General features: G+C 45.1%; 1 protein-coding gene across 1 annotated transcript; it reads left to right on the top strand.

The window, feature by feature from the left end:
- Positions 1 to 42,839: 42,839 nt before the first annotated feature.
- On the top strand, positions 42,840 to 118,991 carry LOC137618403 (uncharacterized). The gene is made up of 3 exons (XM_068348572.1): positions 42,840 to 43,059; positions 76,481 to 76,633; positions 118,740 to 118,991. Exons 1-3 carry the CDS (start codon positions 42,979 to 42,981, stop codon positions 118,989 to 118,991), a joined length of 486 nt encoding a protein of 161 aa, XP_068204673.1. The 5' UTR covers positions 42,840 to 42,978.
- Positions 118,992 to 142,500: the final 23,509 nt, after the last annotated feature.

The following is a 142,500-nucleotide window of genomic DNA, read 5'->3' as shown; positions in this document are numbered from 1 at the left end:
AGTGAATTTAGCCTCATGAATAGAGGAATGAGGAAGATCAAGTTTCTCATTACACTGCTTATTGTCAAACACATCAGCCAAAAAGGTTGCTATATCCTTTGAACAGTGAGTAACAGAGCCATCTGGTTTAAGCAAAGGAGAAACTGTTGCATCCACACTAAAGAGTGCATATTCTATGGTAGTCCACCACTTATTTTCCTGGGTTGTACCAGGAAGGGTTTCTTTTATGGTTAAATTGTAATCCTTTTCAATTTAAGCATAAACTCTCTGAACAAAAGCTCTAAGCTGGGTATAGTTATTCCAAAGATTATAGGCCTCCTGCTTCTTCAAATAAGCAGGTCTACAATCATAATTGAATTACGGTTTGTCCTTCACTTGGTATCTTAACACACGAGAATGGATATGCCTATCAATTATGTTGACAATATTCCCATTCGAAGGGACAACAGGATCAACACTACTATACAATTAGGACCAATTCAAGCACAAAACATCACTCAAAATCCCATCCCAGTCTGCCAATATATATATATATATATATATATATATATATATATATATATATATATATATATATATATACTGTGTATATACATATATATATATATATATATATATATATATATATATATATATATATATATATATATACACACATATATATATATATATATATATATATATATATATATATATATATATATATATATATATATATATACACACATATATATATATATATATATATATATATATATATATATATATATATATATACACACACATATATATATATATATATATATATATATATATATATATATATATATATATATATATATTATATACCCCTTTCTGAGGGGGGATAGCTTTACGTGGGGTAAATTTTTTATTTTACATCGCCATTATCAGCAGAACACCCAAACTAGGTTGTCTCCGTGGTGTTGAAACTAGCCAAACCCAAGACATGATATGACTTAGGACATGACTGAGGCCTTTGCCCTGCAGTGGACTAGAAACGGCTGCATTTGTTGTGTATTATATATATATATATATATATATATATATATATATATATATATATATATATATATATATATATATATATAGATAGATAGATAGATAGATAAATTAACGTTCTTTTGAGGACCTCGCCTCTATTGCGTACTTCAGGTCAAAAGCCAGTTCGACGAGGAGGGACGAGCGTATAAATAGATTTCTTCCTGAGCCATAAAGGGAAAAATTATCCTTATATTTCCGCGGAGAGAGAGAGTAGTCTCAACACCACGGAGACAACCTAGAATGGGTGCTCTGCTGATAATGACGATGTAAATATATATATATATATATATATATATATATATATATATATATATATATATATATATATATATATATATATATATATATATATATATACACGTGTATTAAACACACACATATATGTATATCTATATCCATCGATCTATTTATATATATATATATATATATATATATATATATATATATATATATATATATATATATATGTGTGTGTGTGTGTGTGTGTGTGTGTATGTATGCATATATAATTTGCAATCGATAATTAAATCTTCTTGCAAATGAACTGACTTTGATTCTAAGCACAAAATACTGAATTTGGAAGGAATATGTACAGAGGAATCGAAATCATCTTATGTCTCTCTTGATAACAGATTGAATAAGTTAACTTTCCTTGCGTATCAAGATTCAAAGGCCTAAGTTCGAATTTGGGCATGGGTAGATGCACTAGTCATTTACAATTCAACTTTGGGTATAAGTTATTCCTTCCAAGATATAGTGGATTCAATATTAACAGTATTCCTGACTTTATATTTAAAAGTATGAATGTTACGTGCGTAATTGATAAAGCTAATATATACATGTTACGACCCCTTTGGCCGTAATACAGGTTCTTTATATTAATACTCACAGGGATCGTAGGCAGTAAGAAAGTACACAGGGTATGAGGAATGTGGAAACAAACACCAGAATAAAATAAACAATATTTAATTACACAATACACTTAATACTAAATAAGCCTTGTGAGCAAACTTAACAGTAAATACGAGCATAAACAATAACGGGCTCACAAACATACCTAATAATGAGAAGCTGACCCTAACAAAGTAAGGAAAGGAAATAACATGCCAAAGGCTCAAATAATAATAATACGGGCCCAATAATAAAAAAATCATTAACCTATAATTATAAGATTGAAGGAAGACTAGAGAAAATAAAGACAGGAAAACCTTAAATCTCCTACCTAACCATGTTGGTACTAAACTTAAAATTAACCAAATACCGGCAACTTAATATAACAAAATATATACAAATATGATTAAATACACAAATCCTCTCGTACAACGAAGTGCACAGGAGTCTCTTCAACCTCCCAGCAGATATACAGGAGAGTTCACAAATTGTCCAGGTAAGACCCAGGGGTCGAGATTAATTCCGAGGAACAACACAGGATAATTACGTCTTACCTGGCAATTGCCTCCGTACGGGCCTCCTCACGAGCCATTAGCTCTCCTGGACATGCAGCTCAAGACGGACAGGACAGTGGTTGGCATAACACCTCCTACGTGACGGGACAATGTCGACCACGTCTTCCGCCAAATTCTCCGGTGGGAATCAGGAGTTCAGGTGTCGCAAGTGACGATAACCTGCGATATCACAGCAGTGATCACACTCCACAATGCACATACGCCGTAGATGGCTCAGCACATCTACGGAAAACCACTTCCAAAGAACGTCCGTCGGAGTATTCCTCCAAAAAAGTGTAGGATAAATCTCCAGAAGGCTGCCAACAAAAGAGCGTACATCCAGAAGCTTATACAGGCCCGAACTGTCTTAGCCCGGCCTTCACTCACCGCACTACAGTTCCATTCCAACTCGAAAACAAAAATAAAAACAATCATTAACACGATAGTTAGGCAATTCACAACAAGACCAGGAATCACTGAGCAAAACCACTGAAAGTTACGTTAATGTAAAAAAAATAGGGATCACCTGAAGATAAGCGACCCCAAATAGTTCTCCTGAAGATAAAGGACCCCAACTAGACTCACCTGAAGAATAGAGACCCTGATTTTCTCCACCTGAATATAAGCGACCCCAGCTTATTGACGTCTCCAGGTGATCTATTTTGTCTTATAATAGCTTACTATAAAAAAAGGAAAACAATATATATTTATTAAAACTACTTTATGAAATATTTGTTAAAAAAACAAATTTATACAAACAATCCATATTCTACTAAAAGCAATTTCAGTACAAAAATAATCGAACCTACCATTAAAACACCTTTCAAACCACATAAATTGCTGTAAATAAATATTGAAAATTCTCTCTTGCATCCACGCATTTTCTTAATCCTTGATTTATGCTTGTTCCAATAACTTTCGATGGCCTGTGTGTGTACTCCAGTTTCTGTATTGATAAAGTTACGGGAATGATTTACGGTCTGTTGCTGAAATCTGAGATGTGATTGAATTTTTGAATAAGCTTTCCACTCATCACTGTATATTACTGAACCAGGCAAAACAACTTTTTCTATGATTGGAAGTAGAATTGCAGCAACACGTGTTTCAACGATCACCATATACCCAACACTTAATGCTAGTGTCAACCATTCCAAATACTCTTAATGGCCGATTTGGTGCACGTACTCTTTGATATTTGCTTTTGCGTGCAAAGCAAGACTCGTCAATTTGTGCAATTATGCCATTACAACCAAGTCTAACTGGGTTTGCCTCAAAATACTTCATGCAGATTTCCCTGAGAAGAAAACTGTAAATATCAATCATATTTTTTTTTTCTTTTTTTTTTTGGAAATGTTTAGAATATTATCCTGAATCCAGTTTTGCAGTGAAAGTTTAGATTTAGCAAAAAATAGGTCATTACAAATAGAAATTTTGCTTTTGAATTTAGTATTCTCTTTAAATTGGAATTTCTACACATAATTATCTTTTATAGAAGACAGATTAGTCTCTTAGCCATTAAAGAAAAATAAGATTTTTTTTAAATAACGTCAATTTAAAAAAAAATCTATTTGCTACCATATCGATAAGTTGGTTAGCTTTTTTACTGGTTAGTCTCACTCATTTCGTTACACTGATAATAATTAACTTATAAACTGGTTGGTTAGCTTGTTAGTCCCATTCTTAGATTTAACTTCCTCACCTGAAGAAAGAAGACCCCAATTTTTTCCACCTGAAGATAAGCGACCCCAGCTAGTGTTGGGGTCCCCAATCTTCAGGTGATCCAAAAATGGTTACTGAACTGAATATAATAGAGCACTTAAAACTAAAGTACAAGGCTGAATTAAGAAAATAAACAAGCAATAAATCACGTTAATTTGACAATATATATATATATATATATATATATATATATATATATATATATATATATATATATATATATATATATATATATATATATATAAAATCATAATCTTATCCTACGCATCAGTTAGATTTCACCAGTCGTCTCTATCTCGAGCTTGTGAATCAATATTTCTCCATTCATCATATACTTTACGTTTCACAGTCTTCAGCCATGTAGGTCTGGATCTTCCAATTCTTATAATGATTTGTGGAGCCTAGTTAGAAGTTTGGTGAACTAATTTATCTTTGGGAGTGCAAAGAGGATACCCAATCCATCTCCATCTACCCCTCACTAAGATCTCATCCACATATGGCACTCGAGTAATCTCTTATAGTTTTATTCCTAATCCTGTCCTGCCACTTAACTCCCAATATTCTTCTGAGGGCTTTGTTTTCAAATTTACAAAATCTGTTGGATATTGTTCCATTTGTCATACCATGACTCATGTCCATACAGTAACACCAATCTCACTAAACTGATATATAGCCTGGTTTTTTTTTTATATGTAAATTCAGATGAGTTAATATCCAAATCTTACTCAATCTAGCAATTATCTGATTTGATTTTTTCAATCTTTCATTAAACTCTAAATCTAAAGACCCTGTATTAGAAATCATAGTTCCTGAATACTTAAATGGTTCTACCTCTAATAATTTCTCCTTCTAATGATATTTCATCTTCCATCGCATATTCTGTTCTCATTGTCTCTGTCTTTTTAATATTTATCTTGAGGTGTTCTGCTAAGAAGGACAGTGTCATCAGCATACTCTTGGTTAGCTAATTTCCTTTTTACCAATCCAGTCCAATCATTCTCCACCATCTCTAACGGTTCTACACATTATAAAATCTACGAAGAAGAGAAATAACATAGGTGACAACAAATTCCCGTGGAGTTCTACGCTGTTCACTGGAAATTCATTTTAACAAGACTCCATTAACATTAAATTTACACTTGCTGTGCTCATGAACAGACTTAATCAAACTAACATATTTAAGAGGAACTCCATAATAATGCAGAACTCCATAAAATTGGATGGTGCACATTATCAAAGGATTTTTCCTGGTCCACAAATGCCATCAAAATTGGATTTCTATATTCTAGACATTGCTGTACAATATGCAATAATGAAAATTTGGTCAGTAAAACTTCTACTTTTTCTAAATCGGGCTTGTTCATCTCGCTGCTTTTCATCAATCCTTCTCTCTAGTCTCTTTAGAATAAACATACTATGTATTTTCATAACAATTGACGTAAATGTGATGCCTCTGTAATTATTGCAATCAGTCAGGTCTCCTTTTTTTTTTTTTTTTTTTTTTGCCATTTTCACCAACACTCCTAGCTCCCATCCATCAGGTTTTGCCTCTTCACACCACATTCTACAAAATAATCTTGTAAGTAGTCTGGGGGTCACTTCATTTTCAGCAAATATCATCTCAGCAGTTATTCCATCGTATCCAGGGGCTTTCCATCTCTGTAGTTTCTTAATGATAGATTCAACTTCAAACACACAGAATTCGTTTATGAGCATATCAAGGTCTTCCTCAGCTTCAGGTATATCAATCAAATTATTCTCTTCATATCTCATCTGCTTTCCTGTCTAAATATTCTCTCCAGTCATTCCTGGCTTTTCTTTTGACCTCATTATCAATACTGGAATACTTGGCATGCACAACCTGTTAAATTTTATTACTCCCTCAGGAACTTTCATCCATCAATTTCTGTCTTTGTTTCCTTTTTATAGTATCCAAAGTATTATTTGATATCCAAGACCTTCTCCTTGTAACTGCATGTCCCAAATTTTCACTACCAGCTCAGCTTAATACCACACCATTCTTCGTTGATTCCTACATTTAATTGCAAATGTTTCTCTGTGCTCATCTTCAAGAAGCTTAGTTGTATCAAACCTATGCATTCTATCTATATTTTTGTTGTGCCTTCAGTTTTAATTTCAGTATGGGAATGAGGAGTTGGTGACCACTACCAATATCTGCACTTCTATAGCTTCTTACATATCTCAGAGTCTGCTTCTCTTTTTGTTGATGTCTGTGATCAATCTGATTTTTTAATTGCCACATAGTATAGTCCATGTATACTTGTGGATGTTCTTTTGATGGAAAAGAGTGCCTCCAATAACAAGATTGTTTTTAGAACAAAAACTTGTAAAATGTGCTTCATTTTCTTTTGAAACCTTGCCAAGACCCTCAATACCCATCACATTTTCTATACCATGTGTATAAAATATATATTTAAATATATATTCCTATAATATTTTGTTAAAAGTTTATGGATATTTTGGGTGATTGAGAAATTTTCTTTATGATCGGTAATTACCTTACCTGGAGAAACATTCCTTGGAATTGGTAATTATCTCCGTAGTTTACTTTAGAATTTCTTCAAATTTGTTTCTTTCAATTTGTTTATTCTAATTTAATTCTGGTTTGTTCAATTAATGTTTGAGGCTTTATTTTTTCCTATATCACTGTAAATAAAATTGTGCTAATTAACTGACCTCAGCCTTCGTTGTGCAAACCAAAGTAAATAAGAGTTAAAGATAACTACTAACTACCTAATTTTCTGAATATTCCGAGCCAAACAACTCTATGAAGTAACCTCGAAGTCACTGTTGGAAGGGAAAATCAGTCCAACACCAACCGTCAAGGAGTGATTACTCTCCTTCACCTCACCTTGGGATTTATATTCTTCGTCGTAGTGCTGGACATTTTCTAAAGGACTCTACAACGATGGGACTTATTGTGTTTAGTGCTACGAAAACAGAGTGTAACACCATGAAGAACTAAATTAACTCTACACCTCGTCTGATGAATGTGGAGGCGACCTCAGCAAAGGCTATGGAATTATCATACCCATGCTCTTTTTCATCCTATGAAGTCATTATAAGGTGGGTCATTGTATTGATTGGCGCAATAGTAGTGGCATTTCTTGGTGACTTTTATCATCCTCAAGTCAAAAAATAAATAAAGCCTTGAACTCAGTAATTGAAAATCGCTCTTGAAACTAGGTTTGTTTATAGGCTACTCTAATTAAAATTATCAATTGTCGACCTTAAATTGCTTGTTTACTGAAATTCGGCCTTTTAACATATATTCTAAGTGATGCCCTCATCACATATATTTAATTTGTTAATTAGGTCAAAATATGATTGAAATTGTTGACTTTTGATTTGCAATTTTAAAATTTAATATTAAATTGATATTAGTTTTGGAGGTGAATTTAACTTTTTGATTTACCTTTATATATTGTAAACAATTTTAGTGTAGTCAAAAATTATATTCATTTTTTCATTTAAACAATTCTATACAAATTCTGGTTTCCAATTTGAATTGGGTGGTTAAAGATTTACCTATCTTTTAGGTCTGGCTCAAGGTGGAGTGGAAAGCTTGGGACAGGAGTACATCTGCCAATGCTTCTAGGTTTGCTTTACCAGAAGCAATCGCTACTCCAAGTGAACTAGCATCAACTGACAACCAACTATATATAATAAATTTGTCAAGATTATTTAAAATCTACAGATGTTAGTTTCTGTATTACAAATAAATATTTTGTTATAACACGGTCGTTTGTCCCAAGTCATTTTTTCTGCTCATGGCGACCGTGACAGGATTGAGGATGTTGGTTGTTAAGAGTTGCTGCTGGTTCGCTTCCAAGCTAGTCAGACGAGGTATAATTTATCATTTATATTTCCTTGGTTAAATTTTAAGATTACGTATATTTCCATTGCCGTTCAACTTGATGTACGATATGTTTTCCCTGTTGTGTATCTCTTTGCACGGGGTTCAGGAAAAGACACAAGTCAGTTCCCGCTCATCCCTTGATCTGTATTCAACTCTTGTACATTAAAGGAATCAACTGTTCCCGAGTATGTCTTAACCTGCTTACATGGCGCAGTGAATCTCGTTCCAAAGCAGGACCTACAAGATGCTGAGACGAGGCCATCACAACACACCCAGGGGCACAGCAAGACGTTCCCCCAGGGGCACTGCAAGCAGGAATGCAACACCGGCACGCCGGCGCCACGAGGGACAGGACTTGTTACAGGCTTTGGTTGGCCTCATGGCACAAGGAGACCACTTGGTTCAGCCTCGGCAGGTGTTAGGGCGATGTGCCCTGAGAAGTGTAGCTATGAGATGACACAAAGCAGTTTTCGAGAATGGTGTCGCTCTATGAGTGATTGGCTGGCCTTAGGAAACGTCTCAGGAGAGAATGCACTTATCAGTATCCGGTTAAACTGCGATGAGAAGTTAAGGATGGCAATAGATGCAACGCACTCAGAGGTTCAGTGGAACTCATTAACGGCCTCTGAGGCATTTGACAGACTGGAGGAGATCACGACGAAGTCTGTGAATAAGGCAGTGGCATGGGACAAGTTTTTCTCAGCTCAACAAGGCGATCAAGAAACCGCGAAATCTTTTGTTTATAGGTGCCAACAATTGGCCTTAGATTGTGGGTTTAAGTGTCCCCATTGTCGAGCTGATCTGAATGATTTTGTGTTAGTTCAGCGGATAACAAGTGGTTTAAGCAATGTGGGACTTAAACAAGAGATCCTACAGGATCATGAGGTTTTCAATACTGTGCAGAAATTGCTACGTAAATGTGAAATTTATGAATCCGCAGAAAAGGATAGTATTAGCGCTCGTGGAAGGGCAAACGTAGCTAGTTTGGTAAAAGGGGATGAGATAGGCTTAGGCCTAGTTGACAGTGGGTTAGAAGGTGAAAGTAAAATTATTGCTAGCTATAGGTCTAATACTAGTGACAAGGGACACGGCCGTGGCCGTAGTAGCTCGAAACCTACTGGTAGCAGTAAGTCAGATACTAGGTGTAAAAAGTGTGGTGGTCGTTCTCATTGGCAGGGAAAATGTCCTGCTGATAATGTTAACTGTTTTCAGTGTGGTATTGTGGGGCACTTTGCTAAATTCTGTCGTCAAGGGGGGCAACAGCCCGCCAAAACGGCGCCTATCGTGGACGCGTCTGTTACGTCATGCACTGTTGCCTATCCACCTGCGGACAATCGCCAGGTAGGCCTATGTGCGGCAGTGGGGAAACTGCCGACGGTGAAAATAAAGGTTAAGCATGAGTTCTCATGTGAGTGTGTCGTTGTTGAGGCTGTTCCAGACACAGGGGCAGAAGTGTGTATAGTAGGGGTAGATTTGTTACCAAAATTGGGTTTGAAGGTACCTAATCTCTCTCGGTGTAATGTCATTGTAAATCACGCAGGGGAGAAGTCATTGAGAATATATGGGTCTGTTGATATGCTAATAGAATTGGGTGATAAATCAGTGAGCACTAGTGTTATCGTTGTGCAGGGTGCTACCCGTTTTTATATGTCTTTAGGAGTGTGTAAATCACTAGGTCTAGTGCATACAAAGTTTCCCAATCATACTGTCGCTACCGTGAATGACGTCACTCGGAAACCCTCTGCGTCGACTAACCCCCGCCAAACGCCTGAAGAAAACGTTTGCACACGGGTAGGGGGTGGTGGTCGTCAGCGCGAGATGCCATACGCTGCCACGGAGGAGAATGTCCCTAGGCTGAGGGACTGGCTACTGCAACGTTTTGCGAAGACTACGTTCAACGTTTCAAGAAACCCTCTGCCGATGATGAAAGGAGCCCCTCACCACATTCACCTGAGGGAAGGTGCCATCCCCTATGCGTGTCATACACCTATACCAGTCCCTAAGCATTGGGAGGCCGATGTTAAGGCTCAGCTCGACGAAGATGTCAAATTAGGAGTAATTAGGGAGGTCCCTGCTGGTACAGCTACGGACTGGTGTGCGAGGATGGTAGTAGTAGCAAAGAAAAATGGTAAACCACGGAGGACCGTGGACTATCAAGAGCTTAATAAGAATTGCAAACGAGAAACGCATCACACATGTGCTCCTTTTGACATGGTCTCGGGTGTGCCACTTCGTACATACAAGACTGTAGTTGATGCCTATGCCGGATTCCACCAGGTGCCATTAGATGAGGAGAGCCAACAGTTGACAACGTTTATTACACCATGGGGGAGATACCAGTATTGTCGAACACCTATGGGTCATTGCGCGGCCCCCGATGCATACACGAAAAGGTTCGATGACGTCATTATTGATGTACACAGAAAGTACAAGTGCATAGATGACGTGTTGTTATATGACGACAGTGTTGAGGGAGCCTTTTGGCATACTTGTGATTTTTTGCAATTATGTGGAGATAATGGTATTACGCTGAATCCGGATAAATTCCGATTTTGTCAAAGACAGGTAGAGTTTGTGGGGTACGAACTTGATTGGGATAATTATAGGCCTTCTAATGAGCGTATGAGTGCCATTAAGAACTTCCCCATGCCTGTAAGCCCAACTATCACGGATATAAGATCTTGGTTTGGACTTGTGAACCAAATTGCACCTTTCGTGGCTGTAGCACCAGTAATGGAACCATTCAGGGATCGTCTCAAGAAATCCCCCCATCGGAAAGTTTATTGGGACCAACGCCTTCAAAACAGTTTTGTTGCAGCCCGGGACAGCATTTGCAAGATGTTGGGCGATGGACTGACATATTATGATAAGACAAGGCGCACTGCTGTTGTTACCGATTGGTGCAGAGAAGGAATGGGATTTGTTATATTGCAACAATATTGCAATTGCGAGGATCTCAATGCCCCTTTTTGTTGTAAGGGGGGATGGAAACTGGCATTATGTGGCAGCAGGCACCTGACGGAGGCGGAGGCCGGCTATGCCGTCATTGAGGGGGAAGCGGCTGCAGTAGTATGGTGCCTTAGGAAATCGAGATTGTTTTTACTGGGATGCCCGAATTTCATTTTAATCACGGACCATAGACCTTTGGTAAAACTCTTTGGGGATAGGAGCCTAAAAGACATTGCAAACCCGAGACTACTAAGGTTGAAGGAGAAAACTATGCAATATAGTTTTACCATAAGATATTTGCCGGGGAAGAAGAATTCGGCAGCCGATACGTTCAGTGTTTCCACTTTAGGGGAAAATACCCCATTTTAGGGGAATCAAGTGGTGTCTAGGGTTGAGCCTAGGGGAATCCTAAAAAGGCCATAATCTAGGGGAATTTGGATGTCTTTAGGGTTAATTGTTAATTTTCTAGGGTGTTATAAGATTCTCTCGATGAATATGAAAAATTCCTATTTTTTCATTTTTCTTAGTTCATGAACAAGAAAATATTATTTAAAAAAAAAGGTAGAGGGGCCGTTCTAAAGACAAAGGCTGCTCTCTCCGACCGACCCCAACGAGAAACACATGTTGGTGGCTTTCCAAACATGAACAAACAGAGAAGAAAACACGTCTGAGCGGTGAATTCATCAGTCGATGGGCAGCAGGCATTTTGTATAGATGAACATACATTATATATATATATATATATATATATATATATATATATATATATATATATATATATATATATATATATATATATATATATATATATAATGTATATATATATATATATATATATATATATATATATATATATATATATATATATATATATATACTTTTGGGTGTAGATAACGTTGTGAAAAAGTTTGCGTATTGTCATGAGTAGCAAAGCTGTTCTATAATAAAAGGTCAGGGCCACCCATACTAGATTGGTTTGTTGTGAGCGATCAGACGAAAATCTCCCACCATCACCAATCCACGCTGGCCAATATGGGGGTGAAAACTAGCAAACTTTGTGCTTTCCTTGCAGAGCACTACTTGCCAATATCTCTGTGTGAGCCCATGTTGTTGTTATTACGAGACTTATTTCCCAATGAAGATGCCTTGAAAAGAGTCTGCCTAGGAAAACAGAGCATCAAAAATTATTCGTCAGGTATTTGGTAAGCATTTGTTACAGGATTTGTGTAAAGTTTCAAAGGAGAGAATGTTTTCAGTCATAATAGATGAAACTACTGATAGGAGTACTACTAAGCAAATGAGCATTATTGTGCAGTATTGGGAGGGTAATAAAATGCATAATTCTTTCCTAGATCTTGTGGAGATTCATGACAGTTCTGCTAATGGTTTGGTCAAAGCTTAAATACAGTCACTAGAAACCAAGGAGATGCCTTTAGAGAATATTGTAGCATTCTGTTCAGACACAACAAATGTCATGATGGGGGAGAAACATTCTGTTGCGACCATTTTAAGAGAATTATTGCCGAATGTTATAATAGTAAAGTGTTCGTGCCATCATATTTACCTGTATGCATCATATGCTTGCCTAAAGCTACCTAAATCCCTTGAGGATCTTTGTCGCAATATACATACACATTTCAGTTTAAGTTCAAAGCGACAAGATTCTCTAAAAGAATTTCAGAATTTTGTAGGTGCAGCTCCTCACAAAATTTTAGCTCTAGAGCAGACCAGGTGGCTTTCCTTGGAAAACTGCGTCAAACGATTACTGGAACAATGGGAGGCTCTCATATATTATATTTCACTGATGTTGCGTTCACAGATCTAGCGGATAGTAATGATACCATTCTGCAATCTCTCAATAATAAGTTTACCCTTGCCTATTTAGAATTTTTGTCGTATAAATTAAGTCGCCTCAATAGTTTCAATACACAATTTCAGTCAGAGATTCCAAATTTGTATTGTCTTGAAAAAGAAGTTAGTAATTTAATAAGGAGCATATTCTCAGAATTTATGAGCATTCCATGTGTTAAAAAGTGGGATATAGCCTACAAGCACTGGCTCCAAAGTATCCATTATTTTCATCAAGTATTATGTCAGCTGAAAACACATATTTAGGAGTGTTGGCTATGGAGACAATGAGAGAGTTAAAACAAAAAAGCAGTGCCCATGATATAAAAATTGTTTTATGAAAGTTGTTTGAATTTTCTTATTGAATCTGAAAAGCAGATTCAAAATAGATTTTCCCTTAGTGAGCCTATTCACGCAATAGTTCAGTGTTTGAATCCAATGAATGCTGCTAATCTTGAGCCTAAATCGCTGGCATCTGTCTTTGATGCTATACCACAGCTGTATAAATATGCAGATAGAAACAAGACAGATGAAGAGTGGAGATCCCATTGTTTCAGTGAGGAGTTGAATGGCCAGATACCATATTTATAGTACTGGGATATTGTATTAAACAAGAAAAATGCTGTAAACCTTCCATGCTTTCCAAATTTAACGGTTGTTATCTCTGTATTGTTATCTTTTCCATTTTCTAATGCTAGTGCGGAGAGATTTTTTAGTAAATTTAATCTGACAAAAACCCCACAGAGGACTAGGCTAAAAAATGAAATACTGTGGTTTAATGCACATGGTTTACAATCTACTTAATAAAGGTATAACTACAGATGGTCTCAGGATTTATGACCGAATGGTTTCAGCAGTTAGGGCAGTACAGAGTAATGCAACATGTAATGACAGCAACAGGAATGTTTAGATGAAAGTTCACTAGTAGATTATGATGATGTGAGGCAGGTCATTTGCAGAGCAATAAATAAAATTTTTTACAGTATGCATATATGATATGACCATAAATGTAGTTTATGCTATTCCTTATGAAGAATGAAAGTTTTCCTACTTAACAGTTTCATGGATATTGGATTTTTGCTAAAGTAACTGATTATTGATACAAAATACTTTATGAACAAGCACTGTGTGGTACTGTTTCAAAGATAGTGTTAAGGTAATAATGGTTTTGGGCATATCTTGGCAGGAAAAGTAATTTTACATTTTGCTGAAGTCAGTAATTATTGGTGAAAACTAGTTACTTCATAACCCCTGTGTAGTACTGTTTCACAGGACTAAGGACACACAATATTGGCTTTTATATGGAAATAATAATCTTGTAATATATTGCAGATGTTACATGTCATTGGAAATAATGGTACTGTGTATGTGATATTTACTGTAGGCATATATGTGATAATGCAGCTGCAATCATATGATACTGCATATGTGATATTTACTGTCGGCTTATATGTGATGCTGCTGCAAACATAGTGTTAAGTATTTATTTTCTATGCATATTCCTTTAATAAAAGTGAACGTTGTGTTTATTTTGTGATTCTTTTCTACATATATGAGTCACATGTCACTAAGTTGAAAGTAAACTATGGTGCCATTATTATAGGCCAGTTTATTAGAAGTGCAATTACTTAATTTTTGAAAAATAATTCTGAAGAATAACTCCACATGGACTGCAAGGAACGTAACCGAGAATACAACATCCACTAGGGATTGTGGCGTCCAATGTATTTCCCCGTGTTTAGTACTGCCCCCTGGTGGTTAATTACGGTCAACTGCCCAAAAATAACGGTAAATTCTTAATAAGCAACCCGAATACTATAGGAAACTGTTATTTTCAAATATCCGGCGCGGAGTTATTATTAAGATTTATCCCTTTTTTTTATTTAGGGGAATCCGTGCCAATCTAGGGGAATTTGAGGCCCAGATCTAGGGTAAAACAAATTCAGGCCGTGGAAACCCTGGATACGTTATCAAGATACCCAGTGATTCGCAGTGAAACTACCGTCAAAGACGAAGAAGAGGAGGAACTTATGAACGAAGTTTGTATTGCCTCCATGACGTCATCGCTGGCGGATGACGTCATTACTATGGACTGGGCTACCCTGAGGGGGGAAGCAGAGAAGGATCCTGATTATTTACTATTGCAGCGATGTGTCGGCGAAGGGGGTTGGCCGTCGTCAAGGTCTCAAGTGGAGCCCTGCCTAAAACCTTTTTTCAATGTACGTGATAGACTGAGTGACATTGAAGGATTAGTCACATATGCATATGACGAGGGGCATGTTCGTCTGGTAGTTCCGGAGGTACTACGTTTACGCATTGCAACCAATTTACATTCAGGTCATCAATCAACTGACTCCATGATCAGAAGAGCACGACAGGCGGTTTATTGGCCTGGGATTGAGGGTGACTTGGCAAATTATAGGGCACAGTGTCATGATTGCAACGTTGCGGCACCTTCGCAACAAAGGGAAAGTATTATATACACTCCCCCTCCCGAATATCCATTTCAGAGAACTGTTGCAGATTTATTTCAAGTAGCAGGGAGGCAGTATATGGTCTACGCCGATCGACTGACTGGATGGATGGAAATTTATTTCTTCGCTAACGGAACTACATCCGCGAGATTGATCCCAGTTTTTAGAAGATATTTTATGCAGTGGGGAGCACCTGAAGAAATATCAGTGGACGAGGGCACGAATCTAACGAGCATGGAAATGAGACATTTCTTCGGTAAGTGGGGAGTATCTATGAGAGTGTCGTCTGCTCACTACCCCCAGTCCAATGGGCGGGCAGAAGCTGCTGTGCGCACCGCCAAACGAACATTAATGGGCAATACTCTACCTGATGGAGGGCTAGACAATGACAAGGTAGCTCAGGCGATATTGCAGTATAGAAATACACCATTACGTGGTATAGATAAGTCTCCTGCACAGCTGGCCATGGGTCGCCAACTTCGAGATTCGGTGCCAATGTTAAAAAGTTATCATTTCGTCACCGAGCATTGGTCGGAAACCTTGTCCGCAAGAGAGAGGGAAAGAAGCGTTGTTGAGCAACGAATATCATCTAAGTATAACGAGAAAGCCAAGGATCTTTCCCCCCTACAAATAGGTGAGAGGGTAGCTATCCAGGATGTGACTACACGAGCCTGGAATAGAAGCGGGGTGGTTATTGAAAAGAATAGCTACCGCCGATATCGTATAAGGTTAGACGGGAGCGGAAGAATTTCAACAAGAAATCGCAAGCATTTGAGATCCCTGCCACCCACACCACCTGAGGGAGAACCTACTCCCACCGCCTCGGGGGAGGCTGGCCCAGTACCCACCCAGGAGAGAAGTAGCACTAGGGTACGTCGTCCTCCGCAATGGCACGATGATTATATTACAGAGTAATCCATTTTAGTTGTGTTTAATAAATATCCCCTAAACATGTCAAGTTTTGTGCATATACTTTAATCCTGATTATTTGGGTTTAATAAGTGTTCCTCTTGTCATGTTTACCATTCATTTATGTTCCAGCGCTGTGTCCGAAGGACTATCTTTATTATAGCTGATTTCCTTTTGCTTCACATGTTACCACCTTTACCAGTTTTATTATTTTTGCAACTAAAAGGAGAAATCTATACTTATGTTTTAAATATACTATGTTTGCTTTGAATGGGAAGCTTTGATCTTAAAGGGGAGGTGTAGGAATGTTCAACTTGATGTACGATATGTTTTCCCTGTTATGTGTATCTCTTTGCACGGGGTTCAGGAAAAGACACAAGTCACTTTCCCGCTCATCCCTTGATCTGTATTCAACTCTTGTACATTAAAGGAATCAACTGTTCCCGAGTATGTCTTAACCTGCTTACAGTTTTATATTCTTACTGAAACTGGTATCAAGATGACTGAGTTATTGATTAAATCACGAAAATATGTTAGAAAGTCCGTTACTGAAATTTACAATAAGAAGGATCAGTTTTCATCATATAGTGATATTGAACGTTCTACACTAAAACTGAGGCTTGAAGAGCATTTCACGAAATTATCTGACTTAGATTCTAAAATACAAAATTCAAAGTTTTCTACTGAATGTGATGAAGCTGCTTTGTTAGTTGAGCTTGATGCATGTGAACAGTACAAAACTAAAATTCAAGAGAGCATCTCTACTTTACAAAATTTACCTCAGGTTCGGCATCTGCCTATAGATAATCAGTCACATCAGTCCTTGTTAAAGAGCCCTCATGCTCCTTCACCAACCTTCAATAGTACTGAAGGCGAAGATCTTGGGAAGTTTTTTGTAGAATTTGAACAAACCCTTTCAAAGTTTAAGTTCCCAGAATATGATAAGTTATTGTTGTTAAAACAGCAGGTAAAGGGAAGAGCTCTTACATTAATTAACACTTTGGATGTTCAAAGTCAGAGTTATGCTGATGCAAAAGCTTTGCTAGAGAAGGCTTTAGGCTCAAGAGAAGTTCAAATTTTTAATACCATAAAGCAAATATCTTCAATAAAACTTTCAGATGATGATGATCCTTTTGATTATATTGGGAAAGTAAGCAATTTAGTAGCAAGCGTTAAGACCTTAAATATTGATGTTGACATGTTTCTTCAGTTCTTCTTCTGGAATGGCTTAAATGAGAAATTTAAGTGTCATATGACTGCATAACTAACAAAACTAGGCCATCTCTTGCAGAGATTAGGGATAATTTCTTTGATGCTAGTGAGAGATATTTACAAGGTAAAAAATGTAAGAAAGTGGAGAAACAAAAGTCTGACACTACTAGCTTTGCTGCCAAGGTTTCTTTTGACTCTAAAGTAGGTAAATGCAGCATTTGTAGTAAATTAGGCAAAGATCCAAGTCATTTTTTGAGTAAATGTCCTAACTTTGTATCTAGCAAAGATAAAAGAACAAAATTGGAGGAACTAGGTGCTTGCTCAAAGTGTGGCTATCCAAGTCATAAATTATCAGAATGCAGATTCAGATTTAATTCCAAATGTAAAAACTGCAAGGGCTGGCATATGTCATTTTTGTGTCCCGATGAAAAAGGTGCTACCAGTATTAAAGAAAATCCAAATTCCGAAAAGAAAAAATGTAAAGCCAGTAACAGTACAGATAGAGTTAGAAACTCTGAGCGTGGTAATGGAGATGTTGTTGGTAGTTCAAGCAGTAGTGTTGCTGCTATAACTGAAGTTTTAAATTGTGAGGTTGAGGGATATACAATTTTGCCAACTTTTAATATTTCAATTAAAGGTACCAATCTCAGGGTCCTTAAAGACACTGGATGTCAAGCAAATTACATTGAAGAAAATTTGGCTCAAGATTTAAATTTGAAAGTTGTAAATAATGGAGTTTCTTTAACCATTAATGGTATTAATTCCTCTAAGAGTTATAAGACTAAACAAGTTGAAATTGAGTTGCCAATTGGTAGCAATAGTTACATTGTATATGCATTTTGTCTTCCCTCAATTGATGTTTCATTGCAGTTACCTGGGTTAAATGAAGTAGTCAGTGGGTTTGTTTCAAAGGGATACAAGCTAGCAGATCAGGGATTGTTAAATTCTACAGATAGGATAGACAATATTAAATCTATATTAGGATCAGAGTCCTTGCATTGTATCCCTGGAAAGGATATAGTATTTGGAAAATCCAATGACTCCATTTATTCTGATACATGCTTGGGTATATTATTAAAGGGAGACATAAATAAATTAAAGAGCAATTTAAGATTCTTGAAGCCTTGTTCTTCCATGAAGTCAAATGTGCAACATATGTTAAAAGCTGTAAATGTACTTCCAACAGGGACGAAAGAGAACGTTTCAGTAGAATCTTCATCTTTAAATGACCTGGAGACTTCTAATACATATGAGTTGTTTGATGATGATGGTCAGATAATAGAATCTGAATTGAATAGGGCTACAAATGAATGCTTAGAACTCTCTTGTAAATATTATGTTGGGGAAGACAGAGGTCAATATCATGAAGATAATGTAGATCTGAATGACAGGCTTATAGAGTATGCTTTAGAAAAAACCCATAGGACTGTTGATGGAAGATTGTGTATGCCACTGTTATGGAACCCGAAAGTTAGTCATCTACTAGGCAGCAACTACAATTTAGCCAAATCAGGGTTGAAAACCCTTACATCTAAATTAGAAAAATTACCTGATAAGTTAGCCTTAGTAAATGACACCTTTAAGACTCAGGAGACATTAGGCATCATAGAAAGAATTGAGAATCTTAAGGAAAATATGACTAAAGCCATTGATTACCCCATAGGAATTGTTAAAGAGCTGACCAAGAATATTTACGATGAAGTTACTAGGGCTAAGGTAATGCCAGGTAGAAGTCGAAGATTTGTCAAGCGTCATGTGACAAGCCTGATTTCTTTAATGTCAAGTGACCATTGACAGCATGGCTAAAACTTAAGAAAATTCTTTCACTGTTTCACAGGAAGACATTTAATCTGTATATATTATTAGTTAAGTTTATTTTGTTTTAAATTTATTTTCCATTGACTTTTCTGATGAAAATTCAATCCCTCCCCTCGGAGTGTATAAAATATATATTTAAATATATATTCCTATAATATTTTGTTAAAAGTTTATGGATATTTTGGGTGATTGAGAAATTTTCTTTTTGATCGGTAATTACCTTACCTGGAGAAACATTCCTTGGAATTGGTAATTATCTCCGTAGTTTACTTTAGAATTTCTTCAAATTTGTTTCTTTCAATTTGTTTATTCTAATTTAATTCTGGTTTGTTCAATTAATGTTTGAGGCTTTATTTTTTCCTATATCACTGTAAATAAAATTGTGCTAATTAACTGACCTCAGCCTTCGTTGTGCAAACCAAAGTAAATAAGAGTTAAAGATAACTACTAACTACCTAATTTTCTGAATATTCCGAGCCAAACAACTCTATGAAGTAACCTCGAAGTCACTGTTGGAAGGGAAAATCAGTCCAACACCAACCGTCAAGGAGTGATTACTCTCCTTCACCTCACCTTGGGATTTATATTCTTCGTCGTAGTGCTGGACATTTTCTAAAGGACTCTACAACGATGGGACTTATTGTGTTTAGTGCTACGAAAACAGAGTGTAACACCATGAAGAACTAAATTAACTCTACACCTCGTCTGATGAATGTGGAGGCGACCTCAGCAAAGGCTATGGAATTATCATACCCATGCTCTTTTTCATCCTATGAAGTCATTATAAGGTGGGTCATTGTATTGATTGGCGCAATAGTAGTGGCATTTCTTGGTGACTTTTATCATCCTCAAGTCAAAAAATAAATAAAGCCTTGAACTCAGTAATTGAAAATCGCTCTTGAAACTAGGTTTGTTTATAGGCTACTCTAATTAAAATTATCAATTGTCGACCTTAAATTGCTTGTTTACTGAAATTCGGCCTTTTAACATATATTCTAAGTGATGCCCTCATCACATATATTTAATTTGTTAATTAGGTCAAAATATGATTGAAATTGTTGACTTTTGATTTGCAATTTTAAAATTTAATATTAAATTGATATTAGTTTTGGAGGTGAATTTAACTTTTTGATTTACCTTTATATATTGTAAACAATTTTAGTGTAGTCAAAAATTATATTCATTTTTTCATTTAAACAATTCTATACAAATTCTGGTTTCCAATTTGAATTGGGTGGTTAAAGATTTACCTATCTTTTAGGTCTGGCTCAAGGTGGAGTGGAAAGCTTGGGACAGGAGTACATCTGCCAATGCTTCTAGGTTTGCTTTACCAGAAGCAATCGCTACTCCAAGTGAACTAGCATCAACTGACAACCAACTATATATAATAAATTTGTCAAGATTATTTAAAATCTACAGATGTTAGTTTCTGTATTACAAATAAATATTTTGTTATAACACGGTCGTTTGTCCTAAGTCATTTTTTTCTGCTCACCATGATTATTCCTTTCAAATTTAGCATTGAAGTCGCAGATCACAATTATCATATTTTCCTCTGGGATCTCATCTATTACACTCTGCAATTCTTCATAGTATTCATCTTTCCTTTCTTCAGGGAAATCTTTTGTTGGTGCATAGCAAACTATAACACTTATATTGCACTGCTTTTGTTTCAACTTAGCAAGTGACAATCTACTATTCACAGCTCTCCACTCCAATAATACCTTTTCTGCTCTTGGTATCATCATCATTCCTACCCCTTCTCTTCCAACTCCATCTGTTCTTCCTGAATAGATATATATTGACTTGGCCTAAGATTTCCTTACCAATCCCCTTACAGAATATTTCACTTCGGGCCAAGATATCCAAACTATATTTCATAAATTCATTCTCCACTTGCTGTAACTTCCCAATCTGATTCATGGTTCTAACATTCCAATTATCAATTTTCAATTTTTCTTTAGCATTTGTAAACAGGAAGCTTCTTAGCATCCCGCTATGTCTGTGACTGGGTGTTATGTGTTATTGTAATAATGTACTGTATTACCTCAAATGTTACATGTATTGAGCGCAACATTGCATCATATTGCATTGATAAAAAATGTTTAAGCATTGTTCATAACTGAAATAATGTATTTTGATATTAGGGTTCGAGCATTTATTAATTACCTCAAAGATAGGAAGTGGTTCTTTTTAATTTTGTACTGCAGTAGGATTTAAATCTTTTGAGAGCGATGCTCATATGTTTGCTTTAATGTTTTGGTTTGTGAGATCGCTTACAAGACGCTCGACGCTCAGTTGGTTGGAAGCCCAGAGCCACAGAATATGTAAGACTTTAGCACATTAAATGTATTTTATCAATACCAACATATCATTAAACCCCACCGAGAAAAAATTGGCGACATCGGAAGGGATAAAGAACAACACTAATTCATGGATTTTAATATCATTCTAGGCATAGTATATCGGCTTGTGTATAAAAGCCATATTTTCATATAGAATCTTGGCAACAAGTTTTATTATCATCTAAATACATCATCAAACAGGGAAAATTATGTTGCCAGTTTTTCTGTGTGGTCCCAGACTGATTTTCAGCATCAAATTCCGCAAAAATAACATATTTTCAAATTATTTACAGTGTGTAACAATTTTAAATGGCCATAATTATCCAGTTTTGGAAAATGTGATAAAGACTAATAGTGTGTGACTATTTTGTACTTATGGTATAAATGTTCACCAAAAGATTCTGCTTCTAGCAACTTAACAAGTAATTCTTATTGCAAAAGAATAACACAAATGTTAATGATCCGCTGTTGCAAGTTACAGCCACAAATGTCCACGACGTCAGTCCTCTTCAATATCCTGGCCATCTGTGATAGGATTAGTGTTCTGGCATGTGTCATTTCCTGTACAGTTGCACAATTCATTGCACAAAAGATTATTTTGTCTGCAAGAGCATCTGCGCGAACACTTGTTGGCTGAATCGATGTTAGTGGATCCGCAGTTGCATCGAATGAGTTGAAGAACTGCTTCTGGAGCTGGTGCTTCCTTTGATAGCAGTGGCATCAGTTTGTCATGTTGCATTTGCCATCCGAGCATGAGAGGATTTGGTATGACTGGGTTTAAGACCAGGTCTTGTGACCAAACACTTGTTTGAATATGTGCGCGTCGGATGTGCTCGAGCCAAGCTCCATGTGTAGGTGGTAACATGTCTACTCCTTGGTCAGATCTCAGCCTTTTGAAGAGGTACCACCTGAGATTCTTTGCCTTGGGGATATGGAGTTGCTTAGGACAGAAGAGTGAGCATAAGAATTCTTCACACCCTTCGACCACACTACCTGATGGTTCGGCTCCTTCTCCAAGCCCATTCAGTGCAGCAAGTACGGTTGAACTGGCATTAAGGAAAGCTTTGAAGCATCCTTTTTTTCCTTTGCCTTGTATATGCCCAGTTATATCGCATCCAGTCAGCGCATGCCATTTGATCAAAGCTGATGCTTTGTCGGAACCAAGCTTGTCATAGATGGGTTTCAGCTGGATGATGCGACGGCGTTCTCCGGTGCCCATGATCATTGCTGGTCGCGTACCAAGCATTGGCACCCTACGAAGAGCCAAGAGCAGAACATCAGTGTCCTGTGAGTATATGTGGACTTCAAATCCTGTTCCTGCTACTTCTACAGCGTGTAATATCATCAGAGTGTCAGCTTCTTCGTGGGTGCTTACACCTGTAGATACATGACATTCAGAGTTTGTCATAATGCTGCTGCGTGTCACGGTTACTAGGTTCTTGGTAGTACTCTGGTTGATGAGTTGTTGTGCCAGGTACAAAGTGAGTGAATCCTTTGTCTCATTGCTTGCAAGAAATGTACCTTTGTCTTTGATACAAGTTGCATCCTCTACAATGTAGGAATTGATTCCCTTGGACTTGCCTCTGTGGCTCTCCCGTGTGCCCTCCTTGAGTGAAGATACTATGGTGTAAGTATCAAAGATGATCCTCACCTGGCCATAACCTCGAGCTTTTGAATCAATCAACTTGACATATGATGTGCCTAAATCCTTGCAGTTTTTGACGTTCTTGATAGCCATCAACTCATGCAATACAGCCATGCCATCAACTACAAGACAGAAACCCTCGTTTTCATCGTTGGTGCCCTGAGCATTGGTTCCTGGGGTTGTATTGTCATCTGGCTCCAGAAGGTTCTCCAGCAGGTGGATTACCATGCTCTTGTCTGTGGTCGGGTGGATTGCTCCATCTGGTTGCATCAGTAACCTGTTTATGTACACAAACTCGTGGGTGCCAATCACTTCCTCTAAGTTGATGTCATCCCTTGAGGATCGTGCTATCACCAGCATCCTAGCAAACAGTGATGATGATGCTTTCAGTATGATCACTTGGGAACCGGCTTTCAGTTTAATTTCCTTGGCAGTTGCTGACCAAGACAGCAGTTTAACCTTTGTCATCTTGGCCCACAGGTTTCCATTGCCAATCAGACGATCTTCAATGAAACTTCTGTATGCATCCATGCCAATCTGCTCTGTGGACAGAATGCTTTCTTTGATGTTGTCGGGAATGATCTCTTTCGACAGAAGCTTGAACATCCGACCTGTCGTTGCATCACTGGCGGGCCCAGTCTCAGTTCCTTTTGATCCACTAAAGATGTTGCATGGCGACAGTACCTTCTTCAGTTGTGTGATTGCCTGTTCCTAGCGACGAACTTTGGCCTGAGAGAGGCAGTGGTGCTGTTGTTGTATTGTAGCACTGTTGGACACTGCTGCCAGTTGTTCACTTTCGGAAGCAATGCGTGCCAACTCAGGACCAGTGAGACAGAACTTCAGCAAAGTCTTTGGGTTTGATGTTATTCCAGAGATTCCTCCTTGACCTTTGGTAGATTTATTTTGATGCTCTATTGCCTGGTCTACTGCAATACGAGTGAACGGGATAGTGTTGCTTGTATTCACTGTGAAGTCACCATTTACAAACTCTTGCCAAATCATTGGATCTGTGGTTTATATCTCTTGCATTCGAGCTATGTATTCGGGTATGTTCTGCGCATAATCCAATCTATTGTACGCGAAGAAGTAGACACAGAGCTTTTCTAGTGCTGACAAGTAGAGAAACCAGTTACCCTCACGTGTAGCACGTTGGAACTGCAGCAGAACCATCACCTGTTTCATGTACATACGCGCCCACTTGTACATTGGATCTTGGTCATGAGCGTCATCATAGTCACGAAGCTGCTTTTCAAGATTCATGGACTCCAGCTTCATTGCAAATGTTTGGTGTGCCGTACGGACTTCAAAATTGGCCTTGCATGCGTCGGTCAATTCTTGTGCAGTTGAACGTAGTGAATCACACACTGTCGGGTGGTCATCCAAGAATGCATTAAACCATAGGTCAAAGAGAGCTTGGAGTGTTATTTGGTGAGCTTGAAGAGCCCTATTATGGTGGTTGCCACTGATGATCTGGGCAACAGTAACACTGCTGTATATGTCTGCTTCCTGCCATGCATCATCAATACCGCTCCCCTCAATCGTCCTGCCTGAGCACCTCAAGGAACACAACACTGTGTGGAACCCGCCAGGGCATAACACCCATTTGTCCTTGTACTGCGGATCCAGGTATGGGAGTTTTAGAGCTCGTATATACAGGTCCATATCCATGGTTACCACCAGTTTGTTGTCTGGGCCAGTCACAAGCTCATTCAACCTATACAAGTTCTCCAGAGATGTAACTAAAGTGGACCATTCATGAGCAGGAGCTTTGATGATTGGAAGACCAAAGGCTTGATCAATTACTGCGGGAGCATCTGTAGCTAGTGGCACGTGGGTGAGAGAGTTGTAAGCAGACCAAACAGGCACAAACTGTCTCTTGTTTAACCTGTCAGTTGTTGGTTGATCTTCGCGTTCATCATTGTCTCCTGGGGATACTTCTGAGCCAAGCTCCTGGACGCCAGGTCTATTAAAGAAGCGTGCCACCATCCACTGTATGTCACTGCTTTGTGATCTCATGTAATACTCGTCATACACCACAATCTTGTAGCTGCTATAGTGTGGGCTGGTCCTGGGCTTTGGACTGCCTTCTATGTCACATGTAGCCAAGTTGAGTATGGTGGGTGGCACATCATGTAGAGACTCAGACGTTGGACTCTCACTGAACTGCACAGGTTTGCCCACTGTTTCGCCTTGACCTAATCGCTGATATACTGCCATTGCCGTTCCATGGAAACTTCCTTTTCCGTCTGGGGTGTCCACTTTTTTGTCGACATTGTCCAGTGAAGCCCGTATCCTCTTATTGCGTAGAAGACCTGGTGGTACATATACACCATACTCTTTGATATTCTTGGCAACAGCATGGGCGATGGTGTCACATATTGTTGTGACTCTATCATACGAAATCCCAGCGCCACACATGTTCAGCAGAGACACCGCCTTCTGACTTCGAAAGTTGTGGTACATGTATAACGAGAGTCCTATAGCATAAGGACTTTCAAACGTATTACGAAATCTGGAATCAGATGAAAGTGGGATGAGTGCCACTTGTCGGTCTGTCTTGCAAGCCTGTATGATGGATTGAGACAGAACGAGACATGATTTATGCAACAGTTCAGTACGTGTCTCTGTTGTTGCAGCTTTTGCCCCTTGCAAGATCCATCGCATTAATGTCATTAGTTCAGCTGGAACACCAGCTTCGCCACATCCAACTAAAGAACCATCAAAGGACCACGGATGTTCTTTTCTGGTCTGTAGCACTGCTTGTCTGATGACCTTTGAGCAGCGGTAGATTGCTGTTATGTCTGCTTTCAGGTCTCTCTCCTCCATTGCCTGGTCTATGGCAGACCGACCAGATTCCCTGGAATGTATCACTGCGGGCTTCCTTCCTCTGGCATCAGTGATTGTGAAATTGGTAATATTTTGTTCGATTTTTGCTAAGAGGGCCTGTCGTGAGATTTGCTTGTCGGGAATTCGATGGTCGTACATCATATCAGAGTACAATGCAGCAACATCGGTCAGTGTTATAATGTCTCCATTATCCAAACGCTCTCGTAGTTTGGCGAAAAATTTCTATCTCAGCTGATATGAATGCCACTGTGTCTTCATTCGAATGGTCCTTCTTTGTACTGGGTCTTTGGGGATGTTGCAAATAGCGTTGCCAGTGCATCGTATGGCAGCTTTTGTGGTATCTGATGTCCCTGGAAAGAAAGTCTCCATCTGCAAGGATGTCGGCCATGTTTAGCTTCCACAAGTCTTTGTCACTGGCATCAACAATTCTTTTGATTGATTGTCCAATGTCTGCACTTCTACATATATGAAGCTCCTCTGGTGTGGATCCTGCCCTGGCGTGTTTTTTGGTGTGTTTGATTTCTTGGCAGTAGAAGCATAGTTCTCTGTTAGATGCACTCACGTGAGATCGTGTGAGCTTTCTATTGTTCGAATCAACACCTGCATCTCTGTCAGACGCAAGAGTGGCAGTTGATGACGTGGGTCGGCCCCCACCTTTCCTGTAAGACAACATACCGGGGTCACTTGTTGTAAGTGCCTTTTCATAGCGCTTCTGGTCTCTCTCAGTGTGTCCCTTGTGTGTGACTTCACTATAGCATGTTCTGTGCCAAACAGCATGGTTGTCGTTCAGGATTTCTGCTGATAAACCGCGCATCCATTGATTTAATTGAACGAAGTCTTGATTCCCATATTCAGCTCGGAGCTCGATAGTGTCAGGGAAGTTCTGATAACTTTCGCTTTTAGGACATGTCAGTGCTTCCAGCTTTTTTCCTTTGCTTTTAGTGTTCGTCCATTTTTCCCCTTGGCATTTTAGACATCGATTGAAGTCAATTGACGGTCTTTTTGTTGGTGGTTCTCCAGAAGTTACAGAGATGGACATCTTTGTTTATATTGTTCACAGTGATGGCGCAGAACTTTTATTCACTCCTGTAAAGAAACAAATATTTGAAGATTAATTCAACATTTCCAAACAGGAATAACATTAAATCACAATTTATTCACTTTATACCTACCTTTATAGCTCCACAATACCCCAAAAACTACAAAAATGTCATGCAGAAACATATCTAAACCTATATGTATGTAGGCACTATTTTCCAATCTTGATCGAACTGCTCGATTTTAGTGACTTTAGTTTCTGTAGTAGAAAGTCATGTGGGACCAAACAAAAAAACTGGCAACATATTTTTCTATGTTCACAATACTACCTGGAACATTTTCAACACAGTTGCCAAGATTCTATATAAAAAAATAACAACATTAAATTTTCCAACACAACCGGATATACTAGCATGTGGTATTATGAAATCACCAGACAATATTCAACCAACATATCACTGGGGGCCATTCTATCATTTTCTCTTTCCGTAGACTGACTAAATCCATAGAGGATTCAATGGCTAAACTCATCAAAGGATAGCCAGTTCCTTGTGATGTGCAGTGCCTATCTAACTAAGGCAAGTGACCCCTGCCAGTCCATACTAATTCCAGTAAGATCCTATGCCAGGCATCAGGAGTGAAAGCTGAAAAGATATCTTATCTATCGCCTTAAACCCAATCCGTCACCCTGCTGCCAGTGACTTCATCGAGATTAGGGGGCATTTCTTCCACACCCAAAGTTCTCGTTACTCCACCATGTTGCTCATCCCTTTATATAACTGTTGGCGAACATGGATATGTAAGATATACAGCCTAACACTGTATGTGTGTATATATAATATATGTATATATATATATATATATATATATATATATATATATATATATATATATATATATATATATATATATAATTGTTATTACTTTCTAAGCTACAACCCTAGATGGAAAAGGAGGATGCTACAAGCCTAGGGGCTCCAACAGGGAAAATAGCCCAGTGAGGAAAGGAAAAAGGGAAAAATAAAATATTTTAAGCAGAGTAACATCATTAAAATAGATATCTCCTTTATAAACTATATAAACTTTAACAAAACAAGAGGAAGAGAAATAAGATAGAATAGTATGCTCGAGTGTACCCTCAAGCTAAAGAACTCTAACCCAAGGCAATGGAAGACCATGGTACAGAGGCTATGGCATTACCCAAGACTAGAGAACAATGGTTTGATTTTGGAGTGTCCTTCTCCTAGAAGACCTGCTTACCATAGCTAAAGAGTCTCTCCTACCCTTAGCAAGAAGAAAGTGGCCACTTAACAATTACAGTACAGTAACCCCTTAGGTGAAGAAAAATTGTTTGGTAATCTAAGTGTTGTCAGGTGTATGAGGACAGAGGATAATATGTAAAGAATAGGCCAGAATATACGGTGTATGTGTAAGCAAAGGGAAAATGAACAGTAACCAGAAAGAAAGGTCTAATGTAGTACTGTCTGGCCAGTCAAAAGATGCCATAACTCTCTAGCGGTAGTATCTCAACGGGTGGCTGGTGCCCTGACCAACCTACTCTCTATATATAAAGTGCTAGCCAGTATATCTTATCTATCCATGTTTACCCATCTGCTTAGATAACTGTTGGCAAATATCGATAGATAGATATACTGCCAAGCACTGTGTACATATATATATATATATATATATATATATATATATATATATATATATATATATATATATATATATACATATATATATATATGTATATATATATATATATATATATATATATATATATATGTGTGTGTGTGTGTGTGTATATATATAAACATATATATATATATATATATATATATATATATATATATATATATATATATATATATATATATATATATATATATAGTAATCCCTCACCTATCGTGGTTAATAGGGACCAGAACCGACCGCGATAGGCGAAAAACCGCTTAGTAGGCTCGCTCCCTATTTTTGGAATATGTACATTTTTTTGTGTACATGTACATGAATATGTAATAACAATAAGTGTATATTAACACTATAAATGCATATGGTATTATTAGAGCATTAAAGAATCATGTAAATAAATATTGATAATATAAATTGTATACTGTACATAAAATAAAGTACTGTACTGTATAAATACTGTAATATGAATACAGTATTTAATACATTACGTATACTGTATGTACATTTACATTTATACGTAAATAGTATATACAGTAAATATGTAAATAGAGTGTAAGTGTATATGTACATACATATGTAGATATAAATAGAGTACGTGTATATACTGTAGATATGTTTTTAGAACTCTTTTATTCTTATAACCAGATACGTAACTCACCTCTAACAATGACGACGATCTCGATAAATGACGATCTTGATAACTGACGATGAAACACATGTACAGTATGATGGAGGTGAAGAATAGGAAGATGATGATTTACTGCACAGTTTAATGAGAGCTTTACTGCTCCTCAGGTGACGCCTCATCATCAGTTGATAGAGGCGTTGGATCGTCAATGACAGCTTCCGATAAAGCTGGAGAAACTGCAGGAGGTGGCGTAGTTGCTCGATGGGAAGCCGGAGAGGCAGCAGGAGGAGTATCTGATGCTTCTGCAGAATGTTTCCAGTGCACTAGGAACATCATGATGGGAAGTTGTGGACATTGTTTTTTCATCTGAGCAAAAATGCTCTTGTACAACGCCATTACACCATTAATATGGTTACTAAATTTGATGGCTTTGACCATATTATCATCGATTTCCAGTGTCCTTTATTGCAGAGCCCGTGCATGTTGCAGAGCTCTTGCAGGTTGTCCAAGGTAAGGCCATGTTCTTCAGCTTCGTCGTCGTTGCCGACGTTGGCTGCCTCTTCTTCTTCCTCACTGGCTGATTTTGTCATTTCGACAAGTTTCCTCGTCGGTTAGGGGCTCCGAGTGGCACTCGATCAGTGAGGTGACGTCATCCGTCGTCATGTCAGAGAAACCGTCGTTGGCTACTAACCGTGCCAGCCTCATAGCCTTATCTACGGCGGAGTGGTGAACTTCGTCTGGCGTAAATCCCTCATAGTCATGAACAACGCCTGGCCACAATTTTCTCCAACTTGCATTCAATGTTTGGTGTTTCATCTCGTTAAGAACTTTCTGAATGTTGGCCAGGCACTTTGCAATGCTATATTCCTGCCAATATCTCTTGTGGCTGAAGTCCTCATCGCCTTCGTTGATGGAGGAGATGAGCACTTCCATCGTGGACCTCGTGTAGAGGGCCTTAAAGGCCCGAATGACCCCCTGATCCATTGGTTGTATAAGGGAAGTGGTGTTGGGGGCAGGAACTCCACTTGGACCCCATCATAATGCAGATCCGTTGCATGTCCGCCTGCACAGTCCATCAAGAGGAGGACCTTAAAGGGCAGCCCATTCTCTGCGAGGTACAGCTTCACCTGTGGGATAAAGCAGTTCACAAACCAGTCAATAGTGAGGGCTTTGGTTATCCATGCCTTTTTATTACTCATCCAGTAGACGGGCAGCAACGCTTTGTTTTTGTTTTTCAAAGCCCGAGGATTCAAGTACTTGTAAATTAAGCCGGGGTTGAGCATAAAGCCCAGGGCATTCCTGCACATGAGGAGAGTGACGCGATCTTTGTGGGCCTTGAACCCTGGCTTCTTCACTTCGTCCTTGTAAAGGAACGTCCGGGACGGCATCCTCTTCAAGAAGAGGCCAGTCTCATCCATATTGAACACCTGCTCCGGGAGATAGCCACCTCTTTAATTAATTTCAGGAACTCATCCTTGACGTAACGAAGAGGTGCCTCTTGGTCTGCCGAGGCGGCCTCCCCATACAAAGGAACGCTGTGAAGGCCAAACTTCCTCCTGAATTTCTCAAACCAGCCCTTGCTGGCAACAAAACCCCATTTTTCTCGTGGGGCAGGATCATCATCTCTGTCGTCATCATCACCTTCGTCGTCTTCGTTCGAATTTCCTTCAGGAACGAGGCTATCATACAGGGTTTTGGCTTCGGTTCGAATCATGTTGGTATCGAGACTAACCTTCTTTTCCCAACAGTCCGATATCCACATTGATAACGCATTCTCCATTTGCACAATCGTCTTATTACGAGGAGTCACAAAGTGCTTAGTGTCCTTGGAGAACGTTATTGAGGCAGTTTTACATATTTCCATTTCCTCTTTTTTTATGTAGCGAACCATCGACTCATTCCCTCCGTAAATGCGGGCAACAGACGCATAGCTACTGCCTGCCTTAAGCATGTCCAGTAATTTCACTTTCTCGTTCCCTGTCATCATTTTTCTCTTCTTCTTGGGTTCACTAGAGGATGTAGAGGGTAGAGGACATTTAGGAGCCATTTTCAAGGGCATCACGAGCACTATTTTACACTAAAAAGTAAAAGAAAACAGCTAAAAGTTCCACGCGGCAAGACTAAGCAACACAAGCAAAGCGAGAGAGATCAATAAATGCGGTCTCCCTTAGCAAGGCGCACGGCAGGGAGAGATGCTGGATAAAGAGTCTCGGCGGTTCAGCCAATCAGCTTACGAGATTCTGGAGCTGAAATGGCCAGCAAATCAAAGAGGGGTATTTTGAGTTTTGCGCCATCTCCGTGTTGATACCTGATGTTCTACTGTGCTCTCTGCCTTCTGCTAGTGCCCGCATAACTCTCGCACCCTTTTTTTCTAATTTTTTATGAATATTTTTGAGAATCCGCGATGCACTAGGACAGCGAAACTTGAGCCGCAAAATGGTGAGGGATTACTATATATATATATATATATATATATATATATATATATATATATATATATATATATATATATATATGGATAAATATCAACACAACATCGTGCTCAAATAGAAATAAATTTCTACCTCATACCTGGGATCGAACCCTAGCCCCTTCTAATGAAAGGCCAGGTCGCTTCCAACCATACCACGAGAAGCCATAAAAGAAGTCGGAACCTAACTGCTAATCTGCAGTTCAGGATTTACCTGGCGAGACATCAGTCTCTTACCAGCGAGTTTTCCCTGACTTCCCGGCCCACCACGTGACACAATTGATAGTAATTCATTCAAATTACCCCTAATGAGTCAATATGGATAAATATCAACACAACATCGTGCTCAAATAGAAATAAATTTCTACCACATACCTGGGATCGAACCCTAGCCCCTTCTAATGAAGGGTCAGGTCGCTTCTTTTATGGCCTCTCGTGGCATGGTTGGAAGCGACCTGGCCTTTCATTAGAAGGGGCTAGGGTTTGATCCCAGGTATGAGGTAGAAATTTATTTCTATTTGAGCAAGATGTTGTGTTGATATTTATCCATATTGACTCATTAGGGGTAATTTGAATGAATTACTATCAATTGTGTCACGTGGTGGGCCGGGAAGTCGGAGAAAACTCGCTGGTAAGAGACTGATGTCTCGCTAGGTAAATCCTGAACTGCAAATTAGCAGTTAGGTTCTGACTTCTTTTATGGCCTCTCGGGGTATAGTTGGAAGCGACCTGGCCTTTCATTAAAAGGGACTAGGGTTCGATCCCAGGTATGAGGTAGAAATATATATATATATATATATATATATATATATATATATATATATATATATATATATATATATATATATATATTCATACAAAGCTGGTCTTCATGTTAGTAGAATATCTTATTCACGTATTTTATTTGCGTAGTCAAGAGATGTATAACCAGCTCGTCAGGTGGGTCCCACTCATGTAGATTAAGTAAATGTATAGACATTACATACGACTGTCATCATTCCTTTAATTATATTTTCATTCAGTTCCATGTATGTAAATTTACGTTATTTTAAAAAATTAAATTTTCATTCACGTAGTTTTGTTACGAAGTCCTATGTAAACTCGTTAAAAGGTATGCTGTATGACGCACACGCTAGGGATTACATCATATTTCCATGTAGTTGGAAGTGACGAAAATTCTAGACCAAAGTTTAATCTTTTTTTAGATGTTACGCGAGGTGGTGGGCGGAGTTAGCTGAGAGAGAGTTGCCTCACAAGCAACTTTAGTACCCCTTCTTCAAATTGCTAAGTTGGCAACCTTACACTGTTAGAGCTATGCCCCCTCCCCCCCTGCCACGAGAATGATTTATAGGAAATTTCTAGAGTGAATTGAGTCAATATATAAGGACATAGCAATGCATAGGTGAGGAAGAGATCCAGCCTATCTCTTTGAAAGAACCAACGTCCTCCTGCCCTCTCTCCAGCCACAACATAATTCCTCTCTGTTATGTATTATTGTAATAATGTACTGTATTACCTCAAATGTTACGTGTATTAAGCGCAACATTGCATCATATTGGATTGATAAAACATGTTATACATTATACATAACTGAAATAATGAATTTTGATATTAGGGTTCAAGCATTTTTTTGGTTACCTCAAAGATAGGATGTGATTCTTTTTACTTTAGCACTGCAGTAGGATTTAAGTCTTTTGAGAGCGATGCTCTTATGTTTGTTTTGATGTTTTGGTTTTTGAGATTGTTTACGAGACGCTTGGCGCTCAGTTGGTAGTTGGAAGTTGGACGCCCAGAGTCACAGAGCAATGTAATCCCAAGTACATTAAATGTATTCCAATAAGAAGTCTGTCTCTGATTATATCCCATTCAACCCAGAAGACAAGTCGGAGATGAGGCTGGGATCTAATATCCTCATCTAACTACTGTATTATCATTTCCAGGTGAGTAATATGCTGAAATCACCAGACAATGTTCAACCAACACAAAACTCTCAAACGTGAATAATGTTTTCCTCTCAAATGGGAATAGTGATTTCTCTCTAACATATACCGTGTACAGTGTTGTTCAAACATTGGTGATACTATTGTGTGCCTTAATTAAAAGTGTAGCGTGTTAATGTAAGTACTTTTTATAGTATAAATTTTTGTAACTGGCCCTGTGAGATTAGGTTAAACAGTGGAGTGTATTTATTTTGCTTAACCGTTTGGTAACCTTATGTGAGCCTAAGGATATAAGAGTAACAGTTAAGTATATGTAAGTGTAATTCTGATTTATTTATTATAAGTGTTAAAGTATCATTTATTCATTAATTGTAAAAATTTTATATTTTTATAACTCAATTTTCTTGTGAAACAAGTGATTGTATAATTTTTCAAGTGTCTTTATTTTTGTCTTAGTCTAAGGTTTAGTTCAGATTTAATATTTCGAGTGATTTAATTTTGGTTTTAATTTTGAATTGTTAACTTTTTACAGAATATATTTATATTTGTAAAGTGTGTATTATTTCGATCACCAAAACTTTTCTCAATGCTTTGCTTGATTCCCCTGACTAAGAACCAAAGTAAGAGGTTGATTCAAGGATGGTTCCTGTTAAAAGTAAAGTAATCGCCCAGTTTTGTATTAAGTGTAAAGTAAAAAGACCTTTTAGACATTCAGTGTACATATGTATAATCGTCTTGGAGTTGTGTATTATTCTCAGAGCTCGGAGTTTTTCTCTTGTGTATCAGATAATGTAATATAAAGCAGGTGAGTTTTGGAGCTTGGAAATTTACGTAAGTTACTAGTCGTAATATGAATTTTGCGGTGCCCAGACCCTGGGATTGAGCAAGTCTGTTTTAAATATTGGTGATAACAGGGCCGTATTTTTTGTGAAAGGTTTGATCAGTTTAGTGTTGATAGGATTCTGTGTATTGATAAGACATATTTTTTGGAGAGGTATAATGTTTTGTAAAGTATAAGATGACGCAATTAAATGTACAGGAGTTTTTGGAAAACCCAATTGTTCAAGAATTGTCGAAAGCTAATGTAACTAAAGCTCAGTGGCTCGCTACTTTAATGGCATATGATCCCCATGCAACCGGTAGAATGATTAAAGCTCAAATTAAGTTTCTAGCCTCAGAAGTTGCCAGGAGAAGATATTGCAGCAGTTTGTGACCTTTTGGAGAAGGCTGAAGCAGAATTTGAAGAGAAGCAAGTGTCAGATGACCCACAAACTGAAGAAACGAAAGCAGAAACAAATGTAGAGGCTGAAATTAGACGATTTGCAGTGGTAGAGCATTTGATTAAGTTGAAGATGATGACAGAACAGGAAGAAAGAGAGAGCGAAGAGGCAACAGAGATTGCAAGACAAGAGAGAGAAGAAGCAAGAAAGATTGCAAGACATGCTAGGGAAATGGAAGCAAGAGAAATTGCAAGATGGGAAGAAAGAGAGAAAGAGATAGAAGATGCAAGAGGGTAAAAAAGGGAGAGAGAAGAATTAAGAAAAGTTGCAAGACATGCTAGGGAATTGGAACTGTTAAATGCTCATGCGAGTTTGTCAACTCAGGCAGGTGTGACCCCTGCTATGCACAATACCGTTTTTAATGTGCCGAATGCACAGAGATTGATCCCAAAATTCACAGAAGAAGCTCCTACCAAGTTCTTCGATCATTTTGAAATGGTATCGTCGAAGATAAATGGTCTGTGTTATTGCAGAGTCCTTATTGGAAAAGGACGCAGTGAATATCTTGCCTTGTCTCAGGATCAAAGGAAGGAGTATCAAGAAGTTAAGAGGAGTGTGCTGCAAGTGTATCAGATGACCCCTGAATACCATAATGAAAGATTCCGAAGTTTGCGGAAGGATGACAGAATGACTTTCCTGAATTACGCTTATAAGGTACGACAATATTTTAAGAGATAGATAGAGGCTGCCAAAGTGAGAGAGATGACTGATTTAGAAGAACTGATAGTGCTGGAATAATATTTATGAGGAATTCCTGAACATATTCGAACGTACTTGGGAGAGAGAGGTGAAGAAACTTGATAGAGCCGCTTCGCTTAGTGAAGATTATAATATTATCAGTCGTATACCCTCCTCGGGTATGAACTTTCAACCGTTGTTCCGACCAAGTGTCAAATATTCACCGAACCATGGAAACTAGTTCAGTAATAACTATGGGAACAAGTTCAATAGTTACAGAGGAAATACCACTTATACTATTCCATAGCAGAATGGGCAGAATATGATGTTACCACAACAACAATCGTTGAATCCTCCTCCTTCAGGTGTTGTAAAAGACGTGCAGAACATTAATATTGTCTGTTATAAGTGTGCCAGAAAAGGTCATATCGGTAAGGAATGTTGGTCAAACCAACCGAAAGCACTTGGCCAAGTGGTTAAGGATAATTCAACTCCTCAGAATACGAAGATGAAGAATCAAACGGGAAAGGTCTGCGAGGAAAATAAACCAGCTAACGCTTACACGACAAACAGGACAACCCCAGACAGCATGGATACCTTTAAACTGTATATTTATGAAGGTATGTTAGCCACTCTGGATGGGAGCGAGCAGATCCCGGTCAAGATATTGCGCGACACAAGATCTAATCATAGAGTGGTGACACAAGGTGTACACCCATTAGTGGAACAATCTCTCACAGTAGATTCAGTCATTTTGAAGGGAATAGGAGGTGAGGAAGTTACTCCTATTTGCTGTTTGAAACTGTCATGCAAATTGGTGACAGGTTATTTTGATTTTGCGGTAACAGATTTATTGACTGTCAAAGGAGTAAAAGTCCTATTGGGAAGTGAGGTTGGTGGAACGCTGTTTGTACCTTGTCCAATTGTAACAGAGAAACCACTAAAATATAGTCCTATGACTGAACTCAAGAAGGACTACCCATATCTGTTTCTTAGCTGTGAGACGACTAAGAGTATGATGAAGAAAGTGGCTGCAGAAGAAGACAGAGAAACCGAAGGAATGATGAATTTGGAAGATATGGTTTTGGTAGAAGAGGTTTCCCATGATAGTACACAAGAGAGCTCCTAGGAGAGCCTGAGAAAAGGAACGACGGATGAATGAACAGGAAAACAAGGAAGCAATGGAATTAGAAGAAATAGAAAACTCAGCGTTAAAAGTAGGACAATTGAGTTGGAAAAGGCTGATAGGATTGCAACGAAAGGATGCAACGTTAACAGAATTATTGTACTGTGTGGTGGATGACACAGAGGTTCAGAAATCTCCCACCTGTTATTATCTCAAGGATTGGTTGCCTATGAGGAAGCATAGACCCGCCAATATCCCTGGGAATGCTGAATGGGGCATATGAAGGACAAGCAAGTGGCCATAGGAGCTGATAATAGTCCTTGTAGATATTAAGGCAAAAAAGGACATGACAAACATTCCCAACATATGGCTATCTCTGTCAACTTTGCCACTGTCTCCACCACCTGGAGAGCTTTAACTGAAACAAAGATAAACCAAGAAATACTGTGAATTTCTCACCTAGTGTTAATGACCATGAGGGAGCCACATTTCATGTCACATGCACCATTACTGTAAGCGTAGACAGATATGGTGAGAGACTAGTTGCTCTTGACCACCACATCTATGTTCTGCTCTGAGACACTTGGATAAAGAACTCCAGACCCCAACCATTCATCAGTCTCACTGTCAATTACACAGGCCCTGGCTTCATATTGCATACCATATCCAAGTATGTCACCATCCCCACTCTGACAGACACAGGCTTCCAAAACTGTCCTGCTGAGATCAAAGCTATCTATCGCCTGGGCTTCCATGAAACTTACCTCATCCCTGTAGCAAGGACTATGAACACTATACATGAGGCAGGCATCATGATTATGTTTTTTGCCCCTGTTTGTGTGTTTGTTGTTGTTTGTGTGTTTGTTTGTTTTTTGTGAGCTGCTTCCTTACCATAATTCTAATCATAGATTAATGAAACTTGCAGCAATTAACTTTTATGTTGAAAGCGTGAAATGATTAATTGTTCCGTCAAACCATCGCTATTTACAGGGGTACTACTTTTGGCGAAACTGAAAAATGAGCCATTAGATAGCATAAGTAAGTATATTTCATATTTCTACCAAACAAATGACCTACATCATCTACACATCAGAAAAGTTTTTCGTTACTAAGGAGGCCTATGTTGCTCTAGGAATCATCTCTGCTAGTTATGCTGTAGTTGGCAAAAGAAAGGTACCCTATCAGCTGTGATCTGCACAGCAGCCCCAACAATAGTGTTTCAAATCACCATGTGATTGCCCTCAGTGTCAGCCCCCTTCACCACCCTAGTCAAATTACCCTTGATGAAAACCAACAGAAACTACATTATCTGCTTGCACACCATAAAGACATGTGTGACCACCAGCCCTTCCAACTCATGGATGAGTCTACTTTGAAACTAATGGTAGCCCCTAATGTTGAACCTGTCACTCTCTATATGCCTGTACTTGTCCCTCTTCACTGACAAGATGATGTTAAAGCTAGGCTAGATCAGGATATCCAAGTGGCTATAAAGATGTCTGTACCTATTGGAGATCCTGTTGCACCGTGCCACATAATGGTAGCATATGCTAAGAAAAATTGTATGCCCCGACACACTGTTGACTTCTAATCCCTAAATGTTCTTATGATATGGGAAATCCCTCACACTCCATGCCCATTCCAAGAAGCCCAAGTGATGCCACATGGGAAGAACAAAACTGTATTTGATGTTTTAAATGGCTATCCGAGTGTGCCAAATTATGAAGAGGAGTACCATTTAACCATATCCATCACATCCCTAGGGTAGACATCGTTACAAGACAGCGCCCCAAGTGTATATTGCATCTAGTGATGGCTACGATATACGCCACAGGCTACGATGAAATTATCTCCCAAATCCCAGCAAAGCATAATGTGCTTCATCTCACTGGAACAGAGCCTTTTTCCAAGCAGCTTGACATTTGTTTAAAGCAAAGAATAATCCTCCAACTGGCAATTTTTTGTTTGGGTAAGATATAGTGGAGTTTGTAGGCTTAGAAATAATACCCAATAGTGTACTGTATAACCCTCCACAAAGTATCTGAAGGGTATCCTTAACTCCCCTGACCTCAAAAACATCACAGATGTATGCTCCTGGTTTAGCCTTGATAACAAAGTCTCATTTGCTTTCGACAGGATACTACCATTCTGCAAACTCCTCAAACCTGGCACCCCATTCTGATGGGATGAGATACTCAACATACTATTCAAAGAGTCCAAGGCAGTCATAGTTAGTGAGATTGGGGACAGGATCTTTATCTTCAACTACAAGAAACTAATATTCCTTGCCACAGACTGGTATCGACGTCTGGCTCCTATAAAAACACTGCTGCTGCCCTAGAACAGACCCATTTTAATGTCCAGATGACTAGAAGATATCAAGTGTTGGCAGCTGGTTCTCATGCTCTGCTGAATTACACTACTCACCTGTGGAAGGAGAGGGCCTTTTCATCACTTATGCACTCGACAAGGCAAGATATTTTGTGCTAAGTTGTGAAGACCTTATCATAACCCTGGATCTCAAGCATCTCCTGAAAATATTTGGCAACCATAACTTATAAAAAATACCCTACCCACTCCTTTTCAATTTAAAGAAGGTTCTGAGATAAATGATCCACATGATACAATACTTGGTATAAAATTGCATGGCAGTGACAGCATCTCTTGCCTTCCTCCTGGTGATCCAAAGCAACTGTCCCTCCCTAATGACATGACATAACTATTTTGCCTCAACCTTTATTTCTGATTAGTATGGGCACCCCTGCTGCTACTGATGTGGAGGTTGAGACCTGCCTAATCTCATCCACTGACTCTTCCTTGGATTCACTCTCCATCAAATCTGTAACATGGCAGCTGATACGCACCGCCGCTACCAGTGATGAAGTCATGGGCATACTGATGCACACCATAGACTCTGGTATGCCTGAATTCCTTCATGGGCTGCTATCACCTCTACAAGAATATCACCAATTCCGTGATGATCGATATACAGCTGATGGTATAATACTCTATAAAGACCGTGTTGTGATTCCACCCACCCCCAGGAGAGAAGTCCTGGATACTCTAAATATAACCCATCAGGGGGTCACTTCAATGAACTCTAGAGCTGAGGTGTCTGTCTTCTGGACAGGTTCCACTCCAATCATTGCAACCCTTTGTGCCAGCTGCCACCACTGCAACCATGTACATCATCCACACCTCCTGCACCATCCAAATATCCATTCTAGTGTGTATGTGTTGATTTCTTCCAGTAAAAGGTGTCACTTACATGGTTGTGGTGATAGCTACTTCAACTAGCTAATTGTTGAACATTCATCTGTTGGTACCTTTGATGAACTAGCTTCTGATAGCAGCCCTGAATTCACATCCAATGCCAACAGTCAGTTCCTCACAGGACATACACCACTGCCTCTCCTCAGTAGCCATATCTCCTAGCAACCGTAGGGCTGAAATCGGCAACAAGACTGTGAAACACCTTATCACTGATAACACAGCCCTACCCCTGAGAAGAACATCAAACCCTAACCAGCAATGTGAATTCGGCCGTTCAATTCAAGATGTCCTCCCAATTCCATGTGGCCAATATCTACCTAATCCTACTTAACATGAAATTATGGCTTCTGGGGAAGAATCTTTGCACAGCTGCCCCATGAGAGAGGCTGAACTTAGATCAGAATACAATAAACACCTACCACTTCTTGCAGTTGGGATCATGTACATATCCAAAACCAGACTGGTTCTCACCTGCTCAAATGGTACACAATTGGCTCAGTGATTTAAGTTTGCCAGTTTAAACAATGCATTGTTAGAGTTTATGGATCAGCCGAGTTACCTTATCCAGCATAAAATTCTTGTGGAAGTATATCCCAGCCATGTAGTCTACCACCAAACAGAATCGGCATTGTAAATGAAATGAGGCTCCAATGAATTATTCGTAGCCAATGTCAGACCCCAAGCATTTGTCATGAACTTCAGTCCATGCCTGAGACCTCTTCCCCAGTACTGACACCGGATCTGGCCTTCACCCACTTATTTCACAACCCACAGTGAGGTCATCTAATCCAACCCCTTGGGCCAGTTAGGTCGTAGGCAGCTGTAACTACCGACTCCCATACAATTTGAAGGGTTACCCACACCCTCACCAACTGGGCTTTGTGGATGCCACACCCCTACCACCAACGCCTAGAACCACGACACCCACTTACACAATGGATCTTATTTTCACTACCCTGTAATAGTGCCTTGCCAACACATACCAGTGTCTGCACCCACTGACACACCTAGACGTCCTCGTCGTTTCACCCACCGGCCGACTATAATATGAACTACTATAACTGTATCTTTTTTTTTAGATCTAGGTAGCAGACTCTCTTTAAGGCAAGTTAGGTTAAAGACAATAGCTGTCTCAGTTGCATTGATATGGTACTCTGCCTTTTCAATAACTCTGATTATCTTTTTTTCAGAATTACTGCACTCCGCCAATAATTGGGTAGAAGTTATCCTTCATGGTGGTTATAGTCAAATTCAGGAATGAGTGACGAATCAATGTGTAAATGTAAAGTTTACAAGTCAGGTAAAATTTGACCCGAATTGTAAATTTTACCTGACATAAACTTTACATTAAAACCTTGATTCGTCACTTATTCCTGAAATTGGCCACCCAGAATGAAGGATGACTTTTGATCAATTACTGATAGAATTCAGTAATTCTGAAAAGAAGATAATCAGAGCCATACAGAAGATAGAGTACAAGATCAATGCAACCAAGGCAGCCCTTGTCTTTAACAAGTCTTGTATTTTTTTTAATTGCTTGGTTGGTACTCACCAGTGACCATATCATAGTGCTAACTGAATATGAACTGCATGCTGCTAAACAGTGAATTTGTCGAGATTCCCAGGCTTTTTATTCACATAATTTATTGCATAACTCTGTACATTTGCCATATATAATCCTGCTGGTCTTCATTATCTTCATTTTAAAGATTTCGCTGTACTTTAAACTTGGTAAATGGGGAGATAGAGGGTTTTGATTTTTTTCTTTTATATAATTTTATCCTCACAACAAACCCTATCTATTATATAGAGTAACATTGCTTTATCTCTATCAGATGACCGTGGTAATTGTTTGATGGAATAAATACTAGGCTACAGACAAACAGTTCTAATTTAATCTTGCATAAATTGAAGGGGATGCAACTAACACAATCAAATATAATCTTAACCAGGATCCTGATCTTAACTTTTATGCTGGTTGTAGGACTCGTAACTTAGAATGGGAATATTAAAGGCATTTAAAAAAAAATAAAAAATAATTTTCCAAATATCGTTTAATCTTTGTGTTCGCAAGATATTGGACTAATGAAGGTGAATAAAGGTCAATTATAGAATCATTATCTTTTGATTAACGTTAGTCTTTCCCAACCCGCCAAAAAAATACTACAATTTGAAATACTTTCCATTTGGTTTAATTTCAGTTAAGAATAATGTATTCACCACAATGAAATATGTGTATAATGACCAAATTTAACAAATACATACATACATATTACAAGGCACTTCCTCCAATTTTGGGGGGTGGCCGACATCAACAAATGAAACAAAACAAAAAGGGGACCTCTACTCTCTACGTTCCTCCCAGCCTGACAACGATCAGCAACTATAAAGTTGTTTTTATAACCTAATATTTGTTGTAAGAATTTTTCATATCACCAAGAAATAAACTGTTGTGGTGTAAGTGTATCATGAAATCTGAGGTTGATTGGTTTCTAATTTCTAAAGTCTATTTGGAATCTATGCTTTCATGGCCAATATTATGAAATCTGTGATTTCTAAAGTTTATTTGACATCTATGCTTTCATGGCCAAAACAATGCCATAAGACTGTATAGAGAACTTTGTTTATCTGTTTCAAGAACATTTCTTAAGTGTTACAAAGTTTTATATGGTAAAGTAGTATCATGAAATTGTTATCATGAGTGTTTACGTCAAAGAAGATTTATCGCAGTGTGCTGGTGTGGGGGACTTACTGTCTGGATCATGGGAATTAACACTGGTAAGAGCAAGAAAGTCGGCCAACTTGTGCTTATTTTACTCTATTTAGATAGCTGGTTCCTAGCCTACCTTTGAATTATATTGACTGCTTTCCAAATGAAATTTTACTTCAAGTATCATTACCCCTGGGCTATTACTCTTGATATTTAGAAGACTGCATAAAGTCGGACCCACCTGATAACTATAGTCGTCTTAGTAGAGGTAATTTTGGGGTCGCTTAGACCATTACCCATAAGTAATGATGTGCCAACTTAGTTAAGCTTAGGTTAGACCTTCATCAGACTGCCCTAGGTAAATATATGGAAGCCTTTGTATATTAGCGGCCAGTTCCTCCCATTTGGATTAAAAATTGACGACTAACCTAAATCCCCCCCCCAACCTAACTTACTAGCCGTATCCTTACCTACTTACCTAAGGGGGGTTGGTGCTAACGCCCCTCTGCGACCCCCCTTACACTGTCGTATTCTAAATTCGCTGTAACCATATATGTAGGTGGCCGCTATCATACATACACCCCAATATATGATACTGTAATTTCTAGCCAAATACATGAACCATGTATTTTTCCTACTCTAGAGTTTTATCCTTTCCTAACTGTGAAAATTGGGCAAACCATCCTTTTATGAATTTTCCTACCACCCCCTTTACATAAACAATTATGAGGGATCACTGTGGGAAACTGTGTGTTTTTGGGTGCGGGAGGAGGAAACCAAAAACAAAACGGTATTATTATAGAATAACAGGAAAAGTTTTACTGATAAAGAAATATGGTTGTAAATAGAAAAACCTGTTTTCTTTGAAAATGACCTGTATTTCTGTCACAGATAAATACTTATTAAGATATACCTTAATATATCCTACAGTAGTGGGGACCACCCAGTAGGAACCAGGGAAAATTTATTGGCGAATCAATAAATAATAGTAAAACTAATCTTTTCTTCTCTATTTTCTGGGACACATAATGAATCCACAAAATATTACACAAAATATGGGGATCCTCTTCCCCAGAAATATTTATTTAACTTTTGTTTATATTTTACAAGTCAGACGTATCTGCTACTGTTTGTGCGTATGTGCATAGCTTGTTTCGTGGTAATGACTTTATGCTTCCTGCACACAAGCCATCCTTCCATTTTCTTTCTACCGATGGAATTGCTCATGCCTGTTCGTTCATTTGTAAGTAGCTTCTCCTCCTTCCTTCCCCTACCATATGAAGAAGTTTACCATTTGTTCCGTAACTGGAATGCAAACCACGCTTTGTTCCGTAACCGGAATACAAACCACGCTATTTATTAGGGGTTATACTTTCGTCGGAGCTGAAATGACTAGCCATTAAAATTTAGCGAGGGTTAACTACCCACACTCCTAGTTAGCGGGGGGAAGGGGGCGGATAGCTTGCTACCACTCCCATTCACACACCTGTGATTTAGTCACTTTACTTTTGGCTTGGATCGAGAGCGGTTGTTTCCTCTCTCCCTCCTCGCCTATTTTGGACTGCCATTAATTTTTGTTTGTTCCGTAACTGAAATACAAACCACGCTATTTAATATGGGTATTACTTTCGGCGTAGCTGAAAAGATGAGCCATTAAGATTTTAACGAGGGTTTACTACCCCCATCGCTAGTTAGCGGGGGGTAGGGAGGGGTAGCTTGCTACCCCTCCCCCCTCACACACCTGTGTGCTGAGCTCAATTTTACTTTGGCTCGGGTGGTGATTGGACGTGTCCGCTTTCACCCTCACCTCTTTGACAGCCATTAATGCTTTTTGTCTTTTTACTTACTTTTTCTTATACTTGTAATATATATATAAACATTCTTTATGTTTATGTATATATTTGTGTATAGAAAGGTAGTAAGTTTTCTTTTCAGTGTTTGTGCTGTGTGTGTTATGTACGACAACGACTCCTGTGTAGTGCAAGGCCACCACGGTTCCACGTCGTGGGGTACGTCCTCTCCCTCTTGGTCCATCGGTTTTTCCTTCGCCTTTTCCGTTAACTCGGCCGCCGTGGGGGATCGTCATCGCTGGACTTTCTTCATTCATCTATTATCTTCGCTGTTCCTTCTTTCCTACGGGGAACTTGGATTCTCAGTGAAGGGAATGTGGGAGTTTAATTTGACTACGTTCTCTCTCTCTACTCGAGGTCGTTCACCTTACTGCTACTACTACGTACTATTATGGAAACTCCTTTCCCGTTGCGGGTTGGGTTGCTTTTCTGTTTATTTGTCTCAATTATTTTTAATGAAATCTAATTGTATTTTTAACTTTTCAGCTTCTCTGTGGAGAACACTTCCCTTCGGGGGTCAGTGGTTCTTACTATTTGTGATCATTCTTAGATGAATTACATAATTATAATTCTGTTATAATTCTGTTTGTTCCGTAACTGAAATACAAACCACGCTATTTACATGGGGTAATTACTTCGGCGTAGCTGAAATGACGAGCCATAAGAATTTTAACGAGGGTTTACTACCCCTCCACTAGTTAGCTCCCCCTCACACACACACTGAGTGCTTCACTTTACTTTTGGCTCGGAGAGACGACAGACCTGTCTGCGCTCTCCTCCGTTTTTGACTGCCATAATCTGTTTTGCTTTTTCTTTCAGTGTGTGTTTGAAGTTGGCCTCTATTCTTTCATCATGCGCACCTTTATGTCGGCCTTGGACACCGATCCTCACTCCTTATGCCCTTAGTGTAGGGGCCAACAGCGTGATAGGTCTAACGTAAGTATCGAGTGTAGGGAGTGGTCTACCTCCCAGTGGGAGAGGTTTGCCCGGCGACGCAAGAAGGCTAAAAGGGATATTTCTCCTTCAGAGGCTTCTTTGAAGAGAGAAAATCCCAAGACTACTTCTTCTGTAGCCCTTTCCTCCTCCGAAGCTCCCACTCGAGCGGTCTCTCCCGAGAGGCCGGCGAGTGGTAGCGTAGACCGTATTGCTGTTGACCGATCCCGGGGTGCGGGCGAGGTAGTTACCTCCCATAGCGAGGCAGCTGCCCCTACTCCCCCGGAGGAGGATTTAAATATTGATTTCCTGTTAATAATAATGATTTATTACAGCTTTGGGCTTCCTTGGGGCTTCCTTGGGGCTTCAGGGTTCGCCCTCCAGGGAAGCCCTGTTTGACATGATCAAACTGGGTGCGGCTGCTAAACAATCGCCGAAGACAGCAGGAATAGATCCTCTGTCGGTCGTTGACGTTGTTGGGACGGAGGCATCGAGTGGTTCTGCTCAAACTCCTGCGCCTGTTGTTGCTGAGGTAGCTGAAGGCTTAGGTTCCCCCTCCGAACATCCTACGAGGGAGGAACTAAGGCCTACGGTCTCTTCTACCGGTGATTCTCCCCCCCGGGGGAGTTCACTATCAGAGACTCCTCTGCGGAGGCCCTACGAAGGTCAGAGTTCTGATCCAACGGCCCCTCGTGGGCGTATAAGGCGGAAGGCTCGTCCTCCCCTTCACCGTAGAGGCCTTCCTTCTCCTCACAAGGGAGTTAGGAGGCGCCTCTTCGGCTCGTCATCCCCGCAGTCCTCTGCGGAGGAGACAACTCGCCGATCACCGTTCCTGCCAGCTACCACTTTAGACCTCTCCAGGGATCGTTCGCGATCCCCGTCGGAGGATGGTCGTCCTTCGGGACTTTGTATCTAGTCACCCTCCAGACATGCTGTCCTGCCATCTCCTTTCAAAGAGGATGCACGCTACGTGCCATCTAAACCTGTCATTGCGCAGGCACCGGTCCCTTCGGGGCAAAAGGGCAATGAGCGCAAAACTGTGCATCATACCCTTGCGCGCCAGGTTATACCTGCGCGCCCTCCTGCTGTTGCCGCTGATCCTGATTTAGCGCCACGGCGCTCACCTGCGCGCGTGCGCACAAATGTTCCATTTACACGCCAGGGTTCCCCTCCGTGCCCACAACCATCGGCGCGCCTGCGCCCATCAGCTGTTCCTGAGAGAGAGCCCACCTGCGCACACGCGCCCGGCAGTTCCTGACAAACGCGCGGTCCAAGAGGCACCTAAGTTAGCGCACAGGTGCTCACAGGTGTCTCTAGACGACAAACGCGTGGTCCAAGAGGCTCCTAAGTTAGCGCACAGGCGCTCACAGGTGTCTCTAGACCCCCAACACTCTTATACTACTAAGGGTGGTGCGCGCCAACCTCGCGCTGTTCCTGTTATAGCGCAAACGCGCTCGCCAACGCACCAGCTCGCTTCTACATCACAGCGCACAGTCCAGGAGGTTCCCAAGATAGCGCATGGGCGCTCACGGGTTCCCCTGGACTCTGCTAACGGCGCGCAATATAAAAACTGCGCACAATGTTCCAGTAGCGTACGAGGTTCCAGATGCGCGCCCAGTTCCAGTTGCACGCGACACGCGCCCATCCCAACAGCGCACACCTACGCGGTCAGTTCCTGCTGCGCGCCAATCGCAACAACGCACACCTGTGCGTCCACATCCTGATGCGCGCCCACGATCCCCTGCGCGGCCGGCTATCTCATGATCCCCTAAGGCAACGGCACAACCTGCGCACCTCTGGCCTGCGCGCGAACTCGCCCTCCCGCTATCACCAGGCGGCGCAATCGCGCCCACGCCCGGTCGTGACAGACACGCGCCAGCATGCTACTGCGCACTCGCGCTCATCAGTAGCCCATCAGCCCACTGCGTGCCCTCGCATCCAGCCTTCTACCCCTCCTCATAAGATAGCTCCTGTGCGCCAAACGCCCTCGCCATCTCTTATGCGCGCCCGTGCCCTCAACCTCGCGCGCATGCGCGTGAGCGAATATCCTGCTGCGCATGATTCATTTACGCGCGATCCAGACCAGGGCTTTTCTCGCGATAACCAGCGTGATCGGCGCAACGATCGCCAACGTGATCACGCCCGAGTTACATCAGGGGTACAGGCGGACAGGTCAACATCGCGCTCCCCTCCCCGCAAGCGCAGAACAGCGCGCTCGCCGGAGGAGGGGAGGTTTCCGGACAGGTCTAAGGATCTTTCTTCCTCCTTCATTGCAGATTCTCAACAGGCGAACCCTCTTGTGTCGACTCCTCCAAGGGATCGAACGATCCCCTTCCCTCCAGAGGGAGTATCTGACAGCGCGACTGTCAGCCAGCAGCCCTGGTTTGGTACCATTGTCAGAGCGCTTATGCAGGCAATGAAGCCTGTGCTTTCTGACTTAGGTCACAAATCAGTGGCAACTTCCTCCCCCCGGAAGAGGAAAAGAGGAGTCCCAGACGTGGTAACTTCTCCATGGACTATCCTGTTTCCTCGCAAGTCCTTACGTAAGGCTCCTACCCCACCTCAAACTTTCTCTCCCTCCTCTGCGGATGAGTATTACCCATTCTCAGGAGAGCCGGAAGATCCGGTCCGTTCCCCCATCGCACCAATGGGGGAAACTCCGCCGCTTCCTGAGAAGTCTCCTCGTATAGAGGTGGCGAAGGCCTTACATCCTTCATGCTGTAGTCCTGCATCCCTCCTAGGAGGGAGCCGAAGAACTCGAAGACTGTTCCCAAGTCTTCCGCAAGGACCCGACAGGAACCAAGGAACCAGATAGACCTTTGGAGAACGTCCGTGAGTCTCCCCAGGAAGAGCCTCTGGGGACGGGAGACTTCGCTGCCAGTCCGTCAGGAGGAGAGCACCAGGAGTCAGAACATGCATTCTGGCAAGTCCTGACCCTCATGAGGAACCTCAGTGTGATCCCAGACCCAGAGATTCCTCCTCGTGAAGGGAAGGATACGGTCCTGGACCAAATCTACAGCACCCAGAAACCCTCTAGGGCCAGTGCAGCTTTGCCCTGGTCTCAGTGGATGAAGAGTGCCAGAGACAAGGTCGAGGGCCAGCTCTCAGAGCTTGCCTCCTCCAATAGGTCCAGTGCCGGTAACAAGCTCCTCCCTCCTCCTCGAGTACATCAGAGGAGGTACTTTGAAATCCTAGAGGAGACTTGTTTGAGTCTTTCAGTACACCATTCGGTGGAAGAACTCAGTGGGGGAGTCCCTCTTGAGAGACTCTCCAACCGGCAAGTGTCCTTTTCCGCAACTGAGATCCTAAGCCAGGAGAAAGTTGCGAAGTGTGCCATGCAGGCAACTTCGTGGCTTGACATCTGGCTGGGATCTCTGGGCATCCTGGTACGTTCTGAGGACCTGTCCAAAGAAAGTACCAGGAAGGCACAGGAGACATTCTTACTCTCAGGCACGCGAACCATCGAGTTTCTGGCCCATCAAGTCTTGAGCTTGTGGGCCAACACGATTCTCAAGCGTCGGGACGCAGTGACTGAGAGGTTTCACCAGAAGGTCCGCAGTTCTGATGTTAGCAGGCGCAGACACTCTTCCGTTCTCGGTAAGAGCTTGTTTGAGCCAAAGGACGTGGAGTCAGCCTCTGAGAGGTGGAGGAAGTCCAATCAGGATTCCCTCATCCACAAGGCCCTGACATCGATGCCTTACAAACCTCCAGCAGCTCAGCAACCCTGTCCAGCTAAGGACACTAGGAAGACAACGACAACAACAGCGAAGCAGAAGGTGTCTAAGCCCTTTCCTACCAAGGGCAGAAGGGGCAAGAAGTCCTCCAGGGGAGGAGGCAAAACTCCTAGAGGGAACGGCCGAGGCCGTAAACGCTAGGATTGGCAGTCCTCCTGCATGTCCACCAGTGGGGGGATGCCTACAAAGTTGTGCGACAAGGTGGCAGCAACTCGGGGCAGATACCTGGACGATTTCCGTAATCAGTCAGGGTTATCGCGTCCCGTTCATCTCATGTCTACCTCCCCTGACTGCGAATCCAGTGTCGTTGAGCTCCCTTACCATGGGATCGGTAAAGGAACAGGCCCTCCGGGCAGAAGTCCAGACTATGTTGAAGAAGGACGCTCTCCAAGAGGTTGTGGACGGGTCCCCAGGCTTCTACAGTCGACTCTTTCTTGTGAGAAAGGCGTCTGGAGGCTGGAGACCAGTCATCGACCTCTTGACACTGAACGGGTTTATCAAACAGACTCCGTTCAGTATGGAGACGGCAGACACGGTCAGGCTTTCAGTGAGACCACAAGACTTCATGTGCACACTGGACCTGAAGGACGCGTACTTCCAGATCCCAGTCCACCCGTCTTCAAGGAAGTACTTGAGATTTTGCCTAGACGACAAGATCTACCAGTTCAAGGTGCTGTGATTCGGTCTCTCCACAGCACCCCAAGTGTTCACCAAGGTGTTCACCCTGATTTCATCCTGGGCCCACAGGATCGGCATCCGTCTCCTCCGTTATCTGGACAACTGGCTGATCTTAGCAGACTCGAAGGTAACCCTTCTTCGCCAACGAGAGAAGCTTCTCGAACTTTGCCAAGATCTAGGGATCATGGTAAACCTCGAGAAGTCCTCTCAGCAGCCCTCTCAGAGACTGGTATACCTAGGCATGGTCATAGACACCAATCTCCACAAAGCCTTCTCATCAGGTGACAGGATAGCAAGGCTGAGGAAGGTCGCGAGACCTTTCCTCACACGAGAAGAACTTCCAGCCCAAACGTGGTTACGTCTCCTCGGCCATCTCTCCTCCCTGGCCCGTCTAGTTGCCAACAGTCGCCTCAGAATGAAATCTCTCCTGTGGCGACTCAAGTCGCGGTAGAATGAAGGACACGATTCCCCGGACACCCTGATCCATATGGGACAACCGGAACAGACGGATCTCCAGTGATGGATGGCAGACGAGAACCTACGGAAGGGAGAGGATCTTCTCGTCTTCCCCCCGGACTTGATGTTGTTTTCGGACGCATTAAAGAAAGGGTGGGGGGCCCACGTTCTGAACCACAGGACCTCAGGCCTGTGGTCAGAATCAGAAAAGTACCTTCACATAAACCTCCTAGAAATGAAGGCCGTGTTCCTGGCACTTCAGAAGTTCCATCAAGTCCTGGCGAGCCACTCTGTGGTAGTGATGAGCGACAACACCACAGTGGTGGCTTATATCAACAAGCAGGGAGGTACCTTTTCAGAACAGCTATCCCATCTTGCAGTAGAGACACTGGAATGGTCTGAAGTCCACTCGATCACACTAGCAGCTCACTTCATTCCGGGCAAAAGGAATGTGCTCGCCGACAGTCTGAGCAGAGCGACACAGATAGTGAGTACCGAGTGGTCTTTGGATCCTCAAGTAGCCAACAAAGTCCTGACTTTGTGGGGTTCCCCGACTGTGGACCTGTTCGCTACAGCGCTGAACTACAAGCTCTCGCTGTACTGCTCCCCAGTCCCGGACCCCAAGGATCTTTGGCAAGATGCCTTCCAACAACGGTGGGACAACATTGATGTGTACGCCTTTCCCCCATTCTGTCTGATGAGGAGAGTACTTAACAAGACCAGACTATCGGTCAACCTGTCAATGACCCTGATAGCTCCGCTATGGCATCACGCAGAATGGTTCCCGGACCTTCTGCAAACTCCTTACGGAGCCTCCAAGGGAACTCCCTCCACGTCACGAGCTACTCAAACAACCACATGCCAACATCTTCTGCAAAGCCGTAGCATCGCTTCAACTTCACGCCTGGAGACCATCCAGCATCTCCTTAAAGAGAGAGGGTTTTTGCAACAAGTTGCGAACAGGATGTCTGGACACCTGCGCAAGTCATCCGCAGGGGTCTACCAGGCAAAGTGGCGAGTTTTCTGTGGTTGGTGTCGTGGAAGGAGTATCTCTCCACTCGATGCCACTATTCCAGCAATAGCAGAGTTCCTCGTGTATTTGCGGGAGGAAATGCGCCTTTCAGTCTCGGCAGTGAAAGGCTATCGCTCAGCTTTAAGTCTTGCCTTCAGGCTCAAAGTAATGGACATTTCTTCCTCGCTGGAACTTTCTCTTCTCATACGAAGCTATGAACTTACCTGCCCTTAGTCGGAAGTGAGACCCCCTCCTTGGAACGTGGTTCGAGTTCTCAGGTCTCTAAAGAGACCTCCCTACGAACCACTATGCCAGGCTTCAGATCGCCACCTTACTTGGAAGACGGTGTTCCTGCTAGCTTTGGCCTCGGCCAAGCGAGTCAGCTAACTACTTGGTCTCTCATGCGACATTGCCCATTCAAGGGGAAGGGGGGAGGTAACGTTCAGGTTCGTCCCTGAGTTTGTTGCCAAGACTCAGAACCCGGGAGGCCGGACCCTTGGTTCGACTCTTTCCAGGTTTCGAGTCTTCGTTCTGTAACAGATGACCCAGACCATCTCCTACTTTGCCCAGTAAGGAGTCTGAGGTTGCTTCTTAAGAGAACAGCTGCAGTTCGTCCCCAGGTTCAAGCCCTGTTCGTGAGCAATGGGAAAACGAAGAGAAGGGTCACCAGGAATACCATCTCAGCCTGGATTTGCAAGGTAATACACCTGGCCTTGAATCCTGACCCTTCTCCGTCACGTCGCCGTAGAGCGCATGATGTCAGGGGCATAGCTACGTCCCTGGCCTTCAAGAAGAATTTTTCAGTGACGCAGGTCCTGCAAGCTGGGGTGTGGAAGCGTCAAACCACCTTCACAGCCCACTACCTGCAAGACGTGACCCACAGGAGGCTCGATACGTTTTCTATCGGCCCTGTGGTGGCTGCACAACAGCAGGTCTAAACCTCAGGCTCCTTAATGGACAAGTAGCAGAAGGTTGAGGGCATTGTTACCTGGTTTTAGTGTGCATGAATGAAAAGGTATGTGTGGCCCTTATTCTTTTCTTCATCCTCTCCTCCCTTGGAGAAAGCAGCCTCCTGGGTTCTCTGCACAGCTGACCTCAAACCACTGCAGGTAAGCCATGTTTCCTTGTGTTCCTAGTATTAAGTGTAAAACTGTCATGTCCCCATACCCTGCCGAGGTGGTATTGGGAGTGTCCTAGCCTAGATTTCCATCTGAGGAACTCCAGGTCAACCTCCTAGGACGAGTCACTTTTCACCTTCGCACACACCTTACGTAGGCCGCAGCAGTCTCACAGGTGCTAGCGAGGAGCAGGGTTTCCCTATTGTCTGAGTATGTAGACACTCAAATATGGAATCCCTGGGCAAGCCAAAGCCAGTATGGCAGGGACTTACCACCCTTCCTAAGGGTTAAGGCACCCCATGTAAATAGCGTGGTTTGTATTTCAGTTACGGAACAAATGACAAATTCATAGATAATTTGTATTTTTCCTAACTATACAAACCTTAGCTATTTACACATATCTGCCCGCCAGCCCTGTCCCCCGGGATAAGTCCTACCTCTAAGTAAAGTGAAGCACTCACTGTGTCTGTGAGGGGGGAGGGGTATCAAGCTACCCTTCCCTACCCCCCGCTAACAAGCGGAGGGGTAGTAAACCCTCGTTAAAATTCTTATGGCTCGTCATTTCAGCTACGGCGAAGTAATTACCCTATGTAAATAGCTAAGGTTTGTATAGTTAGGAAAAATACAAATTATCTATGAATTTGTCATTTTTGTTACAGTTCTCCGCCCTCTCCCTTCTCCCGTGAATGTTAGTTGGGGAGGAGGGCGCATACTTAATTTTTAATTCTTATGGTTTGCTTTTCCCTTGGGGTTACTCTTCGGAGTTCCTCCCGGGGGAATTTCTGTTAAATAATTATTTAACTTTATTTTCCCAGTTTTTCTTCGTTTGACTAAAGTGTGCCAACGAAGCAGAGCTGTCCTGTTTGTGCCTGGGGAGTCTGCTGTCGCTGCCGCCCCTCTAGGACATCGTCATGGGCGTTATCCCTTCTCTTAGAAGTCCTCCCGTGACAACTGTCAGCTCTTCAGTTCATCTTAGAATGCTAAAGGAGGTTCGCCTCCAGGGGTAGGTAACTTCCCTTCCGAGGGAGGTTCCCTTCCCAGGTGTGAGAGCTTCCCCCTGCAGAGGGGGAACTTCTCATACCTTAATAATTCCTGGGTGGGTTTTCCTGGTTCTCAGGCGGTTATGCTCTTAGTGCTGAGCGACCGCACTTGTAACCATGCTCAAGGAGCTGAGCGGTTGCAAGGCTGGGCGCATGAAAACTTCAGGTGGCTATGCTCTTGGGGCTGAGCGGTCGCACCTGCAGCTATGCTCAAGGGGCTGTGCAGCTGCAGGATCAGTCTGGTGATCTCTCTCGTTCGCAAGGGAGGCCACTCTTAGGACTCCTCTTCGGAGGATTGCTCCTTATAGGTCAGCTTGCTGATCCAACGGCCTTAAGGGGCGCCATCACCAGTGTCTTCAAGTCTCTTCTACGAAGTGTTCACCTCTCTCGTTCGCGAGAGAGGCCACTCATAGAGACCCCTCTTTGGAGGATTGTTCCTGATTAGACCAGCCATCTCCTAGACCTGCTGACCTGCCGTCTTCGTTCCTGGCTGCTGAAGCTGTGGGCGCCCTCGCACCCCGTTATCCAATGGGCACCGGTCTCTTCGGGACAAAATGGGCTTTCTCACATTTTGAGTAAGTCCCTTAAGCGCCAGGTATCCCCTGTGCGCCAACGTTCTCCTGCACGCTCGTGCGCAATTGCGCGCAAGCGCTTGCCTGCTGTTCCTGAGACTGCCATCCAGAGACATCCTGTTCCAGGGACTGCGCGCCAATGTTCACCTGCGCATCAGCGCACATCGTTGGAGTTTCCTGAGATAGCGCACAGGCGCTCGCCAGTGATTCAGCCTGCGAGTGTCTCCTAGTCTCTTCTATGAAGGACACCTCTCCCGTTCGCGGGAAAGGTCTCTCATAGAGACCTTTCCTCGGAGTATCAAGTAGATCTTCCAGTGTTGAGCCAGCTGACCTACCGATCTTCCAGCTCAACGTTGCACTGCAACGAAGGACTTCGGCTCTGGACTCTGAAGCAGTCCTGTCTACGGACCTCATCGGGGGATGACCGCCCCTTTTTAAGGACACATCCCAGTTCCTGATCGTCTTGTCCGTTGACCCTGCATCCTAGCTCAATAGCGCGCGCGCGCGTGCTCGCCGAAGATCTTCTTATGCCAACGATCTTCGTACGCATGCAAGCGCCGACGATCTTCTTTTGCGCGCAAGCGCTGACAATTTTCTTTCGCGCGCGCAAGCGCCGACGATCTTCATATGCGCCAACGCCGACGATCTTCTACGCGCGTAAGCGCCAACGATTGTCCGCGCTCGGGCACCTATGGCTTCCCGCGCGCGCTTGCTAATCTTCTACGCGCGCGAGCGCCAACGATCTTCTTACGCGCGCAAGCGCCGACGATCTTCTTATGCGCGCAAGCGCCGACGATCTTCTTACGCGCGCAAGCCCCGACGATCTTCTTACGCGCGCAAGCGCCGACGATCTTTTTCGCGCGCGGGTACCGATGGTCTCTCGCGCGCGCGCCAATAGTCTTGCGCGCACCGATGGTCTTCCGCGCGTGCGCGCCAACAAACTCCTACGCGCTGCAGCACGCTCCAACATTCTGGTCCACACGCGCTCTTCGTTCTGATCCTGCACATCAATATGATTCCTCCGCACTCTATGAAGTCTCGCCTGCGCGCCAGTGTGCCCGCGCGCGAGCGTTTTCAGCAGTCTCCCGCGCGCCCGCATCAGCGCTTCGACAGTCTCTCGCGCGCGACCCCCGGATATTCCCCATCGCGCGAGCGCCAGCCGCTCCCTAGCGTAATCACCAATACCCTCCCCCGCGTGAGGCTGCCGGACATCGCGCGGTAAGGGCCCCATCGCCACATTCCCCCCCCCCCAAGCACAGAACAGCGCACTTGCCGGTGGGGGGGAAGGTTCCAGAAAGGCCCAGGGATATGCCTTCCTTATCTTTTTACAGGCGATTTCCCCTCCAGAGGGAGTGTCTGACAGCGCAGCCGTCAGCCTGGTTTGGGATTCTAATCAGAGCGGTAGCACAGGCTTTTAAGCTGTTCTCTCTGAGTTGAGCCACAAATCCTTGGCTACATCCACTCCCCCGATGAGGAAAAGAGGAGTTTCGGACGAGGTAACTTCTACGAGGTCGTAGCTGTCTCCTCGTAAGTCTTCGAGGCAGGCACTCTCCCCCCTCAGACTTTTCTCCCTCACTTTCGGACGAAGTTTCCCCGCCCTCAGAAGAGTCACGTGAGGTGAGACGTTCCCCAATCACACCATTAAGGGAAACCCCACTTCGCGCGGTAAAGTCTTCTCAGATAGGGGTGCAGAAGAGCCTTCCTCCGTCGTGGTTGGAGTCCTGCATCCCTCCCGGGAGGGAGTCAAAGGACTCCAAGACAGTAACGGGAGTCCCCTAGCACCAAAATCTACAGGCTCAGACATTCCTTCGTTATGAGAACGAACCTGTTTGAGCCTAAGGACATGAAGCAGGCGGCTGAGAGGTGTAGGAAGTCACTAAGACTCCCTCCTATATGGGGCTTTGACATTCAAGCCCTATGAACCTCCAACACCTCAGCAACCACGTCCCACCAAAACAACGGCAGCTAAGACAGTGGGGTCTAAGCCCTTTCCAGTCAAGGACAAGAAAGGCAATTAGTCCCCCAGGGGAGGGAAGAATCCTAGAAGGAGCAGCCGAGGCCACAAACGCTAGGATTGCCAGTTCCCCTGCATGTCCGCCAGTGGCGGGATACCTACAAGGTTGTGCAGACAGGTTGCGGCAACTCAGTGCCGTTTCCTGGACGATTTCCGTAATCAGTCAGGGATATCGCGTCCTGTTCACAACACCTCTACCTCCCCTGAGGACGAATCCGGTGTCATTTAATACCCTTGTCATGGGATCAGCACGGCGGCGAACTCTGTGGGCAGAGGTCCAGATTAAAGCATACTTTGGTCAGCATGGAGACCGCAGACACAGTCAGTCTGGCAGTAAACCGCAAGACTTCTTGTGTATTCTGGACCTGAAGGCCGTGTACTTCCAGATCCCAGTTCATCCGTCTTCAAGGGAGTACAGTAGTTAGGATTCAGCATAGACTACAAGGAGTACCAGTTCAAGGTGGTGTGTTTCGGTCTCTCCACAGCACCACAGGGTTTCACCGGACTGTTCACCCTAATTTCATCATGGGCACTCAGGATCGGCTTCCGTCTCCTCCATTATCTGGATGACTGCCTGATCCTAGCAGACTCGGAGTCATTCCCTCTTTGACACCGAGACAAACTTCTACGACTTTGCCAGGATCTAAGGATCATGGTAAGTCTCGAGAAGTCTGCTCTGCTGCCCTATCAATGACTGGTTCACCTAGGCATGATTATAGACACCAATCTCAATAACTCCTTTCCATCAGACGACAGGATAGCAAGGCTGAGAAGAGTCACAAGCCCTTTCCTCAGACGAGAAGTGCTTCCAACCCAATCGTGATTACGTCTCCTCGGTCACCTTTCACCCTTGGCTCGTCTAGTTCTCTGCGGTCGCCTCAGGATGAGGTCTCTCCAGGGGCGACTCAGGTCCTGGTGCAATTAAGGCTGCGATTCCCCGGACGCCATGATCCCTATGGATCCTGCGGAACGGATGAATCGCCAGTGGTGGGTGACAAGCGAGAACCTACAAAGGAAAATGGCTCTTCTCGTTCCTTTCTCCGGTTTGGATGCTGTTTTCGTACTCCTCAAAGGAAGGGGGGGGGGGGGTTTCACATTCTGTACCACAGGACCTCAGGCCTGTGGTCAGAATCGGAAAAGTGCCTCCATATATATCTGCTAGAGATGAAGGCTGTCTTCCTGGCCCTTCAACAGTTCTAACAAGGACCTGGCGGATCACTCTGTGGTGTGATGAGCTACTTCACCACAGTAGTGGTTTACATCAACAAGCAAGGAGGTACCTTTTCAAGCAGCTATCCCATCTCTCAGTAGAGATACTGAGATAGACCGAAGTCCACTCGATTCCTCTATCGGCTCGCTTCATCCCAGACAAAGGGAATGTGCTTGCCGACGGTCGAAGCAGAGCCTCTCAGATAATGAGTACCGGGTGGTCCTCGGATCATCCAGTAGCCAACAAAGTCCTGACTTTGTGGGGTTACCCGACTGTGGATCGGTTTGCTACAGCGCTGACCTTCAAGCTCCCGCTGTATTGCCCCCCAGTCCCAGATCCCAAGGCACTCTGGCAAGATGCCTCCCAACAACGGTGGGACAGCACTGACGTTTAAGCTTTTCCTTCGTTCTGTTGGATGAGGAGGATGCTCAACAAGACCTGAATATCGGTCAATCTCTCGATGACCCTTTTGTGGCTCATCACGCGGAATGGTTTCCGGATCTTCCGCAATTCCTAACGGAACTTCCGAGAAAACTCCCTCTACGGCACAACCTACTCAAACAACCACATGCCAACATCTTTCACAAAGCCGTAGCTTAGCTTCGACTTCAAGCCTGGAAACTATCCAGTATCTCCTCACTAAGAGAGGATTGTTGCAACGAGTTGCGAACGGGATGTTTGGACACCTGCTTAGATCATCCGCAGGGGTCTACCAGGAAAAGTGGCGAGTTCCTGTGGTTGGAGTCGTGAGGGGTATCTCTCCACTCGATACCACTATTTCAGCAATAGCAGAGTTCTTCGTATATTTGGGGGAAGAATGCGCCTTTCAGTCTCAGCAATGAAAGGCTATCGCTCAGCCTTAAGTCTAGCCTTCAGGCTCAAAGGAGTGGATATTTCTCCCTCCCTGGAACTTTCCCTACTCAGACAAAGATATGATCTTACCTGCCCTCAGTCAGAAGTGAGACCTCCTCCATGGAATATGGTTCGAGTTCTCAGGCCTCTTAGGAGACCTCCCTACGAACCATTTCGCCAGGCTTCAGATTGCCACCTAACTTGGAAGGCGGTGTTCCTACTAGCATTGGCCTCGGCCAAGCGAGTCAGTCAACTTCATGGTCTCTTGTCGCCCATGCAAGGGGATGAGGTGAAGTAACGTTCATATTCATCTCTTGAGTTTGTGGCTAAGACACAGAATCCGGGAGTGCCGGATATTCGATTCGACTCTTTCCGGGTTTCGAGTCTTGGTTCTGTAACAGATGACCCAGACCTTCCCCTACTGTGTCCAGTAAGGAGTCCGAGGTTATATCTCAAAGAACGGCTGCATTTGTCCCCAAGTGCAAGCTTTGTTTGTGAGCACTGGGAGAACAAAGAGAAAGGTCACCAAGAATACCATCTCGGCATGGATTCGTAGGGCGATCCATCTGTCCCTGAATCCTGACCCTCCTCCGTCATGTCGCCTTAGAGCGCATGATGTCAGGCGCGTAGCTACGCCCCTGGCCTTCAAGAAGAACTTCTCAGTGACGCAGGTTTCTACAAGCAGGAGTGTGAAAGCGTCAGACAACCTTCACAGCCTACTACCTGCAAGACGTGACCCACAGGAGGGTCGATACGTTCTTTATCGGCTCTGTGGTGGCTGCACAGCAACTGGTTTAAACCTCACGCTCCTCAATGGACAGTAGCAGAGGGTTGAGGGCATTGTTACCCGGTTTTAGTCTGCATGAAAGAAAAGTTATGTCTGGCCCATATTCTTTTCTTCATCCTCCCCTCTCTTGGGGAAAGCAGCATCCTGGGTTCTCTGCACAGCTGACCTCAAACCACTGTAGGTAAACCATGTTTCCTTGTGTTCCTAGTATTAAGTTAATACTGTCACGTCCCCATACCCTGACAAGGTGGTATTGGGAAAGTCCTAGTCTAAAGTTTTCCATCTAAGAACTTCAGGTCAACTTCCTAGGACGAGTCACACATAATCCTTCACACACAGCTTATGTAGGCCGCAGCCCTTGCATAGCAGGGTGCGAGCGAGGTGCAGGAACTCTTTATTGTTTAGTGCTGACACACTCAGATAATGAGTCCCCGGTCAAAGCCAAAAGCCAGTATGGCTGGGACTTTTCCACCCTTCCTAAGGGTTGAGTCACCCATATTAGATAGCGTGGTTTGTATTTCAGTTACGGAACAAATGACAAATTCGTAGATAATTTGTATTTTTCCTAACCATACAAACCTTAGCTATTTAATCAAATTTGCCCGCCAGCCCTATCCCCTGTGAAGTCCTACCTCTAAGCAAAGTGAGCTCAGCACACAGGTGTGGGGGGGGAGGGGGTAGCAAGCTACCCTTCTGTACCCCCAGCTAACTAGCGATGGGGTTAGTAAATCCTCGTTAAAATTCTAATGGCTCGTCTTTTCAGCTACGCCGAAAGTAATACCCATATTAAATAGCTAAGCTTTGTATGGTTAGGAAAAATACAAATTCTCTCTGAATTTGTCATCTTTTAACTTACTTTTTCTTATACTTGTATATATATATAAACATTCTTAATGTTTATGTATACATATGTGTATAGAAATGTGGTAAGTTTCCTCTTCAGTGTTTGTGCTGTGTGTGAGATACATATACGACAACGACACTTGCGTAGTAGCAAGGCCAGCACAGTTTCACTTCGTGGGGAACGACCTCTCCCTCTCTGGTCCATCGGTCTTCCCGTCGGCATATATCCGTTAACTCGGCCGCCGCAGGGGAATCGTCATCGCCTGGACCCTCTTCATTCAACTACTGTATTGTCTTCGCCTTTTCCTCTTTTCCTACGGGAATCTTGGATTCTGAGCGAAGGGAATGTGGCTTTTCAAAGATTGACTACGGTCTCTCTCTTCTTGAGGTCGTTCACCTTTATTACAACAGAGTACTATTAGGGAAGCTCCTTTCCCGTGCGCGAGTTATGTTGCTCTTCCGATGGTTTGTCTCAATTATTTTTAGTGAAAATCTAATTGTATTTTAACCTTTCAGCGCTCTCCGTGGGGGAACACTTCCCTTCAGAGGGTCAGTAGTTCTCACTATTAGTGAATATTCTTAGCTGATTTGAATAATTATAATTCTGTTTTTATTACAGTTACTCCGCTCCCCCCCTTCTCCCGTGGATGTCGACTGGGGAAGGAAGGGCGCAATATTTAATTCTTATTTATGTTGTTCCCTCGGGGTTCCTTTTCAGAGTTCCTCCATAGGAAATTTCTGTTATATAATTCTTTAATTTTATTTTCCCATTTAATTATGAAATTTTTCTTCATTCGACTAAGAGTGCCAACGAAGCAGAGCTGTTTTGTTCAGGCGTGGGGAATCTGCTGTGACTGCCGTCCCTCAGAGGACGTCGTCATGGGCGTCATCTCTTCTCTTGGAAGTACTGTACTCCCGTGACAACATGGCCAGCACTTCAGATCATCTTAGAACGCTAAAGGAGGTTCACCTCCAGGGGTTGGACAACTTCCCTTCCGAGGGAAGTTTTCCTCCCCAGGTTTGAGGTTGTTTCTCCCTTCAGAGGGAGAACTTCCCATATCTTAATAAATTCATCGTCTCCGACTGCTGTTGCTGCCCTTCGGCCAGACTTCTCTCCCCCCTTGCTGAGTTTCTCTTCCTTCAGGGGCGGAGTACGGTCTTGGCAAGTCTTCTACGAAGAGTTCACCTCTCTCGTTCGCGAGAGAGGCCACTCATAGAGACTCCTCTTCGGAGGATCGCTACTGCTAAGGTCAGCTTGCTGATCCACCGGCCCTCAAGGGGCATCATCATGGGCATCTTCTAGTCTCTTCTACGAAGTGTTCACCTCTCTCGTTCGCAAGAGAGGCCACTCATAGACTTCTCTTCGGAGAATCATTACTGTTATAGGTCAGCTTGCTGATCCACCGGTCCTCATGGGCGTTATCACTGGTGTCTTCAAATCTCTTCTACGAAGTATTCACCTCTCTCGTTCGCGGGAGAGGCGTGACATAGAGACACCTCTTCGGTGGATCAAGCAGCAGACCTACCAGGACCTCTTTGCATCTCAGTTCCTGATCGTCCTACCAGCTGACCTACGATCTACCAGCGCAACCTTGTGCTGCAACGTATTCCTTTGGACTTCGGTCCTGGACTCTAACATGGACCTTTTACGGTCCCCATCGGTGGATGCTCACCCTTCCAAAGGGCACATCCCAGTTCCTGATCGTCCTGCCAGCTGACCTACTGATCTACCAGCGCAACCTTGCGCTGCAGTGAAGTCTTTTGGACTTCGGTGCTGGACTCTAACGCAGACCTACTTACGGTCCTCATCGGTGGATGCTCGTCCTTTTTTAAAGGGCACATCCCAGTTCCTGATCGTCCTGCTACTGGTCTTCCTACCAGCTGACCCGCCAACCCACTTGTGTTACCTTCGCGTACGTGCGCTCGCCGACATTCTTACGCGTGCGAGCGCCGACATTCTTACGCGTGCGAGCGCCGACATTCTTACGCGTGCGAGCGCCGACGATCTTCCGCGCGTGGGTACCGATGGTCTCCCGCACGTGTGCTCGCCGACATTCTTACGCGCGCGAGTGCCGACGATCTTCCGTGCGCGGGTACTGATGGTCTCCCGCGCACGCGCTCGCCGACATTCATATGTGCGCGAGCGCCGACGATCTTCCGCACGCGGGTACCAATGGTCTCCCGCGCACGCGCTCGCCGACATTCATACATGCGCGAGCGCCGACGATCTTCCGCGCGCGGGTACTGATGGTCTCCCGCGCACGCGCTCGCCGACATTCATACATGCGCGAGCGCCGACGATCTTGCGCGTGCGGGTACTGATGGTCTCCCACGCGCCCGCCTACCAACATTCTTACGCGCGTGAGCGCCAACGATCTTCCGCGTGTGCGCACCAATGGTCTCCTGCGCGCGCACGCCAATAGTCTTCTGCGCACGCGCCAACAGTCTGGTACGCACGGGCGGCGATGGTCTCCCGCGCGCGCCGACGATTTTCTGCGCGCGAGCGCCAATGCTCTTGCGCGCGCGCGCCAACAGTCTTCTGCTTGCGCACGCCAACTATCTTCCGGGCGCTTGCGCCGCTGGTCTCCCGTGCGCGCCGATGATTTTCCAAGTAAGCAAGCACCAATGCTCTTGCGCTCACGCCAATAGTCTTGTACGCGTGCGTAGGTCGACTTTCTTCCGCGCGCGGGCTCCAAGGGTCTCCTGCCCGCGCACCGCGCTGATTTTCTTTTGCGCGGGCGCCGATGGTATCCTGCACGAACAGTCTACCGCGCACGTGCACCGACGGCCTTACTCGCGCGCGCGCGCCGACGGCCTTCGCGCGTGCGCGCTCCTATAATCTTGAGTGCGCGCCCGCAGCCTTCTGCGCGCGCCGACGGTCTTCTATGTGCCGAGGCCAATGGTCTTCCGCACGCGCACGCCAACAGTCTCTGCGTAGTACTCTCACGCACTCGCCAATGCTCCCACTCTTGCGCAACCAGTCACACGCTTCGGTGCATTCTAGGGAGAATCCACAAAACTACACAGTGGCTTACTGCGCGCCAGCGCTCTTCCTCACTTTCCTGCGCCCTCCTGCGCAGTTACGGTCCCGGATCCATGCGTCAGCTCTTGCCAAAGAGTCAAGGCTTGCAGATTCAATGCACCAGCCCCTGCCTAAAAACCAGCGCTTGCCTGCTCTCCTGGCAGATATTAAGCTTACACCAGCATCATCCTGTGTGCCGTCGCTCCAGACTCACCTACACACTCGCGCAATTGTCAGTAAAAAGGAATAAAACTTTTTGGACAGGTCACCATTGCCCCATTCCTCCCCGCAAACACATAAACATGGCCACCGGGAAAAGAGGAATAAGGCTCCACAGAAGGATTCAAGATCCCGAAGATTCCATCCTACAAGGGAATCAAAACGGGGAATCCTTGGTCCCTGTCTCTTCTGAAGTTTCTTTTTTCCTTGACAGACCACCGTCAGCAAACAGGAAAGCATCAACAGACTGATCTCTAAATCACTCTTTGCTGATGGCTAGTTCACAGTTTACTGATCGCTAGGTTGCCGATCACCAGATCGCCAATTGCTAGCCCATTGCTGATCTTTGACCTCTATTCCATCCAATGACTAATGATCTCCAATTGCTAGCATTTCTAATCATCGATTGCTAGTCTATAACCAGTCATCAGCTTGCTGATCACTCGATCACCGATGGGCAGCTCATCTTTCTTTGATCATTGAACTCAGCTCGCTGATCTCTGACCAGCCCATCTTCAGCTTGCTCATCTCTGACCAAACAGGGGGGACCATAATCAGCTTGCTGATCTCGAACTTACCATCGGCTCACAGATCACCGATTCATCGATCATCGGTTATTTGCCAGCAGTTCGTGACTCGAACCTACTAGTCAACCGCTTCTTGTAGTTCCTAGATCAGAAGTTATACAACATACTTCTTGCTACTGGCCATTTACCATCACACTAAAGTGATCGGCAAACGTTCGACAACCCTCATCAACGGCTTGCCAACAGGGAACTACTTGCGAGCACTCTCCAACTGCATAGTAAACACGATACCCAACGTTAACCATTGATTAACACTCACCAGATTGATTCTATTCTAAGGAATAGCATCAATCCCATCAGGGCGCGTGGTAAGGCTAAGCGTGGCCTTCCTTTTAAAGAAATTCTCTCTCAGAGAAGAATTCTTACACTGGGTATCGCGCCTGATCCTTTACGACACAAGTCAAGACTCCAGCGTCGGCAATCTTCCATGCAAAAGGATCGCCAAGGAGCTGTCCCTTTGGGTCAATGTCCACACCATGTTGGAGTTCGATCAAGGGCTAAGACCTCAGGTCTTCATTTGCACACTAGACTTAAAGGACACTTACTCCCAGGTCCAAACCATCCATCTTGGAAGGTTGGAAGATTCAGTCTAGACAAACAAGAAACAACAGTTCAAGGCATTGTGCTTCGGTCTTTCACTACACCCATCCTGGTCTCACAGGATCGGCTTCTGTCTCCGCTCTCTCGGGACGACTGACTGACATTAGCAGACTCAGTGGCAACCTTGCATTAACACTGGAACTTCTGAAGTCTTTTTTTACCAAGAGCCAGTGATCATGGTAAACCTACGGAAATCTTCCCTACTTCCCTCCCAGGAGACAGGTGTATCTGGGAATGATTCTAAACACCAATCTCCACAAAAACCTTCTCGAAACGAGAACGACTTCCATTCTAGGAGACTTGATTCGGAAAAAGAAGAAAGGAGGGACCATAGTGCTGCACCACACGACCTCAGCCCTCTGGACAGAGCCCGAAGGTACCTTCACTTGAATCTCTTAAGAGATGAAGGCCAACTTTCCGGTCCTTCAGCAGCCTCATTGGTTCCTAACAGACCACTCAGTGATGTGATGGACGACACACCACACCACATAGAGACTCACATCAACAAGCAAGTAGGAACTGGCTTGTAGCTTCTTCCCATCTAATAGTATAAACACTAAGATGGGCCAAAGTCCGTTCGTTACCACTTTTAGCCCGCTTCATTCCAGACTGGAACGTACTCGCCGACAATCTGTGCACAGTATCTCGGATAAGGTATACCGATGGACTTTGGATCGCCATGTAGCCAACAAAGTCCCGACTTTACGAGGTCCTCCAACCAGGTGGTCTGTTTGCAACGCTTCTGAATCTCAGGCTACCGTTGCTCACCAACCCTAGACCCCAAGGCTCTCTGGCAACAACGGTGGGTACAACAATGACGTTAACGTCTCGTCGCTGTTCTATCTGGAGAAGGGCACTCAACAAGGCTAGAACATCGGTCAACCTCTCAAGGACTCTCCCAGCTCCGCTATGGCATTATGCAGAATGGCCTCCAAACCTTTTGCAGCTCCTGTTAGAGCCTCCAAGAGAACCCTCTCCTCATAACAGACAACCCACTTCGACACTTACCATAAGCTATAGCTTTGCTATGATTGTACACCTGAAGACTACACAATACCTCTTTGCGAAAAGGTTGTCTAGATATCTGAAGAATTCCTCAGCATCAGTCTACCAGGCAGTATCACGTCTTGTGTGGTTGGCGTCATGTGAAAGTGTCTCTCCACTCGATACCTCGATTCCAGCAATAGCGGAATCCTCGAGTATATGCAAGAGGAAAAGACCCCCTATTCAGTTTTGACAGGTAAAGATGATCACTCAACCTTGATCCTTCACCTTCAAACTGAAAGAAAGGGACACCTTCTCATCGATAGACTTTTCCTAACTCATACGGACTTACAACTTGCCTATTCCCAGTCGGAATTGAGACTTTCCTCTCAAAACATGGTTCAAATCTCCGCCCTCCTTGTGTTCCACTTCACCAGGCAACAAATTTTCTCCTGATTTAAGAGCACAATGTTCCTACACACTCGGACAGCAACCATACGAGTCAAGGAACTTCATGGTCTCTCTTTCGACATCGCCCATTATTGAGAAAGGCAAAAGACAATGTTCAGTTTTGTCCCTGAGTATGTCACCAGACACAGTCTCCAGAGGTGACGGATCCTACACAAGTCTCAACTAGGTAACGGACGATCCAGATCATCCGTTACTGTACCCAGGGTAAGGTATGAGACTTTACCTAAAGAAAACGGCAACCGCCTGCCCGGGTCTCTCCTCTTGTCAGCACTAAGAGAGACTAGAGGAGGATCACCGAAACATCATCTCGACATGACGACTCACAGTGTCAGGGGCATAACTATGCCCCTGGTCCATCTTAGCAGATTACTCTGTGAGGCAGGTTTTACAAGAAAGGATATGAATGCTCCAGGTGACTTTCACAACCTTTCTCCTGCAAGACGTGACCCACAGGAACTCGATACGATCTCTATCGGTCCGGTGGTGGCTGCATAACAGCTTGTTGTATACCTCAAGCTCCTTATTGGACAAGTAGCAGAAGGTTGAGGGCACTGTGACCCGGTTTTAGTCTGCATGAATGAAAAGATTTGACTGGCTTTTATTCTTTTCTTCATCCTACCCTCTCGTGGGGAAAGCAGCATCCTGGGTTCTCTGCATAAGCTGACCTCAAACTACTGCAGGTAAACCATGCTCCCTTGAGTACCTAGTATTAAGCTAATACTGTTGCGTCCCCATACCTTGGCGAGGTGGTATTGGGAAGTCTTGGTTACATCAGGTTTTTCCTATACAGTATACATACATACATATACCAAGACACTTCCCCCAATTTTGGGGGGTAGCCGACATCAACAAATGAAACAAAAACAAAAAAGGGGACCTCTACTCTCTACGTTCCTCCCAGCCTAACAAGGGACTCAACTGAGTTCAGCTGGTACTGCTAGGGTGCCACAGCCCACCCTCCCCCGTTATCCACCACAGATGAAGCTTCATAATGCTGAATCCCCTACTGCTGCTACCTCCGCGGTCATCTAAGGCATCGGAGGAAGCAGCAGGGCCTACCGGAACTGCGTCACAATCGCTCGCCATTCATTCCTATTTCTAGCACGCTCTCTTGCCTCTCTCACATCTATCCTCCTATCACCCAGAGCTTCCTTCACTCCATCCATGCACCCAAACCTTGGCCTTCCTCTTGTACTTCTCCCATCAACTCTTGCATTCATCACCTTCTTTAGCAGACAGCCATTTTCCATTCTCTCAACATGGCCAAACCACCTCAACACATTCATATCCACTCTAGCTGCTAACTCATTTCTTACACCCATTCTCACTCTCACCACTTCGTTCCTAACCCTATCTACTCGAGATACACCAGCCATACTCCTTAGACACTTCATCTCAAACACATTCAATTTCTGTCTCTCCATCACTTTCATTCCCCACAACTCCGATCCATACATCACAGTTGGTACAATCACTTTCTCATATAGAACTCTCTTAACATTCATGCCCAACCCTCTATTTTTTACTACTCCCTTAACTGCCCCCAACACTTTGCAACCTTCATACACTCTCTGACGTACATCTGCTTCCACTCCACCATTTGCTGCAACAACAGACCCCAAGTACTTAAACTGATCCACCTCCTCAAGTAACTCTCCATTCAACATGACATCAACATGACATTCAACCTTGCACCACCTTCCCTTCTCGTACATCTCATAACCTTACTCTTACCCACATTAACTCTCAACTTCCTTCTCTCACACACACTTCCAAATTCTGTCACTAATTGGCCAAGCTTCTCTTCTGTGTCTGCAACCAGTAGAGTATCCGCAAACAACAACTGATTTACCACCCATTCACGGTCATTCTCGTCTACCAGTTTTAATCCTCGTCCAAGCACTCGAGCATTCACCTCTCTCACCACTCCATCAACATACAAGTTAAACAACCACGGCGACATCACACATCCCTGTCTCAGCCCCACTCTCACTGGAAACCAATCACTCACTTCATTTCCTATCATAGTACATGCTTTACTACCTTTGTAAAAACTTTTCACTGCTTGCAACAACCTTCCACCAACTCCATATAACCTCATCACATTCCACATTGCTTCCCTATCAACTATCATACGCTTTCTCCAGATCCATAAACACAACATACACCTCCTTACCTTTTGCTAAATATTTCTCACATATCTGCCTTACTGTAAAAATCTGATTCATACAACCCCTACCTCTTCTAAAACCACCCTCTACTTCTAAGATTGCATACTCTTTTCCAACTACGCTTAACAAACTAATACCTCTTGAATTACAACACTCATGCACATCTCCCTTACCCTTATATAGTGGTACAATACATGCACAAACCCAATCTACTGGTACCATTGACAACACAAAACACATATGAAACAATCTCACCAACCATTCAAGTACAGTCACACCCCCTTCCTTCAACATCTCGGCTCTCACACCATCCATACCAGACGCTTTTCCTACTCTCGTTTCATCTAGTGCTCTCCTCACTTCATCTATTGTAATCTCTCTCTCATTCTCATCTCCCATCACTGGCACCTCAACACCTGCAACAGCAATTATATCTGCCTCCCTATTATCCTCAACATTCAGTAAACTTTCAAAATCTTCCTACATAGACTCGGAATAACTTTACCTAGACAGTCACACTTCTACATGTCTCAGCACACAGCTTGCGTAGGCCGCGGACCTTGCGTAGCAAGGTTTAGCGAGGGCAGGGACTCCTTATTTTTGAGTAATAACATTCCCAGATAAGGAGTCCCCGGGCAAAGCCAAAAGCCAGATTGGTAGGGACGTCCACCCTTCCTAATGGGTGAGTCACCCCTAATAAATAGCGTGGTTTGTATTCCAGTTACGGAACAAATGACAAATTCGTAGATAATTTGTATTTTTCCTAACTATACAAACCTTAGCTATTTATACAAATTTGCCCGCCATCCCTATCCCCCTTGAAGTCCTACCTCTAAGCAAAGTGACTAAATCACAGGTGTGTGAACGGGAGTGGTAGCAAGCTACCCCCCCCTACCCCCGCTAACTAGCGGTGTGGGTAGTTAACCCTCGCTAAATTTTAATGGCTTGTTATTTCAGCTCCGCCGAAAGTATAACAACCTAATAAATAGCTAAGGTTTGTATAGTTAGGAAAAATACAAATTATCTACGAATTTGTCATATTTAATAGGGGTATTATTTTTGGCGTAGCTGAAATGACAAGCCATTAATTTTCAACGAGGGTTTACTACCCACGTCGCTAGTTAGCGGGGGGTAGGAGAGGGTAGCTTGTACCCCCCCTCTCACACACCTGTGCTTGAGCTCACTTTGCTCTCGGCTCAGATGATGGTCGGACGTGTCCGCTCTCATCCTCGCCGTCATATTGGCAGCCATTTAACTGCTTTTTTTTTTTTTTTTTCTAGTTTCTGTATATGTGAAGTTGGCCTCTGCGATCATGCGCACCTGTCCGGGTTTTCCCGACCGCCCCTGTGGAACGTTCATGTCGACGGTCGAGACTGATCCTCACGCCCTTATTCCTTCTTGTAGGAGCAAACGTTGTGATAGTATCAACAAGTGTAGTGAGTGTGGGGAGGGGTCTGCCTTCCAGTGGGGGAGGTTTTCGCAACAACGGAAGAAGAAGTCCAAACGGGATATTTCTCCTTCGAAGGTTGCTTCGAAGGGAGAAAAACCCAAGGCCTCTTCTTCCGTTGCCCAAACCTCCTCCGAAGCTCCCACTCGGTCGGTCTCTTTTGAGAGACCGTCGAGTGGTAGTGTAGACCGATTTATTGTTAACCAACCTCGGGTCTCAAGAGATAACGTTGCTTCCCCTAGTGAAGCAGCTCCACCTCTCCCCCTGGGGGAGGATATGTCACTAACCTCTTTGTTTCAGCTTTGGTCCTCCTTGAGGCTTATGGGTTCGCCTTCCAACGAGGTTTTACTTAACTACATCCGATTGGGTGCTGCTGTCAAGCAATCGTCGTCAACGTCAGAGGTTGATTCTCTGTCTCTTGTCTATGTTGTGGTGTCAGAGGTATCCAATGCGGACTCTCCTATCTCCTCTTCCACTCCAAACTCTACAGTAGCTGACAGCTTAGTTTCTCCCGTTCCTGATCAACCTACGAGGGAGAAACTAAGTCCATCGTCAGTCTCTCCTGCTAGTGTATTCACTCATAGAGACTCCTCTTCGGAGGTCTGCAGAAGGTCAGCTTGCTGATCAAACGGCCCCCAGAAGGCGCATTCGTCGGAAAGCTCGCCTTCCTCTCCACCATAGAGGCCTTCCTTCAGCTGCGGTGACGAAGCGCCTCTTTGGTTCAACATCTTCGATGCAGTCCCCCGCAGAGGAGCCTCTAGACCGATCATCCGTCACTGCACCTGCATTGGTCCTGGACCTCTCTTCAGATCATTCGCGATCTCCTTCGGTGGAAGGTCGTCCTTCTAAAGGACACGTCGACCTTCCACCCGACAGACCTGCCGTCGCCGTTCCTGCATGGGCCTAACAATGCTCTAACCAAACTTGCTCTTGCTCGCCAACAACTTACGAGCTACGCGCCCACGAAACCTGACAAGCACTCATTAGTAGCTTGTCAGGCCCCATCACTACGCGCTGATATTCATCCTTACCCTAACACGGCATCAAGAGCGTACGCGCCAACATGCGCATATGCTCCAACAAGAGCATAGCTCCATCACACGCCCTCTTGCACACATGCGCCCACAATCTCCTGCGCACCAGGTCTTACCTGCGCGCCCTGCACAAGCTGTGCGCACGCGCCAACAATCTCCTACGCGCCTGTGCCCATCCGCACACCAACATTCTCCTGCACGTGGGCATACGCGCCCAACATCTCACTCTCCTGCGCGCCATACTGCGTACCATCCTACGCGCCAGGTAAAACCTGTGTGCCAACTTTCCACTGATAGCAGGACTTCTGACAAGTCAGCCATGCTGCCTTCTCCCGCGCGCCAACCCTTACCAAAGCGCTAGCGCTCACCTGCGTGCCAGCCTTCTCCCTCGCGCATCCGCATGGATATGCGTGCGCGCCATGCGCATGCTCGTCAATCCTCTTCTAGGGATGCCCGCCAACATTCTCCTGCGCACCCGCTCGCTAGGGAATTTTCTCCTACGCGTGCACCCTACAGCCAGCACAGACGTGCACGAACACTCTCCTGCGCGCTCTACGTGATAATATTCACGCGCGCCACCAGTCTCCCGCGCGCGAGCCCCGACATTCTCCTTCGCGCGAGCGTCAATATCCTCCCGCGTGCGAGTACGCATCCCAAAGAATGACGTACGGCAAGGTCGCCATCGCCTCATTCCCCTCCCCGCAAGCGCATACCACCGCGCATTGTGGGAGAAGGGAAACTTCCAGAGGGGTCCAGGATCCCAAAAATACCACAGGCGAACCCACCAATTATAGTGACTCCTCCCAGGGATCCTTCGATCCCTTTCCCTTCAAGGGGCATGTCTGACAGCGCATCTGTCAGCCAACAGCCCTGGTTCGGTGCCCTGATCAGAGCCGTAGCTCAGGCTTTCAAGCCTATCCTCTCTGAATTGGGACACAGAGCCATGGCTTCCTCTACCCCTTTGAAGAGAAAAAGAAGAGTTCCAGACGCGGTCACTTCCCCAAGGGCGAAACTGACTCCACGCAGACCTTTGAGGCAGGTTCCTTCTATTCCTCAGACTGCCTCTCCTTCCCTTTTAAACGTAGATTTCCCGTCTCCAAGGGAATCACGCGAGGAGAGACTTTCTCCCATCGTACCAATGGAGGAAACCTCTCTTCGCGCTGAGGGGTCCACTCAGTCAGGGATTGGAAGGAACATGCCACCCTCGTCAATGTTGGAGTCTTATATCCTTCCCAGGAAGGAATCTAAAGACTCCAAAACATTGCCTAAGTCCTCCACGAGGACTAGGATGGAGCCAACCAGCCACTCAGGGAATGTCCGCGACTCTCCCCAAGAAGAGCCTTCGGGGATAGAAGGAGACTTCGCTGCAAGTCCTACAGCAGGAGGAGACCAACACGAGTCAGAACATGCTTTTGGCAAGTTCTGACTCTAATGAGGGCTCTCAATGGGTTTTCCGACCCAGAGATCCTCCTTGAGAGGGCAAAGACACTGTCTTAGACCGCATCTTTGGTACTCAAAAGCCCTCTAAGACCAGTGCAGCCCTGCCCTGGTCTTGAGGGGTAAAGAGTACCAGGGACAAGGTCTCACAACAGCTCTCCGAGACGTCCTCCTCCAACCATTCCGGTACCACCAACAAGCTCCTCCCACCTCTTTGCGTACAGCAGAGGAATTACTTCGAGATCCTAGAGGAGCCTTGTCTAGCTCTTCCACTTCACCACTCGCTGGAAGAGCTAACCAGGGGAGTCCCTCTTGAGAGACTCTCCAACTAGCAGGTCTCATTCTCGGCAGCCGAGATCCTCAATCAGGAGAAAGTCGCGAAGTGTGCTATGCAAGCCACTTCGTGGCTCGATATCTGGTTGGGGACCTTAGGTATCCTGATACGTTCTGTGGATTTCTCCAAGGTACGTACCAGGAAAGCTATGGAAACCTTCCTTCTCTCAGGTACTCGCACGATCGAGTTTCTGGCCCAACAAGTCTCGAAATTGTGGGCAAATACCATCCTGAAACGTCGGGATGCAGTAGATGAGAGATTCCATCAGAAGGTCCCTAGCGCCGAGATCAGTAGACTCAGACATTCCTCCATGGAGGGGTCTGTTTTTTTCGAGCCTAAGGATGTGGAACATGCTGCTGAGAGGTGGAGGAAGTTTCATCAAGACTCCCTCCTTCATAGGGCTTTAACATCCAAGCCCTATAAGCCTCCAGCACCACAGCAGTCCCGTCCAGTCAAGACCACTACGACGACAACAGTAGCGAAGACCTTGGTGTGTAAGCCCTTTCCTGTCAAAGAAAGGAAAGGCAAAAAGTCCTCCAGGGGAGGCAAAAATCCTAGAGGGAGCAGCCGAGTCCGCAAACGCTAGGATAGGTAGTCCCCTGCATTTCCACCTGTGGGGGATGCCTACAAAGTTGCTCAAACTGGAAGCAACTCGGGGCCCATTCCTGGACAATCTCTATGATCAGTCTAGGATATCGCATCCAGTTCATAACAACTCTTAACATCTCTACCTCTCCTGTCGACAAATCCAGTGTCATTGAACTCCCTTGCCATGGGATCGGCAAGGGGGCAAGCCCTTCAGTCAGAAGTCCAGACCCTGTTGAAGAAGGGCGCTCTCCAAGAAGTCGTCGACGGATCCCTAGGCTTCTTCAGTCGACTCTTTCTTGTAAAGAAGGCGTCTGGAGGCTGGAGACCAGTCAATGACCTCTCAGCTCTGAACAAGTTTGTCAAATAAACTCCGTTCAGCATGGAGACAGCAGACAAGGTCAGACTAGCAGTAAGACCCCAAGACTTCATGTGCACACTGGACCTAAAGGATGTGTACTTCCCGATCCCAGTCCACCCGTCTTCAAGGAAGTACTTAAGATTCAGCCTGGACAACAGAAAATACCAATTCAAGGTGCTGTGCTTCGGTCTTTCCACAGCACCACAAGTCTTCACCAGAGTGTTCACCCTAGGGAACACAGGATTGGCATCCGTCTCCTCTGTTATCTGGGCGACTGGTTAATCCTAGCAGACTCGGTGTCAACTCTTCTTCAACACCGAGACAAACTTCTGAGACTTTGCCAAGATCTGGGGATCATGGTAAATCTCGAGAAGTCTTCCCTGCTTCCCACTCAAAGACTGGTATACTTAGGCATGATTATAGACACCACTCTCCTCAAAGCCTTCCCATCAGACGACAGGATAGCAAGGCTGAGGAAGGTCGCAAGACCCTTTCTCAGACGAGAACTTCCAGCCCAATCGTGGTTACGTCTCCTCGGTCACCTTTCATCGCTGGCCTGTCTAGTACAGAATGGTCACCTCAGAATGAGATCCTCCATTGGCGACTCAAGTCCCGGTGGAATGAAGCGTACGACTCCCTGAACATCCAGATCCCTATGGGACCTGCAGAACTGACGGATCTCCAGTGGTGGGTGGCAGACGAGAACCTACGAAAGGGAGTGGATCTTCTCGTCCTGACTTTGTGGGGTTCTCCGACTGTGGATCTGTTCGCAACAGCCCTGAACTTCAGGCTCCCGCTGTACTGTTCCCCAGTCCCAGACCCCAAGGCTCTCTGGCAAGATGCTTTCTAACAACGGTGGGACAACATCGACGTTAACGCCTTTCCCCCGTTCTGTCTGATGGGGAGGGTACTCAACAAGACCAGAACATTGGTCAATCTTTCAATGACCCTCATAGTTCCACTATGACATCACGCACAGTGGTTCCCGGACCTTCTGCAACTCTTAACGGAGCTGCCAAGAGAACTCCCTCCGTGACACAATCTACTCAAACAACCACACGCCAACATCTTCCACAAAGCCGTAGGTTCACTACGACTTCACACCTAGAGACTATCCAGCATCTCCTCTCTGAGAGAGGATTTTCGAAACAGGTTGTGATCAGGATGTCTGGACACCTGTGGAAGTCATCAGCAGCAGTCTACCAGGCAAAGTGGAAAGTCTTCTGTGGTTGGTGTCATGGAAGGGGTATCTCTCCACTCGATGCCACTATTCCAGAAATGCGCCTATCAGTCTCAGCAGTAAAAGGCTATCGCTCAGCCTTAATCCTCGCCTTCAGGCTGAAAGGAATGGCCATTTCTTCATTGCTAGAACTTTCTCCACTCATACGGAGTTATGAACTTACCTGCCCTCAGTCGGAAGTGAGACCTCCCCCATGGAACGTGGTTCGAGTTCTCAGGTCTCTTAGGAGACCACCTTATGAACCATTACGCCAGTTATCAGATCGCCACCTAACCTGGAAGATGGTGTTCCTGCTAGCGTTGGCCTCGGCCAAGCAAGTCAGCGAAATTCATGGTTTCTCATATGACATCACCCATTCAAGGGGATGGGGCGAGGTAACGTTCAGCTTCGTCCCTGAGTTTATTGCTAAGACTTAGAATCCGGGGGTAGTAGATCCTCGATTCGACTCCTTCAGGATTTCTAGTCTCCGTACTGTAACAGATAACCCAGACCATCTCTTACTATGCCCAGTAAGAAGCTTGAGGCTGTACCTCAAAAGAACAGCTGCAGCCCGTCCTCATGTGCCAGCACTATTCGTCAGCACAGGAAGGACTAAGAGGAGGGTCACCAAGAACACCATCTCTGCATGGATTCGCAGGGTCATTGACCTGACACTGAATTCAGACCCTTCTCTGTCATGTCGCCCCAGAGCAAGTAATGTAAGGGTCATAGCTATGTCCCTGGCCTTCAAAAGAAGTTTTACAGTGACGCAGGTTCTTTAAGCTGGGGTGTGGAAACGGCAAACCACGTTCACATCCCACTACCTGCAGGACGTGACCCACAGGAGACTCGATACTTTCTCTGTCATTCCTGTGGTGGCTGCATAACAGCTGGTTTAAAACCTCAAGCTCCTTATTGGACAAGTAGCAGAAGGTTGAGGGCATTGTTACTTACCCAGTTTTAGTCTGCATGAATGAAAAGGTTTGACTGGCCCTTATTCTTTTCTTCATCATCCCCTCTCTTGGGGAAAGCAGCATCCTGGGTTCTCTGCATAGCCGACCTCAAACCACTGCTGTATTAATATTAATACTGTTACGTCCCCATACCCAGACGAGGTGGTATCGGGAAAGTCCTAGTCTACAAGTTTCCATCTAAAGAACTTCAGAACAGCTTTCTAGGACGAGTCACACTTCTTCATACCTTCACACGCAGCTTGCGTAGGCCGCAGACCTTGGGTAGCAAGGTTGTAGCCAGGTGCAGGGACTCCTTATGTCTTGAGTGCTAACACACTCAAATAAGGAGCCCCAGGCAAAGCCATAAAGCCAGACTGACTGGGACGTCCACCCCTATTAAATAGCGTGGTTTGTATTCCAGTTATGGAAGAAATGACAAATTCGTAGATAATTTGTATTTTTCCTAACTATACAAACCTTAGCTATTTAACCAAACTTGCCCGCCAGCCCTATCCCCCTTGAAGTCCTACCTCCAAGCAAAGTGAGCTCAAGCACAGGTGTGTGAGAGAAGGGAGTTAGCAAGCTATCCTCCCCTACTCCTGTTAACTAGCGGTGTGGGTAGTAAAGCCTCGTTAAAAATTAATGGCTCGTCATTTCAGCTACGCCGAAAGTAATACCGCTATTAAATAGCTAAGGTTTGTATTGCTAGGAAAAATAAAAATTATCTAGGAATTTGTCATAGTTTTTTTTTTTATAGTATATCTTTATCTTTGTTATTTTCTGTTGAATTTGTGTTTGTATCTCTGAATGTTTGTAAGTTGGGGACATTCTGTATGTGTGGTACCATTACAAGATTACATTGATATGGTTATTTGCAGAGTTTTCTTAAGTGTTTCCATTACAAGATGTAATCCATTCCGTATTATATTTATTCTAATATTAAACCAATTGGCCTTCTATTTTCAGCGGATTTTTGAGAATCTCAGCTTTCGGGAGGTAGCTCGTCTACGAGCTGTTTGCAAATTGTGGGCAGATGTTGGTGCCAAGATTTTGGAGCGCAGAAGAAAACTCCACTATTTGACTGTACACCCACATAATGTGTCCACTACTGAGGGAAAAGTTAGTATGAGATCTACAAGTACCTTTTGTTCCTACATGAATGCAAATCTTCATCCTTTATTAGGAGTATATTGTTCCATAAGTGGAATACAAACCATGCTATTTATTAGGGGTTATACTTTTGGCGGAGCTGAAATGACGAGCCTTTAAAATTTAGCGAGGGTTAACTACCCACACCGCTATTTAGCGGGGGTAGGGGGGGGGGGTTAGCTTTCTACCACTCATGTTCACACACCTGTGATTTAGTCACTTTACTTTTAGGCTCGGATCGAGAGCGGTTGTTTCCTCTCTCCCTCCTCGCCTATTCTGGACTGCCATTAATTTTTGCCTTTTAACTTACTTTTTCTTATACATGTATATATATATGAAAACATTTTAATGTTTATGTATATATATGTGTATAGAAATGTAATAAGTTTCCTTTTCAGTGTTTGTGGGGTGTGTGTGATACATATACGACAACGACACTTGCGTAGATTAGCAAGGCCAGCACAGTTCTACTTCGTGGGGAATGACCTCTCCCTCTCTGGTCCATCGGTCTTCCCTTTGGCATATAACCGTTAACTCGGCCGCAGCAGGGGAATCGTCATTGACTGGGCCCTCTTCATTCAACTATTGTCTTTGCCTTTTCCTGTTTCCTACGGGAAACATGGATTTCTGAGCGAAGGGAATGTGGCCTCTCAGAGATTGACTGCGGTCTTTCTCTTCTCGAGGTCGTTCACCTTTACAACAACAGTGCACTATTGGGGAAGCTCCTTTCCCGTGCCTGGGTTAGGTTGCTCTTCCGATTGTTTGTCTCCGCTATTTGTAGTGAAATTATAATTGTATTTTAACTTTTCAGCTTTTCTCCGTGGGGAACACTTCCCTTTGGAGGATCAGTGGTTCTCACTATTAGTGAATATTCTTAGCTGATTTAAATAATTGTAATTCTGTTTTTATTACAGTTACTTTGCTCCCCCCTTCTCCCATGGATGTTGACTGGGGAAGGAAGGGCGCAATATTTATTTTTATGAATAGAACTTACCTGGCAGTTATATATATATAGCTGAGTCTCCGACTGCGGCAGAATTTAATCGAAAATCGCTGCAACCGCCTTGTGGTGGTTGTGTGGTTAGATGGTTTACAACCTTTACAGGGTGGTACTTGGAATCATTCCCATTTTCTGTTCCTCAGATTATTTCTGCCGGCCGGATCGACAACATCGTTGGTTCGCCTTTCAGAGTTTTTTCGGATCGCTTTCCCTTCATCGCCTTTTTGGACTTCGTTTTTGGTGAAGTACACTGTGTTGGGATTTGGCAATCGTGTTGTTTTTGTTTTTTTGTCTTTTTTCCTTTATTATCATGAGTGAGAAAATTCATTATCGTGTTTGTGCGAATCATATTGCAAGGTGAGGTTGCCGAAAGTTTCGGTTGACCCTCGCACTATCTGTATGGGTTGCAGGGGGTTTGAATGTGCTTTAGATAATAAGTGCAAGGAATGCGAGGTTTTAAGTGATGATAATTGGTTAGCTATGAAGCGCTATGTGCGCAAACTTGAGATTGATAGAGTTAGAAGAGCTAAATCAAAGTCAAAGTCTGCTAGTGAGCCTAGCTTAGATTTATCTATTGACCCTTTGCTTGTAACCCCTTTGGAAGGTATTCCTTCCCCAAATGTAGTGACTCCTCCCCCTTCTACAGGATCTGTGCCTACGGATGACCCTGGGTATGCTAAATTAGCTGCTGAATTGGAGGCCATTAAAGCACAGTTGGAGGCCTTTAAAGGTAAGGGTGTAGGTGAAATTAGTGCTTGTGAAAGTGCAGTGGAGGTGGCGACTGATCGAATCTGTCATACCCCTAGGTCTAGACCTCTACCAAGCTCCCAGGACCAAGGGAGAAGGTACGTCGAAAGCCGAAAGGGGGTGAGAGGTGCTTATCCTCGGTCAGTCGTCGCCTCAGACAATCCTGTTGCGATCTCCCAGGCTGCTCTTGACCGCCGTAGGAAAGGCGTGTCGGATACGTTTGTGTCTTCGCCTGATCGTTCTCCCAGACGTAATTGGCGTTACGAATCAAGTCCAATGAAGAGAGGGTGGAACCGGGACGTGCAGTCTCGCTCTCCCTCTCCCGGTTTGAGTAGCCGAGACCCTGATCCTTCGGAAGACGATTTCGATGTTGTTCCTGTTAAAAGGGCGAAACAGAGAGTCCTTAGCCCAGTTAATCCTGCTAGACTCCCTACTTCTTCTGCCAGCGCTCCCAGTCAAGCCGTACGACAACTGCTGTCTTCGGCACCGCGAGAGCCAGCGGAGGTTGCTAAAGCTTTCATGGTTGTTATGCAGGAACAACTTTCATCGTTAGTTAAAGCTTTCAGCCACCCTTCTCAGTCCGTCAGACGTAAGGACGTCTCTTTGCCTGTTAAAAGATCTTCTTCTAAGAGAGATTTTAGTATCTCTCCCAAGAAACCTCTGCGCACTTCGTCGGCCGTACGACAACGCACACCCTCTTCATCGGCACGCTGCCAGGAATTTCCTTCCCCCCTCTCCTGGCGCCAGGACGATACTGCCTCTCGTTCTCGGCGCCAGGACGATTCCGTTTCTCTTTCGAAACGCCAGGACGTTACTGCCTCGTTTCTTAGGAAACAGGATGAATGCAGTCTGCATTTTCAAGGCGAAGGCAGCCTGCATCTTCAGGACGCTTCCGTTTCTCGTCATCGTGACGATACTGCCTCTCGTCATCGTGACGATACCGCTTCTCGTCATCGTGACGATACCGCTTCTCGCCGACTGGATGTTAGCGGCGCTCGGCGACTGGATGTTAGCGGCGCTCGGCGCCTGGATGTTAGCGGCGCTCGGCGCCTGGATGTTAGCGGCGCTCGGCGCCAGGATTCAAACAGCTCTCGCTGCCAGACTGCTGGCAGCCCAACTCTTCGGGATGTTATCCTTGAGCAGGACCTCGAAGATATTTCGGAAGAGGAAGAAAAACCTGCCGACTCTTCTAGTGATTACAAGGTTCTTTCTCGCTCTCTTTTGGAACTTTATGGGGAGGAATTTCAACCTTCGGCCCCTCATTCTCCTCAGTCTCAATTTACCAGGAAGAAAGCTACTAAGTCTTCGGCCTTCATCAAAATGAAACTTTCAATTTCGGCCAGGAAAGCTCTCGCTAAAGTGGATGATTGGATGAAGGAACGGAGACAAGCTGTCAAGACCACCTTTTCTTTTCCACTGTCTTGGCTCGCTTCCAAGGCCGGTATGTGGTATGAGACAGGGGAACCTTTGGGGTTAGGAGTGCCTGCCTCCTCCCAAGGTGACTTCTCGGCTCTTGTGGACTCGGCAAGAAGGCATGCTTTAAACTCTGCCAAGGTGATGTGGTCCATGTCGGAGCTTGATCACCTTGTCAAGGGAATTTTCAGGGTTTTCGAGGTTTTCAGCTTCCTGGACTGGTCTCTCGGGACTCTGGCCAAGAAGTCTGAACTCCTGGAGGACAAGAAGGACCTGACGAGTATCATGTCCTGCATGGACAAAGCTCTAAGGGATGGAGCTAATGAATTGGCTTCCCTTTTCTCAGCAGGGGTCTTAAAGAAGAGGGCCCTTTTGTGCTCCTTCACCTCTAGATCTGTGACTGTTGCCCAGAAGTCGGAGCTACTTTACGCCCCTTTTTCACGTCATCTTTTTCCTGAAGCTCTGGTCAGAGATATCTCCCTTTCTCTGGCTCAGAAGGCTACTCAGGACCTTTTGTCTCGGTCGGCTAGAAAGACCTTACCTGTTGCTCCTGCTCCTCTGAAGAAGGAGGAGAAGAAGTTTCAACAGCCCTTTCGGGGCCGGATGTCCTCGAGAGCGGATTTTAGGGGGAGAAGACAAGAGTCAGGGCCAAGGACCAGCAGGGGTGCGTTTAGGCCCCGGTCCAAAAAATGAGATGGAAGTCCTCCAGACACCAGTAGGGGCAAGACTGTCTCGTTTTTGGCAGTCTTGGAAAAGGAGAGGGGCGGACACCTGGTCCCTCTCAGTCGTCAAGGAAGGTTACAAGATCCCCTTTTTAAAGAAACCACCTCTCTCAGACTCTCCCCTAGCCATAGTGGCTCAGTACACCGACGCAGGGAAACGAGAGGCTCTTCTGGAGCTAGTCGACCAGATGTTGGTCAAGGGAGCAATAGAGCCGGTTCAAGACCTCGCCTCCCCAGGCTTTTACAATCGCCTGTTTCTGGTTCCCAAGAACTCGGGTGGATGGAGACCAGTCCTAGATGTCAGCTCTCTGAACGCCTTCGTGGAGAAAACAAAGTTCTCCATGGAGACGACTCAGTCAGTGCTGGCTGCAGTTCGTCCAGGAGACTGGATGGTTTCTCTCGACCTGCAGGACGCTTATTTTCACGTCCCCATTCATCCGTCTTCGAGGAGATATCTGAGGTTTGTGTTCCAGGGCAAGTGCTTCCAGTTCAGGGCACTTTGCTTCGGTCTCAGCACAGCTCCCCAAGTTTTCACCAGACTAATGGCGAATGTGGCAGGCTGGTTACACCAGGAGGGGATAAGGGTCTCCTTCTATCTAGACGACTGGCTGATCCGGTCACAGTCGAAAGAGAAATGTCTGGAGGACCTAATGAAGACTTATACGATGACTCAGGACCTAGGACTCATCGTCAACTGGGGGAAGTCTCAGACCGAGCCGAATCAGACTATTCTCTATTTGGGGATAGTTCTGAATTCTTCTTTTTCAGGCTTCTCCCTCCCAGGAGAGGCAGACCAGGTTCCTGGACAAAGTCAAAGACTTTTTGAGGAAGCAGGAATGCTCAGCGAAGGAGTGGATGAGTCTGCTGGGAACTCTATCCTCCCTGGAGCAGTTTGTCCCTTTGGGGAGACTGCACCTAAGGCCTCTGCAACACTTCCTCGCAAAGGTTTGGAACAGAAAGATCCAGGAGGACACTTTTTCTTTTCCCATTCCGACAGAGATCAAGGATCTTTTAATGTGGTGGCTGGACCCAGCTCTGTTGGGAAAAGGGATCGCCTTGTTCAAGAAGAACCCCGACCTAGTGTTATTCTCAGACGCGTCCGAGTCAGGCCTGGGAGCAACACTAGGGAACAAAGAGGTCTCAGGTATTTGGGAAGGGAGTCAGGTCAGTTGGCATATCAACAGGAAGGAATTGATGGCCATTTTGTTAGGGCTCAAGGCCTTCAAAACCTCGGTGGAGATCAATTCCGACAACACCACAGCTCTCACGTACATAAGGAAGCAAGGGGGAACTCACTCCCTCTCTCTGTTCTCAACTGCGAGAGAGCTTCTCCTTTGGGCGAATGAGAACGAGACCCAGCTGTTGACAAGGTTTGTTCAAGGGCAGAGAAACATCAGGGCAGACATGCTCAGCAGGAGGGGACAAGTCCTTCCTACAGAGTGGATTCCCAACCCGCATGTATGTCGGAGCCTCTGGAAGTTGTGGGGCAGACCGGTAATAGACCTTTTCGCCTCCGGTCTAAACAAGAGGATCCCCAACTACTGCTCCCTAGTCCCGGACGAGGAAGCTGTTGCAGTGGACGCCTTCTTGATGGATTGGACGGGGCTGGACATGTATGCCTTTCCCCCGTTCAAGATCATCAATCTGGTTGTCAGGAAATTCGCTCTCCTCGATTCGGGACGAATGATCCTAGTGGCTCCATTCTGGCCTGCGAGGGAATGGTTCACCGAAGTGGTAGGGTTGCTGATGGACTTTCCAAGAAGACTCCCGGCAAGTCCAGATCTTCTCAGACAACCCCACTTCGAGAGATTTCACCAAAACCCCCTCGCTCTCAATCTGACTGCCTTCAGACTGTCGAGAAGCTCGTTAGATCTCGAGGCTTTTCGGCACAAGCGGCGAAAGCTATTGCCAGGGCTAGGAGGATCTCTTCACAAAGAGTCTACCAGTCAAAGTGGGAGACCTTTAGAGCTTGGTGCAGGAGGCGCAAGGTTTCCTCGTCCTCTACCTCTCTAAGCCAGATTGCAGATTTTCTTTTGTACCTCAGGCAGGATGCTAAGCTGGCTGTATCTACCATTAAAGGATACAGGAGCATGCTCTCAACCGTCTTTAGGCATAGAGGCTTAGAGTTATCTCAGAAGAAGGACTTGCAGGACCTCATTAGGTCTTTTGAGACAACGAAGCAGGTGCACTTAAGACCCCCTTCTTGGAACCTGGATGTGGTGCTTAAGTTTTTGTGCTCCAGGAAGTTTGAGCCTATCTCGCAAGCTTCTCTGCGAGATGTGACTAAGAAAACCCTCTTCCTTTTGTCTCTAGTGACTGCCAGGAGGATCAGCGAGGTCCAGGCAATCGAAAAGCGTGTAGGCTTCACCCTAAATGGAGCGGTTTGTGCCTTGAGGTTCGAATTTCTCGCCAAGAATGAGAACCCTTCGAAACCCTGGCCCAGGACTTTTGAAGTCCCTAACCTCACGAATCTAGTGGGTCAGGAACAGGAAAGCCTCCTCTGCCCGGTTAGGGCTCTCAAGGCTTATTTGGCCCACACTAAGAGCGTGAGGGGTGCTTCCAACTCCTTATGGTGTTCGGTGAAGGATCCTCAAAAACCCCTGTCAAAGAACGCTTTGTCCTTTTTCCTGAGGGAAACTATTAGGGAAGCCCACCTCTTTTGTGAGGAAGAAAACTTCGCCCTGTTAAAAGTACGGGCTCACGAAGTAAGGGCCATTGCTGCTTCGCTGGCATACCGGAAAAATATGTCAGTTAAGCAGATCATGGACACAACGTTCTGGAGGAGCAACTCTGTCTTCGCTTCTCATTACCTCAGAGAGGTAAGAGTGGACTATGACAAGTGTTATACCTTGGGCCCATACGTAGCTGCGGCTTCTGTATTAGGCAAAGGAGTTATTACCCCCACTCAACCTTAGTTTATGTACTTGTATATGGGTTTGTGTTTTTTATGGTTGTCTAAGGTCCTCGTCTTGTGGTACGGTTCCCTCAGTCCAGATAGATAGTTTATATCTATTTCTGCAAGGTTAGATGGTTAGCTTTAGTAAGGTTGCAGGTTTTTATTATATGGGAAGGTAGTTTTCTGAAGTCTAGTCAAGTTGTTGGTCCTACCCCTTTGACAGACTCGATTTAGTTGTTTGCAGCGTAGCAGGTCTAGTCCTGGCTGAACACTCCTAAGGGAAAGCGACTCTAGAGGCAGTTACCTTTGAAGTCAGCTACCTTAGCAAGTAAGGAATCAAGGTGTTTGTTCTCCTACAACTCTTTTGTTGTTTCCCCAACTATGTTTTTCTGTCTGTTTCCCTCCTCCAAATGTGTGAATCAGCTATATATATATATATAACTGCCAGGTAAGTTCTATTCATAAAAATGGAGTTTTTATGATAAAACAAAGTTTTATGAATACTTACCTGGCAGTTATATATATATATTAAAGCCCACCCACCTCCCCTCAGGAGACAGGTCGGGCAAAGATAATCTGAGGAACAGAAAACGGGAATGATTCCAAGTACCACCCTGTAATGGTTGTTAACCATCTAACCACACAACCACCACAAGGCGGTTGCCGCGATTTTCGATTAAATTCTGCCGCAGTCGGAAACTCAGCTATATATATATAACTGCCAGGTAAGTATTCATAAAACTTTGTTTTATCATAAAAACTCCATTTTTATGTTGTTCCCTCAGGGTTCCTTCGTAGGGTATTTCTGTTACATAATTGATTTTTTGGGCTCAAGCCATGTCGTCCTGTTGAAAGGTTCCTATTGGTAGTTTTCTTAGGGATATTTTGCTAGAGTGATATTCCCAGAGATTTGACCTTTAGGTCTCCAGAATTCTAACTCTTGGCGCGAATATCCTTAAAATTTCTCTTAAGGATATCGCATAATATCAGGGGACATATATCTTGATACGACACATGGCAATCTTCACCCCGAATAGCGTTTTCGTTTCGAGGGGGAAGAGTGGCAATACTGAAGGGGAGCCATTATCAAGGTTACCCTTCCTGCCGTACTATTACAAGGATCCAAGATGGCGCTCATTCGTTCTTTGGTAGCGATTTCGCACAGTGGTTTTCCTTGTTATATAACGTTCTTGATCGTTCTCGAGAGGATTTAATATGCATTCTTCAGCTTCTTCTGCCTCTGGAAAGGTGAGTATTTAATCTTTACAGTGTATGATTTTTAGCTCCTGCTTCACAGTGAAATTAGTTTAATTTAATGTGTTTATGGAGCTTGGCCAGTCACCAGAGGCGCCATGTGGGCGCTGTCGTTCGTCATGCATATGTTATTTAGTCAGCAGAACGACATTCCCGGTTTGTTCCGTAACTGAAATACAAACCACGCTATTTAATATGGGTAATTAATTACTTTCGGCGTAGCTGAAATGACGAGCCATTAGAATTTTAACGAGGGTTTACTACCCCACCGCTAGTTAGTGGGGGGGGGGGGGTAGAGAGGGGTAGCTTGCTACCCCCTCCCCCTCACACACACCTGTGCTTGAACTCACTTTGCTCTCGGCTCGGGTGGTAGTCGGACGTGTCTGCTGACACCCTCGCCTTCTTGACAGCCATTACTAATCTTTTGTTTGCTTTTCCTTTGACAGAGTGTGTGTGAAGATGGCCTCTGCGATGCGTAAGTGTCCTGGTTTACCTGACCGCCGTTGTGGTACGTATATGTCGGCGGTCGAAGCGGACCCACACACCTTGTGTCCTTACTGTAGGGGCCAACGGTGTAATAAGAATAATGTGTGTGGTGAGTGTAGGGAGTGGTCTACCTGCCAGTGGGAGAGGTTTTCCCGGCACCGGAAGAAGAAATCCAGGCGGGATATTTCTCCTTTGAAGATTTCTTTGAAAGGAGAAAATCCCAAGGGCTCTTCTTCTGTGGCCCAAACCCCCTCCGAAGCTCCCACTCTATCGGTTTCTTCCGAGAAACTGTCGAGTGGTAGCGTAGGCCGCAGTTCTGTTCACCTATCTCGGGGTTAGGGAGAGGGAGTTGCCTCCCATAGCAAGGCAGCTCCTCCTCCTCCCCCGGGGGAGGTTTTAAATGTAAATGTTACTAATGATGATTTGTTGCAGCTTTGGGCTTCCTTGTGGCTTGAGGGTTCGCCCTCCAAGGAAGCCTTGTTTGACATGATCAGGTTGGGGGCAGCTGTCAAACAATAGCCGACTTTAGCAGAGGTTGATCCTCTGTCTATCGTCGACGTTGTTGTGGCAGAGGCTTCCGATGAGTTGTATCAAACCTCTGCTCCTAATGTTGCTGATGTAGCTGAAGGTTTAGTTCCCCCCTCCGAACATCTTTCGAGGAAGGAACTAAGTCCAACGGTCTCTCCTGCCGGTGATTCTCCCCCTCGGGGAAGTTTACTCACAGAGACTCCTCTTTGGAGGACTGCTGTTGGTCAGCCCTCTGACCCCACGGCCCCCAGAGGGCGTATAAGGCGTAAAGCCTGCCTTCCTCTTCGCCGTAGAGGCCTTCCTTCACCTCACAAGGGTGTTAGGAGGCGCCTCTTCGGTTCATCATCTCTGCAGTCCGCCGCAGAGAAACCTCGCCGTCGTTCGCCGACTCTACCAGTTACATCCCTGGACCTTTCCGCAGATCGTTCGCGATCTCCTTCGGTGGAAGGTCGTCCTTACAAAGGACACGCCGACCTTCCACCCGCCAGACGTGCTGACCTGCTGTCGCCGTTCCTGGCCACTGATGCGCTGTGGGCGCCTTCTCAGCCTGTTGTTAAACGGGCAACGGTCCCTTCGGGGAACAAGGGACTTTCACACAAAATTGTGTCTTAAGTCCCTTACGCGCCAGGTATCCCCTGCGCGCCAGCGCACAACTACGCGCAAGCGCTCGCCTGCTGTTGTTCCTGTTATAGTGCGGCAGCGCTCACCTGCGCGTCAGCGCTCACCTGTTCGTCAGCGCGCTACTGCGCGCCCTCATCCTGATGCGCGCCATGCGTGCTCCCATTCTCGCGTGCTCTAGTGTTCGCCTACGCACCAGCGCTCTCTTACGTGCTAGCGCTTTTTCCGCTCCAACGATCTCCTGCACGCCCACGATCTTCTGATCTGGGGGCAAAGGGGAAAATAACCTCTTCCCCTGCTCGCCAGCGCTCTCCAACATGCCATCAATTGCCGACGCGCCATCGGACCCCGCCTGCTCGCCATCCTTCATCTGCGCGCCATTGCGTGCAGTCTCCGACGCGTGCCCACCTATACTACCAGATGTGCGCTCATGCGTGCCCGCGCGCAAGAAATGTATATCCTGCGCGCACTCCCAACGCTATCGCCCTCACGGGCTCTTCGAGGTCCTGTGCGACCCAGGCACGCGCGAGCGCTCGTCCAGCCTGCTGCGCGCCCGCGGACTATCTCCCGCGCGAGCGCTCGTCCAGCCTGCTGCGCGCCCGCGGACTATCTCCCGCGCGCGACCCAGGCCAAATTCTATCGCGCCAGCGCGACCCCCAGCACGATCACACGCGCGAGGCTGCAGGACACCGCGCGGCCAGGTCATCATCATCGCGTCTCGCCGGGGGGGAGGGAGGATTCCGGATAGGTCCAGGGATTTTTCTCCTTCTTCTTCCGTTCAGGCAGACCCTACTTTGGTAACTCCTCCTAGGGATCGAACGATCCCCTTCCTTCCAGTGGGAGTGTCTGACAGCGCAGCTGTCAGTCAGCAGCCCTGGTTTGGGTCCCTAGTCAGAGCGGTCATGCAGGCTTTTAAGCCTGTTCTCTCTGAGCTGGGCCACAAATCAGTGGTAGCTTCGACTCCCCTGAAGAGGAAGAGAGGAGTAGCTGATGTGGTAACTTCTCCAAGGGTGAAGCTGACTCCTTGGAAGTCTTTGAGGAATGCCTCCTCTCCCCCCCCCAGACTTTCACTCCTTCCCCTTCGGACGAAGATTTCCCGTCCTCAGGGGAGTCACGCGAGGTGAGGTGTTCCTCCATCGCACCAATGAGGGAAACCCCACCGCGCGCAGGGAATTCTTCTCGGGTAGGGGTGGAGAAGAGCCTCCCACCATCACTGTTGGAGTCCTGCATCCCTCCCAGGAGGGAGTCGAAGGACTCCAAGACTTTACCGAAGTCATCCTCAAGGATTAGACCAGAGCCAGCCAAGCCCTCGGAGAACGTCCACGAGTCCCCCCAAGAAGAGCCTTTGGGGACAGGAGACTTCGCTGCTAGCCCTTCAGGAGGAGAGCTACAGGAGTCAGAGCATGCGTTCTGGCAGGTTCTGACCCTTATGAGGAATCTCAATGGGTTCGCGGATACTGGGATTCCCCCTTGTGAGGGCAAGGACACGGTCTTGGACCGAGTCTTTGGTACTCAAAAACCCTCAAAGGCCAGCGCGGCTTTGCCCTGGTCTCAAGGGGTTAAGAGTGCCAGATTTAAGGTCGAAGGCCAGCTCTCCGAGCTCGCCTCCTCCAGCCGATCCAGTGCCGGTAACAAACTCCTCCCGCCTCCTCGTGTCCATCAGAGGAGGTACTTTGACATTATGGAGGAGACTTGTCTAGCTCTTCCCTTACACCACTCTTTAGAAGAGCTTACCAGGGGAGTCCCTCTAGAGAGATTCTCCAACCAGCAAGTGTCGTTCTCGGCTACGGAGATCCTTAGCCAGGAGAAGGTGGCGAAGTGTGCCATGCAGGCAACTTCGTGACTGGACACCTGGCTAAGGTCTCTGGGCATCCTGTTACGATCTGAGAGTACCAGGAAGGCCATGGAGACCTTTTTACTCTCAGGCACTCGTACCATCGAGTTTCTAGCACACCAAGTCTCGAACTTGTGGGCTAATACCATCTTGAAACGTCGAGATACGGTGTTTGAGAGATTCCACCAAAAGGTCCCCAGTACCGAGATCAGCAGGCTCAGACATTCATCCATCTTGGGGAAGAATTTGTTTGAGCCTAAGGACGTGGAGCAGGCGGCTGAGAGGTGGAGCAACCCAGCAACCGCTTCCTACCAAGACCACGAAACTGGCAGCTACAGCGAAGACAACGGTGTCGAAGCCCTTTCCTGTCAAGGACAAGAAAGGCAAAAAGTCCTCCAGGGGAGGAAAGAATCCTAGAGGGAGTAGCCGAGGCCGCAAACGCTAGGATTGGCATTCCCCCTGCATGTCCACCAGTGGGGGGATGCCTACATAGTTGCGCAAACAGGTGGCAGCAACTCGGAGCCAATTCCTGGACGATTTCCGTAATCAGTCAAGAATATCGCGTCCTGTTCACAAAATCTCTACCTCCCTTGACAGCGAATCCAGTGTCGTTGAGCTCCCTTGCCATGGGATCGGCAAGGGGGCAAGCCCTTCGGGCAGAAGTCGAGACCATGTTGAAGAAGGGCGCTCTCCAAGAGGTCGTCGACGGGTCCCCAGGCTTCTTCAGTTGACTCTTTCTTGTAAAGAAGGCAACTGGAGCCTGGAAACCAGTCATCGACCTCTCAGCTCTGAACAGGTTTGTCAAGCAGACCCCGTTCAGCATGGAGACGGCAGACACGGTCAGACTTGCAGTGAGACCGCAAGACTTCATGTGTACACTGGACTTGAAGGACACATACTTCCAGATCCCAGTCCATCCGTCTTCAAGGAAGTACTTAAGATTCAGCCTAGACAACAAGATCTACCAGTTCAAGGTGCTGTGTTTCGGTCTCTCCACAGCACCTCAGGTTTTCACCAGAGTGTTCACCCTAATATCGTCTTGGGCACACAGGATCGGCATCCGTCTCCTCCGTTATCTGGACGACTGGCTGATGCTAGCAGAATCGGAGTCAGCCCTTCTTCGACACCGAGACAAACTTCTGCGACTTTGCCAAGATCTGGGGATCTTGGTAAATCTCGAGAAGTCTTCTCTGCTTCCTACTCAAAGACTGATATATCTAGGCATGATCATAGACACCACTCTCCACAAAGCCTTCCCATCAGACGACAGGATAGCAAATCTGAGGAGGGTCGCGAGTCCTTTCCTCAGACGAGAAGAGCTCCCAGCCCAATCGTGGTTACGTGGTCACCTCTCATCCTTGGCCCGTCTAGTTCCCAACGGTCGCCTCAGAATGAGATCTCTTCAATGGCGACTCAAGTCCCGTTGGAATCAAGGTCATGATTCCCCGGACGTCATGATCCCTATGGGTCCTGCGTAACGGACGGACCTTCAGTGGTGGTTGGCGGACGAGAACCTACGAAGGGGAGTGGATCTTCTCGTCCTCCCCCCGGATTTGATGCTGTTTTCGGACGCCTCAAAGAAATGGGGGTGGGGGCCATGTTCTGCACCACACGACCTCAGGCCTGTGTATCAGAATCAGAAAAGTGCCTCCATATAAATCTGCTAGAAATGAAGGCCGTATTCCTTGCCCTTCAACAGTTCCAACATTACCTGGCGGGTCACTCTGTGGTGGTGATGAGCGACAATACCACAGTAGTGGCTTACATCAACAAGCAGGGAGGTACCTTTTCAGAGCAGCTATCCCATCTCACAGTAGAGATACTGAGATGGACCGAAGTCCACTCGATTCCACTATCAGCTCGCTTCATTCCAGGCAAGAGGAATGTGCTCGCTGACAGTCTGAGCAGAGCGTCTCAGATAGTGAGTACCGAGTGGTCTTTGGATCATCTAGTAGCCAACAAAGTCCTGACTTTGTGGGGTTCCCTGACTGTGGATCTGTTCGCTACTGCGCTGAACTTCAAGCTCCCGCTGTACTGCTCCCCAGTCCCGGATACCAAGGTACTCTGGCAAGATGCCTTCCAACAATGGTGGGACAACATCGACGTTAACGCCTTTCCCCCGTTCTGTCTGATGAGGAGGGTACTCAACAAGACCAGAATATCGGTCAATCTTTTGATGACCCTTATAGCTCCGCTATGGCATCACGCGGAATGGTTTCCAGACCTTCTGCAACTCCTAACGGAACTTCCGAGAGAACTCCCTCCACGACACGAGCTACTCAAACAACCACACGCCAATATCTTTCACAAAGCCGTAGCTTCGCTTCGACTTCACGCCTGGAGACTATCAAGCATCTCCTCGTGGAGAGATGATTTTCGCAACAGGTTGCGAACAGGATGTCTGGACACCTGCGAAGGTCATCCACAGGGGTCTACCAGGCAAAGTGGCGAGTTTTCTGTGGTTGGTGTCGTGGAAGGGGTATCTCTCCACTCGATGCCGCTATTCCAGCAATAGCGAAGTTCTTCATGTATTTGCGAGAAGAAATGCGCCTTTCAGTCTCGGCAGTGAAAGGCTATCGCTCAGCTTTAAGTCTAGCCTTCAGGCTCAAAGGAGTGGACATTTCTTCTTCGCTGGAACTTTCCCTACTCATACGAAGTTATGAACTTACCTGCCCTCAGTCGGAAGTGAGACCTCCATGGAACGGGGTTCGAGTTCTCAGTTCTCTTAAGAGACTTCCTTACGAACCATTACGCCAGGCTTCAGATCGCCACCTAACTTTGAAGACGGTGTTCCTACTAGCTTTGGCCTCGGCCAAGTGAGTCAGTGAACTTCATGGTCTCTCGTATGACATTGCCCATTCAAGGGGATGGGGGAAGGTAATGTTCAGATTCGTCCCTGAGTTTGTTGCTAAGACTCAGAATCTGGGAGTGCCGGACCCTCGGTTCGACTCTTTCCAGATTTCGAGTCTTCATTCTGTAACAGATGACCCAGACCATCCCCTACTGTGCCCAGTAAGGAGTCTGAGGCTATATCTCAAAAGAACGGCTGAAGTTCGTCCCCAAGTGCATGCATTGTTTGTGAGCACTGGGAGGACAAAGAGGAGGGTTACCAAAAATATTATCTCAGCATGGATTTGTAGGGTAATCCATCTGTCCCTGAATCCTAACCCTCCTCCGTTACGTTGCCCTAGAGCACATGATGTCAGGGGCGTAGCTACGTCCCTGGCCTTCAAGAAGAAATTCTCAGTGACGCAGGTTCTACAAGGGGGGGGTGGAAGCCTCAGACGACCTTCACAGCCCACTACCTGCAAGACGTGACCCACAGGAGGCTCGATACGTTCTCTATCGGCCCAATGGTGGCTGCACAACAGCTGGTTTAAACCTCAGGCTCCTTAATGGAGAAGTAGCAGAAGGTTGAGGGCATTGTTACCCTGTCTTAGTCTGCATGAATGAAAAGGTTTGTCTGGCCCTTATTCTTTTCTTCATCCTCCCCTCTCTTGGGGAAAGCAGCATCCTGGGTTCTCTGCACAGCTGACCTCGAACCACTGCAGGTAAACCATGTTTCCTTGTATTCCTAGTATTAAGCTAATACTGTCACGTCCCCATACCTTGACGAGGTGGTATTGGGAGAGTCCTAGCCTAAAGTTTCCATCTAAAGGATTATAGGTCAACTTCCTAGGACGAGTCACACTTCAGACTTTCACACACAGCTTACGTAGGCTGCAGCCCTTGCGCAGCAAGGTTCTAGCGAGGTGCAGGGACTCCTTATTGTTGAGTGCTGACACACTCAGATACAGAGTCTCCAGGCAAAGCCAAAAGCCAGTACTGGCTGGGACTTACCACCCTTCCTAAGGGGTGAGTCACCCATATTAAATGGCGTAGTTTGTATTTCAGTTACGGAACAAATGACAAATTCGTAGGTAATTTGTATTTTTCCCAACTATACAAACCTTAGCTATTTAATCAAACTTGCCCGCCAGCCCTATCCCCTGTAAAGTCTTACCTCTAAGCAAAGTGAGCTCAAGCACATGTGTGTGTGAGGGGGTGGGGGGGGGGGCAAGCTTACCTCCCTACCCCCTGCTAACTAGCGGTGGGGTAGTAAACCCTCGTTAAAATTCTAATGGCTTGTCATTTCAGCTACGCCGAAAGTAATTACCCATATTAAATAGCTAAGGTTTGTATAGTTAGGTAAAATACAAATTACCTACCAATTTGTCATTTTAATAGCATTGATAAATTATGAAAGCTATTTAAGCACAATTATACAAGTGAAGATATGATTATGTCGATCGTATACGTTAGAATTTCGGCGATTTAGGTAACCGAGATCCAGCCCGCGCTAGGCTACCTAGCCTAGGCGGTTTAGTATGCTTTCATACATTATCCCCATTTACCCTCGTGTATCGTTTTATCAATTCAACACGAGATAGTATATCTTCTAGAATTATTTATATAACTCGATACTCGTCTCCTGTGGAGATTTAAGGGTAATCCCTCCTTCCCTCTGAGTGCCGCCATAGGCGACAACCCTATCATGGTCTCGCCATAGAGTACTCACTCTGGCTTGACTAGGCTAGTGTTTTCTGTCTCCCACCCTTGCCGGCGAGTATCCCAGCTTGGGTTTTCGACAGAACCTTAGAGTATTCAGTCTTTATGCTGGCGGCCGGGCTGCAGGGCGAGTAGTCACTCCTCTGCTGGCTTAGAGGTGTCGGCATAGGAGGCTAAGCCTCCCTAGGCCGCATTTTAAGTGATAGTATAATGCCGCCACCTTCTCCCCTGCGGTCTAGAAGACTAGTACTGTTTAGGCAGACCCTAGGCCGAAGAATAGATATTCTTCTGCCGCCTAGGATGGCACCGATACTGAAACAAAGTTTCACCCTTGTGTGGAAGTGGCGGCAATCCTGCTGCCTTCTCCTAACACTTGATACAGGACCCTTTCCCTGCCCCTCTCTGTCCTTTAGCGATGGTCTAGCTATCGCAATCCTGTGGCCGTCGTCCTACAATCTCCGCACTGGCCGGGTAGATCGTAGTGCCGGCTGGGCTCCTACATAGGCGGCTTAATAGCCACTCTGTCTTTCCCCTATGGACGCAAGGCTCCGGGAAAGGTTGTGCCGGCTATGACGGCTGCCGATGGGAGACCCCTCTGCCGTTGAGTGTTCTTCAGTCCTCCCTTGGACTGCCATCCACATCCCTGAAACCGGCAGCGACCGGCAACGGATCTTGTGGCTGGATGGAAGCCTGAATGATGCATTCTCCCTTTCCATTTGAACCCTCATTCTGGAGGAAGGCGGTAAGGTTATATACCTACACCTTCAAACCTAGGAATGAGCTTGTTTGTTAGAATGTGTCCCAACAGGTGCACCTTCTTAAGCACCAGAGAACCCTCTTTTAAACAGTTTGTACCGAGGATATCCTTCAGCCCATGAGTCTCTCGTTTTATGCTGACAGCAATGGGGTACTATCAACATCGTGAGCACCCTTCAGTATGTTCTCAGCTGGAGTACAGCCAATCTCAGTGTGGTGAGAATGGCTGTAGCTGAGAATGGCTCGGGATAAGTACTTGTCCCATTTCCGAGATTTTCCAGAAATCACCCTCTTTAATTCACCAATGGTACGATTCACCCGCTCCACTGTACCATTACTAGATAGATTATACGGAGTTGTTTTCACATATACAACATTATCCCGGTCCAACAACTCAGAAAATTCCTGGGAAATAAACTCAGGGCCGTTATCAGTAAATATCCGGACTGGACCACGAGGAATAACAGGAAGAACTTGGTCTTCAAGCACCTGGCATATCGTACTGCTCTTATTCCTTATGGGTACTGCCGTCACCCACTTGGAATAATGGTCGACTACCATTAGACACCCAATAAAACCTGTACTGGTTGTTGGGAGACTCACAAGGTCCATAGCAACCAATTCAAAAGAAGAGGACACTATTTTTAAGGTCGGCGGGGCAACCACCTCCCTTGAGACCTTACAAGTCTGACATTCCCAACATGTCCAGCACATATCTGATTACATTAATCAAAGATTTGTGCCTGACGACTCGACGGAGCATTGCAATAATTTTTCCGATCCCCCAGTGAGCATTCTGGAGGTGTGACTCGGCAACTAGGTCAATCAGGACATTGAAGGTGACTACTAGGACTACTGAACCGTCTGGGTTCCTCTTCACTAGCAAACCCTGGTGTACTTCCAGGTCCGACCAACATCTCCTATAGGGTAGATAGGAGCGTGGAACTCGAGATGCAGGAACCCCAGAGTAGATCATCTTAATGACAGATTGAATCTGTTGATGATCTTGGATCTTGGACACCTGACTAAAAGACAGAAGAGCATTTCCGGAAAATACTCCCCGACCAGATTCAGGGTCAGTTACCTTCATAACAGTGGTCTCGGTATGCAGTGGAGGGACTGAGAGTACCTTGGGAGACAACTGAAGAATAGTAGTGTGGTCATACACCAACTGTTCTCGGGGTGAATCCAGTGTCAGGTAGGCTGCGTCCAATATATTCCTACCAAGAACAAAACAAAAGTTGATGTCTTTGGCAGCTACCACCGCATAGTTAAACAGCGGTAGCCTCCACTGGGAAGGACACTTCACCTCTAACTGGACGTAGCCTAGAATGTTGGTGCAGGAACCAGTCAACCCCTCTAACTGCTCTCCTGACAGTACCTGGTACTCAATGCCAAGTTGTCTCAGTACAGACTCACTTACAAGACAAACCTGTGCTCCTGTATCAACAAGAGCACAAAATAAGGTCTTCTGTATCATTGCTATACCTACTGCCGAGTGTTGAGACACATGGGTACAACTGAACTGACGAGGGGCCTATTCTGTCGCGTACTGGATTACAGGACAATCCTCGAGCGCTTCCTGATCATCAGTGACCAAGCCCTCAGTGTCAGGCGCACAAGATTTTACCTCCGCCTTATGGCCCAGAATCCCATCAGTGGGTTAAAATGCACTCCAGAGAGATACTGAAGATGCACACACTGAGGCTCAGTCATGGATGGATCACGATAGACTACGGCACAAGTGGGACCCCAATGGACCCAGATTTCCAGGTTCAATAGCTTAGATGCTGCCAAGAGTAACTCCAGGGCTGGGACTGTACCTGGAAAACGCATTGCTTTGATCCTGTTCCTGCTAGTCTTGTCCAGTTTGAAGCCTAGTCGACCGGCGTCTTTCAGAAACTGCTGAACTAAGGCATCCCAGAGCTTGGCTCCCTTCAGCTGAGAATCAGGTGCAACACCTGACCCTTCTGTCCAGCAGTTCACGACTAGCTCCAAGGATTCTATGAGAGAATCAGGACCACCACGAACCTCCTTATACAAAGCCAGTCCAGTAGGCAACTTGGGAGTGCTGGGTTCAGTAGCAAACAGTCAGTCAGTTAATGCGGGCCAGCTGGATAACCAGTCAGCTGCGGCATTCTGATCACCTGGACAGTAATTAACAATAAAATTAAATTCGGACAGGTCCCCCAGTGTCCGTGCTAGATGACTGTCCACCATCTTCATGTCATGAATGTACATCAGGGGACGGTGAGCAGATTGGATCACAAAGAACTGACCATAGAGGAAGGCCCTGAAGGTTTTCACCCCCCATCGCAGAGCAGCCAACTCCCGCTCAATGGTAGAGTAACGGGTCTCGCAGTCAAGGAAAGTCATGGAGTCGTACGCTATCACCCGACGGTCCCCTGGATGCTCCAAGGACTCCTGGCACAGACAAGCACCAGCACCCTCACCCGAAGCATCAACAAACAACTCCAAGGGTTTAGCATCAGCGGAGTAGTCAGGGTATGACAACATAATGTCCTCCTTGATCAGTTCCTTCAAGCGCACAAAGGCACCGTCCATTTCTGCAGTCTATTTCAGTGTCCTAGTCCCTTGGAATTTTCGTCTTCCAGTCTTCGCAAATAATGGTTTGGCTATCTGTGAGCATATAGGGATAAACTTCCGTTGGAAGTTTACCAGTCCCAGGAACCCCCGTAGCTCACGCAGAGTGGTCGGTTTAGTGAAGTCCTCTTCTTTCTGGATGTATTCTGGTAGTTTACGCATACCAGAACGTCCAACCAGATGACCAAGATACTGGACCTCGGCTTGAACCCAAGAACACTTCCTGAGTTTTATCTTGAGTCCGTGCTTCGGGAGAGTAGCCAAAACTCGTTCAACCAGTTTCAGGTGTTCCTCAAAAGAAGACCCAAGTATCAAGATGTCATTATTGTAGACAACCACCTTGGCCTTCGGGAACTCTTGGAGAATACTCTGCATTTCTCTCTGGAACACTGCAGGTGCATTTTTCAGCCCAAACAAAAAGCGTCTGAACTGCCAGTGTCCAAAGGCGGTAGAAAAAGCCGTTTATTCTTTACTGTCCTCTGCCAACGGTAAGTGGTAGTATCCACGAACCAGGTCAAGGGTTGTAAAGTATTTGACTCCTTGAAGTCCAAATACAGAATCGGCCATGTTAGGCATCGGGAACTTATCAGAGTCAGTCACCTTATTCAGTGTACGGTAGTCCACACACAACCGTATACTATTGTCCTTTTTTTGGACTGGAACAATGGGTGAAGACCAAGGAGAGATGCTGGGTTCAATAATACCCAGTTCATGCAACTCCTTATACTGTTCCTTGATGGCGTCAGTGACGAGTTTGGCAAACCGTCGAACTCTCTGATAAATGGGCGTCTCGTCATACAGGTGGATGCGTATTGGTGTGCTTGAGCACTCTCCCACGTCATCATCACCAGTACTGATGACCGGAAGATGACGTCGAAGCATTTGACAAAACTGGCCCTTCTGAGAAGAGTCCAGTTCGTCGGAGATAGACAGATTGTCTATCTCTTCCAATACGTTCAATTCAGGAGTCAGGTCACACTCCTCTGCTATCAGGCAGGATAGGTAGTAGGTTGGCCAAGGCACCAGCCACCCGTTGAGATACTACCGCTAGAGAGTTATGGGGTCTTTTGACTGGCCAGACAGTACTACATTGGATCCTTCTCTCTGGTTACGGTTCATTTTCCCTTTTGCCTACATACACACTGAATAGTCTGGCCTATTCTTTACATATTCTCCTCTGTCCTCATACACCTGACAACACAGATTACCAAATAATTCTTCTTCACTCAAGGGGTTACTGCACTGTAATTATTCAGTGGCCACTTTTCTCTTGGTAAGGGTATAAGAGACTCTTTAGCTATGGTAAGCAGCTCTTCTAGGAGAAGGACACTCCAAAATCAAACCATTGTTCTCTAGTCTTGGGTAGTGCCATAACCTCTGTACCATGGTCTTCCACTGCCTTGGTTTAGAGTTCTCTTGCTTGAGGGTACACTCAAGCACACTCTTCCATCTTATATCTTTTCCTATTGTTTTGTTAAAGTTTTTATAGTTTATACTGGAAATATTTATTTCAATGTTGTTACTCTTCCTGAAATATTTTATTTTCCTTGTTTCCTTTCCTCACTGAGCTACTTTCCCTGTTGGGGCCTCTGGGCCTATAGCATCCTGCTTTTCCAACTAGGGTTGTAGCTTAGCAAGTAATAATAATAATAATAATAATAGAGGAGCATCCACCATTGCCATGGTGAGCACCTTCCCCAACAGATCACCCTTTCTTCAGATGAACCCTTGATGTAAACTGAGGCTTTTCCATCTTTCGGTTCGAGGATGCCAGGGATTGCTGTAACTTTCCTTGACAGACCGGAGATTATGATGTCGCCATCATAATACATTTCCAGCCAACAGTTGGTCAGACAAGGAAGGCATATAAAAGAGGTGTCAAGTCCCTTAGGAAAGTTTACAGTAACCGGTACAAGTACTGGCTCATTACTGGCAATCCTTATTGAATCGGCTGCGTGGACCTCAAGTGCGTAAAACACCTGCTGACAACAGGCTCCACGTATCGGGACGTAATACTACCAAAGAGGCTTTTGGGAAGTACAGTAGACCCCCGGCATACGGTGTCCCCAGCTTACGTTTTTTTCACGTTACGGTGTGGAATACGATTTTTTTTCGTCCCCTCGTTACGACATTTTCCCCACCTTACGGCATCGAATTCCGAAACTCAAATTTGGCGGTTTCCAAGCTTACGACTGTGCGAGTCAGTAGCTTACCACCACGCTCATACGTCACTGCATACGTCACTAAGAAGCTGGTCTGCTATTGGTCGGCATCACGGTGTCACTAAGATGCCGATACACTATTGGCCGAAAATCCTCCCACAATGCTTAAGAGAGATGCTGCCTTTCTCTCTCTTTGTCATACGCGTGCTCAGTTCAGAATCTCGTGTGCGTTTCGTAAAGACTTGATCTCGTGTGAGTGCTTGCGATATTGTTATTTTTTGTGCATTTTAGTGCTTAATTATAACTTTAATTCGTTAGTCATGGGTCCCAAGATTGATAGTGATGTTAAAGGCAGAAGTAAGAAGATGATAACTATGGAAACGAAGCTGGAGATCATAAAGAAATATTAAGAAGGCATGCGCATCGTTACCCTCGCTAATACGTACGGCCGTAACCCATCTACGATTGGTACAATTATTAAGAATAAGGAAGCCATTAAAGCAAGTAAGTCTTCTAAAGGCATGACTGTCCTTGCCAGTGGAAGGACCTCAATCAACGATGAGATGGAGAGACTCCTTCTTCTGTGGATTAAAGAGAAGGAAATCGCTGGTGATACACTCACGCAATCGGTAATTTCGCACAAGGCGAGCGCCATCTTTGCCAATCTCGTTTAAGCCCAGAGAGACAGCGGAGGGGAAGGAACGTCGCAGCAAGCCCCCCAAGAGTTTAAGGCTTCTCATAGGTGGTTTGATCGGTTTAGGAAGAGGACTGGTATTGACTCAGTCGTCAGGCATGGAGAGGTGGCCAGTTCTGACAAGAAAGCAGCAGAAGAATTCCTCAAGAAGTTTGAGAATGTAATTTCCAGAGAAGGCTATACTGTATTCCTCAGCAAGTTTTTAACTGCGATGAAACTGGCCTTTTCTGGAAGAAAATGCCCTGCCGTACATACATCACAGCTGAAGAAAGGAAACTTCCTGGCCATAAACCAATGAAGGACAGAATAACGCTCGCATTTTGTAATATTAAACTTAGCCGGTGAATATATAATAGCTGATGTGTCCGACGGCTCGACAGATTCCAAAAACTCGCGAGCGATCGCCGTGAAGGTTGCGGGTGTGACCACCAGCGCCGACTATCGACCAGATACCGCATATACTTGTCAATTTCTCCAGTTCTTCTCTGTCGGTCTTGTCGACAAGTTGGTTCCACTTGCTTTATGACCTCAAGTTTTCGACCGAATTGGTGAAGTACTTGGTTTTGGTTTTATTGCTTTCGCCGTGTTGGATTATTCAATACTATCTTCAAAAGAAATGCTTTTGAAAGGAGAGGAAAAGTATTTTGCCCTTGCTTTTTTTTTTTTTTTTTTTAATCTCTGGTTTTTCCATAGAGAAAAGATGGCCAACCCTTCCCTCAGTGTACGGAAGTGTGTTAAAGGCTTTTAGTAATTATTTTATCACTTTATAAATTATTGTTGATATTTATAGATTTACCTCTATATATTTTATATCTCACCCGCCTTTATTAGGCCTCTTCGATTAGCTTTCCATTTATACTAAACATCAAGATAAATTTTATGTTTTTGTTTATATGCGGCCTTTACCTATTCTTTGTAGGCGGTCCTAACTTGGAAAACGAAGTTAAACAACGTTGAGCCCATTCAACTTTTATTTTTGTTTAGTTTAAAACAGTTGCTCTGTAAGAGTGATGAGATGAATATTTTTTAGAAAATATTTTAAGAAATATATTCTTTGAATAGTCTTCGTGCTGTTTTTTCAAAGATGAACTAACGTTTGGTTTATTTATGCTACGCAGTTTGCGCTCTATCGTTACGGTAGAGAAAGAGAGAATCACGGTTTCACTTTGCAGAAAGAGTAAATCGATTTTGACGTTTTGTTCATTCTTCTTTCAAACTGAAGTGTTTTAGATACTAATTTAAAGGAACATGTTAATTTTCAATTTCTTAGTCCTTTCAGTTTTTTCCTTTAGTCAAATAACCTGTTATTGACGAAGGGTGAGTGGGCCATTCTCTTGTGAGTGACAAGAGAGAGAGAGAGAGAGAGAACGATCCGATCTTTATTCTCGTCCCAAGTCTCTGTACAAGGAGTTTGGGAGCGAGTAACGTTGTTCTCGATTCAGTTTTTTACTCTCGTCCCAAGTCTCTGTACGGGGAGAGAGGATAAAACGTTTTAGTTTTTATTCTCGTCCCAAGGCACTGTACGGTGAGAGATAGAAAACGTAGTCTTTAGTGAACTAGTGTTTAGTCTCCTCCCCAGTCACTGATCTTTTTAACTTTATATATTTCCGTTTTATTCGATATATACGTATATGTTTATTGATTTTTGCATGTGTGTTTCATTTTGTACTAATGTGCTTACATTATACGACTCATTTCGCAATTCTAACCTTTTGATGTAAGGGAGAATTGGGTGCTTCAGGTAGAAATCAGTTTTATTCATGTCTAATGTGAAATTATTAAAAAATACGATATCAGTGAAGTAAGTGCAAAAAACATGTTCTGTGTTGCGGAGGGTTCGTTTGTTCGTGCTTGTCACTTGCCTAGTCCGAGACCTCTTTCAGGCTCCCCTGCACCAGGGAGAAGGAATGTCGTAGGACCTAAGGGAGTGAGGAGTGTAAACCAACGAACAGACGTTCCCTCAAAGGTATCAGACGTTGCTCGGCAAGCACGTCCTTGCCATAAGACAGGAGAGACGAAGTTTCTCCTCGTCTTCCGATGATTCGTCTCTTTAAAAGCCTGGGCGTAAAGTTTCGAGACGGTTGAAACGTTTGTTAGTTCCTTCAGAACAAGTTCAACGTCCTAGCTGTAGTCATAATAAGAGTCCCGTTCATAGCGATGACGTTCATGTACAGACGTTTCTGCCACAGACTCGACGTGACGTTGAGCGGTAGACACCGTAGACACAACGTGACATCGAGTGTCAGTCACCGTAGTCTCGATATAGCATCGATCAGCAGTCACTGCTGTTTACTACGTGACGTTTGAACGTCAGCCACCGCAGTCACAGGTTGATCCGAAGTTAAGTGTTTTGCAAGATATGCTGTTAAAGCTTTCTTCTTCAATAGAAGCTTTCGATCCTGTTCCTATGCGAAAGGATCCTTTGCTTTTTGTACGTCACGGTTCTGGGATACGTGATTCGGGTCTTCAACCTTCTAGACGAGCTTTGTTACGCTACGCTGACGTTATCTCTAGTGACAGCTTTGCTGTTAAGCGAGATGCGGAGCATAAATCTCGATGTAACTTTGATCGCTTTGAACGTCAGCCACCGCAGTCACAGCGTGACGTTGAGATGCAGACACCGCAGACACGACGTGACGTTGAGCGGTAGACACCGTAGACATGACGTGACGTCGAGGGTCAGTCATCGTAGTCACGATATAGCATCGAACAGCAGTCACCGCTGTTACTACGTGACGTTTGAATGTCAGTCACTTCTGTCACGACGTGTAGTAGAATAACATTCTCTGCAGTCACAACGTGACATCGACCCTCCAACTTTAACTTCTGTTCATATACAAGTTGATGTAGCCTGTCAGGCTTTTCCTTCACTTCATTCTGAATATAAATCTCCTTCTCGCAAGACTTTAGATTTATCAGATGATGTGCCTTCTGAAGAAGTTGATGACCCCCTTTCAACTAATGTACCTTTGGGGAGTCATTCAGAAGAGGAGTAACCTAGGGTGGTCCAACAATCCCTTGTATTTTAATTATGAATTTCTTTAGTGAAATTTTGTCCTACTCGTTTTGTAACGGCTGCTCTGCCGTCTGAGTTTACTCTTGGCATGACTTTCTTCGACTCCTACTTTTACGAAGTCAGTTATCTCTTGTTCTTCCAAGAGGGCCATGCTCTTACTGGGAGACTGGTTGGAATCCAGGAGAAGTTTAGGAAAGTCTGCTTTTGCTTTTCCTCCTTCTTAATTAGCTTCTCGCTCGGGCATCTGGTGTGACACAGGAGAAGCTCGAGGAGAAGTTCTCGGCTTGGGAGTACCTGCCTCTGCCCAGGGAGACTTCTTAAGCCTTGGGGACTCTCCTCGTCGTCTAGCCATGAGACGCTCCAAGATTTTATGGTCGGCTTCAGAGCTAGACCATCTCCTGTTAGGAGTTTTTTCGAGCGTTTGAAGTTTTTATTTGTTGGATTGGTCCCTGGGAGCCTTAAGTAAGAAGGTCTCTCCAGCTGTCAATGTATTGCTGTACAATTATGTCATGCATGAACAAGGCTATCAGGGATGGCTCCAATGATCTGGCAGCCACGTTCACTGCAGGAACAAGGCTATCAGGGATGGCTCCAATGATCTGGCAGCCACGTTCACTGCAGGAGTACTTAAGATGTAAGTGCGCTCAATGTGTTCATTGTCAAGACAAACTTCACGATGAAGACTACCAAATCTGTCTTGGCAGCAGTAAGGGAAGGCGACTGGATGGTCTCTCTCGACCTTCAGGATGCATACTGCCACATCCCGATTCATCCAAACTTTCAACAACATCTGAGGTTTGTGGACGGGAAAGTAATGTACCAATTTCGAGCACTGTACTTCGGCCTCATTCCTGCTCCTCTTGTTTTTACAAGGCCCTTGCAAAATGTAGCAAGCTTTCTACATTTTTTGAGGATTCAGAGCCTCCCTTTATTTTGACGACTGGCTAATCAGGGCGTCGTCATTAAATCGCTGTCTGGAGAGCCTCTAATGTACATTAGACCTAACCAAGGAGCTAGGTCTCATAGTGAACGTAGAGAAGTCGTAACTTACAGTACCCCATCCCAGACTAATCTTTATTTGGGAATGGAGATACAGTGTCGGATTTTTCGGGCCTTTTCGTCTCCCACAAGAATGGAACAAGCTCTGTTAAAAGTCCTTCACTTGCAAGAGAAGAACAGTTGCTCTGTAAGAGTTTGAACTAGCCTCGTGGGAACTCTTTCATCGCTGGAGTAGTTTATCTCTCTGGGGAGACTCAACCTTTGCCCTCTCCAATTTCACCTAAACCATTGGAACAAGAAGGGCTTAGAGAGTATCTCTTTCCCAATCTCCAACTCAGTCTAGACATGTCTGACTTGGTGGGACAGCAACATCAGACTTCGAGAAGGTCTTTCTCTTGCGATCAAGAACCCAAACCATGTGTTGTATTCAGATGCATCGGATTTGGGTTAGGGAGCTCCACTGGACAGTCTGGAATGCTCGGGTCTTTGGTCCACGGATAAGAAGGAACTCCATTTAAGGCAAGTAACATCCCTCCTTTGGCGAGATTTGTGCAAGGAAAAATGAATGTCTTGGCGGACTGCCTCAGCAGAAGAGGACAAGTCATCTCCATGGAGTGGACGTTGCACAAGACTGTGTGCGAGAAGCTATGGATGACATGGGGTCAACCCACCATAGATCTTTTTGCGACTTCACTGACAAAGAGGCTCTCAACTTACTGCTTTCCAGTTCCAGATCCAGAGGCAGCCCACATAGACGCTTTCCTGCTGGACTGGTCTCACCTGGACGTTTATGCCTTTCCACCTTTCAAGATCCTAAACAAGGTGCTGCAGACGTTCACCTCTCACGAAGGGACCAGGTTGACGTTGGTTGCTCCCCTCTGGCCCGCGAGAGAGTGGTTCACAGAGGTACTTCTATGGCTGGTAGACGTTCCAAGAAGTCTGCCGTTGCGGATGGATCTCTTGCGACAGCCTCGCGTAAAGAGATTTCATCAAAGCCTCCCCACGCTTCGTCTAACTGCCTTCAGACTATCGAAAGACTCTCTTGAGCTCGAGGGTTTTCGAAGGAGGCAGCTAGAGCGATCGCGAGGGCTAGAAGATCCTCTACCATCAGGATCTATCAGTCGAAATGGGAGGTATTTAGAGACTGGTGCAAGTCCTCCTCTATTTCCTCTTCCAAGTGCCTCTGTAGCGCAGATTGCGGATTTTCTGCTTTATCTGAGAAACGGTCGCTCCCTCTCTGCATCCACCATTAAAGGCTACAGAAGCATGTTAGCTTCTGTTTTCAGGCATAGAGGTTTGGATCTTTCTAATAACAAAGATCTCCAAGACCTGCTTAAGTCTTTCGAGACTTCCAAGGAGCGTCATATTTCGACTCCTGCTTGGAACTTGGACGTGGTCCTACGGTTCCTTATGTCAAACAGGTTTGAACCATTAAATTCAGCCTCCCTGAAGGATCTTACCCTCAAGACACTTTTTTTTGGTGTGCTTGGCTTCGGCTAAAAGGGTTAGTGAGATACATGCTTTTAGCAAGAACATCGGCTTCTCCACTAATAAAGCAGTATGCGCTCTTCAACTTGGTTTTTTGGCCAAGAATGGACTTCCGTCTCGTCCTTGGCCTAAATCATTTGATATCCCCAGTCTTTCTGAGATTGTGGGGAATGAAGTTGAAAGAGTGCTGTGCCCTGTTAGAGCTCTTAAATTTTATTTATCCAGAGCTAAACCGCTACGAGGTTGTTCAGAGGCTTTATGGTGCTCCGTTAAAAAGCCCTCTTTGCCCATGTCTAAGAATGCGTGGTCTTATTTTATTAGACTTTTGATTCGGGAGCCACACTCTCATTTAAGTGAGAAGGATCGTAATTTACTTAAAGTCAAGGCTCATGAAGTCAGAGCGATAGCAACTTCAGTAGCGTTTAAGCAAAATAGATCCATTAAAAGTATTATGGACGCGACCTTTTGGAGAGGCAAGTCGGTATTCGCTTCATATTACTTGAAAGATGTCCAGACTCTTTATGAGGACTGCTACACACTGGGACCATTCGTAGCAGCGAGTGCAGTAGTGGGTGAAGGCTCTACCACTACATTTCCTTAATCCCAATATCCTTTTAATCTACTCTTGAAATTTTTTAATCTTATTTTGGGTTGTACGGGAGACTAAGAAGTCTTTCGCAATCTTTTTGATTTGGCAGGTGGTCAAAATGTTGTTTCTTGAGAGCGCCCAGATTAAGGGTATTGATGAGGTCCTGTTATAGGGGTGTTCGCCCTGGATATAACAGCTCCTGGGAGTCTTTCAGCATCCTGAGAGGATGGCTGGGCTTCGTGAGGAAAGCAGACTAATGAGGCAAAGTAATCATCAGAGTCAGCTTCCTTACCAGGTACCTATACTTAAGTTGGTTTTTTATGAAATAATTGTCAAAAAACTCTTGAGCATATACGCCTTTATTGTATTAATACTGGTCTCTACCCACCACCATGGGTGTGAATCAGCTATTATATATTCACCGGCTAAGTTTAATATTTAAAAATGATATTTTGATTATAAAATAAATTTTTGAATATACTTACCCGGTGAATATATAAATTAAAGGCCCTCCCTTCCTCCCCGATAGAGACCTAGCGGACTGAGAAGAACTGGAGAAATTGTCAAGTATATGCGGTATCTGGCCGATAGTCGGCGCTGGTGGTCACACCCGCAACCTTCACGGCGATCGCTCGCGAGTTTTTGGAATCTGTCGAGCCGTCGGAGACGTCAGCTATTATATATTCACCGGGTAAGTATATTCAAAAATTTATTTTATAATCAAAATATCATTTTGTGCAAATGCCAGTGGGGACTTAAAAAATTAAGCCCCTACTGGTATACCACTCAGAAAATCCTCGTGCCTTCAAGGCACAAGATATCACGAAGGAGAGGTTCTCGGTATTTTGAAAGTCTAATTGTAAGGCCTGGGTCACGAGGACCATATTTATTGAGTGGATAAACATCTGCTTTGGTCCTGCTGTTAAGAACTATTTAGAAGAGAACGATCTTCCTCTGAAATGTCTCCTGGTGCTGGACAATGCCCCTGCTCACCCTCCTGGCCTCGAGGACATCATTCATCCTGATTTCGCCTTCATTAAGGTTCTCTATCTGCCACCAAACACCACCCCTCTCCTCCAGCCTATGGACCAGCAAGTGATTGCCAACTTCAAGAAGCTTTACACGAAGCATCTATTCAGAAAATGCTTCGAAGTGACTGAAAGCACTCAACTCACCCTCCGTGAATTTTGGAGGGGGCATTTTGACATCGTTCAATGCCTGAAGATGATCGACAAAGTTTGGAATGAGGTTTCACGGCGCACCTTGAACTCCTCATGGAAGAAACTGTAGCCAGCTGTTGTAGCAGAACGAGACTTTGAAGCTTTCGATCCCTCAACCGAAGACTAGGCCGTTGATGATCCTGCCCCTGAGGGTGATGTTGAGGAAATAATTTCAATCGGGAGGTCCATGGGGCTTGTTGTCGATGAGGCTGACGTCCTTAACCTTATCGAGGAGCACAGGAAGGAGCTTACGACTGAAGACTTAAAGGAGTTAGAGGCAATGCAGTTGACGATCATTCAAGAAGAGCACAGCTCTAGTGGAGGCGAGGACGGGGGGGGGGGGGGGGGGAACTGAAGAAACGACATCGTCAGAAATAAGGGAAGCTATCGGTTGGTATGAAGACCTTACGAGTTTCATTGAAAAGAAACACCCAGAAAAACTTCACACAATTCGTCTTATGCAGAGTGTTAATGATAAGTGTATGAGTCATTTTAGGAATATGTTGAGGAATCATCAGAAACAGGCTTCTTTGGATAGATATTTCTCCAAAAGAGAAATGTCAGAAAGCAAAGACGATAATAGTGATTCTATCAAAAAAGCTAAAAAAGAGTAATTTTTTAAGTTCTAAAAAGAAAAATCATAAAAAAAAAAATTCAAAAGACAAAAATAATAAAAAAAGCATTTTTAATTTTAAGTGTTTATTAGTAAGAATAAATTTATTATTAAGTGTACATAACATAATTAGCATTGATTCGTTTTTATATCTACCGTCTACTTCCCCTCTGCCTCCACCCACTACCAGCTCAAGTCACGTTACTCCAAAGGTAAATAAGATTTAATTTTTCCTTTACAGCACTGTACAGTATACTGTATAATTTTTATTTATAATGTTATTTAATTATATACTGTACAGTACTGTACATGTATATTATATATAAGTATACTGTAGTACAGTGCTTACTATTCTACTGTACTGTATTTTGTTACATTCTAATTTTCAATGTTTTTACCAGGGGTTTTTCACGCATTAACTCTTCTATTGCCCGCCATACGACATTTTCACCATACGATACCAACTCTGGAACGGATTATTGTCGTATGGCGGGGGCCTACTGTACTACCAACGCTCAGCCGATTTCGGGCTCCGTCAACTATCACCCCATTTGCTCTCAAGAACTGGTAACCAAGCACTACATGCTCAGCCATAGTCCCTGAAGACACTACATGGAACATACTCGTGGCATATGTCATTCCATGCAGTATAGGGGTCAACAGTGCAGTACCTAAGGTATTAGGTCCTGTTTGCCCTAAACCCTTCAGACCAATGGTGTTGGGTACCATCAGTTGCTGGTAATCCTGTACTACTCTCGATGACAGGAGGTTGACCTCAGCTCCGAAGTCAATGAGAGCATCTAACGCTCCCGATGGAAAATCAGACTTGGTCACTGGGACAACCATGAGTGGTACAGGAGCCAACTATGCCAGGTTAACCCTACAAAGGGTTTTCAATACAGCCTCAGTTCCTGCTTCCTCCCAGGAGGAGTCAGTTGGAGAAGCTCTGGACCGTGTCGAGGACAGGTTATCACTGGCCAATCCTGAAAGAGCCATTGGAGGTTCAATGACCTTTACAGGTTGAGGGGTAACCTTGGAAATCGAGATTTCCGAGGCTGCCACTGGAATACTAGGAGCACGCACCCTAGCACTCACACCCTCCTTCGATGTTGCCCCATCTTCTACATCGAAGGCCTGGTGTTTAAAGCCCTATGATATTCCTCAGTTCTTGACTTCCTGGGCTTTGCTCCTTTGCTCTTCTTCTTCTCCACAGTCCGAGAAGGAGCACTGGACTCGCTACCACTTCGGGTCTCTCGGCTACTGGTTGATCCAGAATAGGACGACAGTACTGCTCTCCACCTTGAAGGAGTCTGGACAGAGATGGTCTTCCTCCCAGGGCTGCGGGCATTAGCTGTGTTCTGGACAGGTGATCTACTTATAGGCGGCGCTTGTCGTCCACACTGTGCCACGTGATGGTTGGGCAAACCACAGCGTAGGCACAGGTTGAGGCGTCTGCGACACTCGTCCATACAGTGAACCCTCGTTTATCGCGGTAGATAGGTTCCAGTCGCGGCCGCGATAGGTGAAAATCCGCGAAGTAGTGACACCATATTTACCTATTTATTCAACATGTATATTCAGACTTTTAAAACCTTCCCTTGTACGTAGTACTGTTAACAAACTACCCTTTAATGTACAGAACACTTAATGCATGTACTACAGTACCCTAAACTAAAACAGGCACAAATATTAAAGGTGATTTTATATCATGCATTTCCTGAACATGCTAAAAAGCACGATAAAAAATGGCAACCAATGTTTTGTTTACATTTATCTCTGATCATAATGTAGAAACAAACTGGAGGTAGAGCTTTGCTTATTACCCAGACATATTTCCCATACTTTTCCCTTAGAACTACATCACATCTTCCTACTTTAGATATATAGATATATATATATATATATATATATATATATATATATATATATATATATATGATAAATTTTGCACATTTTTACGTGTTTTTCATATTCAAATAAGCCATATATATTTTTGATATATTAATGTCTGGATTCTCTTAACAACCTCGGGATCACAGACCCAGGCGAAATCTCACAAAGACAAGAGCTTGGCTCCGGCCGGGAATCGAACCCTGGTCGGCAAGCTTATATAGACGGTGACTTAACCCACTTGGCCAAGTGGGTTAAGTCACCGTCTATATAAGCTTGCCGACCAGGGTTCGATTCCCGGCCGGAGCCAAGCTCTTGTCTTTGTGAGATTTCGCCTGGGTCTGTGATCCCGAGGTTGTTAAGAGAATCCAGACATTAATATATCAAAAATATATATGGCTTATTTGAATATATATATATATATATATATATATATGTGTGTGTGTGTGTATATATATATATATATATATATATATATATATATATATATATATATATATATATATATATATATATATATATATATATAATATATATATATATATTCATATGTATACACATACACATACCTACATATATACATAAATACATGCATACATATATATATATATATATTACTGTATATATATGGGTTATGGAAAAAATCCGCGAAGTGGTGAATCCGCGATGGTCGAACCGCGAAGTAGCGAGGGTTCACTGTAAGTTGCCCTGATTTTCGGCACCATGCACAGTACCTCCTCTGGAATTGAGGAGACCTATCCAGGGTGAGCGATGGTGGCAGGCGCACTTCCACATGCTCAGGTTTGGGGACAGGTCGAGGAGGAGTGCGTGAATACGCTCTGTCAGGTCCAGGCGAATGGCTGGGGGCAGCCATGGCAACCCTGTCGGCATACGAGCTGTGCCACGACTGTCCCACACGACTGATGGCCAAATTCTCTGCCTTCTGGCTTCGCTGACGGGATGCCTCATCGAGAACACTCAACAGGTGTAGAATATTCTGCCAAGTGGCCTGACGGCCAGCGGAGACATTAATGGTGGCCAGAGACTGTTCCAGCCAACTCGCAGCTCTGCTTGGAACAGTTCTTAGGAGCTTTGACCTAAGCTCCTTCCGGTCCAAACTACGGCGAGGATAGGCCAATCTGTACAGGGAGGCCAACCGGATGGCGTAAATTTTCAGCAGTTTGCCCTCGCCACAGGTGGCACTGCTGAACCGGGCCTTCCTACTCGCATCACGCCTCTCTCGGGCTTCTCGTCATCAGTCGAGGAGGCGTTCCTTCGTGTCAGGGTATGAGATCTCGGGACCCCCCATGGCCGAGAACGCCTCCTGGATTTCTTCCTTAAGAAATCTATCTAGATCAACTGTCCACTGGCCAGAGCTTCCTGCGGTATACCTACTCTCGCAGTAGGCCTCAAAATCCCTCGGGAATCGAGCAAAACTCTGGCCAGTTTCCAGCTGGAAGATTCCAGGTTTGGGGTCCCTCCTAGAGTCGAGGACTTTGATCAGATCAGACAGCCTGCGTTTTGTCTGGAGGGACTGGATGTGGTCGGTGGAGACAGTGTCGTCTAAGATGACACTGAGACAGTAGCTGGAAGTGTCACCAGAAGTATCTCTACCAGAATCTTCGCTGGTCGACTCCTGGGACATAGTCAAAATTTCGGGTAATGCTGGTATGGCTTTTTCATTGGCCTGGCATCTCCGTTTTGGAATGGCCCCTGTCTGGGCAAGAAGTGCCTTAGCGGGCTTCGGCCGAGTTATCCAGGAACTGCTCCCATAGTCTACTGGCTGTAGTCTCTGGCGGACTAACGGGGTTAGTTACTGGAACAAGCGAGGAAGCAAGCAGTCCACTCAGAGCAGGAGGCTCCCAGAAGCCAGGTACAGGGGGAGTAACGGTGTGAACCCTGGAGGGGGCTGGAGACCTCCAACCACTGGCTCTGCTCCAGTTACTGGGATTGCCAGACCACTGATATTTGGCCAAGCTGGGGACATAGAAGGAGCACTGGTGGTTACTGTGGTTGTGACCCCAGTGGCAACGTGGCACGTTGGTGACGGCTCAACGTTCTTCAGGGCCGCCATTTGAAGTGTCAGGGACTTGACCTGAGTTGCCATGTCACTCACAATCTTGACCAGACTCTCCAGATCCCTGCTCAGGCTCTTCTTAGCCTTTCGACGCTTACTTGATGACGATGCCATACCTAAAAGTTGGTGTTTCCCTGGTGTGGCCACCAAAAATTATGTAGTGGTTTGTGGACTGTGGCCAGAGGTAGCACCCGAATTGCCTAGTGTCCGAATACCGACCACACTCCAACGTTCACTACACAAAAAATATACAACGGTGGATTACCCAAAAATCTGGGTAAAAGGCAACAATCAAGGATGGACTGGGCACTGGGCACCACCCTTTGATTTTTTCTGGGCAAGGGGAACCAGCTAGAATCTTACTTCCTTCTTATCTTCCCTTGCCTTGGGCTTGCTGAATAAATGCGTAAGAAGACCGTTGATTAATTTTTGAGAAGTTAGCAGAATTTATATATACAGTAGCTCTATCTTCTTTAGGTAGGATGGTTTCAAGCTCAAGTAAAAATGTCAGAACATTAGGTGAAAGGGAATAAACAATGAAAAACAGTGGCTGAGAAGGGGACACAATGTTGAAAGGTTCGGGAATGAAATTCTGTCTTTATAAAAAACAAGGAAAATATTTATTTGAAACGGAACAAAAAAATTATATGATTTCTGAGGAAAAGAGAAAAACATTCCAATAAATGACCTATAAAAAAGATTAAAAATACTGTTAGGATTACATTAACATTGTTTTGTCAAATTCCAATAAGCAATTAGAGGAAAAATTAGTACCCCTTTACACTCCAGCCTCACAATAACAAGATAAACAAATTTTGAATAACAAAAAACTATTCACCATCTATTTAGGATACATTCAAATACCAGTAGCTGGTCTTACAATCAATGGGTTCATAAAACAAGGATTGCAACTCATGCGGCAAAACTAGAAGATCCCGGCAAACTTGCTTATAACTGTCTTCCCCCAGGCTGACTAGCAACATACTCAGGTGGATCATGCAGATTTATTCCTGACTATGACAGAAACAAACTTCAAGCTTAAAGGAGAACCCCGCAACAGTGGGGTTCATAATCTGCATGAATAATCCACTGGGTTTAGGAATTGACAACACTTTAAAGTTTGGCTATGACTGCAAAATAACTGTTCTATGGCACTTTATGTTCACTTGGTTCTGGGGGCAAGTATTTGAGAAAACTGTCCATAAACCCTCTGTGTCAATATATTACCACCTAGGTCAGTGATAAGAATAATCTAGTTTCATTTGCCTCTAATTTTGAATCAAGCTACCATGTAGCAGGGAATGCTTAATATACTTATCAGTGTACGGGAAGAAATATTTATAATATAAGTCTTGAGTAACTATTCTTTTGGCAACTTCATTTTTATTATATACCGTACTTAGAATAGTCTAAATTTCCCTCCCTCCTGAGTGTAGGTGGCTGCTGTCAGTAGCTGTGAAAAGAAATAATAACGGATCAAGGGATTTTTTTTTGGGGGGGGGACAGAGGTATATTCAAAACAAAGAAAGAAATTTTTTTTTTTTTTACACACAAATCATTTAGCTTTCTTTGACACAAACCCTTATATATTGCATCATTTTGAAGTTTCACAGAACTTAAAGGATGAACATGTTCGTGAAAAGTGCAAGGAACTAACTAGATCTGGTGCTAAAGTCATAGAGTTCCTCCTTTATCAGAACGTTTTCTTCAGGAAAAATTGTGTTCTTAAGAGGTGCGACACTGTCTCAGCAAGGTACTGCAGGCAGCTGTCCCTTAGAGACACTTTAGTTCTAAGGAACTCAGATCTAGTCTACTCCTTTTCCCTTTTCCCATCCTCAGGTGTGACGAAAGTGGTTGAAAAAATATAACGGTTGGCACGAAGCCCTATGTTAAGCAGAGCAGGGTCACAGAGGTTGCCCACTCCTCAGAAACAACCCAAGAATTGGCTTTTTAGGCCAGTCCCTCAACAGAGACCACCTCTTCCTCCAATGTATGCACCACAACTCGGGAGGCAGAACCCTAGACCCACCTCTCCTTGAAGAGGACATTCCTCCGGTCGAAAAGGACAAGATTGTAGAAGTTCACAGCACGGGGGTTATGTCCCCAGCTTACCACAAGTGGAATGATGCTTACAAAGCTCTTGGCAAAGGTGGCAGGACTTAGGGGGCCTACCCATAGACAGTAGAAGTCCTCCTGTCAGGGTATCGTATCCCCTTCATAGACTGTCTGCCTCCTCTGACCAGTACTGTAATCTGACCATCCAACAATACTATTTGAAAGGATCAGCAAAAACCTGCTTATTTTAGAGGAAGTCTACAAAAGGTTGAACAAAGGAGCAGTGGAGGAAGTCTCAGACGACTCTCCGGGCATCCTCAGCAATCTATTCCTGATAGAGAAGCTGATGGGAGGTTGGAGACTCACCATACATCTCTCTCTCTTGAACCTCTCTATACTACAGATAAGGTTCAAGATGGAGACCCCAACCTCCATTCTCCAGGCCATCAGGATGAGCGACTACCCACTAACTATACACCTGGAAGTTGTCTATTTTTAGGTCCCCATCCATCCTGCCTAAGGTTTCTTTTTCGAGACAAAGAAGTACCTAAGTTTTCCTTTTCGTGACAAAGATTTTCAGTTCAAGGTTCTGTACTTCAGCCTATCAACAGCACCTGAAGTCATCACCAAAACGTTTGTCCTTGTCTCAGCCTGGCCTCATGCCATGGGCATTAGGCTCTCGAGATACCTGGATGACTGGCTTTTCTTAGCAGAATCCCGAGCTCTCCTGCTGAAACACAGACCTACTTTTTAATCTGTGTAAGGAGTTAGGGATCCAACTGAACTTGCTGAAGTCCAGCCTCCTTCCCCAGGAGTTCATCAGATATCTAGGCATGGACATAGACTTGGTCCAAGCCAAGGCCTTTTCTTCAGCTGATAGAATATCAAGGTTCAAAATGATGTCAACTACGTTTTTGAAAGGAAACCTTCTTCCTGCCCTGACTTGACTGAAGGTGCTAGGGCATCTCTCCTCGTTAGAGAAACTCGTCCCTCTGGGGTGCTTGTATCTGTGATCAGTGCAGTGGGCTCTAAAGAAACAATGGTTGCAAGTTTCAGACCATCCTGCAACCTGCTGCAAGTACATCAGGAGATGAATATAAAACCTCCTTTGGTGGGTGGATGAGGAGAACCTAATAGCAGGAACTCCCCTCCAGGCTCCCCCTTCACAGCTCTGGTTGTTTAGAGATGCATCTTGTCAGGGTGGAGTGCTTACCTAGGGAAGGAACAAATCGGGGGCTTATGGTCAGAAGAGGACAAGACTTTGCACATAAACTGGCTGGAAATTAAAGCAACAAAACTAGCGCTACTCCACTTTGCAAAGATTCTGAAAGGTCACTCAGTGGTGTTTGTTGATAAGCGATAACTCCACAGTGGTGACCTACATCTCCAAACAAGGAGGTACAGCCTCTCTTCTGCAATGCAATCTAGCAGTAGAGATAATGTAGTGAATACAGTTCCAGGCAATCTCTCTCGGTGATGCTTATCGCCAGGGAGAGGAACGTCATTCTAGACCATCTAAGCCATCAAGGGGCGACAGTTGGTTCAGAATGGTCTTTGCTTCCTCTAGTGGCGAAAAAACTTAACTTTGTGGGGTTTCCCGTCTCTGGAAAGGATCGCCATCCACCTGAATCACAAACTCCCAGTGTATTGCTCTCCAGTCCCCGACCAAGCTGCAGTGATGGAAGACGCATTTCAACATCCATGGGACTGTCTAGACTTTTATGCCTTCCCATTGTTCTATCTGATTTGTCAGACACTGAGTAGGGTCAGAACATCCAAGGGAGTCAGAGTAATGCTAGTGGCTCCAAAGTAGCCAGCAGTGGAGTGGTATTCAGACCTGCTGGAACTTCTCACAGAAGCACCAAGAGAACTTCCAGAGTGGTTAAAACTACTACGCCAACCTCACATAGGAAAATTCCACGATGCGGTATATTGCCTGCCCCTTCACAGCTGGAGACTACCTTGTGTTTCCTTCGTTAGAAGGCCTCTTCAAACCCAACTGCGAAGAAGCTTTCTGGATATCTCCGAAAGTCTTCTACAGCAGTCTACCAGGCAAAGTATTTAGCCTCCTGGCTAGTTCAGTAGTAACATGTTTGCCTAGCATTCGCATGCCGGCAGATCGATCCCTGCCTGGGACCGTGAGTTTAAGCTGTTTACTGGGGAGGCCACTGCTGTGCTTGGGCACCACATTAGGGGGTTTGGCTTGCCCAACTGATGTTCTGGTGAGCATCTATTCTGATTGAAACCAGACATCTTTAACTTTTAAAGTGGAAAATCTTCTTTGATTATTGCTCCACTCTAAGCCATCATTTCTCTGATTGCAGACTTTTTGGTGTTCCTGAGGAACAAGAAGCCCCTTTCAGTTACTGCCATAAAAGGCTACCACTCAGCCTTGAGCCAAGTATTTAAACTGAAAGGTCGGGATCTCCAACTCTTAGGAACTCTCAGCTCGGATTTTATGCCTTCCCATTGTTCTATCTGATTTGTCAGACACTGAGCAGGGTCAGAACATCCAAGGGAGTCAGAGTAATGCTTTGAGCAATGTTACCCTCCCTGAGAATTAAAACCCCCTTTTTGGGAAGTGTATAAGGTCTTACTTGCTTTGAGGAAAGCCCCATGTGAACCTCTTCATAAAGCTTTAGACAAAGACCTTACCTTAAAGACCTTCTTTCTCCTTGATTTGGCTTCAACGAAGAGAGTGAGCGAACTAGTCTATCTCATCCTGTGTAATATCTCAAAGGGTAGAGAGAACTATCTTTGTCCTTTGTTCAAGAATTTGTGACCAAAACCTAAAAGCCAGTTGATAATGATATCAGTTTTGACTCTTCCACAATCTTGTCTTTCAAAGAGGTAACTGATGACCCAGATGACATGTTACTATGTCCTGTAAGAGCAGTGCGTAATATTTAAAGAGAACGCAATATCCTAGGCTTAAAATCTCTACCTTGTTTGTGAGCACGGCTGCTTTAAAAAATAGTTTCCAGAAACACTATTTCTTTATGTTAAGCGAAAATATCATGAGTCTATAAATCCTCTGGTGAAGCATCTCCAAGCCCCCCTCATCCCCTCGAGCACATGATATACGTGGGCTTGCTGCAACCTTAGCGTTCCACAGGAACCACTCTGTAGCACAAGTTCTAAAAGCTGGAGTTCGGAAGAGACAAACCACTTTTTACAAACCATTACCTTAGAGATTGAACACACAGGTCTTTAGATAATTTCACACAGGTATTTAGACACCTTTTCTATAGGCCCTATTGTTGCTGCACAAAAAATAATCTAACTATAAGCTCTTATGGGACAAATAACTACTTTTATCTGAGCATCTGTTATTCTGTGCATCATAAGGATATGTAATGAGTACTAAGGCAGATAGCGATCTTGATCAGACTTGAAGCCTTCACTTGGAATCCACCGTAATGTAAGTAAGAATGCCCTGAATTGAGTACTTGTTAATACAGTGGTACCTCTACATACGAATTTAATCCGTTCCACAACCGACTTCGGATGTAGAAAATGTTTGGATGTAGAAACGAATTTTCCCATAAGAATACATTGAAATAGGATTAATCCGTGATTGAGCCCAAAAACGTATGTTAACTCCTTAATAAATTACTACACATAATTACACATGACAATATGCACTCTAAATTAGATAATATACATGTAAAAAAGAATAATTATCAAGAAATAATAAATAAGAAACGGGTTTTTAGCATCACTACCTTAGAAAGTCCAGCGCAGGTGTTGGTCTTGCTACGCAGAGAGGAGACGGACGGGCGGCAAGAAGGTAGAGAGGTTGACTATGATAAACGTACACTACCGTAACTTATTCTAACTTACACTAAGTGAACTTTAACCTAACTTAGCTTATTTATTTTTTTATTTTTATATTTTATATTTTTTTTTACATTTTCTTTTTTTCTTTTTGATGATTAATTTTAATCACTTTCACTCTACACTTAAAATTGATTGAATTTTTTTCTCTTCAATCTTTGCCGTTTTCTTTGTTTCACTTTCTTTCGCTTCACTCTTTGCCGTTTTCTTTGAACCACTTCCTTCCTCTTCATCACGAGTTCGCTTCGTAGTTTTTTTAAAGAAGCTATCGATAGAAAGTTGCTTGGTACAGCTTTTCAGAATGTTTCGAAAATAAATTAGGGGAACATCATCAAACTGTGCAACTACACGACAAACCTGCAATTTCTTTGGATGGTATTTGTCGATGAAGTCGACCACGTCTTGATATTTTCCTAACACCTCTTTTATTTGCGCCGAACCTAACACATGTTCTACCTCCTCGATCCCTTCCTTGTCATCACTCATGTGCTCAGACATAGCATGGAGTTCCTTGAGCTCCTCTGTAGTAAGTTCGTCGTGATGTTCTTTTGCAAGTTCACTTACACGGATGCCACGTTCATGCTTTTCAATAATTCCTTGCTTTACTTCTAAAGAAAGCATTTCCTTATTCCTTTTCTCACCACTACCACTACCACTTGCGAAACTAAGCCTTTTAGGACCCATGATTTACGTAAAATACCGTAAAAGGATGAACGTAAAAAATCTCGATTAAAACAGTTAATAGCAGAACGCACGGGCACAACCACACGAAGCCGACGAGAACAGAGGAATGTCCCAAGCCACGCTAATTGAGGGTCCCTCCGAGGTAGAAATGCTGGCTTCTATCGGCGGAAATAAAAAATACATCCGGCACTATGAGTACCATCTACGTGCACGAGTATTGTTTACTTCGGGTGTCGAAAAAAAAATTCAGGTGTAGAGTAGGAACGTGTTTGAATTTTACTTCGCGTGTTGAAAAATTCGGATACAACCGGTACGACGAAAATTGCTTACTTCGTGTGTCGAAATAAAATTCGGGTGTAGAGTCGAAAAATTGCTCGAATTTTACTTCGGATGTTGGAAAATTCGGATGTAGATACGTTCGTGTGTAAAGGTTCCACTGTATATTGGATGATATATATTACAGTATATATTTTTAATATGCAACAATTGATGTTCATATCACTTCACCTTGGCAAAGCGCTCTCGAATTAAACGTAAGGCCTTGCCTCTTTACGAGCCGGCTGCACTATTCACAAATAAATCACTTTGATCTCTTGCTATTACTATAGTAATTGTATCTTGAGAAAGAAGGGGTGACCTACCTTCATTAAGATTTCCTCCCACCTAAGAAAGACTCCCCATATACTGTAAATGACTCAGAAGTTTGTATCCGCATTGGAATAAACTACTGTACAAATATTATATAATATTGTATTTTTCCTATTTATACAAACCTGAGTCATTTACCAAGGGTCTCCCCTCAACTGCTCTACAAGTCTTTGACATGATGAGTGTTGTGATTAAACGCTTAGAACAACCATAGTACGTCATACACAGGAGTTGTCTAGCAGCGTAGCATGATGTAATCAAACTGATTTACTTTTGGATTGTCTAGTTGTAGAAAACGAAGCTAGAAGTAACCCATATAAGTGGCTCAGGTTTGTATAGCTAGGAAAATTCAAATTATATAAAATTTGTTGATTTAATAAGGAAATGTGTTACTTTTACACTCATCTTATGTTCATATACATGCCTTCCCTCCTAATAATGTCAATAGTATAGGATATTAGTTTTGACTTAGAGACTGAAGATATCAGGTGCGTCTACCCACACCATGGGTTGCCGTTAGCCACTAGCTGTCACTTTGGTGGGCAAGAGGTGTAGCTTCTTGAAGGAAGAAAAGTAAATTTTATTTTATTTTTTGGGGTTATCATTCATGTAAGTCAAGCTTTGGGAATAAAGAAATTTGTACATTATATGTAGGTATAGAAATAGCAAATTTTACTAAAATTTAATTTTTCTTTTAGGTCATCATTAGCAACACTCCACCAGTTACGTTATTTGAAAAGTTCTTTGAATACATAGTCAGCAAACCTCGCTATTGTATTGGTTTCTGTAATGAAGATTGGATTCATAAAGGAGAGGTTTTTACAAGGGATAGAGAAAAAGGTGTGTATAGTATTGCTAATTTTGTTTCATTAGATACTTATAAGGTAGTAGGTCCAATTGAACACCACAGAGATGTTTTATTGACTGTTTGTAAAACTTGTACTGCCTAATTGATAGTTCATCCAAACTATATTTGTTCATTACCAAATACAAATCGTTGTCCTTTAGAAGTTATAACTACCACCCCACCTGTCAGCAAGAGTAGCACTTTTTACTTTAGCCACAAGCTATTCACTAGTACTCTTGCTGCCTCTCAGATTTTGGCTGATTTAATTTTTTGCTTTATCTATCTAAAATAGATAAATTTAAGTATGCAGACATGCGTGTATGTTTAGGTAAACTTGGATACATTACAGGAAAAGTACGGTGATATGTAGTTGTTTCTGTGTAATATTGCAAATGTGTGGCAGGTTTATTTCCAAACCTGCATTTACCTTTTTTGGGAGACATGACTATTTGCATTTATTCATCCCATTACATGTGGCTGTACGATGACAACCTGAATATACGGAAGTTGGTCTTTCTTGGGCATTGCTGGGCTACATGTGCAAGAGAAAATTTTGTCTCCAGTAGAACTTGTAAGGGGACCATTGCGGTGTCTTTCCAACTTCTGCTTCTCATGTGGAGGTGCTGAAGGGAGTGGGACATGCCAATGTTATTTCTGCTACTTTTGAAGAGTCCTTTGTGATTTCTTCCTCCGTAAGAATGATGTCATTGGTTACCAAGATCTCTGCCTCAAAGAAGGCTGGCAAGAAGATGAGTGCACACTCCTTCTCTTCAAGTTCTGCCTCACATGAGAAAGATGGTGCAATACCAAGAATCTGCATAGCCCAGACCGGAAAGGTGTCTCGGTACACTGTACAGGACTTAACGCTTCTGCTTTATTAGTGCTTAGTCTTGGAACTGACAGATCACACTCATTGTTGGTGAGAATAAACGGATTTTGAGCGAAGCGAAAAATCTATTTTTGGGTGAGATGGCCATGTCGTCTTGATGGAAGTTCCTAAAGGGTAGCTTCCTTGGGTATATATAACTACGGTGATATTCCCAGAGAATTTACCTTAAGGTACCCAGAATTCTAACTCCTGGAGCGAATATTCCTAATAAAAGAACCAGGGATATCGCGAAATATCAGAGGACGTATTCTTGACACGCCACATAGCAATCTGCACCCCGAACAGAGTTAACACTTCGAAGGGGTCAATTGGAAAGAAAACGAAAAACAAGAAAGAAAGGAGAGCCGCTCGCAAGGTACCTCTCCTCTCCCGTTTCGTAAGCGTGCATTGCGCCGCTCACGGCGCCATCTGTATTCCTTGTAGCGATACACGAGGTGCTGCAGATACTGTATGTAGGGAGGAGTCCTACAGCCCTTTTTTAGAGGAAAAAGGAAGGGCGGGTCCATCAGGACGACATGGCCATCTCACCCAAAAATAGATTTTTCGCTTCGCTCAAAATCCGTTTTTTTGGCTCAAGCCATGTCGTCCTGATGGAAGTATACCAGAGCATTACTGTATCTGTGGATTCTCAAAACGTGCCGTACTCTCAGAAGGTATTTCCCGGCCAACTAGACCTAGAGACCTAAGATGTTACTGTCATACATCTTTTCATCTAACCATAGACCATGTTAGTGCTTCCTGCCCCATACAGGGAAGAGTCATACTAGACTCTGGAAAAGTCTCGAAGAGTACATATACCTATGTATGAATAACAGACAAGCCAATATAGTGGTCTCACTCTATATCATGTAATGCATAGTTTGTAAAAGAACCACTGAGTCAATATGAAATATCGACCAGTTCCCCGTTCGATTACTGGATTGGACAAAGGTTTATATCCGGGTAGGAGGAAAACTTGCACATCTGCCACTGTCCCCTTAGGGCATGGAGTCCTCCCGCTAGGGGAAAGCATAAACCAATGAAAGATGCTTGCATAAAGGAACAATCTATTAGAATTATCCAAGATAAATATACATAGTAAACATAATGCTAAATCATTTCAAGTAACATGACACAGGCGAAGGAGACGCAAGGTTCACAAGAACTAGTTTATTGACAATCAATAAAATAAACGGATTTTGAGCGAAGCGAAAAATCTATTTTTGGGTAAGATAGCCATGTCGTCCTGATGGAAGTTCCTTAAAGGCAGCTTCCTAGGGTATATTACAACTACGGCGATATTCCCAGAGAATTTACCTTCAGGTACCCAGAATTCTAACTCCTGGAGCGAGTATCCCTAAAAAAGACCTTAGGGATATCGTAAATATCAGTGGACGTATTCTTGACACGCCTCATAGCAATCTATACCCCGAATAGAGTTAACACTTCGTAGGGGTAAAATGGCAAGAAAACGAAAACGATAAGAAAGGGGGGAGCCGTTCATAAGGCATCCCTCCTCCCCGTTTCGAAAGCGTGCCCTGCGCCGCTCACGGCGCCATCTGTATTCCTTGTAGCGATACACGAGGTGCTACAGATACTGTATGTAGGGAGGGGTCCTACTATCCTTTTCACTCTTATTTATTTATTTTATTTTTGAAAAGGAGCAGGGCGGGTCCATCAGGACGACATGGCTATCTTACCCAAAAATAGATTTTTCGCTTCGCTCAAAATCCGTTTTTTGGGCTCAAGCCATGTCGTCCTGATGGAAGTATACCAGAGCATTACTGTATCTGTGGATTCTCAATACGTGCCGTACTCCTCAAGAATGTTTCTTAGTCAACTCGACTGACAGACCTAAGATGTTACCGTTATACATCTTTTCACTAATCATAAGCCATGAGAGTGCTTCCTGCCCCCTACAGGGAGGAGTCCTACTAGACTCTAGAAACGAACGAAGAGTACATATACCTATGTATGAATCACTCGCCAGCCAGTACCATATAGTGGTCTCACTCTATATGAAGTAAAGCGAAGTCTTACGGGACTACAGTATCCAAAAGAAAAAGTCCCGACCAGCACCCTGGTCGAAGTAAAAATAGACAAAAGGTTATATCTGCGTAGGATTAAACTTGCTGCTACCACCATCCTCAGAAAGGGGTGGAGTCCTTATTGCTAAGGAAAGTATAAACCAGTATAATCCAGGCTTTGCATTAAGGAATAGGCTATTATAGATATCCCCAATTAATATACATAGGCTAAATGCTCAAAAAACAATATGAAATCAAAAATAGGTGAAGGAGACGCAAGGTTCCCGAGAACAAGTTTATTGAGAAACAATAAATAGACATGGTCACCATAAATATGTACATATGCTAGGTGGATGACCAACAATTTACACAAGTACTGTAGTGCATGGATGAATGATTATCTGAAAGAAAAACATATGTGTCACTTACACATACCCCGGTATCAAACTTAACGTCCATGTTACTACTTTGCTGACAATAGCGTTGGCAAACGCTTGGCACACCTGTCTGTACTTGTGCTACCATCACCATAATGTTGGAACAGTCACTGTGGGCTCTGAGAGCCTTCACTACCAGTTATATCAACGCATATAACTAACCATTCACCCAAGAATCCAAGTCCCAAATGATTCCGCTGTTCCTCGCAGAGTTAAACAGCAGTGTTAACGACGCAACCAACTGCTACCACAGACCTCTTTAGCTGCTCCACTTGCTTAGCATAGTGGCGAAAGAATACCCTGGAAGACTTCCAGCCAGTGTATGAACGAAGATGTTCAAAATCCATAAAGTTAAAGAAGTTTAATGATGAAGCAACTTTCCTCTGATCATGACCTGCGGGTGAACTGTCAGGATCCGCTCTGCGAATAAAATATGTAATTTTCGCCCTAAGCTGATTTAAAGATAAATTCGAGCCCGATGTTTCTCCTCTGAATAGTTGGCCCCCATGGAAGTCTGAAGTTCTACGAAGATAGACCTTAAGGCATTCTACGGGACATAGAGATGCATCTTCTTTCAGAGGGCAGATTCTCCAGGAACCCCACCTGTTGGTGGGCAACTCGTTCTTAGCGAGAAACGTAGGGTCCGGAAACAGGTTCAGTTCTCCCCCATCCAGGAACTGAACTCGGCCCTCCTCTCTCGAGAGGGCCACAATCTCACTAACTCTGGCCCCAGAAGCAAGGGCAAAAAGGAAGATCACTTTTTGAGTCAGGTCCTTCAACGCACATTCCTCATTATCTAGTAATGAGGCAAAATGAAGGACTTTGTCTAACGACCATGAAATAGGCTTTGGAGGAGCTGATGGTCTAAGCCTAGCACAGGCCTTTGGGATCTTATTAAACATCTCGTTAGCGAGGTCTACCTGGAAGGCATATAGAATGGGTCTTGTTAGAGCTGACTTACATGTAGAAATTGTGTTCGCCGCCAGCCCCTGTCCGTGGAGGTGAATGAAGAAGGATAGGCAGAACTCCGTAGAGATCTCGTGCGGGTTCTTATCTTTGACAAAGGCTACCCATTTCTTCCATGCAGATTCGTACTGCCTCCTAGTAGACTTACACTTGTATTCTTCCAGGAAGTCGATACTATCTTTCGAGATTCCGAACCGTTTCTTCACCGCTAGGGAGAGAAAATCATGAGCTGCAGGGTTCGGGTTTTCTGTAATGAAGCGAAGACAGTCGACTTCTGGACTTGCTGGGACAGAACTGGGTCCGGGAGTGGTATAAACCTCAGTCGTAGTTCCAGAGCTAGAGGGAACCATACACTGTTCGGCCACTTGTGGGCCACTATTGCTGCTACTCCCTTGAAGGATCTCAGTTTGTTGAGGACCCTCAACATCAGATTGTGAGGGGGAAACAGGTAGATCCTGGACCATCTGTTCCAATCGAGGGACATCGCATCTATTGCTTCTGCCGAGGGGTCCACGTATGGGGACACATATTTCGGCAGCTTCTTGTTGTCCTTCGTCGCGAAGAGGTCTATCTGCAGTTCTGGGACTTGTCTCAAGATGAAAGAGAATGATCCTGCGTCTAGGGACCATTCTGTCTCTATCGGTGTCACCCTGGATAGAGCGTCCGCGGTCACATTCCGGACTCCTTGAAGGTGAACTGCTGACAGGTGCCACTTCTTCTTCTCCGCCAGTCGGAATATGGCTAACATTACCTGGTTGAGAGGTGGGGATCTCGATCCCCGCCGATTCAGACATTTCACAACCACCTCGCTGTCCAGTACCAACCTTACGTGGATCGAGTGACGTGGGGATACTTTCTTCAGGGTAAGAAGTACTGCCATAGCTTCTAGAAAGTTTATGTGAAAGGTCCCAAATAGCTTGGACCAGATCCCTTGCACTTTTTTCCGATGGGAGTGACCCCCCCACCCTACCTTTGAGGCGTCTGTGTGGATTGTCACTGACGGGGGGGGTGGCTGAAGAGGTAGAGACCTCTTTAGACGACTGGCTTGAGACCACGGTCTGAGAAGAGAACGTAGTCGAAGTGGGACCGGTCTCTTCAAGTCCCTTCGCTCTTTCGATGCAAAGGTTCTCCATACTCCCGCTGCATCTTTTAACTGTGCTCTTAGCACTGGGTCTGTTACTGATGCAAACTGAAGAGAGCCCAAAACCCTCTCTTGTTCGCGTCTTGATATCCTCTCGGAACCTAGAAGTCTCCTGACAGACCCCGCTATTTCCTTCCTCTTTGACATCGGGATGGAAAGACGGTGTGACACTAGATCCCAGTGAATTCCCAACCACTGGAACCTCTGAGCTGGAGAAAGACGAGACTTCTTTCTGTTGATCATGAAGCCTAGATATTCCAGGAACTGAATCACTTGTAGGGAAGCTTGCAAGCATTCTGCTCTGGATGCTGCCCACACCAACCAATCGTCCAGGTAGGCTACTACCTGGAACCCTTTTAGGCGTAACTGTTTGAGAGCTGCGCTCGCAAGCTTCGTAAAGATCCTTGGGGCTATGTTTAGTCCGAAGGGCATCGCCCTGAAAGCGTAAAGTTTTTGTTGTAGCTTGAATCCTAGGTAGGGGGAGAGACGACGACTTATTGGAACGTGCCAATATGCGTCTGACAAATCGATGGAGACGGTATATGCCCTCTTGGGCAGTAAGGCCCTTATGTGTTGTAACGTTAACATCTTGAACTTGTGGTTCACTATGAACTTGTTGAGTGGTGACAAGTCCAGAATGACTCTGAGTTTCCCCGAGTCTTTCTTGGGAACACAAAACAGCCTCCCTTGGAACTTGATGGACTTTACCCTCCTGATCACCTTTTTCTCCAACAGATCTTGGATGTACTCCTCCAAAACGGGGGTGGAGTGTTGGAAAAATTGAGGGCACTGGGGCGGAGTACTGTACCAACTCCAACCCAGTCCATTTTTGAGAAGGCTGTGGGCCCAGGGATCGAAGGTCCAGCGATCCCGGAAATACTGAAGTCTCCCACCTACCGGCGACACTTCACTTTGACTGCCCTGCAGTCTTGCCTCCCTGGCCGCGACCACCTCTGAATCCTCGTCCCCTAGAGGGGCGTCTTGATGACCCTCTAGCTGCTCCTCTGGGTCTTGCACGAAACGTGGTCGACTGTCCCTCGAACACGGGATTGAATGCCGGGGAAGCTGATGACATGGCTTGGGGAACCCATTGGAAGGTGGTCGGGGTCTGGGCTACCAGTTGTGGAACCGGAGGCAAAGCTGGCTGCTGCTGCTGTTGTCTTTGCGGTTTGAAGGACTTGGCTGGACGGGAGGAAAACCTTGACTTCTTCGCCTTTCCTTTCGGCTGAGGGCCCTCATCCGGAGAAGACTTCCTCTTAAGGGACAGGCCCCACTTCAGGAGAAGATTGCGGTTCTCAGTGGCTGCCTTGTCCACGATCTCTTTGACCACGTCCTTGGGAAAGAGATCTTTACCCCAGATGCTGGATGAAATTAGCCTCTTGGGTTCATGCCTCACTGTGGCCGAGGCGAACACAAACTCCCTACAGGCCCTCCTTGCTTTAACAAAGCAATAGAGGTCCTTGGTTACTGTGGCCAGATGGATTTTGGCCATAACCATGAACATCTCTGGCATCTTAGGGTCGCTAGCCATCGTCTCCATGTTGGTCTGGAGAGACATCGAGGCTGCCAGGCGCTCCTTTGTGTCCAATTCCCTCCGTAGAAGGAATTCCGACAACTTGGGAAGGTTTTCGCCGAACTGCTGTCCTGCAATGTCGGCGTCCAACTTCCCAACCGAGAAAGTAAGGTGCACCTCCTTCCAGTCCTTATTGTCCATTGGCAATGCCAACGATAGAGGTTTACATTCCTCCAAAGACGGGCACGGCTTGCCAGCTTCAACCGCCTTGATGACGGCCGCAAACCCCTTTTGCATAAAGGGGAAGGCCCTAGCCGGGGAGGATACAAAGGAGGGGTGCTTCTTACTCAAAGCGGCAACCTTTGAGTTTGAGAACCCCCTCTCCTTTAAAGCAGCTGTCAAAGTGGCTTGAGCCTTGGAGTGATCCAGAATAATCACCTCCTTTGGTTCCGTCTCCTCCTTCGAAGCCGGCTCCTTCTTCAAACGGACATAGCAGTCCGGGTAGGCCCCTCTACTGGGCCAGAATTCCACCTCCTCAAGGGGAACTGAGCCCAGTTTCTCCGACATGACGATCTTCCCAATCGTCATCGGCATGTGCTCGGCATATCTCCACGGGTTGGCATCCGAGCACAGAGGAAGGTCCTTAACGTTGAGCTTCTTTGGAGGTCCACGTGATGCTGTGATCTTCTGCATCTGGAGCTCCAAAGTAGCGGCCTTCTGATTATTCTCCCTCTGCATCTGTTGGATCATACCAACGATGGAAGAGAGAGCCTGTCCAAGCTCTGCTGGAAGAGCGGACGAGGTAGAGGGGATAGGTTCAGGGACCTGAACCGGCACGTCTGATGATACGGGAACCTCTTCCTCCACGGCAATAGGATCTCGATCCTCCTCCTCGCCCTCTGCGAGGAGATCCTGCTCCGCACGATCGGACAAGTCGGACATCTTGTCGTCCAACTGGATGTCCTGCATGGCGTCAGCGACATCCTCCTCCACTGGAATCTGGATCAGAGGGATCTCCGGCCGAGGCTGGGGAACAACAGCATCAGGGGAAGCCTTGGGAAAAAGGTATGCCCTCATCTTCTCGTTAGGAAGATAAGGTCCAGTGGTGTTTTTCTGAAAACCCCTTACCCATAAGCGAAGCCTCTCCCTCGCTGCATCTCTTGACTCCGCCGACCTAGGGGATTCAAAAGCCTCTGATAGCAGGTTAGTACATACAGCACATACCTGCGGATCCCAGTAACGATGGTCATCATTGGAGGCTGCACAGGCCGCGTGCCTCCTACACGAGGCATGTCCGCAAAAGTTCTTACTGCTGACATTGCAGAAGACACTATCACACTTCGGATGCTCCTCCTGTAAAAGAAGAAAAATTTCCATGAATATCAAGTGAATTTCAATTCACATGTAACAAATGAGTATTCAACAAGAATAAGGGAAAGACACCTACTTGTGAAACCCACACAAACACCTGTGGAAGCCCACCAGCCAAGTCACATAGTTAGTCTTTACTAGAATAACCAGAGAACGTATTTCCAAAGGAAATTAGGTGTAGCTCACACCTAAGGTAAAATATTACCATTCCGGCTAGGGATAAAAGAATTATCTTTTATCCTTGTAAGGCGACACCAGGTGATTGTACCAGTAACACAAGTAAGATAGAAAAGACAGTGTTGTAACCTACTCCATCATGAACTCCCTTGGTTGAATATACCACCAAGAGGGGACTGATACAGTACCTGAGGGTGGTGTGCCAGCCGGCTATTGCCGATCAGCACCCCCCCCCCCTGTTTTTCGAAAGGTAGATCTCAAGTACACAACATCAGATCACCTTTATTGGGGAGAACTCCAGATCCCATGCCTGAACCGGCCGGCAGTGGTTGCCGGACCGTAGCCACCCGGTTTGCACTGCGTTGCCGGCCATCATTCTTAGTGGCCGGCTGACTGGGCAGTGTCGCAGGCCGGCCGGCAGCAGTAAACAAACCCTGCCGGCTGGCCCCCACACTAGGCAGCGCTCGGCTGCCGGCCCCACTTGTAGTGGCCGGCAGATGAGCAAGAGACCGGCCGGCAAAGGTATACACCCAACGCCGACCGACAGCAAGAGAACTGGAGAACACCCCTCCCCACCGACGGCCGGCCTGTAGGCCGGCAGACGGCAAGGACAACACATACTAAGACAATAGAATGAGTGCCGGGTTAAGAGACTATGAGTCTCTGGGCCCGGCACCCGAAAGAGTGCCGAAAGGAAGGGGGAGACACTAAGTCAAGCTTCCTAACCGCTGCCTACTGAATCTTCAGACGGCAGCGATGGAGGGACCAAGAAAGGACCGGGCAGCACTCGAAGTAATGGTCTCTGCCGGTCGGCACACTTTGCCGGCCGACAGGAGACCACGTCAGTTCCTCATCCCAACCTAGGCTAGGCAAGGATGCAGGCGACTGACACAAGGAACGGAAAAAGAAGGGAAGGACAGAGGGTCCTATCCAACCTTACCTTGGTTAAGGGTCATTCCCAACTAAGACAGTTCATCTCAGTTAGAGAAAGACCCGAGAGGGAGGCCGGCACTACTGGCTGCCTCCCAAGAACCACGGCAAGGAAGGAATTGCCTTTCCAGAAAAGGGAACATATCCCGAGACCGGAACGGCAATAGGACAGTCTGATGAGTCACCGAGTAAAGGGATCACTACTGGAACCCAACAAGGTGGACCAAGGGGATAACCCTTAATGCCCGAGTCAGTCAGCAAGGGAGACTCTGCCCCATGCCAGACAAACCGGGCTCAGACTAAACACTGTTGTACTGTCCCCCTCTGAACCAATACAGTTGGAACGGGAAGGTACAGTACTACTCCAGCATAGATATATTTGAAGATTAATTCAAATAAACCACTAGAGTTAAGCCTAAGGCTTAAACAGAGGGAAAGGGTTTGCCCCTTCCCCGAAGAGAAGGGAGCAAACGGGGAACAGATAATATTATAATGACCTAAGACAACCTAGCCTAGGCACTAAGAGAATCGATTACCTAAATCACCGAAACTCACACCAATACTATCTTGGAAGGTACTCGAAAAGGACTTATATGTATAACGTTGCCTAACGCTTAAAGCAAAAAAAAAATCATATTTGGAAGACTAATTATCATGCAGGAAGTACATAGGCCAACAACTAGCCTACGAAGACTAGTGTTGGCAGCCTTGGCAAAACTTCGCCAGGCACACTACTATCGCATCATAACAGAATTCCTAAATAAGCTAAGTAGCTAATATTTAAGCGCAAAGGGGCTGGGAACGTCGCTCTTGCTAACAAATAAATCCTATTCTAGCGAGCGACAGCATCCATGATGCCTCCAGCAGGCAACAGCTCTTGTATCAAAGATAACTCTTTTAATTGCTTTAAATTTTAACCAAGAGCCTACATTTATACATAAAAGAAATAGTACTCAACTTATCCGAGGTAGAAGAAGTTGGAGAAAGCATTATTAAGCGAGAAAATTCCAAGATTGGGTAGAAAACAGGGAAAACACACCGAGTCGTAGAGCTACGCAAAAAGGAATACAGATGGCGCCGTGAGCGGCGCAGGGCACGCTTTCGAAACGGGGAGGAGGGATGCCTTATGAACGGCTCCCCCCTTTCTTATCGTTTTCGTTTTCTTGCCATTTTACCCCTACGAAGTGTTAACTCTATTCGGGGTATAGATTGCTATGAGGCGTGTCAAGAATACGTCCACTGATATTTACGATATCCCTAAGGTCTTTTTTAGGGATACTCGCTCCAGGAGTTAGAATTCTGGGTACCTGAAGGTAAATTCTCTGGGAATATCGCCGTAGTTGTAATATACCCTAGGAAGCTGCCTTTAAGGAACTTCCATCAGGACGACATGGCTTGAGCCCAAAAAAACAGGTAAACAACAATTATACATATATAAGAGGAGGATAACCAATAAATAAGCATAAGCATGATAGTAAACAGAAAACTTGTTTATCTGAAAGAAAACATTAGCGCCACTTTTAACATACCGAGGTATCAAAATCATAAAAGTCTGTATTACTAATCAGTCACATTAGCGTTGGAAACGCTTGGCACACATGTCTGCACTTATGCTAGGTTCACCTTTGAATATGGAACAGTCAATGTGGGCACCCTAGTGCCCTAACACTTAGTTTGTAGAGCAGTTCGTAACTACACACTCACCCCGGAATTAATTGTCCCAATTAAATTCACTGTTCCTCGCAGAGTTAAACAGCAGGTTTAACGACACTACCCACTACTACCTACAGACCTCTTCAGTTGCTCCACTTGCTTCGCATAGTGACAAAAGAAAACTCTGGAAGACTTCCAGCCAGTGTATGAGCGAAATCCATACTATTGAAGAAATTTAAGGATGAGGCAACTTTCCTCGGATCGTGACCTGCGGGTGTACTGTCTGGATCCGCTCTGCGAATAAAATAGGTGATTTTCGCCCTAAGTTGTTTCAGCGATAAATTTGAGCCTGATGTTTCTCCCCTGAATAGTTGACCACCCCTGAAGTCTGAAGTTCTATGAAGATAGACCTTTAGGCATTCCACTGGACATAGAGATGCATCTTCTTTCAGAGGGCAGATTCTCCAGGGACCCCACCTGTTGGTGGGTAACTCGTTCTTGGCGAGAAATGTAGGATCCGGAAACAGGTTCAGTTCTCCCCCATTCAAGAACTGAACACGACCTTCCTCTCTCGAGAGGGCTACAATTTCACTAACCCTGGCCCCCGAAGCGAGTGCAAACAGGAAAATAACTTTCTGGGCTCGAACCTGTGCCGCCCAGTGAATAAGCTCCATTTAGCACTTATTCTTAGGTAATTTACTGCTAAATATACCAGAGAAAAAATGTAAAGGAGTGCTAGGTTAACTAGCTCGCTCACCTATTGGTGTCGGTATAAAATTGGGCGTATATTCCAGAGGTCCCGTACTATTTAGATTAATCCACGACAGAGAACCCCAATAGAGGAGAGCCGTTCAACCTCACTCGGTACTACTAACAATGCATCCGCTCAGAACCCAACTCCTTTTAGCACGACGAGTAAAGTAACCCGCATTTTTGTTGTGCTCTCGATTTTTGGTTATTTTCCATTGAATTATGGCTTCTTCGTCGGTTTCCCAGGAGACACCGTCTAAGTTAAGTACCAAGCTGGGTTTTACTGTGTTTTGAGCAACCTAGATCGTTTAATATTTATATTATAGGAGTTTATTCTCTTCGTTCATACCGATCTTGCTTGATTTCACTACAGTTGGTACTCCTGTTTTTGAGAGCTTTTAATTTTCACTTGCGGTGTTACTATGTGTATTATTTTTATTATCAAATATTATTTGTTATTGTGAATATTCATTATTTAGCGTTTAGAATCCTCGTGGTTCAATTTTTGGGCCGATATCATTTACGTATCGTTATGGCTGCCGACCTTCGTGCTAAGGCGGCAATGTTATTTTTAGCCATCAGGTGTGTCTTTTGTGATTTAATTATTATGTTGCATGCCTTGCCCAAAAATTTTCTATGTGTTTATTCATATAATTTAACGCTATTATTATTATTATAATGAATATTTGTGCCATTACTCCGTTTGATCTGTCTGGATTGGGGATCGTCAGTTGGTAGCCCTGCTGCCTCGTATCACGTGATCCTCCCCCACGCTCCCCCTCTAGCTAGGTGGGCGGCTAGGCTTCTCCCCCCTCCACTAAGGGACCGTTGCCTTCCCTCCTTTTAGAGGGGGTAGTTAAGTGTTTATGGACTTTGTCCTCCGGGTGGCCCGGCGGGTTCGTCTCTGTCTAGTCTGGTTGGCCACCGGTCAACAGAGTTGGATCCCAGTGCACCCTATTTTATATTCACTTTTCATTCTGGCTTATGTTATACGAAACCCTCCGGGTTCGATTGGCGGTTCTTAGCTACAGTTCCGCCCCCTATTATTTTATAACATTTCCTATGATGATTATATATGACAGATCACTACCCCGGAGTCCCTAAATGAATTGGTATTGATATACCTTTATTTCCCGGCCCGGGGTCTACCCCGCCCCGGGAAATCAGACACCATGTGTCTTAATTCCTTGTTATTGCATCCTTTTTTATGCTCCCGGCTTGACCGGAATGGATTGCTATACTTTAGTTTCAAGTTAGACTTATGTTTAGGCCCGGGACCTCCGGTCCCGCCCCTATGTAAGAATATTACAGTTAAGCTCTAACGTTGCGTTAGACCTATGTTAGGCCCGGGTCCTCCGGACCCGCCCCTACCTAGGAATATTACAGTTAAGCTCTATTCTTGTGTTAGACCTATGTTAGGCCCGGGTCCTCCGGACCCGCCCCTACTTAAAGAATAGTACAGTTAAGCTCTAATCTTGTGTTAGACCTATGTTAGGCCCGGGTCCTCCGGACCCGCCCCTACTTAAAGAATAGTACAGTTAAGCTCTAATCTTGTGTTAGACCTATGTTAGGCCCGGGTCCTCCGGACCCGCCCCTACTTAAGAGAATTACAGTTTCTCATATACTATTCTTTTTATAGATGGTGCATTGTCTGACGCCGGCCTGTGCAGCTGTTCTGCACCAGCCTTGTGGCCACTCCGTCTGCCGATCTCACGCCCCTTGTGGGGTTCAACTGGAAGACGTTGTGGTATGGCACCCGGATAACTGTGTGATTTGCTTCGACCTCATCACTACCCTTGGATCTGACTCAGTGAGTCCCGTTGGCTATATTGCCTTCTTATTTAATTTACTATTAGTAAGATATCTATGGTCTTGAAGGACCATTGGGAGTCTCCCTTTTATAATTCCCACTATTATTTCAGGCATCCCCGGAGCAAAAGTCTGCGGCTCGGGCCACACTGAAGGTGTGGGTTGGTGGGTTTGCCCGGAATGTGAAGTCTAAGCGGCCGTACGTCCTATCTGAGGACTACTGCACCATGGTTTACCCCAACGCCAAGTCTTCAGCTGCTGTGGCTAGGCATGTGGCAGCTCCCATCATTGCCCACATTGATGCCACTATAACGGGTCTCATCGACCCAGAGCAAGATCCATCGGACGCCCCCGGAGGTCTGGAGGACAATGTTGCCTCCATGAACCTGGACGTCGAACCAATGTTGCTAGACGAGCCGGATACAGGTAGGGTGGTAAGTGAGGCAGGTGTGTCCGGCGCTGAGATTCCTATCCTCAGCCCCGCTCTTTCTTCTTCTTCTGATCGCTCTTCTTTTCTTGGATTTTCTGGGGACCGTGATTCGTCTCAACGTTCATACCCGGTTCCCCCTAAGGATAAGTCTACTTCAAGGACCTTACCCAAAGCTCGCAAGCCTCACAAGACTTCTCATGGCTCTAAACATTGTACGAACCCGTCTTCAAAGACCTCCGGTTCCTCCTCTAAGTCTCACGACCCGGGAGTTCCTTCCGCCCCTCCTGCTGCTAGCCCGGGCCTTTCCGAATCAGCCATGCTTCGCATCGTGTCGGAGATGCAGGCAAAGTTGGTTTCGGAGATGCAGTCGAGGATGGACACGATGTTCTCTAACTTCGGTCAGAGAATTGGGGCTTTAGAGCAAGGAGCTCCGGAGAGAGTCCAAAGCTCTCTCATCCCGGATGCCTCTAAGCTCCCGCCGTTTGCCAAGAACAACCCCTGGCGGATGGCTCTTCATTCCCCGTTCTCAGACGGAATGTTGACTCTGGAGGGCCTTGGCACTCGTCCTCTAGAGGACTTTGAATTCTTTCCTCCTGGTCTGGCATTTCCATTTCATGGTTATGCCAGGCTTACCGAGGAAGCTTTAGTTCGATTAGACAAGGTCCCCAAAGAGACGGTCATCTTCCCGAAGGAGCAAGCCCAATCTGTTTGGGCCAGATTTTTGAATGACATCGGCTGCACTAACACCATGCTGACGCCTTATGAAAGCTCCTTTACGATGTTCTTAATGGACAAGAACACCTTGACTCCATGCGTCAATAAGGTGGCAGAGCTTGCCTTTCAATATGCTCTGGAGGAGAAGCCCTTGCCTCCCATCCGAGAGGTGGATCCAATCTCCCTCCTTCTTCCCTCAGGTATTGAGTGTTGGGACAACGTCCATACCACCTTTACCTCCGGCAAGCTTGCAGCAGACTGTGCCTCAGTCTTGTTTAGTGAGAAGCTTCCCCGTCTCCCGGAATCCCTCATTAAACAGGAATATGATTCCCGCCTACGTGTGGGCCGTACTCTAAACCTGGCCACATCCACGGAGTCGATAGCCTTGACTTACGATACGGAGAGTATTTTTAAGTCTCTCAACAAGGCTACGTTACAGTCTTTATATTATGACTTGTATGACTTCGCTACTGCTAAACGCAGATGTCGCAAGCATGTCCTAGCTGAGGCGACGATTAGGCATGAACCTAATAAACTCATCCGGTCCTCCTGTTGGGGTTCAATTCTCTTCCCCGAGGATCTCGTAGAGGAAGTCTTGGCGGAGGCCACTAGGGTTAATCAGAGCCTTAAAGCCCGTTGGGGTTTGACCCCTAAACGCAAGTATGACCCCGCAAATTATCAAGCCCGGGGTAGGAAGAAGCTTAGACCATATACCTCCACCCAGTTCAGGCAACAACAGAGTACTTCATCCAACTTCCGGCTGCCTCTTCCTCCATCTTCTGTTGTCCCTGCACAGCCTTCCACCTCTCGGGCTCCCTCGGATGACTATGTCACCGTTCTGCTACCTAAGAGCCAGCTTTCTGGTGCCTCCGCCACTTCCCCTGCCTTTAACCAGTCTTACGAGGCTCATAGCTCTTCCCAGAGTTATGGTAGAGGTAGAGGCTACCACCGTGGCTCTAACCAGAACAAAGGCAGGGGAAGAGCCTTTCGCAGAGGAAAGAACTTCCGAGGCAACTCCTCAAACCAATACTGAGGTGCAGCAGGTAGGGGGGAGGCTCTATGCCTTCCGCAACAAATGGAGGTTCAGTCCCTGGGCGTTCAGTATCATCTCCAAGGGACTGGGGTGGAGTTGGATTCAAGGACCTCCTCCTCCGAACAAATTTCGTCAACATTCCACCCCGGACCTGGTCGAATTTGTCCAGGATCTTTTACAAAAGAACGCCATACAAGAAACGAAACATCTGAAGTTTCAAGGTCGGCTGTTCAGTGTCCCGAAGAAGGATTCAGACAAGAGAAGAGTGATTCTAGATCTATCCCTTCTCAACTTGTCCATTCAATGCGACAAGTTTCGAATGCTTACCGTCTCGCAGGTGCGGACCTTACTTCCCCGTGGGGCCGTCACCACCTCTATCGATCTTACAGACGCCTACTATCACGTCCCGATAGCGAGACACTTCCGTCCGTACCTAGGCTTTCGCTTTGGGGACAAAAGTTACTCCTTCAAGGTGATGCCTTTCGGGCTCAACATCGCCCCAAGGATCTTCACAAAGCTAGCAGAAGTCGCTGTTCAGGAACTCAGGAATCAAGGGATTCAAGTAGTAGCCTATCTGGACGACTGGCTCATTTGGTCAGACACCTCCCAAAATTGCCTAAAAGCCACTCACAAAGTCATCCATTATCTTCAATCTCTAGGCTTCCAGATCAACTTCAAGAAGTCCCGTCTTCTTCCAAAATCGAAGTTCCAATGGCTCGGCCTGCAATGGGATCTTATATCTCATACTCTGTGTCTTCCCAGACCCAAGAGGTTAGAGATTGCAAGGAACACAAAAAGCTTTCTCAAAGACAAAGTAAGTTCCAGACGACTCCAAGAGAGGATTCTGGGGTCCCTTCAGTTTGCCTCAGTGACGGATCTTCTTCTGAAGGCAAAATTGAAAGATATCAATCGTGTCTGGCGTTCGAGGGCGAACCGGAAGCTCCGGGACAGGAAAGTCCGCCTTCCTCCCATTCTACGGGAAAGACTTCTTCCTTGGACAAGAGCAAACAGTCTGTCAAAGTCAGTTCCCCTTCGATTTCCGCCTCCGGAATTAATCATTCACACAGACGCATCCTTATCAGGTTGGGGCGGCTATTCTCAGCTCAAGAAAGTTCAAGGTCTTTGGACTCCCTTGTTCCGCCATTTTCACATCAATGTGCTAGAGGCCATGGCAGTTCTTCTAACCCTGAAACGTCTCGCTCTTCCCAAGAAACAACACCTTCGTCTGGTCCTCGACAGCGAAGTGGTGGTCCGCTGCCTCAACAGAGGCGGGTCAAAGTCAGGGCCTCTGAACCATGTTCTAGTAGCCATATTCTCCCTAGCAGCCTCGAACCGTTGGCATCTTTCAGCTGTCCACCTGGCGGGAGTCCGGAATGTAGTGGCAGACGCCCTGTCCCGGACCTCCCCTCTAGAATCGGAATGGTCACTCGATCTAAAGTCATTTCGGTGGATTCTCTCTCAGGTTCCCGGTCTCCAAGTGGACCTTTTCGCCACGGAATCCAACCACAAATTGAGAGTATATGTGGCTCCCAATCTAGACCCTCAGGCTTACGCCACAGACGCCATGTCACAGAATTGGGACAACTGGGAAAAGATTTATCTCTTTCCCCCGGTGAATCTTTTGCTGAAAGTTCTAGACAAACTGAGATCCTTCAAGGGACAAGTAGCCTTGGTCGCACCCAACTGGCCCAAGAGCAACTGGTATCCTCTCCTGCGGGAGTTGAGACTATACCCTCACCCGATACCCAATCCGGTTCTGTCTCAGATAGTACAAACACGCGTTGTGTACGCTTTCTCAAACATTCAGAGCGCCCTAACTTTATGGACTTTATGAAGTTTGCGGCTATGCATGGTGCCAATATTGATCCTCAAAACACCTTGTTCCTAGAATCGGATAAACGGGATTCCACCATCCGCCAGTATGACTCTGCAGTTAAAAAGTTGGCAAAATTTTTAATAGACTCAGACGTGAACTGTATGAACTTGAACCTTACAGTCACTTTCTTTAGATCTTTATTAGAATCAGGTCTGGCAGCCAATACTATCACCACTATTAAATCGGCTCTGAAAAAGATCTTCCTAGTGGGTTTTAACATAGACTTAACCGACTCTTTGTTAGCTTCAATTCCGAAAGCTTGTGCCAGACTGAAACCGGTTACTCGTCCTACCCCGGTGACCTGGTTCCTTAATGACGTACTCAAATTGGCTTCTGATACCATTAACAGTTCTTGTGATTACATGCCCCTTCTCAGGAAAACACTTTTCCTGGTGAGCTTGGCTTCCGGGGCAAGAATTTCTGAATTGGCAGCCTTGTCGAGAGACCCGGGTCATATTGACTTTCTGCCTTCAGGAGAGGTCCTTCTTTCTCCTAACAAATTCTTTTTGGCTAAGAATGAAGACCCTCAAAACAGATGGACCTCCTGGAGAATTGTTCCCCTCACGCAAGATCCGTCGCTGTGCCCTGTCACTACTCTTAGGTCTTATTTATCCCGGACCTTCTCTAACTCCTCGGGGCCTCTATTCGTTAGAGAACAAGGCGGTACCATTACTATTAAAGGGATCAGGCAACAAATTTTGTATTTTATTAAACAAGCTAACCCTGACTCTTTTCCTCTTGCACATGATATCAGGGCGGTTGCCACCTCGGTGAACTTCTTTCACCACATGAATTTTACAGACCTTTCCAGGTATACAGGGTGGAAATCACCGTCAGTGTTCAAGAAACACTACCTTAAACATTTGGAAGCCCTAAAATTTTCTACAGTAGCCGCAGGGAGCGTAGTTACTCCCAAGTAACTCACAGGTTAATGCCTTGACTCTTTATCTCTCCCTCTTACCTGCCTCATTTATACCCTATTGTATTCGTTGGTCTCGCACCTGAATACTGTTATTATATTTGTAAATTTTATGCTCCTGAGTATCTGTATATATTATCACTCACGGCATTATTATACCTACCTTATTGGATTTATGTTCATATTTAAGATACCCTTATAATTGTTTTTTGGTACTCATCTCTGATTAAAGCATCCTGTATTTCCCTTACGCTTATGTTTTTTCCTTTATTTTGCAAGTTTGGTGACATTTTTCTCTTGTATAGATTCACTGGGCGGCACAGGTTCGAGCCCAGAAAAGGGATTTTGACGTAGGAAAAATCTATTTCTGGGCGAGGGACCTGTGCCGCCCAGTGAACCCTCCCAGCTCCTCTCCCTTGGAGTCCCCAAACTTTGGGTGCTAAGGAGTTGGGTTCTGAGCGGATGCATTGTTAGTAGTACCGAGTGAGGTTGAACGGCTCTCCTCTATTGGGGTTCTCTGTCGTGGATTAATCTAAATAGTGCGGGACCTCTGGAATATACGCCCAATTTTATACCGACACCAATAGGTGAGCGAGCTAGTTAACCTAGCACTCCTTTACTTTTTTTCTCTGGTATATTTAGCAGTAAATTACCTAAGAATAAGTGCTAAATGGAGCTTATTCACTGGGCGGCACAGGTCCCTCGCCCAGAAATAGATTTTTCCTACGTCAAAATCCCTTTTCTGGGCTCAATCCCTGTGCCGCGCAGTGAAATGCTCCTTAAGCACCATTTCAAAGGAATATAACTGCTAATATTACCAGAGAAAAAATGTAAAGGAATGCTAGGTTGAACTAGCTCGCTCACCTAATGGTGTCGGTATAGACTGGGGCGAAATACCAGAGGTCTCGTACCATTTAGACTTCTCCTCTTCGAAATCCCCCAATAGTGAGGTGCCGTTCAACCTCCCCTGCCTCGCAGACCAGTACTACTAACTCAACCCACGCTTGCCCATCACTCCTTTCAAGCACCTGTTTGATATAAGTCCAAGTTTTTTATTTCGTGTGTTTCATTGGATTTATCATCAACTTTCTCTCGATGGCCGATTCCCAAGATACCCCATCGAAGTTAAGTACCTTATCCATGAGTTTTTAACGAGATTGGGCAGTGTCATCTTTGTTTTTATTATTGAGAAGTGTTTATATATGAGCGGCGTCCCCGTTCTTTCTTTCGCCCCTGCCCTTTGTCTCGTTAGTTCGTCCGTCTTTTATATTCGTTCGATCCTTTAGGAGTTTTTTCCTTATATTCATTTAGTACACCGACTTTATGCTTTCATATAGCAATATTCATTTAGTACACCGACTTTATGCTTTCATATAGCATTTATTTTATGTTATCCTATGATATCGGTGTTAGCGTTTCATCAGGAGTAGGTTATGTTGGTATGCCTGCATTCGTGCATGTTGGTGGATAGCGTCACCATTGAGATTGTTTCGCTAGTTCTAGGAGCTTTAATTTCGACCATCTCACTTATTATTAGTAAAACCTTTTGTTTTATTACGCTCCACCTAGTTTTACGTTTGGTTCGAGTGGGACTCTCGCGTATTTTGTTGTTTTTACTGTTCGATCTACCGCTTCAGTAACTAGGTTGGTACCCCTGCTTTCCATCTCCTGATGGCGTCATGCTCCTCCCTTTTTACTCGCCCGAGTCCCTCTCTCGCCATATTTTTTCTGCATGCCTAACCTTACTTACGTGATTTCGCTTTTAATTCATTAATTATTTTTATGTATTTGTGCATTGATATTATATTTATTGCTTACTCCGTTATGATCATATTTTTGGGATTTTCATGTCATGATTAGGGGATCTCCAGTTGGTAGCCCTGTCTACCACTGCGCATTGGCGATTTCCCTGTACCATTACACCCCCCCCAATAAGTTGGGGAGGTTATTCCATCCCCCCCCCCCTTCAGTGTACACCCTTCCTCTCACTCGATGGTTGTTGGTTATGATTTATGGGTCAAGTATGCTTGTACCTCAGTCTTCCATCAACGTTCCGACATATTGAGGACTGAGTATACCAACGGGGTATGACTTAGTCTCATTCATTCATACCGGGCGGTTTCGTCTCCCCCCTCCCGTCGCCATCGGTCGGGGAGGGGGAAGGCCGGGACCACCGGGGACTATCACACGTGATTAGTCGGTATAACTGCACCTTGGTGTAACCTTGCTTTTAGCTACGGTTGTTAGAATGAGCACTTATATTAGGAGTGTCCTCCCCTACGGTACCTCATGCTATTATCGTCCGTATAGGACTTATTATATCCCATATCATTATTTTATATTCTACATGAATCATTACCTTTGTCCCGGTACCTCAGGTAAGGTAGGGGGGTTCCACTGGCTCCCCCCGCGCTCTCCCGTTGTACCCTCCCGTCATACCCTCCCGTCATCAGACATCGGAGCCGCCGAGCTCTTAACTACAAGATCGGTTGACACTGACACGGTTTTGATTAATATCCTCCCTCCGGGAGCCCTATTCATTACAGACATTAGTTTTAGATCATAATTGGCGTTTTCTATTTATGTACTTTAAGGGTGTATCTTGGGTACTTTAAGTTTACTTTAAGTTACTTTAGGTTTACTTTAAGTTTACTTACCAACCCTGTTCCCCGGCCACGGGGGCCCCGGAACTAGTTATGATTATATATTCATCACTGTTTTTTGCATCCTTTTTCATACCCGGCTCTGCCGGATTGCTATTGGAATAGTCTCAGTTCTCTGCATGTTTAGTCTAAGGCTATACATTTATTTTATTAACTGGCAGGTCCCGGACCCTCCGGGACCCCTTATAGAGAAACTAGTAGATGCTCATGGACTATTCCTTTTACAGGTGGTCCGTTGCCGGATGACAGCCTGCGCGGCCGTCCTTCACCAGCCTTGCGGCCATGCTGTCTGTCGGTCCCACGCGGACTGTGGGATCCAGATGGACGATATTGTGGTATGGCACCCTGACAACTGCCTTATCTGTTATGACCTTATCTCCACCCTCGCTTCAGATTCGGTGAGCCTCTTTCAGTCATTTTTGTATTTACTTCCCTTCACTGGGCGACATCAATATGATAGATAATCATTGACTTCTGTTATGAATCTTCGGGTTCATTTATCATTTTGTCCCTCGGGTTTGCTAACCTTATCCCCGTTCTTTCAGAGTTCCCAGGCGGTTAAAACTTCAGCAAGAGCCACTTTGAAATTGTGGGTAGGCGGCTTCGCCCGTAACGTAAAGGCCAGGAAGCCCTACGTCCTCTCAGAAGATTATTGTAGACTTATCTACCCGAACGCAAAATCCTCGGCAGCAGTGCCTAGGCAAGTGGCGGCTCCTATAATTGCTGACATTGCGGAAACCGTAGAACTCAATCTCGTCCAGGATACAGACATCCCTGACGACCCGGACCCCATTGAAGACAATGTTACGGCTCTGACCTTAGACATAGAGCCCATGGTTTTTGACGAACCTGACACAGGTAAGGTTGTAAGTGAGGCAGGTGGGTCTGGCGCTAAGACCTCTCTTCTTAGCCCCTCTTTTTCTCCAACTTCTAATAATTCTTCCTTTCTTGGTTTTGAAGGGAACCACGAATCCTCCCCGAGATCGCTCTCGGTTCCTGCCAAGGTCAAATCTCAGAAAAGACCTTTAGTGAGGACTCGTCAGAATCCTACACTACCTGGATCATCGAAGCCCAAGAAGGCTCCCCTCCCCGGAGCTCCTAGTGACTCGACTAGCACTGCCCCTATGTCTATGGACCCGGGAGTGCAGTCATCCCCCTTAATTACCACAACCAACCTCGACCCGGAGGCCCTCACGAATATGTTGTCGAGGGTCGTTACAGAGCAGATTAGTTCTATACTTTCTGCCGTCACCAGAAGACTAGATACCCTGGAAAGTGGACTGCCTCAACAACAGCAGTTCCTCATCCCGGACGCCTCAAAACTTCCACCCTTCACGAAGAACAACCCGTGGAAAATGGCGCTCCACTGTCCTTTCACGGACGGAATGTTGACCATCGAGGGTTTTGGGACCAGGCCCATTGAAGATTTTGAGTTCTTCCCTCCCGGTCTTCAATTTCCTTTCCCCGGCTTCGCCCGGCTTACGGAAGAGGCTCTTGTCCGACTAGATAAGGTCCCTAAAGAGACCGTTATCTTTCCGAAGGAACAGGCTCAGTCTGTTTGGGTTCGAACCTTAAATGAGTGGGGTTGTACAAACACCATGCTGACCCCCCACAAGAGTACTTACACCATGTTTCTTGTGGACGAACAGACCCCCACTCCTTGCGTCACCAAAATGGTTGAATTAGCCCTTCAGGCAGTGACCGAAGATAAGCCTTTGCCACAACTCCGGGAGACAGATCCTACATCTCTGCTGTTCCCATCAGATAATGAATGTTGGCTTAACATTCAATCGACATTCACTTCTGGTAAGCTATCCGCGGACTGTGCATCGACGCAATTCAGTGAACGCCTCCCAAGACTACCTGAAACCTTAATCCGACTCGAGTTCGAGTCCCGGTCTAGGTTTAGCCGGAGCCTCAACATCTCGACTATGGCGGAGATGTTTTCTCTTACTTATGACGAGGAACACTCTTTTAAAGTTATGACTAAAGCCACCCTGCAATCTTTGTTAGCAGACTGCTACGACTTCTTGGTGGCCAAAAGACGTTGCCGTAAGCATGTCTTATCTGAAGCCACTATCCGCCATGAGCCAAATAAGCTCATTAAAGCCTCTGCTTGGGGTCCGGACCTTTTCCCGGAGGACATGGTCAACTCGGTATTGAGCGAAGCTGCCAGAGTGAACCAGAGCCTCAAAGTCCGTTGGGGTCTCACTCCCAAACGGAAGTTCGAACAATCGAGCATTCACTCCCGGGGCAGAAAAAGGCTACGCCCTTATAGCTCTACCCAATTCCGCCAACCTATTCAAGTAGTCCAGTCGGCCCCGGTCTCTCAGGG

This window comes from Palaemon carinicauda, chromosome 24 (assembly GCF_036898095.1).
Source record: "Palaemon carinicauda isolate YSFRI2023 chromosome 24, ASM3689809v2, whole genome shotgun sequence".
Classification (NCBI taxonomy): Eukaryota; Metazoa; Arthropoda; class Malacostraca; order Decapoda; family Palaemonidae; genus Palaemon; species Palaemon carinicauda.
The sequence above is the reverse complement of the archived record's forward strand: the minus strand, read 5'-3'. Positions and strand labels throughout refer to the sequence as shown.

Excerpts from the sequence above, each read along its gene's own strand:
- LOC137618403 (XM_068348572.1), top strand. The coding sequence starts at position 42,979 with ATGAGTGTTTACGTCAAAGAAGATTTATCGCAGTGTGCTGGTGTGGGG. Across the intron at positions 43,060-76,480 it reads GATCATGGGAATTAACACTG|CGGATTTTTGAGAATCTCAG; the intron begins GTAAGAGCAAGA and ends TTCTATTTTCAG. Across the intron at positions 76,634-118,739 it reads TGTCCACTACTGAGGGAAAA|GTCATCATTAGCAACACTCC; the intron begins GTTAGTATGAGA and ends TTTTTCTTTTAG.